At 40.3% G+C, this 144,179-nt stretch overlaps 3 protein-coding genes across 3 annotated transcripts; all 3 read left to right on the forward strand.

The window, feature by feature from the left end:
- The first annotated feature begins 40,748 nt into the window (after window positions 1-40,748).
- On the forward strand, window positions 40,749-74,469 carry Cph (BCL11 transcription factor chronophage). Its single transcript, XM_070300325.1, has 3 exons — window positions 40,749-42,175; window positions 61,259-61,708; window positions 71,634-74,469. The coding sequence occupies exons 1-3, from the start codon at window positions 42,139-42,141 to the stop codon at window positions 73,832-73,834; spliced, it is 2,688 nt and encodes an 895-aa protein (XP_070156426.1). The 5' UTR covers window positions 40,749-42,138; the 3' UTR covers window positions 73,835-74,469.
- A 58,713-nt stretch (window positions 74,470-133,182) lies between these two features.
- Window positions 133,183-142,676, forward strand: LOC138935586 (uncharacterized). The gene is made up of 3 exons (XM_070300265.1): window positions 133,183-133,378; window positions 133,506-133,571; window positions 142,448-142,676. The coding sequence occupies exons 1-3, from the start codon at window positions 133,277-133,279 to the stop codon at window positions 142,538-142,540; spliced, it is 261 nt and encodes an 86-aa protein (XP_070156366.1). The 5' UTR covers window positions 133,183-133,276; the 3' UTR covers window positions 142,541-142,676.
- Window positions 137,537-141,943, forward strand: LOC138935587 (uncharacterized protein DDB_G0283697). The gene is made up of 2 exons (XM_070300266.1): window positions 137,537-140,511; window positions 140,758-141,943. The coding sequence occupies exons 1-2, from the start codon at window positions 138,210-138,212 to the stop codon at window positions 141,645-141,647; spliced, it is 3,192 nt and encodes a 1,063-aa protein (XP_070156367.1). The 5' UTR covers window positions 137,537-138,209; the 3' UTR covers window positions 141,648-141,943.
- Window positions 142,677-144,179: the final 1,503 nt, after the last annotated feature.

Consider the following 144,179-nt stretch of genomic DNA (forward strand, 5'->3'; position numbering starts at 1 on the left):
CCGAACGAGCGAGCGACGGAATTTATTTGAGGATTTCAGCGACAAATTTGTTTAAAGATCTACTCTAGCGATATGATTTTTACAATTCTTTTTAAAGAACTGCATCTTTAATCGCGTCGCACGCGAAAGAGACAACAGGCCATTGACGTAAGGCGATCAATTCTACACTTATAATAACCGAAGGGGATTTGCGACTGCTAATTAAGCCAACAGGGTGTATTTGAAAAAAAGGCATGGGTTGTCTGTGACAGGATATACGTTAGTCTCTAATCTTAATGCTCGAATGTTAACGTTATATATTTCTTCAATGCGCATGAATGCGCATTTGATTTACAAGATCGTGACGTAAAACTCTGTAAAGCATACTTAATACGCGAAATCTGATAACACGCGCGGGAATATATCTCTCGAACGTGTTTAGGTGAGAGCGCGAGAGACCTTTCTAGAGAAGGATCGATTTCAGGATGTTTGGTAATCGGCGTTACATGCACCAACGTGGATACATGATTATAATAAAAGGATGCGCTGGGGGATATATATATGTACATTTGAATTATAGATTACAAATATCGAGGATCGAGAAAGTATCGTAATGTAAAAAATATATAAGCTCGAGATCGCGTAATGATTTGAAAATATAAATTCTCTTAATTTTTTGAAATTCGCAAATATATAAAAATCTTCAACATAAATGTGAAATATATTTAATTTTCATTGCTATTTATAATTTACGACTCGTAACAAGCGAATATACAATATAATCTTTTAAAAGTATATGAATTGAGAATTTTTATCACTTTATATATTTCATTAATTATTTCATTGTGTTATTATTATTTTTTGCATATATATTTAATTTATCATGTATTATGATTTTTATTATACAATATATATCTCTCTTTATTTTTAAATTCACCTGTTTTTCCAATTATTGTAACAACAGAGTGTGATATACATCTCTTCATAAATTTACAATGAAATTAATTAGCAACACAAGCTTTATCAATGGCGAAAAGATTACTATGCAACACGCTATACGAGCGCCTGGGAAACTCGGTGGCTTCAAGAAGGACGCGAATGACCGGAACACAGTCCTCCGTGCTATACAGGTAGTTACGACGTATGTACGTTGCTTCAGCACGTAACTTATCTACGATCTCCGCTCGCTCTCTTCGTCTTGAGACACCGAGTGGGTATGCTCCGTTTTTCATTAATGTTAACTGTCCGCCTACGCGAGATCTTCCCGGTTTCTTCCTTTGGCGCGAAGCTTATCCGAAGATTTTCGGAGCAACGAGTAAAAATGGTCGTATGATGCCGTAAAGCGATTATTGTTTTGATTTTCTTAAATTTCGCCAGCAATGGAGAGACACTGAATATTACATAATTGCGTGTTGATTATTTCATATTTTATTTAATACTCGATTATACTATATACGTGTTAAATATTTAATTGTAACAAATATAATTGATCGTTTATTCAATTTTCTGAAATGCAAAATAATTTTTGTAATACAAAATTTAAAATTGCGTAAATATCAGAAATATAAAAATCTTTGATTTTTAGGTTGATTGGCAAAATCATATATATGGATTTTAATCATTCGAACATGGTAGAATCGTGTTGAAATTTTTCTTTCTTTTTCATCCTGTGGACTTTCTCTCTCTCTCAACTCTGAATGATTGATTTATATAACGAGACGCGTCTTGCGAATGTCGACGACGTCGTTATTTTCGTCACCTTCGCGCGATGTAACGGAACGGCGTGAAAATATCTCCTGAAAGGGGAAAGAAAAAAAAAAAAAAATCGCATAAATTAAACGGACCCCTGTCCGAGCGTTCGCTCGTTAGGAAAGCTGCAGCATTATATTCCGCGCGTAACGTGCGTCTCATACTTATATTAGCGCACGGTTAGGTCTTTATTAAGGGCATTCCTGACCCCGTGCCATGACCTATACGAATACGCTAGGAAAAATTCGCGACGTATACAGAGAAAGTCCCGATGCCTCTCTGTGAGAAACTGGCCCTGACTGCGCCTTTAACGTTGCCTCTCGTTACCGATGCACGCGAAAACGTTTGGCGAGCGGCACAGATGCGGCTCTCGTCGATCATATCTGACCTACCTACGCCTCGTATACTGATGATGATTAAGTCTTAGATCGTGTAAATATGTGGCTGCGGGAGATAAGCCAAGAAAATTTACGTTTATTTAAAACGCAGGACGATAACTTGAAGACCCTAAATAAAAGCGAATAATTACGTGAATCTGAATTAAGTATTCATAAAGTGATATAAAGAGAGACAAGGAGTGTTTCTTCGCCGAAAATAATATTGGAAAAATACGAAATATACATGCAAAATAAAATAGAGATAAGATATCGCGGTGGCGATATTTATTCAGTTAGATCTTGATTAGATGGCGGTTTCTTATCAAAGATACGCGGACAATTTCAGATAGCGAATATCTCAATGAGAATTTGAGGACGAGCCGGTCCTTTCCGTCGTATCGACGACTTTGCCACGTTTCTCATTGCAATAAGGTATCGACAAATTGGCCAATTTCCAGAAAATTGCTTCTTCAAGAACTATATCGCGGAGGCTCTAACCCCTTGTTAGCATCGGGAGAATATCGCGGCGAAACCTTCTTTGTTGCATGTGGTTCACGCATTGAATTCAAGTCGCGAGCGAACACCAGCTACTCTCAGGAGTACCAATGTTTCAGACACCTCGTCAGGCCATTAACATTATGATTACTATAGTAACATGCTTCTCGCCAAGTCTTTTTTTATCCTTGGCGTTCGCACGACCTGTTTTCTAGATACTTTAGATAACTTTAGTGGTTTCATTATTTACATCAACTTTTTTTTTACAAATATATATATATATACGTTTAATGCAGTAGTCTTCCGTGACATATACATTTTTTCTCATCATCCGTTTTTCATTATTTGTTAAAGATTATGCAGAATCGAAAATATAAGAATTAAATAATCAAAATAATAAAAGATAGTATATTAGGAATTAAAAAAAGACACATATATGAATAAAATAATTTCAAACTTTGATATTCAAGAATCGCAACGTTGCTCCAACAATGGACAAATCTCGGGTCAAAAGAAATTTTGAAAGTCCGCGATATCGAGAAAGCCGCGAGGAGCGTAAAAAATCCCTCTTTCGGAATAATAGGCGCAAGCCGGACGAGACCTAGGGCAGTTTCGTTTGAAGTTAATCGCGCCGTGGCATCAGTCTGCAGTGGACAGCCCTCATGCGTCCTCATCTCGTATCGAAAAAGCGTTCATCTGATAGGATCCTTTGTTTTAGAGTGGACGCGCTCATTGTCCGGAGCAACGGCGGCTCCAATTGCGGCGGGAGATGATGCTGACATATTTTCCGGTACCGGCGACAAATCAAGGACGTGGCTGGACTGACTGATTTAAAGTCAGACTATCCCGTTATTCCATACCGACGAAAAAGTCATATCTCTTATCTCTCTATGGTTTCGATCTAGACAACTAGTCAGATTACTTGGTGTCGCGGCCAAAATTTTTTTCGACGAAAGCAAAAGATGAGAGCAATATGCTTCCGCTAATGAAATTGCGTATCGATTGAATATATTGCATGCAACTTGACGCAACACATTGCCGTTATTAAAATAATATTGCAGTTTTCCATAAATTTGGTACTATTTCTCTTTACTTCCATCATCATTTTAATTGTCTAATTATTGTATACAATTTCGCATTAATTACTATTAAATTACTTATTCAAGTACACGATTTCGACTTTTTTCCATTGCTGTTCGTTGGTGTTTTGAGAAAATCTCTACGTGCGTTCGCGTCAATATTTAATCCAACGAATATTATCGATCTCTCGATTATTTCCTAAAAGCGTTATTCCTAGCGCATAGAAAACGGCTTAGAAAAAAATTTAAAGATGAGAACTTCGCCGAGTCACAATCTCCTATACACGCACACATACGTAACTATGTATCGCGGTAGCGATGTATTTCACTATCAACCACCTGTGGATGACTATGCTAATTACTGGCGTAACGTCATAATGGGACGTATCGCGCCGGGAGTTAACAGAGAAGGAGTATTTTTCATCATAACGTCCTTCGGAAAGAAGAAGAAAGGTGGAGAAGGGAGAAGGGAGAAAGGAGAAGCCAGAGGGGAAGGAGAGAATTATTCTTCCCCGAACGCGGGAGATCATGGAAGAGGTCGTCTGTGGTGGCTGGATTAATTCCTCGCTCGCAGATAAAGAAGGCACTCTCGCGCTTTTCTCTTCTCTACCCGCGTGGATCTGGCTCGTTCCTCGAAGAAATCCCGGTGCTGTGTACTCCCTGCGCGAGATAATGCACGCAAATATCGTAAAGATAAGACAGACCGGGTCAGGAGTAGATTCCGCTAAAGAGCGAAAGAAAGACAGAGAAAGAGCAGGAGCGGAGAGGGATGGGAGGCAAGAGTGGGAAAAGATGAACGGAATGGAGCTTTACGAAGGCGCACCGACCAAATAAAAAAAAAAAAAAAAAAAAAAAACGGAACACCGTATACACCTTCCCTTCTCTCCTTCGTTTACTCCCTCCCCTCTGCATCGCTTGCCCTTTTTCGCCTCTTCGCCGGGGCCCTCGCTCCACCCCGGAATCCGTTAGGGCAGACAGTTTTTCTTTTTTTTTTTTTCGCCCTTCTCTCTATCCGAAAATCTTTGTCTCGAGGATTCTCGCCGGTTTTTCACCGTCGTCGATCTCCTTTCCTTTCTGGACCAAAATGCTGCGCTCTTCCTCCGCGCTTCGTTGTTGATTTTCAATTGAAACCAGAGATCCGTTCAAATATTAGATCCCGGCCGCGCGATGAACAGTTAGACTTATGGGAAATTTTCGGTGAGATTCGGCTGGTTTCGACAATTTTTTTTTATCCGAATCCACGTGTACGAAGGGTGGAGCCGATAAACGCAGGGCAGGAGAAACGGTAATTTCAAAAGTTCCTCGAATATCCGATATGTTTTGTATGCGTTTTGTCTTCTAATGCGATTTATTGCGAGTTAATATCGTTAATGATACGAAAAAAAAGGGAGAGATTATGGCAAAATTTATGTAAAATAATTTCATTTAAAGATACGATATTCTCGAAAACGTCGAAAAAGTGAGATCGTTAATCTGCAACTATAGAGGGATTTTTTTCAATCTCGCTTCTCCTAAAGTCCTCTGTATATTGGACTTTGAAATCGACACGAGATGATCCACGCGATTTCTCAGCTTCTTCTTTTTTTTTTTTTTTTTTTTTTTGGGTGGTCCACACTGTTATAATCTTAATCCTGGGGGGCATTCTTCCAGCCACGACTGTCCCGGGGACTTAGGGGGCCCCGCTTTGTCGCCGAGCCGGATAAAAATCCACCCTCCGACACTTCTTCTTACTGTACCGTCGCCGATCCGCCGGCGACGAGTTGCCCGATGTGAGAGAAGGCACGTCATAGGCGTGAAACGATCCGTAATTTGTCACGCGTGGCTACGTCCGACTGTCCACACGGACGTGCGTCCAAGTAAGGCAACGACTCATCCCCATGCCGTTAGCAGGATGTTGTCCTAGCGCCAATGAATCTTCCTTTCGTATATCCGTAGACACGGTCTCGTCTCTCTCTTTCCTCTCGTCAAGAGATAATTTTTCGAAATTATTTCAAAGATATTCGCGAGTAAAGATATATAAGATTATCAAAAATTGGGAGAGATAAGATTCTAGGTTTTCCGTATCTTTTCATAAATATAAATGTAAATGTAAAAAATTATTTACTTTTTCCCATTTGTTTTTTCTTTCAAATGAATTTCCTCGTCTTTTACATATCAAAACACGTAATCGGAATTCTGCAAAAAGTTGAACTGTGGCATTTATTGACATTATCGTACAATTCAATTCGCGTGTAATGTACGATGGCGATGGCTTGGAGGAGAACGTTTACTTGATAGAGCAATTTCTTAGGCGTCGATTAACTTAACGATCGGTCAGGAAGATTTTTTTACGACGACGCCTCGACGCAACGATGGATTTCTCGCGAATGTTGCATATCATTTCCGACAGTCACGTGCCTGTGCGGGAATCGCGGCGCTCTCGCGACGTATAAGTGAAGCAAATGAGGAGGGGTCGAAGAGCATCGTGGTCAGGGATTTTACCTGACTTTCACTTAGCACTCTCCACTAGCGGGCCCTTGTAATTCCGAGAGGCGCGATGCGTTGTACGTTACACTGTCCGACAATGATTCGTTCCGTTTCCCTAGCGAGATGAACGTAGGTGTGGGGATACTCATACCGAGAACATTACGATCGCGCAAAGCTACCATTTACTCGGTCAGAAAAATTGCATTATCCTTATACTCGCCACGACTCTATTGTTGACAGGCAGTATACGTTTATAAAATGTTAATCGCAAATTATAATAATTGCTTGGAATAATCACGTTTTTAAAAAGATAACGAGACGATACAGAATAATGGAGCGACTCATACCGTTGCCTTCCTATTCAAGTTTCGTCGTACGAATGATAACACGTAAAACTAAAAATGATAAAACATAAATTAAAAAACGATAGCGTCAAGCTCGTGGTGTGAGAGAGATGCTAAAGAATTCTACTACACAATGCAGACAGTATACAAGGCAGATGGCCTCGCGTCATCGCGTTTGGGCATTTTTTTTAAAAGTTCGGTTTCTTTATGGATAGCCCTTGCAAACGTAAATCTACACGAATCTCTGCGAGCCATAGAGATTTGCTGCGTTGTTTGCTAGGGCGATATCACGTTAATTTGATGTTGATCGTTAAAATATGCGTCACTTATCTTAATGATCGCTGTAACGTGCCAAGGATCTCGTATCTTATCTCTGCTTGTTCACTTACATGCATTATTATAGTGCCTCGTAGCTGCGAGAGTCGGGGAAAAAGGAACGGAAATATTCGTGCTTGAGACTGACCCACGTTTCTTTGTAACCGGGACGGGATACGTATGTTTGTGTTGAGATAAGAGTACAGGTGGGGCACGCACAGTGGACAGTGCGAGTATTTCATCTCGGCGACTTCGTCCGTTCGTCCGTGTCCGTTTTTTAGTTTCGGTTTATTCAGCGATAAGAACGGCGAACGCTACGCGAGCGCTCGCGGAAACTATAAAGACGCAACGTTGTCCCCTACATATGCCGCTAGCGTCCCGGTTACAAATACAATATTTCTCCTATGAACACATCCGCCTTTATCCTTTGGCTCTCCAAACTTGACAAGAAAGTTTTTTTTACAAAAGAATTAACGAAAAAAAATCATCTAAAATTATGCGTTGGAAATAGCGATGGAGTTCTCGCGAGAACGTGCGATCGTTAAAATGATAAGAAATTCAAAATTTCAACTTTTCCACCGTAGAAATGACCGAGTCGCTTCTATTTTGTCGCGCACTTGATGAAACCGATTTGCATTTGCCGACTTGGATCTAATATCCGATATTGCGAGCTCAACTCTAGACTCTTGTTTTTTGCTCTTACCCTGAATCTTACGCACCGTATCCCTACGCTTGAATTCCTTATAAACATTTTATCATAAGATACTTGTCAATCTAGATTACAATAAGCGCGAATATTTCGATAAAAAAAAATCTAACCCTTCGTTTAAAAGTTTAAAGCAACTCTCCTTTCGAAAACAAATGTCATCTTCGATAATATTATTTTCGCCATAATTTTAATCACATAACGCGACTCGTGCAATATTTACAAGATATAAAGTTGCGTGATAATAATGATAATTTTTCTGTCACTTGAATCACGAAACATTGGGCGAGTGTTGTTAGCGGCGAATCATATAATGGGAAATTTATGGTAATATAATGACCCCGGATTGAAAGAGAGAGAGAGAGAAAGAGAATGATAAGAACACGCATTTTCCGCAATATTCATAGCGGCTTGGCCGGCATTTTCACAATATGTACTTTTAACGAAAACTCATTACTTTATCGCTTCGCAGCACGCGCGTGTGCGCCTATTCGGCGACGTGGGATTCGAGAGCTCGCGTTTGTCGGTGATATTGCTGTGCATTATACTGGAGCACCGATCTGTATCGTGCTCGCGGAAGATCGGCTTATGGCTATCGATCTCCATTACGCGAACTGATTGGCTTCGGAGTCGAGCTGCTTATTCGCCCGGCATGCATACAGGCAATACCGTAGTCACGTACACTCGCGAGAGGATTCGCGAGCGGATCCTACCTGGAAAGTCCTCTTGTTCTATGATAACGTATTACACGGCTACGTCGAGGCAAGAGCAGAAAAACGTCTCTCTAAGTCTCTTTCGTAGCGACGACATCGTAGGAGCCATGAGTAATACATGAGACGGGATAGTATCGAAGCTGATGGAGTCTGCATTCGATAATGCAACAGCCATAAAGCTGATATAAAATTAGGGAGCGATATTAATTTTAAATCGATGGCAAAAAAGAAAATACTGATGTAAACAGAGGAAAGAGTTGGGTAATACAGGATTGTGTGTATAAATCTCTTCGACTCTTACTAAATCGAATTATATGGCTCTGTTTAAAAGTTGTGTATTTTATAAAAAAGATTTTTATAAAAAAGATTTAAAGCGATATATAATAACATTATCAATCATAATTACGTGTATCACTGTCAGTGTAAAAAATTATTATAAAATATTAGTAGAAAATTATTAAAAAATTTATTATTAAAAAATTATTATAAAAATAGACTAAAACGCGTATATATTATGGATATTAAAATTAATCAAATTATAATACAATGACACGTACGTGTACTCGAAAGGCGGTGAAAAGGTCTCGCGATTTCTGCAATACGTGTCTAATACGAAGAGAAAAGACATATCGTCCTGAGCGTATTGTGCCGAGAAGAGCGATTTCCACGATCGCGGGAAAGCTGACCGTGACGTTGCGCCACTATATAGCCGATAAGAAACCGATCATTTGTTACGTCGTAGTCGGGACCATTGTTTCGCGTGGTCGATCGATAGCTACCTCACACCCTCGTACATTATTGTTTTCATCGACCCTCCCCCGGTGATAGAAGACAACCGCGATGTATCCCGATTGCTACGAGTACGTATCCCTCTCTTTCTATCCGCCCTTCTCTTTTCCCGACACAACATTGTTGATTTTTATACACTTTTTGGCCGACACTTTTTGAGACTCTAAGAGATGATACGCGATATATTTGATCCGGAGAGCCTTTCATTATTAAAGAACGAACAATAAGTGGATAAAAAGGAAGTGTCATTGTCTACATAATGTTTTATACATTTAAAATTTGTTTAATATTTATTATTTATATATTTATGTATGTTATGTATTTATTATTAGACACTTTCTTTTTAGCCATATACTTATAATATAACTTGTAATATAACTTATATATATATATACAAGTTTGTCATATTATGCTAAAACCTGTCATTTATGTCATTATATATATAAGCTATACTTTTAAGAAAAATATTAATAATCACTGTCATTGTTAATAATTTTTCAACATTGCAATTAGAAAATTAATAAAATTAATTTACGAATTATTTACAATATGTCAAATTTTTCTTCTACAATAATGAATTAAAATTTGATATAAATATTAAACAAATTTTAAATGTATAAAACATTATGTAGACAATGACACTTCCTTTTTATCCATATACTTATAATATAATTTATATATATATATATATATATATATATATATACATATATATATATATATAAGTTTGTCATATTATGCTGAAACCTGTCATTTATTTCATATCAATTCTTCTTTTTAGATATCTTGCAACATAATAATTCGGTTTATTACCCTATTTTTTTCTAAAGCTAAACGGCATATGTCAATCTTACTTAATTAAATGACATCGGATCGCCTGTAGAAAACAACGTGCTTTTGAACGAAAATAATTAGCAAGCAATGCGGGACCAGGTGCTTTCTACGAGTCGTAGAGTCTCGATCGCTCGGGCATTCCTGGCGAGGATCGTGCTCGTCGATTCCGTGGTCATCCGGGATCGATCTACCGGTTGCATCTCGGGTGCACTTAACGATAAATCGGCGAGGATGCGCTGCTGGTCACGAGATAATCCCGCGAGACAATGGAATCGCCGATCAGCTCGGCGGTGACCGAAAAGATAAAGCGCGATCGCGACTAATCGAAAAGGTCGCACGTTTATAACGCGACGATTGCGATTTATTTATTTATTTTTTCTCTTTCTCTTCTTCTCTCGGACGGCTGCCCCATATATCTCGATCGCGAAGATCTAGCGGCGAGGCAGTTGGATCTCACGACGCTGTTAACGCTCATCGCGTCATGGGGAATCGGTTCAGGCTTGGTACACGTCTTACATGCAGCGATCTGATAAGTCACAGAGCTCGTATTGGTAAGAGTAATGGCAATTTCTAATCCGAGAGCAAGAGAGACGCCGGGCTACAAAGAGCGACTCTTACACGAGCGAGCGACTTTGTCGTAAACGTTAACACGTAATATTCCGAATCGAAAAATTGAAAAATATGACTGTGTTTATTACTTGGATAAGTATAAAGTCCGTGTTCCATAAAAAAATATTGAATCGGGAGATTATTATATTTTATAAATAATATCACAAATAAATGATCTCTCTATCTATTAAATTCCTAAAATATTTCAATTGAAACGCTCTGTATTTATTATCAATATATATTATATAAGATTAGATCAGATATAAATAAAAAAATATTGATTTCTTTTTCTCTACTAAATAAAATAAACCAAGTACGCGATATTTTTTTGTTTTTTAATTCTTTTAATTGTATACACGTAATTTTCGATTCAATTTCTCGCATCTTAAATATGCTGCAATATAAGAAGTTTATCGCACTCTTACGCTTTTAAAGCGAGTTAATGAGAGATTTATAATTTTTATATCTCGAGTCAAACTCATCGGTGTAAGCAGATATAAATGTGAGAATGATTTAAATATAATAGGATATTCCGCTAAAGTAGTATTACAGATTCCTATAGTATAAATATTATCTCATTACTACAATACATTACAGACACATTAGCCGTCAAAAGTGACGGGTTTTTCAACTTTATTATGTCATTGCATTATTTTGCGAACAACCGTGCGGGCAACCGACTCGTAAAGTTTAGCTCTATATTATTAGGCAGTATTAATCTCTGACGGCTCTATTAGACGTTGAACAATCGTCTATATAAGAGATAATAAAAATTCCCAATTTTCTTATTCAAGTCAATTTTTATTGCTGCATCTTTCTAATTATATATTTTATTGTCATTTAAAAATCGTTTTTACATTAATAAAATAAATTTCGCATTATTTAAATAATGATGCTTGTTATATTTACGACTCGAATAATCAATCTTATTTTAATTTTTCATCTTGCATTTTCAGAAGAGATTTAAGTCTTGAAATATGAAATAAGAATCTGTTTTTTTCAATAAAACTGGAGAAAGAGAGAGAAAAGAGTAACTGAATGTTAAACAAAGGTACTGAATAAAGGTGCTCGTAGATACTAAACGTAAATTAAAAACCTATTTCAACAATTTGTGTAGGTCAAAAAATTTGTCGGCGGAGAGCATTCGTTCATCGATTCTGCGTCATTTGGAATCGATATCGCGTGCGATATAGGGAGATACAGTCGCATAGTAAATAGATGCGCGCGGAGTCAATAAGTCACGTGAGATACCAGCTGCACACGTGCGTGATACAACGTACATATGTGTGCGGTCGCGTATATGTGTGTGTTATATGGCTAGCGAGCGATGCAACGAGGACGAGGGCGAAAAAGGGAGAGAAATAGAGAAAGAGAGAAAGAAAGAGAGAAATGCACGATGGCACACGAGCGAATGCATACCGGCCATGTAGGCTAGGTCGGCGGCGCATACATGGGAAACTGATGCGCCTCGCCGTCCGGGAAGAAGGGAAAAAAGTCTAACGCGAGGCCGAAAAAATGAATTCGTGCGCATCCCGTGCCCACACGTCTAACTTTCACTTCGCTCGGGGATCGGGCAGCAGCAGCAGCCAGTCCGCTCCTCCGTCGTCGGGTCTCGCGCGATTCCGCGAGATATGTATGTACGTCCGAGATGCGGTAAGAGCCGAAAGAGCGAGAAAGCGTGCTCGAAATCGCGAGAGGAAGACGGAAAAAGAGCGAGGAGAGGTCTTGAACTTTTCACTTGGCGAATCGTCATCGCGGAATCGCGTAGATTCGCGAAAGAGAAGATGAAGAAGTATGAGAGTCGGTATACGAGGCTCGTAAAAACGTGGAAATCTTAAAAAGAAAATATTATATTTAATCAATAACATTCTCTCTGAGAGACTTGGATATCGCGAAACGTGGATTTAGTTTGCGAACGCGAACGCGAAAGCGAGCGCGTGGGAAAAATCGCGCGCGATCGGCTTCTCTGAAGTTTCGAGACGATATTCGTCGGGATAATCGTCGATTCGCGCGATGAGGGAAATCCTTGAACGTGGATCGCAAATCTCGACGGTCGGTGATACATCGCGCGTTTGTATCGCGCGATAATGATCTTCTTTTAGTAGAGATCGAAATGCACCTCTCTTTAAACGCGGTCGATATAAGTTAACGGATCGATCCCAGTTAACGATTCTGCGGATGCTGTCTTAATTCGGAAAAGTGTACGGAAAGTCTTATTTTTGCAGAAAAAATTATATTGCCAGATCAAGATATATATTTTCTCTTGCTTTTTGCAAAATGTACTTTTTGAAACAATAACTAAAATCTAGAAAAAAATGTATTTTTACTGCAAAAAAATTATTTCTTTGAAATATCTTTAGGAGAAATTTTTTTTTTTTTTTTTAATCTAGAAATTGATTATGATATCTATAACGATAGCTGATTTTGTCTTTGAAAGATATAATCATCCTACTTTTGAACGGTAAAAGAACTGACAGTCTATAATTTTTCGGCGATATTAACTAGCGGATGACTAATATTGCACACACCGGAGAACGGATGCCTTTATTGGATACTTGGCTTTACCAACTTGTATTTGATAGACTTGGCGGGCAATTGTGGAAACGCGTTTCCTCCTTGTCAACAATCTACCATCTATGTAATAATCATTTGATTTACTCGACAACTTTTTAACATGCAATTTTAAACTTGTTTCTATCTGACCACGTTAAAATATATATTTCTCATATCTCAATTACCATATTACATCCACCATTGTAAAGATAATTGTCAACGTTTTATTTCAATTATGTGATGAATTGATGGATCGGCTACTTTTAATTCAAATTTATTTAGAAATTCGATATCATGTTGACTCCTTAAAAAAATATTAACAGTGCGGAGAGATTTAAAGAAAAATTCTATGTTTATTTGTTATTATTCTAATTTATAAAATGTATATCAAGATATATATATATATATATATATATATATATATATATATAGACACACGCGTAAATATATACATTCGACAAGCAATTATAGATCCTACTCGAAAATTGAGATCCTTCACCGTGATTTTCTGACTCGCTATTGCATTTTCGGACTCGAGTCTCTTCTTCCAGAGAACTCAATTGTATCCCATTTTAGATAATAGTGTCTGCCGCAACTAAAATCTCTCTTGCGACATAGAGCCGCGGCGAAACCCAGGACGAGCGCGCGATACGATGTCCATCGCACGTTTTTGCCGTTGCTCGTCATGCCACGTCGTCGCGCGCGGCTTCTGACCAGCGGTTACACAGAGATTCTCCTTTTGTCGCGGCGAGGGGAAAAAAAAATCGGCGAAACCGCTAAGAGCGCAATCTGAATACCGCTTCCCGGCGTCACGATTCGGCGCGAGGCAATGTCACACGAGGCGGCGCAGCGCACATGACAGCTGCGGCATCAGCGAACGCCGCACGTGACCGCCGCACGTGATGGTCGCGCGTGATCGCTGCGGCTCGCCTCGTGTGCCAAGGTGCCCGCAATTTCCATTAAACATTGTGATTTCGTGTAATGTGCTTTGTCGATTTTTTCCGACGACACCGCCGCCTTGACGCGGTGTGTTTCCCTTCCTACTTCTATTATTCTCCCGATTAAGATGTGGATTACAGAGTGTCTTGATATAAACAAGAACAAGTAAATATATTTCTAACATTTATTTATTGTCAAGTTTATAAATAAGATATTTAAAAAATCAATTATCTATTTATTTTTAAATTTATATAAATTTAATTTTATATATTTTTTAATGCTAGCGAGTATATAACTTTTGCATAACTTTTATTCAAGTTTAACGAATCAGACTGCATGATGATTTGCGAAATCTTCTCTAGTTGAGAAAATTTTATTTAAATGTGCGAATTTTAATTAACAATGATTAATTAAACGCTGTCATTTCGAAAATTGTTTTAGCTTCGTTAAAATTTCTATAATCGAAACAAATATTTCTCATAAAAAATTATGAGAAATATGAGGAACACCCTGTATACCATTCGCGAGACACTGTTGTGACAAAGAAACGACGACGATGAATTCGCTACCGCAGCTCTCTTCTTCACAGGACAAAGACGATCGCGAAGACAAGGATCATCCTTTCGCAAAATCTAGCCGCATTGATATTTCGCGACCGTGTCGAGGCGATCCTCTTCGCGCGAAAACGTCGTGTTCTGATTCACGTGTGCTTTTTCGCAATCATTTCTCAGACGTGATTTATCTTTGGAAATAAATATTGAAGAAAACCGTCTTTCTTAATAGTAACAAGTATTTTTTATCGATTATGACATCGGCTTCCGTAACATCGTTAGCCGGTGTTGTTGGTACATCCTCTCCGATTATTCGGTCACGAGTCTGAGATATTCGCGCAGCTGTTACTCTACATTGTAGAAAGTTCTGTGCACGTTATATGGGCGCGTGTGTAGCCTAAACCGTTTCTTCAGTTAAATCAATCTTGACACAACTATAATACTAAAGTTATATTTTACAAAGCTATTAGATTATATTTTCACAAGTTTAGTTTACTGCTTTGTAAATATTTTTATACATTAATATATGTGGCAATTTTTTTTTCTCTATTTATCATAAACGGAATAAAATTGATGGAGTTGTGTAATCGGGGTATTCATTTACATGAAGAATATCATCGATGACATACGCGCGCGCGAGGATAACTTCAAATTTAAATATCTCTCATATAAAGATCGTTTCTCTCCCTCTACGAGTGTCACATTGTCTCCCCCTCTTCGGCATGAGTCCGCCTCTGTACGTAACAAGTCTCGATAATTATCCGGTCGCCTACGTAGTCGCAACGAGTTTTGAAAAATCGACGGTATAGCATCGCGCGCGAGACGACAATGATTATTCCGATAAATCTGCGCGGGCTTCCACGAGCTTTACCATCGATGAGCACGTGCAGATTGGTAAAGAGAAATAAAGGAAATATCTCTCCAGTCTTCCTGGAATGAGCAGCGTAGATAAGACTAACATTTAGACCCGGAAATAAGAGTTTCTTTAAGGATTGGAATATTATAAAATGTATATAATTTTGCAATAAAATGACTAGGAATAAGATCGTAAGGTTCGTATATCGTTGTGATTAATTCTAGATTAATTTTTCATTTTGATTTTAATGCTAAATTAATGGTATGTACGCATTTACGCTGATAAATTCATAAACACCGGCTCAGAGGAAAGAATTGATGAAAGAATTTATCTTTAAAATGAAAAGCTCTCTTGGGAGTAAAAATATGTATAAAATTTAATATAGGTAGAAAGACGAATCGCGCAAAATGTTAAACGAACGTCTCGAGAATGTGTAGCCCGAGACGCGATGATAAAAATGTCCTCTCGAGACAAGTACATACATCAAGTAAAGCGATGTTACAGCGGGAAACATTTGCGGGGGTCGCGACATTTGGCCAGGTCCGGTCGCGATAATGGAAATGCGCTTCTTGAAGACCCAACATAGGCCGAGCAGGAGAGAGAGAGAGAAAAGAGATAGATAGGTGCCGGCGGTAGGAGCGCATGCAGATGAATAGCTCGCAGAAACCGTGAGAGTCTACGCGGTTGCCCTATATATCGGGAGCAGGAGAGCCGCCGAGAGTGGCTGCACTTACGACGACTCTTGTGTGAATGTGTATGTGTGTGTGTATGTGTGTGTCGCTCGTCTTTTAAAACTCGAACTCGGTCGGTCGGACGGACGGACGGACGGACGGACGGACGGACGGTCCTCCTCCACTCGACCTCTCGCCGATGCTGAGAGGCGAAGAACCACCGCGGCCAGAAGCGTGCAGAAGACGAGCGGATTGGTAGGGATGGAAGCACGGTCGTGCTTAGGGATGCTGGAGATACGATATCGAGATACAAAGTTGGGTATCGATACTTTCGCCTCGATTTTAGAAGCGTCGATAAATCTCGATCGCAGTGCGGATCGTATTTCTCTAACGAGAGAGGAATATTAGTATTGTAGAAATGGAAATTGAAACGGACAAATTGGAAGAATCGCGAGAAATTAAAATTATATCAAACGCACGTGTTTGTGTCACTCAAATTTTTTTATTATTATTAAGATATTAGCAGAAATATTATTATTTTAGATCGATGCTCGTGCCAGATATCAATAATCTGACTCGAGATATCGCGAGTCTACTGGCTAGGAATCGCGCGATGAACCTTTGACTTCTAACGCGCCCTGGATTCTACCGGCTGCTGGCTGGTCGACGTCTATCGTCAGTCCCGGTGTTCACCTTTGACTCGGTGACACGATCCTAGAGGAATTAAGGACAAGTTCCAGGGGAGCCTGATTTACGCCTCTCCCGTCGAGTTGTTCTCTAACTGCTAGACATATTAAGTTTATGATGCGCGTTGTGCGAAACGCAACCGGTTAACGCGTTACCTATTATACTTCCCGTTTCAACGTCTGTAGACAATCGGAGTTATACATCGTAATTTATAGCCCACATTGATTGCCCGTACGCGTACTACCGTACAGAGAGTTCGCCAATTGCGGAGACTAAAGTTTATAAGATGTCATCTCAGAGGAGATCGTTAGACAAACGTGCTTATCTTCAGTTTGCATTTCTATAAGGAATCATGTATCAAAATTTTTTTATTTACACATATAAAAATGAATGATTCGTCTTTATTAATCGTTTAAATTAAATTTCTTCTTTTCCATATGTACATATATCAATTATGATCTGAAAGAGAATTACAGTTGATTTCGTTGAGAAACCGATTAAGCGGTGAAAAAATACAAAGCGCGATAGGTATTAAATATTTTCCATCAATGATAAATTCCTATGCGAAGGTGAAGCTGATGGCTGCTGATACGATCACCAATTTCCTTTTGCGTACTCGCACGCATTAATTGGTAGTCGCGTGTCGCAATTTCCCAGACGGTCGGAGACACATAATCCGGATGCGATCTAAACGCGCGACAGTCACTCATGCTAATCGCGAATTGCGAAAGACAAGCCTCCTCGACGGCCTCATCGTAGACACGATTCACTCGGTGTCCTTTAAAACTAGAAGACTCGTCGAGTCAAAGAGTAACAGAGAGTTAACTATCGCTCTCGAAAGCTCGTAGAAAGGAAGAAGAAAGGAACGAGGGTGCGAAAGAATAAGAGGAGAGGAAACGACGTGTCTAGAGTCGTGCCGACTAACCGTACCGATGGTGAACTTTCGGCTCCCGGCGATGCGCGATCAACAACAGTGACCGCCGTGTCCACCTATCACGCGATAGATGCAACCACGATCTACGGTTGTAGACGCACTACCACGCGCGCGAACAAATGGCCACCACCTACACGATACAGGCTAAAACCTTCACCGTAGATGCACCGCGAAGAGGTCGTGCCGAAGGTGGCCCGGCGTTGAGGATCGTGCGAATGCGGCCTAAGCGGCGCGGGGGCTTGCGGAACGATGAAAAGAGAAGGGGGGAAAGACGCGGGGGCACCTTTTATAGACGTCGTTTGTAGGACTCGATATATCGGACGCGTTGCCTGTGATCATTTTGCATATCTGTGCATTTGCCTATGTTAAGATGTTATAAAAATGTCGCATGTCAAAGATTACTATATTTAAAGAATTTTAAAATTATAGGATATGATATTTTTGTTATATTTTGTTAGAAATTAGAAAATTTTTCGACCAATTTCAAGTTGATAATTTCTTAGAAATCTAGAAATGTCAATTTGTTAGTATCTCAAATTAAATATTAGAAAAACGCAAATAATTAATAAGAATCTTGTCTTTATTTATGTAACTTCAAGTAAATCTATCTAAGCATTTGATAATACAGTGCTTAATTCCAGTAATTTAATTCATATACACTATCTAGTATAGTTAAGATATCATCTTGTTATAAAATTATTAACAATGCTTGACTTTTCATAATAAATATCTTTAAATTGTAAAGTTAAAAAACAAAAACAAAAATCATTTGTCTTGCAATTGTAGGTGTCATTTGATCTATTCCCTGATAATTCTTTATTTGATTAAGTGGCCGACCGAGAAGGAAAGGAAGAGAAAGAGCGAAATTCGCCGCAGGTACGAGTAGTTTCATCTCGTTTGTTTGCTTTGGTCGGCGATATTTCGGTAGCAGATCCCCCGAAAAAGGTAGCAACTAGGGCATAAAAGCCGGAACGTGAGAGAAAAAGAGGGAATCGGAAGGGGGTTGGTTAGCGTGGCCGATCGATCAGCATTGGCGGTTTTTGCGCTACCCATATGTCATAGTCGGCCTGGTCGAGAACATGCCACGGCATAGAGAGCCCAGATTGGGGCTCTCTGTCCATTCACGATATGTGGCGGAAATTTTGGTGGGTGGCCGACCGACAGTGCCATAATCGCGTTTTCTTTGGGGATAGAGCACTTTCGCGATTCCTTCGCTCAGATTATTCATTCGACGCGATTGCGTTCATTCGACTACGTTGGTTTCATTTCTTGCGAGTGATAAAATTGATATCGATAATCGAGAATCAAGCAAATTAATGAATAAATTTCCACATAAGACGAATAATAAATATCCTAATGACTCGAACATCATACGCGTTTTTGCGTTGCGACAACGTCCGCATCGACTGTACTTGCGTAAGGATCGACACGCATCCTCTATACGGTCCTTCATCTCTTTGTCGTCCCGATCTACCCGGCAATCACCGACGATCCGCGAATCGCGGAGTTAATGTACAAAGGCAACGAGGTCGTCGAGCGCGAGATCTTCAATTCGGCATCGAGACGATGGCTAGAGAGCGCGATACGGGAAGGAAACGATGACGACGAAGGAGGACGTTGAGATAGAGGGAGAAAGAGAGAGAAAGGTTGCGAGGTGATACGTGGGTGCAGCGGTGCTAGAAAGTGTCCCAGACCGAGAGGAGAAAAAAGAGTCCGGGTCAGTTTGAATAATTTTGACCACACCTCTCGTCAAAGCGATACACGAGCGTATGAATACATACATTTAAATGCGCCCCGCCGCCCGAGGAAGTATTGTCCGGATTTTTTAAACGGCTCCGAGAGCGGGAGATCCGCCGGCGTCGTCTCGGGGACTCGCGGTCCCCGGGTGACCGATATTTCTCTCTTGTCGTACCCCGTGAATTTTTTTCACCCCTCGCGTCGTCTTCTTTCCCCGGACAGCTTTACCTGTTTCCCGAAACATGCAAATTTATGCGCTGCGGTAAGGGAGAAAGAGAGAACCGTCGTCCCATCGTCGAAACTCGATGTCTTCCAGTGAGTTTGCGCGCGAGTTTTTCATTAAAGCCGAGAAACGTTGGGAAAGACGGCGAGTGAGAAATCGCGATATCGCACGTTGCGTTCTTCGCGTAACAGGTGCATTTTTCTTAATTGTATCTTTCCTGCATCTTGAATCTATAAAATAACACGAGCTCGTAGAGACAGAGAGAAAAAGGAAGAAAGAATGAAAAACATATGCGTAGGAAGAAGTCTATAATATATGCGAATAATAATTATAACGTTAACAAATTGTGTATTAAATAAAGAAAATTCTCCATATAATATCATAGGCAATTTATATAATTATTTTTAAAATTATTATTATTATTATTATTATATAATAATAATTATTATTAAAAAATTATTTTTTATGATTTTATTTATTTACACCTATACGAGCAACAAAATACTTTGTTGGTTTGCCGCGTGAATCAAAGTATTTCGAGGTAGATAGATATTTGTAACGAAATCGACAAATTTTTATCCCCCCGTATGATTTTAAGAAATTACGAGGCCGTTCGTTCGTGTACCGTTAAGAACGGGCTTACGATTAGCCTTCTCTCGCAATTTGAATATAGATTCGCAGGAAGAAAGCAAGAGAATGATAGAAAAAGAAGGACAGAACGTAGAAAGAGAGCGAGAAAGAGAGAAATCTAAAGGAGCCACGAAATATCTCATCGAAGATGCTAATTGAGGACAAGCTAATAATAATAATTACACAAACTAATAATAATTATAATTATATTAAGCAAGACATTAGTAACTCGGCAAATTCGTCGAACATCGATATTGTATAAGCGTTATGTTAGCGAATTAGAGATATAAATATTCAAATATAGATATCATTCGTATAATTTATAAGTTCTAATATAGTATTCACAATTCAAAGTTGTATTTGAGTACGGGACATTGTGTAATGTCATAAAAATTTAATAAATGCACATTATTTACAGATTATTTAATTGACAGTTTAATCTAAAAAGTCAAGTTATTGTAAAATATATGAACTTGCATATTATTTAGATTTTAATCGCTATATAATTATTTACATTTTTATTTTGTTCAATAAATATTTACTTTATTTAGATTTATATAAATTTTATCTAAATTTCACAATTATTAGATAATGATTAAAATTTTTATTTTGTTTGATAATGTTTATTTTATTTAGATTTCTCTTAAATTTCAATCGCTGGATAATTTATTTTAATTTTTATTTGATTCGGATTTGAATAATTATTACAGGAATGAAGTTCTTTCCGTAATGGCTTAAAATATTGGAAAATTCTAACTCGCTCTTTACAGCCTGAACTGTAGTTGCGAGTCTGGCGATATATTAGCGCGATTTTCTTGTCTTGGACGGAGATTGTGCGAGCGTAGCGTTTCTGGCACCTTTTGCCTGCGTATGCATTCCGATTGTTGGGTGCGAATCGATGGCACGTACGCTGGGCGAACTTAACATCGCACGATAGATCGATTCGCGTTGTCCAATGGAGGAGAAACTACGGGAAACTACATGGAAAAAATACATAAATTCTCGGGTAGATGCGAAAATAAAGAGGTAGCGAGATAGCATAATCACTGACGCGCCAATAAATACATCAGCCTGTATTCAATAAACATAAAGAAAGAAATTTGTTTAGATTTCGAAGGAGCAACGATGTTTGAAGAGCATCTTACTTTTCGATTAATCATCTGCAGATATTTAAGATTGAAAAATACATTACAAGTAAATGTAATATTTAAATTTGTGAAACTTTTACATACGAAGATAGCAAGGGTCAACCAAATTTTCTTTAAAGAAGGATCGTCTTCTCTAGGGACATTCTATATAATGCATCGGGCAGAGCGATAACATCTGGCGCATACAATTATTACGGCGAATAGAAATGTCCTCCGAAAGACGAGCATTTGAAGTCTACCGATGGTGAAGATCGTCTCTTCTCGTAGATGTGACATAAACCTAGCGTATAATGTGACGCGCGCGCTTGGCCATTTCTGACGGCTCATGACCGTTCGTGCATTCCAATTGGTGGGTGTGTGAATCTACAACACGTATATTTAGCTATATAGCGACTAGTGCGTTAAAGTTCGTCCATCTCATCTCGCAATGAAACTGATGTACGATAAGGAGGAAGAGGAAATTTTTTACGGCATTTTAAATCATTATTTCTTCGCGAAAAGCAATTTAACGAGATGAACATATTTTATCATATAACAACAAATAACATGTAAGAAAAAAGATAAAATAATTAAGAATATAAATAAATAATAATATAAATACAAAATAATAAAATTAAAAAAATCTACGTGCTTAGCGTAGAATGAAGGACTGAAAAGAGAGAGAAAGATATATATATATATATATAATTAAAATATTGCTTTTTAAACCTTGATAATTAAAATATTGTTGCAAAATTAAGTTTAAAACAAAATTTACGTAAGGAATATATTAAAATAAAAAATAGAATACAACAAAAAGCTATGTGCACCGGAAACGAAAAGTAAGCGGGGTGTCCTTTTTCACGATGACAAAGAGATTTTCGTAACGGGCACGACACCGCTAAGACGAATTCGTCGGACGTGTTGCGGATCGAAAGAGACGACACCAGTCCCATTCGCATGTACGCGAGATCGTTCGATTCATCGTGTCAATCGCGTCCGCGGAAAAATACATTATTAGCATAAACAAACGAATTCCTTCTCCATCGTACTCGCGACACGCGTCTAACACCGACTGTTTCGTAACGTGGCTTCAATTCCGCGTGTTGTCTCGTGTTTTCATTCTCCGCGACCATCGTACGATGCGTTAAAAAAAAAATGTTGACGAAAGAAAAACACTACTAGACAAATAATAATAATATATATATTTTTGCGGAGAGAGATTCCTGATTATTTCTTCTAGTTGGAGATCTTTATTTTGACACAGAGATTATAATAATGGAACAACTCTATTATAACAAGAAAATAAAATAAATAATATCATATTGTATGAAAAAAAGAAAGTTTCTTTTTGTCTATACGAATGAAAGACGCATGCGTCAACTTTTTCTTCTTTCGACAAGTACAAAATAGATGAGAAGATTAAAGTTTCACGATTAAAACTTATTTCGAATTTAAATTTCTACAAGCGTGCCGGGAGTGACAAATGTCAAGCTTGTCGGCCAGTGTCGCACGATTCCTTCGCGTGCATACGACGATATTTTCAGTCCGATTGTCATATCGACTTTATTGCCGTCAAGAAAAGAGATCCGAGGTCGTTCCGATGATCGTACGAAATATATAAATATTGCGCAACGAGAACCATGAGTGTGCGATAAAACGATGAAAAAATTTGCCTACAACTTTAACTTTACTCTTGTACCCAAAGTCGAAAAGGCTAAAAAATAAGCGAGCATTCGAGCAGGCAATTATTATTATTATTATTATTATTATTATTACTTTGAAAAATTTAAAGAATCTATCGCAATTGTTATTCTACGCCAAAGATACTTATCTAAAGCAATACGTGGCGCTATTAATTGAAGCGAAGCACGAAATAGAGCGCATCGGATCGCTCGATATGTAATACGATGTAATATAAGCATTTTGTAAAATTGCGAAAATATTTCAATCGAAAAAGTTGAAAGGAAGCGACATCATTTTCTTTAATTGAGTCGTTCTTCGGAGCTGAAAGTCCGGCGAACGTGTAAAACTAGAGGCTAGCAACAGCGTACGCGATATCCCTCGGACGGGTTTGGCGCTCGCTCGATTTGACGACGATATTTTCGGCGCGAACTGTTATTTTGACTTTTACGGCCGCAGGCCGTTCTTCCAAGGAGAACATTATCGGTGACATTTGTCCGCGCCGGACAAAACATGCTCCGGTCCGGTAGGATGACCCTAACGCCGCGCCTTTTGTCGAGCGAAAGGCACCCAGCCGACCCCGGCGTGTCTTTGTCATTATATAACGCCATTGTGGCCGCACTTGCCCGGCGTGGAAGTCGACTATGCCTTTGCATATTATTAAAATGACGATGATTGTCATTTTTGTGACCCCCCTCGCCCCCTCATTCCCTCTCCTCCACCGCCTTCTTCCTCCTCGCCCACCCTCCGCTTGTGTGCCCGGCCACTTACGCACATACACACACAAAACCTTCTCCGTCCGTCCCTCCGTCCCTCTTTCTCTCTCCCACTCGTTCGCAGACGGACTCAGGAATTCCTCCTCGTCCCGTTTACTCTCTTCTTTCCCTTGGTCTTGCTCATCGTCGGCTTTACTCCTACGTCCCTCTCGGCGTGTCACTCTCCCTCAATCCGCCTCTCGCTCGTTCCGTGGCGTTTTTTAAGCGTCAATTCGATTGAAAATTAAATACTATTTCGTGAGCTTAATTTGCGATTAATTTTATATCAATACAAAACAAAGTAAAAAATGCGACGAGTTTAGCATACGCCGTATATCGATGTGGAAAAAGATTAAAAATTATTATACGCAATTAAAAATAAAAAAGCCCGATAGGCAGTCGTTCTTGTGTATAAATATATACCCGATTAATTTTGTGTACGCGTGTAAGAAGTAATGAGGTTTACGCATACGAAAGAAGAGGCAAAAATTATTTTTCGAGAACGCTCTCGCGTGGAAAAGAGGCAAGAGTCGCGAACGGTAATTTGCTGTTGATAAAAGGAACATTCGTCGAATGCAAATACGCGTCCTCGATAGCCGCCGGTTCGATGATTCGTCGCCGGCCGACGGAAATTCATTGATAGAGCGGGACGTCGTGACGCAACTCCACGATTCTTTCGACGCGGACGTCTCTCCCATCGGTAAATTCGATACACCTGTGTGCCAATTGTTTTGACATGTGTCCCCATTGTACAGCCTTTCCAGACGCAGACACACATTCACGCGCGAGGACCCATTCGACCTTTTCTCGCGCGTCACAACTATGCGGGTCGTACAGTCCGAGATCGAAAAAAAGAAAAGCAACAAAAGAAAAGAAAAGAAAAAGAGAGTGAGGGACGAGGACGGGGGTTCTCTTTCTCTCTCGATCATTATTGAAGAAAAAAAAAAAAAAGAAGAAGAAGAAAGGATCGGAGTAGGGGGTCAAAAATAGGAGAATCGGCGACGGATGATTCAATTTTCTGATTAGATCGTATGTATAACGGTGCCGAACGGTGCTCGACCTTGCTCGCGACGATTTGCCAATACTCTTTATCCCGTGGTATCACCGGCGGGCGTCGTAATGGTCGTAATGCATGCTCGTCGTGGTACAGGTATGAGAAGGCGCGCGCGAATTTTTTGGGCGCGTCCGCGACGACGTTCCGGGAACAGGATATAGGTTGTACGAGGAACGGCGGAGAAAGTTATGGCTTTTCTATTGTCTCGCGCGGGTGCTTCGACCTGGCCGATGCCGATGGTCGCTGTTGAATTAAGCGCCGCGACGAGAATGCGTCCCGTCTCATTCGAGCGAGAAATGTAAATATAATGGTGCTCTCGGTGTGTTAAAAAAAAAAAAGGTCGTTGAAAAATTCCCTCTCAATTATATCCTTTGTTCGGGTATACTTAGGTTTATGATGGAAAGATTGCCGGACAATTGTGTCCCGGAAAACCGTTATGCGTGCAATTTTTTCTTTACGAGTAAGAATATAAAAAATTTTATTGATTTCATAGATTTCCCCCCCCCCCAAAAAAAAATTTTAAATAATATTTTGACGCAAAAATAATTACGTTTATCGTTAGATACAAATATTTTTCATTATCCGGACATGTGTAATTATTGCAGCTTAATTAAGCGTAACAGTTCATGTTGCTTCAAGGGCTCCTATTATCGTCCAGATAAAAATTAATCTTCAGAAATTGGTTTCTCTCAGTATTTGGCATTTATTTGAGAATTTTGATTTTCACTTTATTTTTAACAACTATAGTTTTACTTAATTTTTGGAAATGCAAAGAACTCGTTAATGATTTTTTTTTATCCGCGCGTTAAAGACTTCAACGATCATTACTTTTCTTTCAGAATGGCTACTATTGCGATGCAGATCGTCCTCTAAATCGATCGGCGTCCTCTTTTTTTTTTTTTTTTTTTTGCTGCCACGACTGTACAGGTGGTCAGTTGCCCCGACGAGACAACCCGCATCGTATGGGACAGGTGAGGGCCAATGAGATAAATTCGATCTGACCCTCATGACCAGAGAGTACATTGAAACGCGTAATTATGCAAATTGCCGATGTAAAGGCAGAAGGAAAATTGCAAACGCAAGCTTTGCAGTTGGACGAAAAAACCGTCCTCTCATCAAACAATATAGATAGTTTTGAGTCGAAGAAGCTTTTCTAAGATAATGATATTTATATTCTAGATATTTAAAACTATGCATCGAACCAATAAAGAGATGAAACTTTTCTTGTCGAGGTACATCGATCTTTAAATTAATCACGGAATATCGCGAGACAAAATTCTGGGCGGCAGCTAGAATAACACGTGCGTAAAGATGCGCCGCAGACTAGATAAAAGTGCGGATAAGGAAAAGGGCCAAGACAACCCCGGGGGCGCGGGTACACAATACGTCTGCTAGACGCGAACCTGAGCGGGGGAGAGGATGAGAGGGGGAGAGGGTACGGGCCGGCGGACGATCCTAATCTCTCTCTGGTTCGGGGCCACGGCCGAAAATTCAATTAAACTTTTGATATACGGGCGAGACGCGTCCGCCGAGTGCGGCTGTGTAAACGAAAATTTCGCAAGCTTCACGTACTTTCCTTGGCCGATTCGACCGCCCGGTGGGATCATCCGCAGACGCGTTGCCGGTCGACTCCTAAAACGATTAAGCTGCGGCGAGGACATCATCGTGAACCTAACGTTCATTCTGGGGCAGCTTGGTTTCTAGCTTCTCCGTCTCTCGAACGGTACACAGAATATGTTTGGTTTAAGTATATACACTCAATTATTTTTTTTTTTTAAATAATCGAATTATAAAAAAAAATGTCTCTTTAGAATAAAAAGTTATTTTATTCGAATAATCGATATATTATTTTATTCGATATTTTATTCTTCCATTAAACAAAAAAAAAATTAAACTGTCGTATGGACATTTAAAAAAAAAAAAAATAATAATAATTCAAGATTTTCGTTCAGATCACTACATAGATCTTCTTAAATAAAATAACTTTTAAATTCAAAATATTTTTTTATATCTATTATTTAAAAAAATAACTGGGTACTCTTAAATTAAACATACTAACCATGATCTATAAAAGATAATTGGAAGAGAAGATCCGATAGAAATTTCTTTAGAAACGAGGAAATGGAAGAAAAATATGACAGTTAAAAATAATTAAATAAAAAGAGTGGAGAAGTAAAAATTGAAAATTACACGATATATTCGTACTTTTTTCTCATATTTTCTACCTTCATCGCATACTTCATAATGGCTGCTTCTTCCATCATTCCCGTTATATTATTCTTCTCGGTAGGATATACATTGTGATGGGCGAGCTTCTCGCACTAAGTAGGAGCGACTGGTGGAATTAGGAAAGATTTGATGTCACCGGGAAATTTATCTCGTGCGATTTGCCGGATCTGGAATCGCTCGCAATGTCCTGAACGCCCGGGGCGCCGAGTCTCGCTTCCGCCGCGAGGATATCGCCGATTGTCTCCTTGTTCCTTTCGATTTTTTTCTCCTCTATGTTGGGGAGAGGCGCGGGGAGAGCCTGTGATTTGTGTAGGAAGCATGGGGGATTTTTTTTTTTTTTTTTTTGTTCACCGTCGCTCATTCGGATCCGGGATTCGATTCTAAATTGAGATCGCGTGTTTAGGATGCGAGGGATTAAGGGGAAGAAGAGGATTAGATCACGGGAAAGACTCGGTAAGGATATCGGATTGTTGATGATAATTAATTCAGAATGTTGGCGCGATTCCTCCTGTCACAGATCAATCTCTAATTATAGAACTGTTATTCGGTTTTACTACCAGTTATAAGATTATGTTAATTCCGATCGGTACGGTCGACAAATGCGATATCTCTACTTGACGTTTTTTTTTTTTCTATTCAGTGCCAATTACGATTAAAGGATAGACCAGATGAGCAACTGTCAATCACGAAGCGCCAATCAATTTTAGTATTCTTCTGATTTAATTTTTCATTATATAAAAATATATATCCTATATTTACCAAAAATACAATAATTCTCTTTTAGAATGATAATCGGAGCTTATAAATGACACAAGTTAAAAACGATGCCTTAATAAATAATTTAATACTTTCTTCTTCTCGAAGCCTTTTAATCAATTTACCGAGGGTCATAAATTCGTGTCTCTTTTTATTTAAAAATGAAACGACTTTGTCGTCGGACGTATATACTCTTTCCGAAAGTTTCTTCGTTTGTCGCGACGATTGTAGCTTCGGGATAGCTAAAAGAAACGGGCGCTAGGACAGTGGCGTCTATTTTTACTCAACCTACGACGTAACTGTCCAGCTGTGGGCCTCTTCGCGGTCCGATCGTGCGAGAAACGCCACGATTACGATTCGCTTTTCAGCCAAGAAAGGAGCCAGGGTGTTCGCGGCGCTTCGTTCCGGGTCCTAAGAAAAAAAAAAAAAGAAAGAAATCGGACTGGCCGATCCGAGAAAGCGGTCATAATCAGGATCGGCGAGATCGTCCGAATGTGGTGCGAGAGTTGAATGAAAAATGCGTTCGTCATCCTTAGCTGGGGAACTCTTGTCACCTCGCGGATCTCTTTCTCGGACGAATCGTCCATCATAGGCAAATATGACAAGCCGGGCAGCCCTTCCCCCCCCCCTCCTCCCCCTACAAAGGGGATCGGCACCGTGAAAAATTTAGCAGAACTGACGCTGCAGATTCGGACCGATCTCGCAATCGATCGGGGCCCGTGAGGTAAACAGGCGAGAATCCGCCCGAGGGAAAGGAGAAAGGGCCCGAAGGAGAGGGCCCTCTCTTTTAACGTGCGGCTCTCTGTCGGAACGCGCGATGCAACTGGACGCCTTCCGAATCGTTGCGTGCCGTTGAATCGTTTGCGATCTTTCCGCTCGAAATGAAATCTATCTATTCCCGTTAAAGCGTACAGACGTGACGTAAGAATACACGTTTGAAACGATGAAAGAAAATGTATACGGCACGCAGTAACTTTCTATATATGACGTTATATAATTATATAAAATATATATTCTATATATAGATATACGAATCCGATCACGCAAATCCGTAATGACAAGTCTTGCAATAGTTATCGTGCTAAAAAAAAAAAAAAGCCTTTGGATAAATGACGATTCTCTCGATTAAATGACGATGCGCGATTTGACAGAAGCAAGTTTTGAAATCACGCGAACCGACGACGTCCGATCGGAGACGACACTGCATATCTGAAGTTGCCGACGAGAGAAGAGCTCTCTCGGAGGGAAGAGAAAGAAATTATTTATTTTTTTTTTTTTCGTCTTGCCGGCTATTTTTGCACAGTCTTGCGCCCAAGAAGTTACTGACCTCTGGCCAGTACAGCGGTACAGCGAATCGCCTATTTTTAAACGCACGAAAAATGCATAGCCTCCCTTTCGAAAGAAGTCGAGAAAAACGGAAAGAGAGAGAGAGAGAGAGAGAGAAAACATATTTTATTATACAGTAATGGCGAGAAAGAAAGAGAGAGAAAGAAATAGCACGTGGCAAAGAGAGAGGCCGTTTTGTCCGTCGTCGATATTCTTGACAATATTTATTTCGGTGAAAAGCGATCACGCGCGTGTCCCGGTCAAGAAAGCTTTCTGCTCTCCTCGAGTGTTTTACGAATATCGTAAAATCCCTTCTTCAAGGAGGTGTCCGATATTCATTCTAACGACTGACGCTCCGTCTAACGTTGCGACAAAACAGGAACGAGGAAAAAATACGAGTAGCAGACGCGCGCTCGAGAAGCGAAGAATCATCATAAAGTCGTACACTCAAAGATCTTGGAAGTTTTTTTCTTCAAATTTTCTGATCAAATTAAGATCGTCTTCTTTTTTATTACGAACGTGTCCGTTTTCTTAATATAGCGCATTGACGTAAGAATATCTTACATGGCGTAGCACGACTTCTGGATGAAAGAAGAGCGCTTTACAAATAAAGTGCTTTTACAAATAAAGTAACAAATAGCGTAGTTGTTTAGCAAAGTCAAAAGTCATCGGCAGCGCTTTGAAAGGATCTCCGGAAACGCCCGGGAGAGACTGACCGATCTACCTGTTTGGGTGCATCTAGGGATTCCGGTGGCTCGCCAATTTAAAAGTAATTTTCTCGAATCCTTTTAAAAAAAAGGAGGCCAGCCAAATCACGTCTTCCCACGGTTGGTCAGCTGGCCTGCGTCCAGAAGCGCGGAGATCTTCGCTCTATCCGCCCTTCCCGCTACGTTCCCTCTCTTCTACTTTCCTCTATTCTCTCTTTTTTTATGAATTTCGATTTTTCTACCTGGGATCTATCCCGAGTCATCCGAGATTCAGGATAGCACGCGAGATCTTTTACAGTTACGCGAAAAGATTCCCGTGCGAGATACAAAAAAAAAAAAAAAGAACTTATCGTCTTGGCATACAATTTTCTCAAAATTTATTCTCGACGCGTTATATTTATATCAATTAAATTAGATACCAGATTGTCGAATATATAAAATTTTTATTAATTGCTGTATACCTGAATTAAGCGTATCTCAATTACGTACTAAATTAATTATTAAGTAAAATTATTAAAAATAGTTTTATTATTTTATATAATAAAAATTATTGAAAATTATATAAAAATTATTATGTGTAATATAAATGCATCTGTGCTGAAAGCTTTTTCAAATTTAAAATAAAATCTACGGAGATGTGCCTATGCCTAATTTACAGCCCGGTAGTATATTATAATTGCACGATGTAATTCGAATGTAAGACGAGAAATAATCCTACGACTGATCTTAATGAAACATATCATGAAGCGTCATAAAATCATGCAAATTGTGCGATACAACAGAGTCGGGAACATCCGACTGACAATAAATTACAAAAAAAGGAGAAAAAGGAGAAACGGAGAGGGAGATCACCCACAGCTGTGCGGAGTCAATTTTTCGAAAATTGACGCTGCTCGTCATCGGAGACGCTAATGCGAGATCGAGAGCGATCGAGCCGCCAAGGTAACGAGAAGAATGGCCGCTCGATCGTATAATCGATCTCGATGAATGGCCGAAATTCGATCAAAGGGGACGATCGGCCATGTTGGACGATGAAGAAGGACAGGGTCCTTACTCGGGAAAATTTTCAAGAACACACGTGGTTCGCGTCGCCCCCGGCGCCCCCTTTCCTCTCCCCTCCGTTCAAGCTCTCTTTTTTTTCACGGATTGCTTTTTATGTACCTCCTCCCTTTTTTCGGGGCCCTAGGATTTTTTTCTTACCCCTTGGCCGGCCATCTGCCGCTACGGAAGGGGCGGCCAAGATGCACAGGATCTGCGGGGTTAGGTTGAGACCAGAGAAGAGGAAGAAGGATGCGCGTAGTGAGATGATCTATCCAACGTGAAACGGAGGATGCACCTGGGAGGGAAAAAGACGGATGGAGAACGAGGGAGCCCATCATCCGGGGGTAATGGCTTAAGGCCCAGTTTAAGATCTCAGCTAGTAGCTCTGTGTCTGTGGGACGAGATTCACATCCACGAGAATCGATTCGATGACGCTGACGCAGCCTGCGGCTAAAAAGTGGTCCATAGAGAATGGTTATCCCGAAAAAGAATGGGATGGCCAATGCGCATAAATCGTGCTCAATTAATAAAAAAGTGTTATCCATAACACGATTTAAATGCAATTATAAGAATTGATATAAATAAAGGGGGAAAACTTTTACATATGATTAATAAAATTCTTTAATTTAAAATGTCTAATTTTATCAGAAATGATTATCGAATCGTAATCAACGCATGAATGAAATTATGGAAAAGTCTATAATTAAATGAATAACACGTTTCTTGTACGATCGAATAAGAAAAATATTTTTATCGAGAAAGTATACCGTATCAGTAAATCGTTATTTTTTCGTTTATGATATTTGATTGCGCTCAAGTGTAGTCGTCGATCGGTTCTCCTAAAACCGATGACGCCTTTGATGCGGATATTTATATCCGATCGAAAACCGACGATTCACGGCGAAGCACCTTTTCTCTTACGACGGCGCCGTTATCCCGAAATAGAGACCTTTTTTAAGTCAGCCCCGCGCCGGTCCAACTGCGGTCCGTTCTCACGAACGGAAGGCGCGACCGTGCACTTTCCCGAAATTTTTCAGCTCGCCCATCGGAGACCGATATCGTCTCCTCCTCGATGCGCGCATGTGGACTCGGGCTAACAACCTAGCAGTATTTCAGTTTTTTTACTCGGAGAAAATGGTTCTCATTTTTTCACATCTTCCGCCGTCGAGAGGAATCTGTGCCATTCGGGATACCGTAAGGGTCGTTTCCCCCTTCCTCCTGCCCGATATTTCCCCTCCCCCTCTCGCCCCTTTAAGCGGGATGTTTTTCTCTCCGTCCATAAGGTGTTTCCGTTTTGATGCAGTTCCGGTAGCGCCCTGGACTCCCCTCTCCCTCCTTCCCTCTCTCTCTCTCTCTCTCTCTCTCGTCGTCTTCGACGGGCCCCTAGGAGAAGAGAAAAAAAAAACGCACCCGTGGCACCCTCGGTGGTAAGCTCCCGCCACCCCACGGTGCGCGTTTGCGTCGCGCGCACATCGTGTATTGCGATGCAGGAGGAATGCGTTGCACCTAGAGCCGCATATAAAGGGAGAGGAGCGAAGAGAGGATATTTTTTCTCCAGTGCCACACCGTGCGCAGAGACCGAGCCGTGCGAAAGTGGCGCGGTGAGAATTTTTTTATGCAAAAATGGACATGGGAAAAAACGGGAATCCGGTCCATGGACCGGGAGGGGGGGAGGGGGGGGGGAGGGGCCGGATATCGACGCCGGGTGCACATCGGAAAAGCTATCGATCGAAATTTTGTTTTTAATTGGCGTACTGTCACGAATGAGATTTCTTCTTCATCCGTCGCGAGTATACAACATGATGTATAATTACGGATTATATTAATTGTAAACTCGTGATAAACTCGATAAAAATAGAAAATTGTATAGATACACTCAGTTATTTTTTAAATAATAGAGTTATAATAAAAGTGTTTCGAATAAAAGTTATTTCAGGAAGATCTATGTAATGTGATTTAAACAAAAATTTAATAAAAAAATAATTGTGTGCATATATGGTACTTAAACCAAACACATTAATATGTGTATATAAGTATGCTAATTTTTTATACGTAGAATGAATGATGGAAATTATTACTTTATCGCTTAATAATTGATAATATATAAATAAATAAGAAGATTTTGTATTAAATTATCTTATGAAATTAGATTGAATAAGAATAGATGGAATAAGAATTTTCTCATTCAAAACTCTCTCCCTCTTTCTCTCTCTTTCACTTATTCATTATATCGGATATCGTTCCGAGTCTTCGTGTGTGAATAATTACGTAAAATACGAGACAGAGTTGAGTAATACATCGAAAATAAAACGTGAAATAGAACTTAGATTAAATAGAATTCTGATTCGTTTTATCATGCCGCATTTATGGACATGAAATGATATATAGATCTGATTAATTTCGAAGAAGAGCGAGCTCACTTCCAGAATGTAGCTTGACCCGCTTCACCGTCTGTGACGACGGAAATCAGATTACGCTGCAAGTTAAATTAAAATTTTGAGATCTGTTCAGGAGATTATTCCTGATTTTGGAGATAATTATAAATCGTCTTGCAAATGATAACAACGCGAAAATTCAACGACCGAACGCTAAAAATGCTAATTGATTGGTAAATCAAAACTTACATTATCAAATCGAAGACAGATAGATTTATCGATGGGCATCTTAAATACATATATATATATCCCTCCTTTTGTCTAGCCATTTTTTAAATTAAATTTCTTCCTAAAATTTTCATATTGTTAGAAATTTACTCAATTACATGTTTAATAATTAAATAATTAAATAATTACATATATGTCTGTTTAGCTATGTTTGTTCCGACGTCTTTTGGCTCGGAATAATAGATAGGTTGTGTTTTTTTCGTGATCTTTTTTTCCCTCTCGCTCTCTTCCTCTGATTTCGTTGTTTCCAGCTGTCCTGATTTAGTGCACCGTTAAATCATCGATGGCGACCGCTACGTTCTCAGACGCGAAAAAGTGTCCCGTGAGATCTGCGGGAATGCGAAATTCTGCGCGTTAATCATCCGCGAGGATCGGACAGGCACCATCGATGTGTACACATCCGATACATATACGACAGAAAAATTTCTCGCCAAACAGACTTCTTGCCAGAGAAAATAAAAAAAAAAAAAATAAAAAAATCGAGAAAATATTGCATGATTTTCTTACACGGCTCTTCAACTTTTATATTGTATATATATATATATATATATATATATATATATATATATAAGAGCTTGGAAATTAATATAATCTTAATTCTCTCGTACTAAATGCCCCGAAATGCTATCAATTTATTGGAATTTCGCTGTCTTCAAGAAAATATAATCAATATATATTTTCGTGATTAATGTCGTCAGTTAATAAAATAAAATAAATCTTGCGACAAAGAAACAAGTTGAATTTACGTTTAATATTCTGAAAAATACGATTATATAGTTTATATTATTTTGACCGTTAAAAAAAATTTCGATTATATACCGTATCAAGATTTTCACAGTAATTGCCCGGTTCGATGACCTCCGAAACTCGCACGAGTTTCCGCTACGCAGGGCGGCGCCGTTGACGATTGTCGAAAATTTGCTTGGCGGCTAGTCCGGGGATATCCGGTTACGAGAGGGCCCTTCCAGAAATATCCCGCGGTCGAGAGAAAAACGATAAGGCGATGTGTGAAGGCACAGGGTGGTCGATTTCCCGTACGTACGTGCGTGCGTGCGTGCGTGCGCGCCGATGGATGGGACTTTCCGGGAAAAATGGGCCGCGCGCTCGCGCGCATGATCGGGGCCAACCCTTGCAAAGGTCCAAAACTTATAAACACCCTTGGCAAGGGGTCTGTTCTCCGGTTATATTTGGTAACTGTTTCTTCTCTCTCGAGCACCACACACATGCCGCAGTGGCGTAACCACGAACGAATGGACTACGTGGTCACTTGCCTCTTTTCGAAGGTCTCGGTTATCGAGAGAACAAAGGAGATGCGTTTAAATTTTGGATAGAGAAGACGGCGGATCTTTGAGATTTTGCATATTCTCTTTTTTGCATTCCCGATGCCTTTGATGATATCTTTTCTCTCCTCTAACGAGCATTATTTGAAAAAAATCTCACAAAAGGCTATATCTTTCGATAGTATTCTATTTAAAATTTTACCAAAATAAGTTATTAAGAAATCACGCATTTAAGACTTAATGATTCAATCACGCATCGCATATGATTGATATGATAATATACGTATTGCGTGCGAGAAGTGAAATTTGCTATCGTGTTCTTCTATTGTAGATTACACAATGATGTAATCACGCCGAAATTGCGATGATTTATTTTGAACTCGCCAAGAATTTTAAAAAATATCGATTAATGCTAGAATGACCCCTTGACCATCTCTGGTCACCGATATAATTATGAATGCCGGCACGCAGTCGTTATAGGGACCGTTTTACTTTTATCTCCGGACCTCCTCTCGTTCCACTCTCGCGGTGGCATCAAGGGAGATCGGAGGATGAGTCGCGGGGTGAGGGGAGGGGGCGATAAACTCCCACGAAGAGCTGGACGTGAGGAACGGGAGCGCGGACGAAACCATCGGACCTCTTTCTCGTCACCGTCTTAGTCGTCGTCGTCGTCGTCGTCGTCTTCGTCGTCGTCGTCGTGGTCGTCGGTGCGAGGCACATGTGCACGTCGCCGAGTCGCCAGACAGATCTTTTTTGTCTCGAAGTAAAAATAATCTTTAAAACCCCGAACAGGATGCGTTGTTAGGGCAGGGATCACGGATAGGGACGCCGGGAAGGGGGAGAGGGATAGCGCGCGGGCATCGTCACCAAGACGGTCCACGCAGCCATGGTTTTTTCACCCTTTGGACGGCTCCGTCTCCCTGTAACGGGTGTCCGAAATTAACGTCCCACGACACGGAGATTCCCTCTCTCGCCCGTCTCGGGCTCTGCTAGTTTCAAAATACGCGTTTGACCGCGTCTGTCGGAAATGCGGCTCGGCTGATGATCTTTGCAGTCGGGGAGAGTGCGAGAGAGCCCCGGAGCCAAAGTACAATATTATTTCGACGAGGAATGCAAAAGAGATCGATGAAAAAATTAAGAGCCTATTAGACATAGAAACGAGAAAATTAAGCACGTGTTTAGTGTCGCGGGAAATATTTTTATCGTGTACGATTGAAAATCGAAACCGGAGCGATGTTTGTTGCGTGTATACACGCGGCAAAGAATCAGCTGAGAAGCCGGTGACATCTCGCAACTGTGGCCCATTGTGCTATCGCAGATCGCCCGGTGGTCGTATCGGCGACACACTTGGCCGAACGCGTGACGAGTACCTACATTATCGCGGTCTGTTGGTATTGTTTGACTTAACTACGAACGAACGCATCGATGTGCGGGGGACATATATCCTCGCATAACGAACGCTGATTCATACCAGCTATGGCATAAAAAAAAAACATAGAATATATCTGCAAAATTGAATCAAGAAAAGAGCCAAGTGCAAGTTGATTCTTTCTCTGCCAATGCGATTTCGTAATTGCTCAAAATCGTATTATTTAGATTTAGACCATCAGCAGCAGCTGTCAAATAATACGTTCATTTCTCCTATTTGCGAATATTCAATAACAGAGTCTTCTACTTGATTTTCAATTTTACAATTTTTGATGCGCTCGCGCATTTATGTAATTAATTGAAGGATCATCTTCGATATTATTTAATCATGTCTAGTAATATCGTTTAGTTGCGACATATAATTGTATATTCGATGAAAAGTATCGTATAAAATCTCGTGAAATGTTCTTCTTTATACGAATGGCCAGAAGTTAATGAAACAAACATCTTAAGACAAACAGGAAGAAATCGAAAATTTTAGGCTCATTATCGAAAATTAGAAATTCCTACTCTCCCGGAAACAGACATCTTGCGTCAATCTCTCCTATCGTCACCTATTTTCTCGCAGGTCACGAGAGGAGCGACTTGTGCTTTGTCTGTGCGAGGAAGAGGAATCGCAGAAACACGCACGGGAGCCGGGACACACGGAGAGCGCGGAAAAAATTCTATGAACTTGCGGTCGTCCGGAATACAGTGGGCCCCGCGGTAATGAATGTGGGAGTTTCACACGGGTCAACGGATCGCTGCCTTTTCTAGGGATACGCGCAAGGTGCACTCTCTTGCGATGCATTCTCTCTCTCTCTCTCTCTCCCTCTTTGCCTCCTTTCCTCTCTCCTCCTCGTCCCTCTACCAGAGAGTCAAAGCGTGCATCCTAGCGTGTTTACTCATAATAAACCGCTTGATAACTTATGCATTCCGAACAGACGAGATATTATCTATCTAGCGCTGCCGTAAATAAGATATACTCAAACTGGATGCGTATAAATTCGTCTGATAAATGCATCGTCGGTCCTCTCGACGATGATGCCCGCGAAAGGCGTTTGGAAACTTTCCTCGCGCGCGATCTAGATTCGTTCATTCAACTCGGTGCACCGAGAGGCAGACGTTCTCTACCGCTTACGCGATGCTTACGCAGGCCGATGTAGTCGTACATATATGTGAATTAATTCTGAAAACACGAGTGTTAATCAATCCGAGAAATTTCCATCGATATTGAGTTATTTCTGTCAAGAATTCATCGCGAGATACGATCGAATCGAAATCGTCGCTTCTGCGAATTTTCTCTGAGAGACTGACATTTTTACGCGAGTCGCGTAAAGAAAATGCATTAACCTTCGATCGCAAAAAATCACGAGCTTAAATTCCGGATGCTGACGTCGCGTGCCGCTCACCCATTGCCCTTTACCCGTGAAAACGACGACGCTCGCTACTTTCCGCGCCGCGTACGTTCGATAATCGTGGTAATCGCACCCTTTCTCCCGGGATTAACATCTATTAGGCGCGCAATCGTGATGCCGCATCGGTCGTCACGTTCAACAAACGGAAAGCCGCCGAAAAATTTTCCACCGAGTTTTTCACCTTCGAAGGAGTCTCCGGCCTTTCTTTCTCCGCGTAAAAAAAAGATCGCGAAAATATCTCATCGAATTATTCGGGTTAAATTGAATTCTAAGCGAGTTGCTTTCGCTTGCACTCGGCCTCCGTCATCGGTGTTTTTGTTTTTATTAGCTTTTATTAGCCTGTTTTTATACATCTAATACATATATTTATCTCTCCCCCCCTCTCTCTCTCTCTTTTTGCTTATTTATCAAATACATTTGTCGATGAACGATCAAGGTGGATTTCAGTTGTGACATTAAACGTAAAATTGACAAAGTTAATCGAGAAATAGATAAAAAAATGAAATTGCTCTCTGGGATCTTTTCCGCCCAAATCCCAGATTGGCCGGTCGAGATATGCCGGGGAATACCACGAAACACTGTCCAGGAGCCCCAAAACACTCGGAGCTCGCGGCAGATAATTTTTTGGGGTTGTTAAAAGTCACTTGAGAGACGCCTCCCCGAGGAACGAGCCGAGGACAGGGCGCGTCTGGAGCCTGGGAAGCATTTTTGGCGCCCGTCTCTTCCCTCTTCCCCGATCCCCTCGTCATCGACTCGAAGAAAGTAGGAAAGAGACCGCCTCCGCCCGTTGGAAAATTAAAGGGCGCATCGTATCGCGCGGTCCGTCACTGCAGGCCGAAGATGAGAAAGAGACGTCGTATATACATATATTATATATATATATATATGTATGTACGTTATACACGTAAGATATATATACGGATGCGTACGGAACGAGCTGTACCACGTTTCCTTTGAAACTTTGAACTTGCTATCGCGACCACCGCGTCTCTTTGTAGACGGATAAACGTCTCCCGGATCCAGGATAATACGAGGCGTTCTTCCCGCCAGCGTCTCTTTCCGTTCCATCCCGCCTCCTCTCTTTCCCTTTCTATTTCTCCTCCGCTAGCCTAGTCTCAGGATCGAGATCCTCCGGCGAATAATCCCGGAAAGATCCGCGTCGCGGATATCGATCCCGCAAGTAGAATGAGGGGTTTTAGTCGCGGAATAATTAATGTGAGAGAACAGGTACTCCTGTGCGCTCCTCCGCTTTCTCTGTGACTCGACGCTACGTGTTTACGGCGAGTTTCGAGCGACGACGAGCGTGCATCACTCCGTTGCTCTCTACGATTCAGTCCCTGAATCACGAGCCTGCGACTCGTGTACTTGGCGTCCTTCTTTTCTACACAGAAATGAAGCGATTATGATGCAAAAAGTTGAACTGATTTCGAGAAATTAATTAATTCGAATATTATAGGAATTTTGTATTGTATGCGAAAAGTATGTGATATTTTAACATTGATTTAATTATCCCGATGGATTATACAAATAGTATCGAATTAGTCATCATAATATATTAATATAGTTTATATTTTTAAATTTTCTAATCAAGGAAGTTTGAAATAAATTCTATACAGCCTCCATCTATCCGTTTATCCGCCCTCGACAAGTAATAGCGGTCTAACAATTTCCGAAAAGTACTTGGTAAAAGTAACTTGAAACAATTTGTCACGCGCACGAGACGGGATTCTGCTACAGAAACTCATCGCCGCTACAACGAGTGCGGCAACGATCGGAAAACGAAAACTTGGCATCTCGCCAAACAACATTAATACATTCGGGAATTACCGCGGTAACTTAAACGCTCGGTTAGCATTAATCGCGTCGACATCACGAAGGTTGTCCGCGGGCTTCGTCTTAAATTTTTTTCCAAACCTTTCCCTCGTTCGCATTCGCGAGTCCACTCAGAGATTAAAAAGAAAAGATATGGAGAGATATATTCGTGCCAAACACACGCATGCAACTTTATAACTTTAACATCTCTAAAAAAAATTAGAAATTTATTTAACATCGAAAAAGGAACTGGAGCGGAGAAAGAGTTTAAGATTATATGAAATATTTATCTTTCTATCGACAACGAGAGAAATAAATTTGTAATATATCAATTAAATGGGAAAACTGGTAGAGAAGAGACAAGCCGCGGGTATCGGTACGCGAACTTATTATTTTACTAAATTTTATTAACAAATGTGCATTTAAAAACTGTACATTTATCAATAAAATTTAACAATAATAAGTTCGCGCGCCAATATTCGCGCCTTGATTCTTATCCGCCAGTTTTCCCACTTAATTGTTCGTACTCTGAGCCTATTGCTGTTATTATGGAAATATATCAACTTGACAATTTTTTTTTTTTTTTTTTTTTTTTTTCCCCCAGGCACCCTATATACGCAAGACGAGTTTTCGCGCGCCGGATACGGAACCGTTAGTTCCCTCGGCGCGCGTCCGTTGAAACAACGTCCGGAAAAATCGTATCCGCCGCGCGTTCGCGCCGCGACGCGAGGAAAGGGTTGCGTTTTGGAAAAAAAAGAGCGCCTCTTGCCCCTTCCATTCTCGCCGCGCCGGAGATAACCGCGCGAGAGAAGGCGCCGGGGTCTCTCCCTCTTCGCGGTTATCTTCGCGCGCGAGACAAGGACCCGGCCGATGCCGTTGAGCGAAGTCTCGGCGAAGCGTGAGAGGAGGTGGAAGCGAGAGGAGCGGATCTGGCAGCCAGACGGTGGACGAGAGAAGAGAAAGACGAAAGTGTGCGGGCGTGTTTGCGCGGCTATAGCGAGTACGAGTGGAAGGGAGAGAGTGAGAGAGATACGGTGACATAGAGAGAGAGAGACGGCGAGCACGGGAGGGGATGAGAGAGAGAAAACGGAGGGGTATAGAAAGGGAAGCGAAAGGGGAGGTAGGGAGGGAGCGAGAGGCGGCGAGGGGAAAGAGAGAGAGGGGGAGCCTTTACCCCCACCACGGGGGGGAGGGGGAGGGGGTGAAAACTACCCCGAGAGCGCGTGGGGTGTCCGGCCTCGGCGCCGAGGCGAACCGAGCGCGTCCGAAGCCGAGCGCAGTGCCCGACGCACACCAGGTCCCGCACGGCACACGACTAGAGGCGCGCACAGTCCGGCACAGTCCACTCGGCGATACGACCCATGCTGGACCGTCGTCGCTCCGGTCCACGCCGGCATCAGGCATCAGGCATCCAGCACCCGCGTCGTCACCAGGTCGCATCAACATCGGGCGACGCAACGTCAGGCCCGCCCTAGCACGAGATACGCGGTGCTGTTGCGGCACGTCGACGTCGCTACGACCGCGGGTGTACCAAGCCGGCGATTAAAAATAACGAAAACAGAAGACGAAGATAGAGAGAGAGAGAGAGACAGAAAGAAAGTGTGTACGAGGACGTCGAAGAACCCGAGGATATCGTTGGACGACGATCGTCTCCGAGATCTCCGGTTCATCGAACTTCCAGCGAAATACATACATATCGCGCCTGCGGGACAGTCGGGACAGTCGCGGCGCGACGCTTTTGGACTTGTTTATATTTACCTTTTTTTTCTTTTTTTTTTCTTTTCTTATCCCGGTCTCCAAGGCTACCGTGTCGGCCGGGCTGAAATGTGAGCGAGCTGGGTTGACGAGAAACAAAGTCGACTCCGACAACGTTCGTGATTCTCGTCCGCGGAAAATCTGTGTGAGACTGCGAACGCCGCACAGGGCTTGATCAGGCTCGAGAGTGTTTTTACGATCCCGTGTAATAAATTTCAGGCGGATAGATTGCGTCGAGAGAGAGAGAGAGAGAGAGAGAGAGAGACTTGCCGTCAATCGCGAAGAGTGCCACCGTCGTCCACGTCGGTCCGCACCCAGTGCGGGCGGATCGTCTCGATCGGTTAGCCCCGTCTGTCATATGTGGTTGATAGACGCGGTGCAGTCGCGGAGTAGCGCGACCGACGAGGAACATGAGGACCGACATTGACAGTTGACAAACAAGTGCCTAGGTGACAAGTGTCGGATAAACGAGGAGAGAGCGGCCGCGGGTAGAAGAAGGCGCGCGCGCGCGCGCGCGGGTGTGTTTTCGGAAGGGAAAAAGGACAGTATTTCCGATATCCCCGGGATAAAAAAAAATCGGATGGACTCGTTCGCGGTGGGCGAAAACGCGCGGCGGAGGTGAGAGGGAGGAGGGCGGAAGCGTGACGACGGCCAAGATCGGGTCCTTTGTCCCGCTCTTCCTGACACCGACCCGCGCTCTTCGTCGCTTCCTCCTTCCTCATCTCGTCCCCGCGGATGTGATTCGGGAAGACACGACGACTGGCGTCAACGATAACAACAACAGCAACAATCATCCCCCTTTCGACTCCGTCCCGGAGCCCAGGATCTCGTTGTTGTCCGAGAAACGGTGAAATTCACGCGACGATAGTCGAAGATCGCAAACGCCACCATGAGGATCAAAATGCCCGCGGTCAGGATCGCGCAAGGTGAGTGACGAGAGAGAAAAAGAAAAGATCGCAGGAATGACTCGCCCGTCGGCCGACGCGACCGCGTGTTTTCGCGGGTGTTTACATACCGATGTATACACACACACACACACACACACATGTAATTTTTTCGCCAACAAACACCGACAACACGTGATCGGAATCATCGTCGGTCACTTGGGCGAATAGCTTTGTATTTAATTGACAAGTGTGTCCGTTTCGATGGACGTGTAACTGTTGTAACTGCGGATATGAGATTCGCGCGATTAAAGGACACGTCTTCGCGAGGATGATTAACCATGTTTATGAATTCGCGCGGTTAAACGAGAAAGGACGCCAACAACTTAAAATCGTAAAGCTCTTCGCCTACTTTACCACGTTTCTTGAGCCTTTAAGCCAGGCTGTCGCGCTGCTTTTTACCGCTTATAATGATGCGATTAGATTAGATTCGATAATGTATTTCCGTTATCTCCTCTCTTTCTCTCGATACGATTGCTCTCCGAGCCAAATAACTCGCGAATGTTTACGATAATTAGAATTTAATTGTACTGCCGATAAATGCCTGTAAGAAGAATGAATGGCTTCTCAGCAGCGTTCGTTAACTTTGCGTAATTGTTTGCCTTTCTCTATAATTGAAATTTAAAAGAGACGAAGAATCGGAAGAACTAGAGTTGGTCGAGTCACTTGCAGTTATAATATCTGTCTATATCTGAAAACAACGGTTTCTCAGGATGAAAAACACGCACGAGACAAGCTTACCGTTAAATTCCAATCGCGAATATAAAAAATATAAATATTTGTTTTGCTTCAAAACTACTTATATTTGAGAAATACGTGACAATTAAATATTTATATTTATTATCTTGGATAAAAATGATAAAGAGAAGTATGTTTTTTTTTGGACGAAGTTAGCCGATATTTCATACATTTCTTGACTTTTTTAAATATTTATTTTACATATTGTAAAAACAACGTTGATTAATGGAAGCGTAATTACTTGCAGATTCAATCGATCTGTCGTCGTAGCTCGATTTCAAGTTTTCCTCGGATCAAAAGCAATCTCTCCTTCTCTCTCTCTCTCTCTCTCTCTCTCTCTCTCTCTCCTTCGGTTGTTAACCGCCGTCGACAAATCCATGCCATTTGTAACGAGAAACTCTCATCGGCGGCCCGCAAATCCTTCCGTGATCGGATCGTCGTAAATCGTTTTCAATCGAGTCACGCGAGTCCGGTACGCTCCACTTCGATCCTAATCATTTTATACATCCATTTCGATTCCATTGACGTTGCGCGTCATCGCGGTCTACGTTTGCGCGAGAAACAAAACGAATAAAAAGAGGAACGCATTCGAAAATCAATCTTACTTGCAATTAATTCCCTAACGCTTACCCGAAAGAAAATAATCGAATGCGGCAGTCATAATACAAGTTTTCCGGTCACGATCCGATAATTAACTCGGCAAACTAGCGTCTCGATGAAGAGGGCAACCTGTCGATGAGGTAAACGCGCGGTCGCGCCTCGTGGCATGGCGCGACGAAAAAAAGAAAAAAGTGAAAAAGGATCGGCGGTCGCGTGGCCGACGACGGGAAGGGAAGATAAAAAAGCTACGAAAGACGGCGAGAAAGTTAAGCGAGAGAGAAAGAAGGACGGGATGGGGTACGGAGAAAAAGAGAAAGTGTGCGAATGAATGAACTAGAAGGGAGAGAGAAAGAGAGAAAAAGAGAGAGAAGGGGAGGTCGAACGAGAGCGAAAGAGGGAAAAGAGGGATGGAAGGCCAACGTCTTCGGGTAACTCGTCGTCGGCTGAATTTTTAATTAGTCCGCGACAGCCCCCACCAAGCGAAGAGAGTGGAGGCGGTGAAGGAGAAGAGAGGGCATGAGAGAGAGAGAAAGAGAAACAGGAGGGAGAGGAGAAGGAGGAGATGATGGAGGGCGCGGGGTGAACTTAGGAAGGGCGGCATTGTCATGCGCGCGTTTTTCAGAAACTTTTCCACCCCCGCGACTGCTACCCCCCCGTCGGTAACCACCCGCCCCCGCGACGCCCCCGCGAGGCACCCCCTCGTCCCCACGGAGCGGCGGCGTCGTCGGCGACGACGACGGCGGCGGCGGCGGCGGCGGCGGCTCCGTTTTCTTAATTACAACTGCGATATTCTTTAGTTCGCGCGATGACGCCGCCGCGAAAACATACCGGAATATTTCTCGACCACCTTATTATTCCCTCGCACCCCTCGCGATTACCTCCATCGATTGACTCGCGTCACGGGGATCGTAAGATCGATGGGCAAATTCGATTCGCGAATGCGCCGGGTCGTGACTCGTAAGACGAAGGGGACCGATGATAGCGCGCCGATACCGGAAATCGATCGGTCGTGATTAGGAACAAGAAGACGATAACATCACTGATTCGCGAGTTTGCGTATCTACCACCTTGAGGAGGCGAAATCAATGAGAGACAGTGTCAGTTTCGGCAGATGTGTGCGCGCGCGCGCGTGTGCGTGTGCGGTCCCCTTAAATATAATCGATAGTCGTTTTTAATGATCAGAAAAAGATCTCCGAGATCAATTTCTCTCTCTCTCTCTCTCTCTCTCTCTCTCTCTCTCTCTCTCTCTCCCTCCCTCTCTCTCTCTCTCTCGTGGAAGCGACCTCTCCAAGAAACGATATCGAGAAAAAAGGTTCTCCTCTCGCGATAATAATAAAAGTCGGTATTTCTCTCGACCAATTAATTGACGACTGGTGACTTTGTTTCATCGAATAATATGCATCGCTTGACGAATCAACGATGATGACATCTTTATACGTCAAGGTGAGTTCTCGTCGGCGTTCGGTGACATCGTGATTCTTTGAAAGAGATGATTCTTGCGACGGGGGGTAGAGGGGGGGAGGGGGGGGGGGAGGGGGAATCAATCGAGTTAGAAAAATGTTCGCAATGTCCAGAGATTTCGACGCGGCGCAAATTCCGCAGCCTCTCGAAGCTTCAAATTCGTGTTTGCAAACTCGGGATTATCCTCGAGGCGATGTTGCGTCACTCGCCCCCATCCCTTCTTTTACGTACGTATCCCATCAGGATAGACAGCGGTAAATAAATCTCGCGCCCTTACTTATCCAATATATCTTATCGTAAGATCGCGTGCTCGTCCGCAACGACTATGTTTAAACGGACAAGTGTTTACGAGTTATCCGACAATCGGCGCGAATATGTTCTCTCGCAAAATTGACGTCAACCGTCGCGAATAATGTCGCTGATTATTATTGAAAGAACATAATAATTTGCACGAAGCCTGATAATTAAATAGGTCATTAAGATGTATCATGTAACATTAATTTTTCGCTCGCTATAATTTAAATGTTATAAAAAGATTTTTCTTAAGAAGATTCTCAAATATGCTGAATCTCCTAATTTTTTTACATTTTGGATTAATTGACTTAAATTTTTATTTGTCATTTAAATTCAGGGCGTTTAATTCAAAGGCATTTTCGCTTATAACATGGGAGTTTTTTTTATGTCGTACGTTCGTATTCGATTGATGATGATTTCTTAAGCATCAATAGAAAACGATATCAATTTGACGAAAATTGATGAAAATTGCTTTCCAAGAGAATTGGAAGAAAAACTTTGATCTTTTCTATTTATCGTGCATCTTTTGCAAATTTTTAATTACCAAATACATGACCGTCTAATGCTGTAAATCACGCGCCATTTGCGTTTTGTCTCCATCCACGTGCGATAACCACATAATGTCCTAGTCAATGGAGTCGCCGCAGGTATTCCGCATAATCCGAATCGCGATAACGCGATAAGCCTTCAAGTGTTAATCTTTAAAGACCGAAATAATCTGTTAACTAAGTTAACTGACCGCTCCGCATAGTCACTCATCGCCGGAAGGTCCTTAAACTGACCACGCCTTTTTTTTTAATTGTCGCATTTACGGTTTGCTATGAATTAATGTAACAAAGATATATAGATATGTTCGCTTTCTTTCGCAGATAAATCGAACGCGAAAATATAAAATTATTCACGCCAGAAAATCCTTTTTACCATAATTACGGAATTAAGGAAAAGTCAAATGACAATTGTTCAGATTCCAACTGCCATCTTTTTCCCACAAATGTCAATCATTATTTTACAGGTGCCGTCGCATTTTAAAAAAACCTAGTATAAGGAAATTTGACGTTTAGCAAACACCGAGCTTGGGTGGGTGAAGATCATTCTTTTCTTAACGCAATCACGATACAAATGATTTCCTCGCTTGAATAGCTTTATGTTCTCGCGTTCAGTTTATCCGTGAAAGAAAGCACGCGGATATATCTTTGTTACGTTCATTCGAAGCAAGGTCTTCTTTTTCTAAACGCTTGATGAAACGCCGCGCGGCGGAGGTTAATGAGCTCGCGATTACGGCCACCGAGAGGGGTTTCTTGCGCGCCCTATATCCAGTCCCAGAGATACTCACGAGGCTGTTATTTAGCAAACAGAGAGCGCTGAAGCTTTGCCCCCCGCCGGCACGTGCGCGACATATGCGCCTTTTGCGCGTGTACGCGCTGGATATTGTCTTTGACGCGGCCCGTCGGAAGCGGCCCTTTCTTCCTCTCTATCTCCCGCCCCTCTTTCGAATGCGTCTCTCTCTCTCTCTCTCTCTCTCCCTCCGAGTCGTCTCCGAGAGGAGACTCCTCGGTTAAAAAAGAAACCGCTTTGATTTGATTTCCTAGATTAACGTTTAGGGCGCCGGGGGAGCGGCGCGTGGCCGAACCCTTTCCTCCTCCTCGCGATCCCTCTTCTCACCCGTCCCTTTCTCTCCCTCGCCGCGCCGTGTCGGAAATCCCCAGCCACGCGACCAGGTAAGAGGAAGGAACTCTAGATTCTCCAAACAAAAAAGCTCGCAGGAGCGTGTGCGATGCGGATGGGTGTAATATTAATTGCAACAGCGGTAAAAGAGATACACTTCGAGTTGATTTTGGGTCAGCGTGATTGAATGAGATGTAGTATTTATGATGGCATTATCAATATTTGCACGAGGATTTTAATATTATAAGTTAATCGAAATTGAGGTTTTCGTAATGGAAATAATATTCAATAATATTCACTGATATTTTATTATGCGTTTAATGAACAGATAATTTAATTGGCGCGCGGTAACGTGTCGATTTCTAATGAAAGCAATTCAAATGAACACATTGATATATTGATTCGTCGCGGTATAATTAATGCGACAATGTTAATCAACATTAATATATATACGCGATATTTTCATTAATATGTTTTAATTAATAATTCAATGCAACACGTATATTCGAGAAATCGATCAGTTCGTCGGCCAATATCGAGATGGCACCACTCATCGTCACCGTCCGATGTTGCATTGATATTCGCTACTGAATGTCAACACTTGCCCTAATATAAACTCTTTTTCCCCCCGAAAAAAAGAAAGAAACGATTCTCTTGAGCGTAATTAGACTTTTTCGCTTCGCAATGCGTTAGATGGATGCAAAGATAGTCAATATACTGTAGTAAATAAGAAATTAAAACTAAACGATCCATCTTGTTATTCGTAAAAATGAAAACGTAAAACTTGAGTTATTCCTATAGAAATGATAAGAAAAACCAAATTAAACAGATTATATTAATAATTAATTATATTTTAAACATCTTTTTATCTCACAAATTCAAATCCGCGCCTCGACTTATTAGATTCGCTAAAATTAGCAGATTCGATGGCACGGAAGAATGAATAATAACGGAGACTCGCTCGCACTTAAACTTTCGCAAAAGTAAGCTCGCACCAAGTTAATCATCTGATATATACGCGAGAAGAGAAACTAGCGAGAGGTACGTTTCCGATACGAAGGTATCGAAGAAGCTGCAGGGGAAAATAGAGCGGACTATACATTACGGGGACAGGCATTAATTACTCATCGGACTCTCTTTCAATCCTCGCGATGTCCTTACAGGACGCGGACCAGGACAGACGACGTCGATACGACACGTTTCTCCGAACTCGGTAACAACAGGGCTGTATATCGTCCATCCAATCTGCCGGTGGGCAATTTCGGCTGAAATACGATGTCGTCTGGTACGTTCGCGAGGCTCGGTCGACCCGGTTTATTGGCCTCCGTGCTACACCCACCCTTAAAAAGGGGTTAAGAGATCGCGGAACCGCGAGCGAATGGCCGATCGATATTTCTTTTTTATCGATCCTAATATCCTCTAAAATAAAAGGATATAATTTTTGTTTGACTTTGAAACTCGTCCGGTAATTAAAAAATGTTGACGACGCGTAAAGACGATTAAAAAAATTCTCGCAATTTTTATTTAAATATGGAAAATATTCAAAGAGAGATTCCAATATACATATGCGTATTAAATTAAAAGAAGGAAGGAGTAATTTGGAGCTACGTGTTGTACGGATAAACCTCCGTCCGTCGACTTAACGTCGCTACAAATGAAAATATTTGGCTTTCTTAAACAGCGATTCTATAGAGGATAGAAGAGGGATTCGGAAGAGGATCGGGTCTCGCTTCGACTCGTATTCAAAATAATGGATTTACAAGCGCGCGCGTCCACGGTGGCCGGACAATTTTACCAGGGTGGGACGGTCGCCGTCGAAGAAAAGCAGGGGGCAGCGTCGAGTTGCGCTCGTGAAAAAAAAAAGGAAGAGGGGCACGGAGATGTCCGGTAAGCCGAGACTGTCCGAGAAGGCGCTGCGACGAAAATTTATGTTGTTTGCGGTGTCGGTTTCCTGGTCCATTGTCCATTATTATCCGAGATCCTCCTCCTGAGAGGTGCGAACACACCTTTCGAAACGATAATCTGTTCGTATTATTATACGGCTTTGTCGGCCGTTCACTTGTCAGAAGAGCAGGACGGGGAGGGGAGAGAACGGATCCGACTCTCAGCACCGGCTACCTGACCAAGGGTCACTACCGAGCGTCTCCTTCCACTTTGAAAATGTAAGGTGGCCGGTCCCCTTTCCGGACAATCATCGACGACACCTCGTAGATTACCTGACAAAAGGTCACTACGCCGTGTCTCCCCGCGTGCGAGAAGAGAGAAGGAAATTCGACTTTGCCACGAGTGTACCTGTCACTGAGATCGATCCAATTAGGATTATTAACGATTGCTTTTTTTCATCGGGCACATTTTGTTGGATACATCGACGAGATATTATTGTTTTCTAAATTAATTATGATCGCTCTTGTCAATATGTTTTTGTTACACGTTACCCCGCAATGTTTCTTGCTGTTTTAAAAAGCCTTGTAAATTATTCATTGAAAACTATTTTACAGATTTATTTAATTATTTATGGCGTTATTATCTATTATTCTTTATTTTAATTTCATAAATAAAGAGAATTAAAATATTCTAAATTTTTATGAAAAAATATATATACAATATTTAGACAAGATTCAGCTACAATTTATACTAACTTCTTATACAAGACGAGATTAAACAAGGAGGGATAATCTATATCACATGTCAAAGCATGCGCCTGCACTCTCTCGTGCTGCTGGTCCAGGCATTTCCTTCCTCGTGGCCACCCGTTATAATCTAATCCTCCACGACCGGCGCGCGTATGTAAACCACGTGGTGTGCGTATATACGCGGACGGCTCGCGGCATTTCTATAAATACGATGCGTTGGAGACCAAGTTCAGGGGAATAGGGAGGAACGTGGTGCTTTTATAGATATTCCCTTGGACTCGTCGCGTCGGGTTCGAGGTTGGATCTAGTTATGCGCTCTCTCGCCTTCTCGGCCCCACGGCGTGCGTTGGCCCCTGCGGAAACTTCGACCGGAGAGCTACTTTACCCGGCTTTCTTAATGGGAACAACTCGCGGTGTCGGGAGTGCCGGAAGCGCGTAATTAAAAGGGAAGAAAGAGACTCCTCGCTTTAATGGCGCGTCCTTGAAGATTACTTTTTACGCGCGAGTTCGATACCTGGATGGGTTCGTTGCCTCCTCTTGGCCGCGTCGGTGAGACCTTGAGGAAGTCGTATTTATCGAGGAAGTGTCTAGAGCAGCCGAGTTTCTCTGAAACTGTCCCTATGCTCTTAATGCTTCCGCGCTGGAAGATTGAGCTATAAAGGAACAACAATGCGACCGAGCTGCTCGGCGTTACGATTATCTCGTAATCTTGCATACGATTCGAGGTCATATTGATAAGCGTCAACTATTCTTTCAACATTGTATTCTTAGTTTTTATTTCGTAATGCCCTAAAATTTGCGAATATGAATATACATTATTCCACAATTCTCTCGCAAAACTAAATTAAATATATAAATAAGATATATTAATGTATGATGTATGTAAATTAAATACGTATAAGTAAAATATAAAAATATATAATATTAATTAATTAAATATATACATAATCAAGACAGCGTCAAGTATACTCTTTCAGAGATTGCTCTATTATCGTTTTAATAAAAATCTCTTTGGAATTATACTTGTATAAAATCAAAGGAACTAAACTCATTAAATATCTTTTTCTAAAATCTTAATTTTTTTTACTATTGTATTTATTACATCGCCATATTTAAAACAAAGTTGCTAAACAAAGTTACTAAAATCAATTGCTACTAAATATCTTTTGTTAACGTTCTGCAAGCAAGTGAATGTGCAGTATTTATCTACGTGAAAGTCAAAGAAATATCGCAATATATCTGGACTTTTTTAATCTACGGCATAAAGAGTATCTCATTGAATACCGGAAAGGGAAATGACGCTGTCGAACGCGATTTTCGGGTCGGCGAGCCAAATCGGATATTTGCTTTAACGAGGCGATAATGGGCGACATAAAGAAATGGTCATGTAAATGGTCAAAAAGTCGAGGCCGAGGCAAAGCGACGAGACAAAAGGTGACGCGAAAAATCACGTCCGGCTTAGAAAGCGGAATGAGACGTGGATAAAAAAGCGTCGCGAAGCTTTGTAACGCGAAGACTCTCGATTGGTCGCAAGATGCAGAATTGCTCTGCGGGGTTCTCGATTTTTCTCATAAGCTCGATTGACACGAGAGAGCGAAGGACTACTGACTGGCCGAAGAGAGCCGATTATTGCGGGGACCGGACCAATCGCGGAGCGGGGCCCGCGGGTGGCCTTGCGATGAGTAGGGGGGGGGGGGCCTAGAATCATTATTATAAAAAATGAGTTTAGGGTCATAGTTTCTTATGCGCATTATATGCGAAAATTACAATGGCCGCTTCTCGGCGAATGCGCAACGCAAGATGCGAATATTTAATGTCAAGCAATTATTCAATATTCGAGAAAATTGTTTAGATATTGTGCGATGTTATTGTACAATTATTATTGTATATATATTTTTATATAAAAAAAAATTGTTATCAACTTTAATTTATTATCATAAAGCATTTTGATATAATTTTAAAAGCATAAATATGTTTTTCATTTCTTTTTCTCTCAAATTATTCGAGAAAAAATGATATAATATGGTCAGATGCAAATATATATAGAATTATGAAAAATAATAATAATATTTTATATAATTATGTAAAAAATTACATATGTTACCAGATCTTTTCATAACTAATTATATATATTTACATCTGGCCATATTATACCATCTTTCTCGAGTAATTTTAATCAAACAGAAATAAAGATGTTCATAGAAACACGTGCGCGCGAATTCTATTACAACAGTAAAGAAAATAATACTAGAGGGATTCTAGGTTTCTAGGTGCTTGACAGCGAAGAAAAGTTCAACAGTTATAAAGTAATATATTTTGAAATATTCATATCAAATATACTATACTTCGATGTGAATGCACAATAGCCGCGATTCTCAATAATACGGTGCGGAAAGTTGCGAACGAAATGTTTGGCGGTGCCAAAGTGTCGGAGAATAAATTTACAATTCGCGAATCGAGGCGTTGGCGCGTGCGTAACGCTTACAACGCATAAACATCTCCACGACGACCACGATTACGACGACGTTTCGAAAATTACCGGCGAGCTTTCGCGCGCATTAATTCTCGCCCGAGAAAACTCGCGCGATCGTTAATTATTTCGCGTGACACGCTTCGGCACTTCGCGCGTTGTCAAAAGTTCGCATTCGGATGTTTTGCGGTGGCGTAGCGCGGAGAGTTTCGTCGCGGGGGTGAAAAGGGGGGAAGGGAGAGGGGGACGTTTTGAATAATGTAACAAGCAAGCGCTTCCCCCGCGGCCCTCCCCCTCACGTTTCCCTTTTCTCTCTCTTTCTCTTTATCGCAGAACTTTCTAATTAATCGGCAAGAGCGAGAGAGAAGGGAAGCGACAGAGTATGCGGGTGGGAAAGAGACAGGTCAGGCCGGACAATACAAAGCCACGGCGCGGATTTGCGTTTCTACGCGCGTTTCTCAATGGCAATCCTCTCGTTGCTCGTCGTTTGTTTTTCCATCATTGTCGGGGATGATATGGTAGGCCAACACAGTTAAAGCGAACCAGCGATGCATGGTTTTCATCATCATCGTACGAAAAACGTGTCGGCGATTCCCGCTGAATGGTGGCATGTCATGACAGCGTGTATCTCTATCAGTGAATTTTAACGATATATTTTTTCCGTCGCTCGTAATCGATCGGAAAAAAAAAACAGATGGGGATCTACCGCGTATTTCTTGAGAATAAATTTATTTTGAAGAAATCTTGCGCACATGATGCTTGATTCTGCGATTGATAGAATGCGTGTAATATTTTTAATTTAATGTAAGTTTGAAAAATTTTTTAAATTTTATTGAAGCTACAGTTTATCTATATGTAACTTTAAATCATCAAAGCCCTTCAAGTCGTAATTTTTCCTAATTAAAGAACGTCACTCCAACAATCTCTTCGCTTTCTATTATTTGTAATTAAGAGAAATTGCGGTTGTCAAGGATTCCCAGTCCATCAATATCTACCAGTATGATATTTGTAATTTTCTTTTTATCCACAAGTTCTACGTAAAGTTAATTTATTTCTCAAATCAAATTTAGTTCAGATGATGACTCAATGATTGACTAACCGATATCATATGCTCTCTTTAACATTTCTGTGTGTGTGTGTTTTTTTTTATCAATCAATCATCGCGCGTTCGACAGACATTAAATAAAACTCCTCGTAACTTTCGAGATCGAAGCGAACTTTTCGTTTCGTATCGCTGGTCGCCTTTTTCCCACGTCTGTTATAACACCGCCATGTTGTGAAAATGATTGCGGCGGCGATTGGAGACGCGACGACGACGATGAGACGACGACGACGACGTTCCCAGGAGTCCACGAGGATGCGAGGAACGTCGAAGTCGTGTCTCACGAATGGTGAGACGCGTTCTAAAGGCCATGCGTGTCTGAGAAATATTCTGCGAAAACGCGACGGGGGCGCGGGACATTCGGAATCCGCAATGTCCAAGCTACCGCACGTCAAAGCACGCAGCTGTATGTCCGCGGACGCATAACTGTATGATTTATTTTGATGGAGAAAAATCGGGGAAAGGGGTTTTCCTTGAAAGGCGCGCGAATGAAAAGGTGTACGCGAGGGGGAGAGACAGGTCAACTCTCTCTCTAGGACCTGTTTTGGCCGTTCCTCAATGGACAATGTCCTGCTGCCGAGCTCACAAAGGGCGACCCGCGCGGGTCTCGAGATCCTCCCACGATACGCATGTGGAGCGACGGAACGCGAGAGTGAACGAGACGGCGAGTATCAAGAGAAAGAGGGAGAGAGAGAGAGTGAGAGACAGTCTGTACCCCATTCAGAATCCGTGAGAACCAGATTTCATATTTCTCATAACCGTCTGGTCGCCAAGCGCGGAACAGAGGAACGCAGTTTTCTAGCGATCTCCCTGGGGCCTTTCTGATACCCAATGTGGTCACTGATTTCACCCGTTTGTTCAGGATAGATTCCTATCGGCCTATGAGATCAAACTGATATTTTTGTCCGATTTGACGATGCGCTCCACTTTCCATGACGGACACTGTTCTTTGAAAGTTTGCACGATTTATCGAAAATGGAAGCAGTTTCCGGCGAGTGGTTAGTGGATCACTGTCAAGTTAATACGTGGCAATTTTATTATTGAATCTCATTTTATATCTTTTGATACGTTTCGATTATTAAATCATATTCACATATATGTATAATTGTTTCAGATAATTAATATTTTATCTATAAGAGAGACGTAAAAAGAAATCGGTGTATCGATGTAATCTTAAAAGAATGGTGATGCGGTTATAATAGATTTGTACTCTGTCATTTTTATGAGATCGATAAAGACATTCACATAGTTGACGTATATCTTAAATTAGATACCTTATTCAACATTCTGCAATATTCATGAAGCTTAATTACAGTATTTATTTCGACTACAATCTACGATCGTTTAGTTTTCAGAACGAGATCGGTAAGAAAATATATACCAAATTAGTTAATATTTAGTCAATATTTTACAATATTTATAAAACGCAATTGTAGATTATATTTAAATGCTATTCCGAATCCAAGAAAGTTGCTTGCATTTATTTTATTATTAAAATTAAACAGCTATGAAAAAAATATCAATATCTCGCTTTCGTAAGATTTAGGAGACGTAATTTGGTACCCCGACAAAATTACCTGCGATCATTCAGTTTAACACACCCTCGCTCTACGCGGGCGAGATCGATGATCGGTAAAAAAAAAAAAAAAAAAAAAAAACACCGCTCAACCTTTATTTCGTTTGAAAAGAGAAAACCCGTTAGAGGTACCGTTCGCGCGATATCGAAGATATCCGAGGGGATCGAGAAAGGTGAAACTCGAGAAAATCTACAAGGAGAGAAAAAAAAATCGATCCAATTGTGAGAACGAGGTCGATGGACCTTTAGAACTTACCATTCGGGTCTGTCTCAAATCTAGCTCGCTGCTCACAAACGGATTCGTTTTTCTGGTCGGTTCTGTTTTTTTCTTTTTTTTTTTCCACAGGACGCGCGCATGCACGCGATATATGCGACGGGGTAGAAAGGGTCTGTAAAGGGAGGAAAAAACGGCATACATGCGCCATTTTGAATCCTTTGTACGGAGCATAGGTGCGCCTTGAGCAGAACGAAACGCACGGCCGTGGAACACGTACCGGGGTTAATTCGAAAAACTCTTTGACCCCGCGAGAAAAACCCGACAACGCGAAGGGTTCTCGAAGAAAGAGAGAAGGAAAGAGGAAGGCAGATAAAGAAAGAAGAACGCGTCCGAGAGAGGACGTGCGTACGGGATTTGTAAAGTGGGGGATTCGTATAAAAATTCGTCCCCTCCATCGGCACGCGTGCCGGTAGGTCCTTTCTATTCTTTTTGATATCCTGTCGGGGGCCCTTGGCCGGCCCTATACGCGCCCCGATGCTCCAGTCAGCATCCGAGCATGGAGGAAATCAGATCTCGGGTACGGCGATGAGAATCGTTTCGCGTCCCCCGAATATCAAAAACGAAGGCGTCGTTCGCGAGAACGGGGGGGCCCCGTCGCTAGGACGACGATCTCGCGTCGCGTTCGATCGGATCCGCGATCAATTGATCTGGCGGTGAGTCTCGCTCGCGATAGGGAGTGCTCGTATACATCCGGAAAGACGTAATTAATCGACGATGGCGCACAAAGGTAATTATGGCGGAGTGATTCCGGGCGAAAGAATCATTGATAATATTGTGAACGAGCGGCGCGTTATCTCTTATCAGACGCGATTTGCGCGAGGCACAAGTACAGCGGCGATAACCAGATAACTCGCGCGACGGAGCGCGGCACAAGGAATTACCTACGTGAACATGTGATTCTGCTACTGAGACGATTAGAGACGATAAACGCGACTTCGAAGAGTGGTTTCCCCTGTATGAATGTTATCATGCGAATGTTCAAAGTTTCAATTTCGGTACAGATTTGTTATACAAATGTATCCTGATACCCCCTTCCCCTATTTTCGCTACCCCTCTCCCACACATTTTCGCTTTCCCCCACACACGTACATACATATATACGCATATATAATAAATGTTTCGAATAAAATTTATTTTGTTTAGATAGATCTATATGATTTAAACAAAAATTTTTAATCATTTTTTTTCTTTTTTCTTTTTTTTTTTCAATATTACCCATAACAATTTTATTTAAAAAAATGGATTAATATATCTATTTTACTATAATTTTATAAGATATTTTATGATAAATTTGATAATGTAGATAAGATGTTGTCACTCGTATTGCTTTTAGGTATAAGTGGAAAAGCAAAGTAATTCTATACTTAAAAAAAAAACGTATTTAAAAAAATAACTGAGTGAAAACTTGAGTCAACCACATTGTATCTACGTATATACCATATACATATGTATATTTGCATAGCAAAATTACAAATAGACGTCTGTCTCTAATTTTGTCGTTAATTATATATAAATTATCTAAAGCGCGCGATCAACGAGAATGTATTATAATCGGATATATCGCAAAATTACGTCAAAAGCGCAGTATCGTTCTCGGACAGCTCGGAAAGCGTGAGATGCTGCGCGCCGATAAATGACGCGACGACGTTCTATTATGGATAAGGCTGGTGATATTTGCGATCGCGTCACGGATCTGTCCATCTTTGCCCGCGTCGATGCGAACGTGTGCCGAGAATCTATCCCGTTTTCCCGATCGGTTTCGCTTCGGAGGATCGGCTGCCACACGTACGCGGTGCGCGATTCCTCCTCCGGTCGGCGAAGGAAATTGCCGCGACCCAATACTAATGGATAATGGAATTATTGGTTACGGTCGGAGCTCGCCCTGGGGATGATCGTAATTCGATTGTGCTCCGATGTGTCCTGTGGACGTTTTGACAGGACGGATGTCCTAACAAGGATACCGCCTCGGGATACATCTCTTCGTCCGTTTCTCTGTTTCCGGGCGATGCGCGCTCGCATAGGGTCACGTTGCGTCGTGGAAAAACGTCGGCGAACTGTCATAAACGTACTTGTCATTTGCGATTAAACACTATACAAATAAAGATACAGCTTTAATGCAAATATGAAACTGAGGATAATTAAGCAAAGATACGTCAAAGTATAATAATAATTTATATAATTAATTTTATCGATCAATGTAAATTTTTCTTTTTATTCGATTTTCAATTGATTCGAGAGCAAATAATTTTCTTTCTCGTCCTCCATCACTCTATCTCTCTTTTCAATTTATCCTCAATTCTCTTCTTTAATCTAAATCTAATTAAAATTTGTAAGATTGAGAGAGTTAAATACATCTCAAAAGAATTGCAATTGTCAATCGTCGCGAATCATAAAATCTAAATATCGATTTTCGAAGAATGGAATTTGCCCGCTACAGGAGAATGACCGACGGCGTCGTCAACGCGAACTATCGTCGAGAATCGATTCTCCGATTCGCCTCGGTGTGTATCTTGCTGAGAAAACGTAAGAAAGAAAATTAATGTGGAAAAACTAATAACACTCGGAACATTTTCGGCAGAGATTCCCGCACGCGCGTCCTTCCTCCACTCGTAGATGGAAATTACGAGGACGCTGGCGATAGGGGCCACCGGGCTTGGTGATCGCAACATTACGGATGTATAGGCCAATTTGTAAGCAATCCAACTTACATTCGCCGGGCAATATTATATCTTAACGTTATCTCTCTTCTCGACTATATTCGCATTCTCTCTCCCCTCTTCCTCGTATATACGTGGTCCTTCATCATGCACGCGCAACCGCGTCCATTTTTATGCGAGAAATAATAATTGTCGTCATCAAAATCAGAAATGTGTATCGCGTTATACGCAGTCCGGTATTTTAACATTTTGATAACGATAATGGATGAGGACAAAAGTAACATATCTTTTTTTTTTTTTTTAGAATAAACGTTTTATTTTATTGATAAATATTTCGTGTCGATTATCGTAAAATAATTTCTCAAAATATTTGATAAATATTTTTAAATCAACTCTGTACTGTAAATTATTTAAAACTCTTAATATCAATACCAAATATTCTACTCGGTAATTGCTTGTGTTTTGTATCGTAACAAAAATTTCAATACAAAAAAAAATGATCTTTCTAACAATTTCCTCATAATCTTCCACGCCTCGTAATCGTATTTTTAATATTCATTTATAGCGATTTGACATTATTTATATAATACATATATCGCGTTAGGAAATTTCTTAAAAAGAGAGCTAAAAACATTCGTACAGATTTCAATGGAAAGGCTATAATCAGATACATCTGATTAGGACCGCAAAAAATGACACTCTAACGGGGTCCAGAAGACGCACGCGGATAAATAGGCGGGTGATTTATGAAGTGGCGAAGAGACACGTGTCTCCTCCGTTCTCCTCCTTCGCTCACCTTAAACTCGACGAGGCTGCCAAGCCTCCGGTCCTCGCGCTAGGGGTTGCGGAAGGGTCTACCGGCGCTGCCGACAGTTTTGGTCCAACATCTGCCCCCGAAAAAACAAAAGCCCATTGTCGCTAACGACCGGTCGCGCGTCTCTTGTTTCTAACCGAGCGCTTTTCAATCGTAGGCGAATAACGGATCCGAGAGTAGCTCGTCGTCCATTCAGGCTACTCTCCGCTCTTTCCTTTCGCTCTCGCTCGACCTCTCCAATCGTCGTATCCAGCTCGGCCGATCTTTTTTTCTCCTCTTCACTAGCGACAGAGTGAGACGTGGCCAGACGTTGCCGTTATATTGTATCATCGTCTCCGGGATTTTTATCGAAAATATTATCGTCGTTTTTACTATCGTTATTTTTACCGTCGTTATTCCGTTCCCTCCTTTCTTTCGCGTTCTCGACTGTCAGTCGAGGACCACGAACAGGCGCGATTAAAATCTCGCGTTCCTACGAAGAATGCGGGACGCGATTGTCTCGTCCGAATACAAGTCTCGACACACCGAGAGTTTGCAGACTTATCTCGTTTCCTGTGCTACCGGGTCATTCTTCCGGTGAAAAACGAGAAGATGCAGATACATAGAAGCGACGAAAAAAAAACTCCACCGGATCGATTCTGAATGGTAAAAGGCCAAAAAAAATAGATTCTTATCGAAACGCTTAGATTCGTGAAAATATTTTCTAATCCGTTGAAAAGAGCTTTTGGTCCGTCAAGAAGGTACATCGGAACACGATATCGGCAAAATGTTATCGGAATACAGCCGAGTTATGCTCGCCATTTGAAAGACGTTGATAGAATTAAACGAACACGATATACGAATCAAAGAATAATCCCCCTAATCGGTAAATGCAAAATATAATGTGAAAGATATTTTAAGATATTCATATATAATATTAATTGTAACATCGAAGAATTTTATAATTACTTAGAAAATTTTGTCTCGATACAAACTCGATAAATAATCAAAGTATTTTATGTAAGAAATAAGCTAAAACTCTCTGTGTATGAAATTAGTAAAGATTTTTCAAATTATGGAAACAGTACGAAAAAATTGATCGAAAACTTAAGTTCGGCCCACTGATCGAGGGGTAACGCGGATTCTAAAGGGTTGAAACGCTCTCGAGTTTGCGCCCTAGCCAATGGTCAAGCGAGCTCCGCCCAGAAAGAATCGAACGCCGACGAAAAGCGCGAAACGAACGAAGCAGGAGACCCTGGCAGCAGCCAGGGGTAAACAAACAGGGGTTGCTGTAAAGGCCGCAAAAAAAAAAGAAACCGCGCACGAGGACGAAAGAGGAGAGCGGAGATCCCCCGAGAAGCGAGACGGAGATACGAAACAGGAGGAGAGGGAAAAAACTTCGAAGGACGAGAACGAAGGGAGAGGAGGGAGACTGGAAAACGACTGCCAAGACGTCGGAGGATTTTTCTCGTTTTCGTCGCGAGCCTGGCAGCCCCATTTCGAATAGATATAGATACTCGACTCGTCGAGGGAAAGATCGATGTATGAGACTACTCCTGCCAATCTCTATGTTAATGCGCGAAACGATACGAGAGAATGGAGACGTAAGACGGTCGCGAGGACCGTTCTGCTGTAGTTTCTCCTGAAGGACACTCAAAAGTGAATTGTTGCGTCTGCGGCTGACCTCGCGGGCCCTCTGCCCCTCGGACGACGGTGAATTATAACGGTTGCGTAAGGGGAAATTAGTTCTGTTTGTTACGAGGAAAGTCCGCTCGCTCGGATTAGGCGAATACCGTCTGAGGCCGTTTATCGTCGAAAGGAAATTGCGGGGAAATTGAATCAGGAAAATGAAAAAAAAAAAAAAAAAAAAAAGAGTCGCTTTAATTCAGAACCGAATTTTTAGGAGATCGATACTTTTATCACCTGCGCTTCAAATATGATACCTGTATAGTTTTTCACCTGCTCGATTGAAACAAATATAATAGCCTAGGAAGAAACATTTTCAAACTCATTCAATTTCGCCGGAATAGTAGATCTCCAGTTTTGATTCCATTAATTTAATTAATTTCCATTAAGAGTTCTTTTACGACTATCGACGAAACGAATCGCTCAAACAGAGCCGTTCGTTTTGATACCTCATCAACGGGATTATAGCTGCAGCTGGTTAATAGGTATCGTAAATCGTAATGATTAATGTCCCATTGCGAATAATGCGCGAGACATATGTCTACATTTGATTATGCAATAGTATCTATAACACGTAAATATCGATAGTAATAAACTGACACCGATATTGCTTTCGCTATGATTCGCAACCGGAGTCAGGGAAACGAATATAATTGAAAGGTTTTTTTTTGCGGAATATAATTGCAGTAATACGTTCCTTATAACACACAATGGAATACCGTATACGACGAGATACTACATCGAACGTAATACTTATAATTGCCGATGTAAAAAATTACTTCTTTCTCGAAAGGCACTTTCTTTTCCCCCCAAACAAACAAGCTAAAAGTATATCATATTATATATTATATTCCTTTATGTAAAAACTCTCTCACAAAAAATATCTGAAAACTTATCCCTTCGAAAATAAAAAAAAAAATTGAATTTAATATTTCAATAAAAAAACACGAATGATATCGTTGTGTAGGAACCATCAAATCTAACCGATTCGCAAGTAAATTAGAATTGAATAAGAAGAAGGAATGTTTGGTAAATGTAATGAAACTAACTCGGCGTCCGCTTAATCAAAGTTTCAACGCATCTCCAAAGGAAACGCGCTGCTCTCTGTTACAGCGGAAACCTCGCAAGGTATCACGTCCCCAGACACCGTCCAATGCGGGGGCTGTAGGGCGTCCTACCCCCTCGGCGAGATCGTTCGGTTCATCGAACACAAGGTCAACCACTGTCGCAGCAGCCTTCAGGGCTGCCACAGTCCGCCGGCGACGGCTGCGCCGGAGGACTCCGATCCGGAGGACGCTCTCACCCTGAAGACCGTCGACCCGGACTCGAAGCTGAACTCGGTGCCCAGCATCTCCGCGCCCATCAACAAGAGGAGCGGTCGGTTGGAGAGCCCGCCGACGCCCCAGGGCCCAGGGCCGGATACCGGAAGTCCGATCGACCTCAAGGCGAGCGCCAGCTCGACGCCGAAGAGACGGACGGAGGCGCCAGACGATGACAAGGAGGATCTTCCGAAAAAACTGAAAATCGAGTCCGTGGATGCCGACACGAACACGGTCAATTCCGGTAAGTTTATTTATCGCGCTCCTCTCTCTCGCTTCGCGTTTTCGTCACTGAAAATAGCGACGCTTGCTTCGCACGCATTTAAATGTAGAACAGTATCTTTTTTAAATCCTTTTTAAATGACTGACGACCTTTGAGTTATTTTTGATAACAATATGAACAAAATATTCATAAAACCCTTTATTTATTTTATTATGGCAAATTTAAGAATTATAAATTGTCTCGTTAAAAAATTAAAATTAAAAAATCCAACTCGGATACTGCGAGCTAAAATAATTTCTATAAAGGCTATTCTTATATTTTAGCAAGAAACAGACAATTGTCTTTTAACTCATATAAAATGCTACTTTAATATATGGTATCTATTGTAATATATATTTACTATATATCGATATATATATTTCCTATTGCATACAAAAAAAGAAATAATTTTGAAGCATAATAATATCTTCAAAAGATATATTTATAGGTAAAATTTTAATTAATTTTTTGGCTATTTAATATACAATGATATTAATGAGCTTGCTGAAAATTTTCGTACCGGAATATTATTTCTTTTATTATTATTGTAACATATAAAGATTCATGCATTTTATATTGAAATCGATTGATTGACACGATCTCGTGTCGAGAAATCGCAACGCGATTTAGCCGCAATAATACCCGCGAATTGATTCCGTTTTCCAATTTCGCGTTTCGGCGTCCGTATTATAGATTTGAAATTTGGCAGCGTTCTAGAGCGACGGAAAAGTATGTCAGGTTTTTTCTTTTTTTTTTTTTTTTCATCGCCGTAAGTGTGCGTGAATCGAGGAATCCGTTGTGCCGATCCGAAATCACATGCTGGTTTGGCGAATTGTCGGTTGCCCGAGGGGACGGGGGGGGGGGACGAGGGTGTTTTAAAGTATAGTTATAGGGGGCTGCCATGTGATGTCGAACCTAGTCGAGCGGATACGAACAATGGATCGGTGGATTCGATTTTTGAATTTAAACCACCCGCTCGGGGATTGGGGTGAACCTGCCCCTCTCCCCCCCCCCTCTCTATACTTTTCTCGTCCTCTCTCTCTCTCTCTCTCTCTCTCTCTCCTTTCGTGTCTTCCCTCGCGTCGTTTCTCTGACCCCCTTTTGTTGGGAACTACATTGTCACATGTATACGTCGAAGGGTTTAACGCGCGCGAACGTCCTCAATCGGCGACGCGACACGTTGGATATAAAAGTACTACGTTATCTACTTTGCGTTTGGTTTTTTTTTTTTGTAAAACGGAGCTCGATCATGATCGAACTGATGATCACTTTCGACTCTCTTTTTGTGCCCCGCGGTTTACAAGCTCAGATTATCGCGTAATGACTTTTAGAAAAGAATATTCTCTCTCTCTTTTATCCATTTTTCTTTTTCTATTAAATCAATTTACAAATGAAAAAAGATATATTACTAATATAATAATTAGTTTCGCAATAACAATTTTCATAATTAAACTATATGTATATATAACTATGATATTTATTATATTAAAAATAAAAAATGATGTGTGCTTGTATTTATTGTTATAATTTTAAATAGTGAGACTCCATCGTGGTTTCTAATTTCACACCGGTGGCATTCGCGATGAATGCACTGCTTCTCCTTTGAGATTCTTATACAGTGCTTAACTGTGTAAATTGACGTAAGAACCTGCTTTGCAACGCAGAATGGATTTCGCCTCTTCGCTCTCGATAACGGAGAACCACCGCTCTAGCTTTCCTATGTATTTTCCTTTATAATTAAATTATTTTCATCGTCGTATATGTTATTTATTAAAAAGAAGTCTACATTATTCGTGCGAATATACTTTTGATTATTTTCAACTTGATACGTAAATTTTTTTTTAAAAAGATTTTCAAGAAAATATAATTAAATATACAATAATATATACCTTGTCGAGAAAATAAATTTTTACAACGAATAATAATCTCTATTTAAAACTTTGACGGTTAAAAAATATTGATTAATGATGGATTTTTATTCTCAAAATAATAAAAGTTTTGTTCTCATAATAAAATTGATAATTTTTAATTATACAACTGACTTTACCTATAATTATATGCTTTTAGTGTGTCAATTTAATTATCATTATGATTTAATTATTAATTTTAATTGTAACTTAATTATTAATTATTTAAATAAATAATCATACAAAATTTTTAATACTCGCGTGAATCCGTCATCTTTCGAGTGAAAAATTTCACACATCTTTTTTCAAACTATGGGGGATGAACTTGTCCGTAGAATCTGAATTTACCCCAAAAATAGTACATCGAAACATGAATGTAGTTAAATTTCTGTCGTCTCGGGAAATAAGGGCGGCCATCGCGAACAAACGTAATCGTGTCTCCCGAGGAGCGATGCATCAGCGGTCGTTCGTACACCGGTGTCTCTTTAAAGTTTCATCACGCTCCGCGGCGCTCGCCCCAAAACCCTCTTTTGCCAGCATGTTCTGGCAAAGAGAGAAAAAGAGAGAGGGTTAACCCTTTCCGAACTGGTCCACGATCACTATAAGAATACACTCGCTCGTGCTCATCCCGCCGTTCGTCCGCTGGGGATATTCCCCGGTAAGCCCCTTTTGTCGCCTTTTTTGTCGGATTTTTTGCTACCGGACAACCACGTCGAAAAGCCCAATTAGAATCGTCCTATTGTTCGGCCACGTGGTCCGCACGAGCCGTCCACACGAGAGCGTGTCCATACGGGCGGACGATGCATGCGCGTTGCACGGTTGATTCACGGGGATTGCATGAGGACAGGTAAAGCAGCGCGTATCAGAAACGTGCACGTGGGGTGGCATCGACAGGATGTGCTGGAACCCTCGGTGTTTGGGCCGGAGTCCCTCTTCCGTGTAATTTTTCATATATTTTTCTTTTCCTTTTTCGATTATACGCGACTTTGCGCGACGATACTCAGATTCCGTGTTCTCGAAAATTGGTAGAAGAATTTTCCGAGGAAAAACGCGGGATATATATTTTCTGTCATTTTCGTCCAACTCGAATCCACGACGGATGCGAGTTTAGAAAAATCCGTGATGCAAGGGAAATTCGGTTATATACAGGAAAATAGAGAAGCACGAGAGCGGAGTTACACCGCGGGTAAGAGAATGACGTTGGAGAACGTCGAGGGACAATATATACGTTTCCGAGAAGGGCTGAAGGGCAAAGGAGCGGACCGGGGTGGAGGAGGGCGACGAAAGAAGGGCGATAATCCGTCGAAATTGACACCAACCAGCGCTTCCCGGTGAGATGCAGATTTGATCTATCTGTCACGTTTGTCTCCGGGAATATTAATTCTCGTTCGCGGGTGAGGTTTTTCCCTGGCAGCTTTATGGCTCCTTTCCGATTCGCCCCCTACTCCTTTCTCTGCTTCTACTAGCGGAGTTGACGACTTCCCGGACCGCCCGAGGTGAGCGGAGAATTGCTTGCGAATTGGCTGTCGCTCGGGGTTTCGGGGTCCTGCGGCTTTTTCGTCCTCCTTCCTTCCGTTCTTCTCTCGCGGAAGGAAGTTGACGAGAACGAAACGCCCGGGTAAAAAGTGACGTCGGAAACTTTTTCGGTCATATATTTTGCATATCACCGGAACCAGAGAGCCCGCTTGCATTTTATCTCGTATTTTAGTACTAGTTTTCCAGCATTTTTTCGATCATCTAAATGTGTAATGTGAATAACGCGAAATCCGATCGCGCGCGCTTTTACTTAAACGAACGAACATCTTATTGTCGATGGAATAGAATGACAGAATGCGAGAAGAATGACACACGCTATTATAAAAATCAACGTGAAAACTTTCAGCATGGCGGATCCTCTGAAGAGGAGTTTGCTTCCGTTTCGACTGCTCCGGTTCATATTTTACCTTCTTTCTTCCTCGACAATGACAAGGTAGCTGCGTTCTTTGCTTCCTTTGCACTTATTTTGCGTGCTTCACATAAAGGGAACCCCGCGAGAAAGAGAGAGAGAGAGAAAGAATGTCATCAAAGCTTACAAAGCAGAAGAGTTCAATATACGCGACGCTACGACGCGTTTAAATTACCATGTCGAGTGGCTTTTTGATTAATTTTTTTCCCTTACATCCTCTACGTAAGGCGAATCGGTGTCTTCCTCTCTTTTCCCCGTATAACACTACAGAGAAGAAAATCGAAGTAGCTGTAAGGAAAGTCTCTCGCTGAGAAAAATCGACAGCATTAAACATTAAATTCCAAACTTCTAATCTTCTCGTAGTAAAAATGTCGTTCTTTCGCGTTTCTTTTTCATCGTATATCAAACTCTTAACTCGGTTAATTCTGAAAATTATCGTACAATATCACTGAGATTTTAAATTACAATGCGCGAAAATTTAATATTTTAGATACACGCTCAGCGACTATTGTCCCGCTTTAGTCTTTGTGCCAACTCATGAGGAAAAAAAAAAAAAAAAAAGAAACTCGGATAATAAACTCCTTTAATAAATTGAGACTCGGCCCTCGAAGGGTTAATAGCCCACGGTGGTGCATTCGCGAGATTTGCGGTTTGAACGGACAAACTGAGTAACGAAGGACATAAAGGATCCGTGAAGCGCAGTCTGACCAATCTTTTCGCGGAACTATAGTGACCACAAGGAGTATGTTACGCGCCCCATTCCAATATTCGTTTAGAGAGAATGAAATCGCGCCGGTCGCTATATTCGCTCGATTTTAACGGCTTCGGCTCTTTGCCGCTCAACCCACCGCGACACTCTGCGGTGGGTTGAGCGAGTCGTAAATAAAAATTTACTGGAAAAGATCCGCTAGCTACGGTTACAGACACGATGTAGACCAGATATTAATAGCGTATGTGTATCATATATATACGTTTTTCAATAACGTATGACAGAATATATTGATTGAAGCTGGTAATTTCGTTGTGTGTATTTCAATATATTATATTGTATTATATATCGTAAAATAATTATTACAACAAACTTAGTTGATTTATGTCAAACGAATAATTAACGTTATATAAACATTTATTTAATTAAACATTTTTAACGATATATACACAAAATACGCTTACGAAGCAAGCGCGATAAGAGGCAACGATACACTTCGAGACTTTCGAGTATCGACGTAACATACCTTTTTTAGATAGGGAGGATTTCAAATTAATTTTTTGTTTTTATTTATCAATCTGTTTGGATAAGTGCCGAATATTTCTCGTTACTGCGTAAAATTGATCTCGGTTGGTTATTTAATTAATGGGTCCAGTAAAATGATTAAAATCACCCGCAAACTACCCACCTGGACATGATCCGCTGCACGTTGTCCCTTTTAAGTGCAGCCCTTGTATCGACAACAAAGTGCATACGTCGCATACGTCGGCTAATCGATATTTTAATATTGTCACACGCCATTCTGGATTAAAGGCCTTTGTGTGTGTTTGTGCGTATGTTTGTGTATATCATGACGTCACTGGGCGGCAGATGTGTCCCGTCCAAAAAGATTTTCGAGAGCGCGCTACAACGTCGCTTACACGATTAAAATTTCTTCATGAAATCACGCATCGATACTCTTGCGATTACGTGTAAATTTTATCAATATTTAAATATAATTAATTAATTTTATCGTATGAAAATTCTCTGTGATTTACAAATTTTATGAAAAATTATTTATTTATCGACTGTCTCTCGACATTCGAAGGATAGATAATCAACAAAAAGGTATTTTCAAAAAGGCGCTATCTCGAAGGGAAGGAAGAGGGGGTAAATTCGTGTTAAGTCTTCCGTAAAAGGGTTGAAAGGAAGTATTCGTAGGATGACCAGGGTTCGAATCGTTGTTAAACAATGGCGTTCCAAACGATTTGCCCGTAAACGTTGCGCAGGCCAATTTGTCGGGTAATTTCTGGAGAAAATCGTTCGGTCACTATCGTCGGAGGGCCGAATCTCATGTGCAGACATATTGTTCATTTGATCCCGGTGCCCTTTCTAAGCACGAATCTTGTTGGCATCTTTCGAACGTTCTCCTTCTCGTACTTGTATATTGTGACAAAAGTTTGCATCATGTTGCATTTATGCATGTGCAGATTTATTAATTCGTTATATTGTATTCCGTCACATCGTTTATTTTCGCGTGTACCTTTAAGGGCAGCCAATCTCATTGAATCTATAACGTAATATTTAATCTAAAAAAATCGAGTGGTAATTGTATCTTAATTTTCTTCCAACATTCCTACTACTAGTTTCCAACATAAATAAAGATCCTTCAAAAAGAGCTTGTAGCAAAGCGTGTGTGCTGTAATTTATTACGCAACATTGCATCGAAACGGTGCAATTGTGTAATGTAGGTATATTGAACTTTCCATTTATTCGATAAAAGAGTCGTCGTAAACGATATAACGCGCGCATTCCCCTTTTCTCAGCCAGTCTACCATTTCTCGCGGACACATACGGCCATGAAAATCTGAAGAAATAATCCTAACGGATGGCCACCCGCGAGGTTTGCATATGAAAAGCGCCCGGCCGTGAATCGATACACCTTTATTATGCCCGAGCACTTGCTTATCTCCCGCTTCTCTCCCTGCCTCGCATCTTCCCTCCCCGGGGAAGTCGGCAATATTTTCGACTTCCGGGGAAAGAAAAGAAGGCCCGGTCGCTCGAAGAAAGGTCGAGGGAAAGCAGCGTGGTGAACGCCCGGAGCGTGAAACAATAATTGCCGAATTTTCGCGCTTCACCACTCGACGTCAATTTCGAATATGACTCGACCCTCACTTTCTCTCTCTCTCTCTCTCTCTCTCTCTCTCTCTCATTAAAAAAAAAGAATGATTCTATTTTTTAATTTCTACAACTCGAGTAGGTTTGCACTTCACCCTCGTCCCGTCGAAAGATCAGATTCTGGTGATGACTCGAAAAAAATATCGGAACGTTTCGGAACTTTTGCCTGATTCGAGTTGCCATCGATCTTTCCTTGGTATTTCTACGAAAATTCCGTTATTCTTAAGAATTTCTTTTTAATTTGAAAAAAAAAGTTATATACACAAGTCGACAAGTCATGTGAATTATCTATTTTATTTTAAAAAATACTTGTATGATCTAACAAAATTTTATTGCGTAAACTTATTCTTTTGCGTGAATTTAATTTTTTTCGGGATGTTACTAAATTACCAAAATATTCAATGTCTAATATTAACGAATTGCGACAAAAGAGTGTAGTCTCTTTCTAAAAAAAAATTTAAAGATACAAGAAATTAAAAAAAAAAAAATATGACTTGAAATTTCAATTAAAAAGAAACTTTTCTAAAAAAATACAGTTTAATTAAATAGCTCGTTGAAAGTAAAGCCGGAAAGAATTAGAATTAGAACAATGGTTATATAATTAAAATATATTTCATACTTTATATATACACGATTATGTTAGAACGAAACAATTTCTCAACTGAGAAAATTATCGAAGATCTCTCGCGCCTATTCCTCCGCGATCTTTGCGCCTTGTTCGTCCGCGACTTTCTCCTCGCTCTTTTCAACGACTAAAAGATCGCATGCGTCAATGAGATTGCGACGATCGTCTCTCATGCGACGCTGCAAGCGTAATCCTGGTGAAAGGTCAGCAAGACGAGAAAGAAAAGTCCCTCGCCCACTATCGGGCTCGTTATTCTACTTAGCACCTTGTTACACACGACGAAATGTGTTCTATTGTGTATTGTCGCGAGATAAACTATCATTTATCCGGCGTTGACGAGTTGTTCCTAATTTTATTTAAGATTCATTGTCTTCACATCCTGCTCGCGCCGTCATCGGACGATTTCTCAGAGCCTCGCATTTTTACGAGCTGTTCCGAGCAATTTCACGTCAACGTTGCAATGTAAAATTACGATTGTATATACTTGAGGAGGCAAGGAATTGATTGTGGAATCGCTGAAAATATCTATGATATTCGTGTGGATTGATTAATATACTTTCGCAGTGAAATCTCAATATGATGGAATAAATCCAATATCTTTTAATTACTAAAAAATAATATTTCTAATCGTAGAAAAAATATGCCTCGATCCGACGATTATTCGGCTTTAAGACGATCCTGAAGCTTCGTTCAAACAAAGATCCCTCCCTATCCCGAACGGCCATTTAATTAGGATCACTTTATTTTGCTGCAGTCTTTTGTCTCTCCGTCTGACTTGCCTTACCGTCGTCCAAGTATCGCGAGACAGTGAAGTATAATGGGGAGGAGAGGGCGAGTCCTGAACTTTTTAATCTCTTACAAGAGGAAGTACTACTTCTCTGTCCGTTACAACGCGCACTCGTCTAAGAAGTTTCTTCCCGAACAACGTTGCGTGCGTATTTATTCGTCAGACTGTGCGGGATTGCTCGCAAATTCGTCAAGTTCAATCTTGGCCGAATTGAAAGAGAAAGGAATCCATCCAAATCGAAATAAAAAAGTTTCGTAGCTAAAATGTTTCTTCAATATGGCTAGAATGTTATTCCGTAAAGATTGTATCGAAAATGTATTTTCGATATTGTGATGGGCCAGAATAGAATATTTCATGTAAAAATCAACATTTCAAGATGTAATAAGATGTAATAAAATGTAATTAGAGAATTATATAAATTTAAATTTTTCACCCATATTCTAATACCGATTAAGTTGAAAAGTACACATTAGAAAAAAATATTTCCATAAGAATGATTAATCGTTATCTTAGGCTTAGGCAATCCCGTAGTGTTTCTCAAGGCGTGAATTTTAAGTTCTTTTCTTCCTCGGGAAAGGACCCTAACGTCCGACGTTACGATCCAAGAGAATATGCTTCCCGGATAATGTTTCGCGGGTAATGCTTTTACTCGCCAAGCGAGGGTCGTTCTTAGGCACGTGGCGCCTGCATCCTCGGTCTGTCACTTCTCCTTTCGACCGCCTCATCTTATCTTTGTCGTTGGGGCGACGTCGAATTAATAAAATCCCACGGATTCGCCCCAAACGTTCGCGACGCAACGTCGTCTACCGCACTGGCGTGAAAAATGGGACGAAAATCTGATATTCCGGATTAAAAACATTGAAATTCAAAACCCGTCCCTCCCGCGTCGTAAGCTCTCGCGCGCGCCATAAGGGGGAAGGAGGGTCGAGAAGTCGTTAAGGGTCAGTTTCAGCCGCATGCCGTGGTAACCGATCCCCGACGCCCCCCTCCCTGTCCCTCTCGACCGTCGTTCGACGAGGATATTATTTTTAAGCCCCCCCCCGCAAGTCGTCGAACCGAACCGCAATTTGACACAGACGCGCCGTTTGAATTCCGAATTCAATCGGCCGGGGCCGATCTCTGCCGGGTCTCGATTCCGCGAAATTAAGGGTGGTTCGAAAATTGATAGCGGGGCTGGGGGGCGTGCGCGCGAACACACATTACGTACGTGTAATGTGCGTGTGCGAACGTTTTACGAACTGCCGTCACATGCTCGTGAAATTACCGTGAAGTCTCAAATTTTCCATTGTTAGATTATTACGATATATATCCAGGATCTCTCTTATAATCATCTTATTCGCGGTTCTAATCCGTCGAATTATATCCTGATTTTATCAGCGTGACTCCCTCTCGCTTTTTCTTCTTTTAAAATAAACCTCAATTTTCGAAACAGCTGAAAATAAAACTTCGATGTTTTACCTTAATGACATCTTTTAAATCTCTTTCTTTTCAAAAACGATTAAAAAATATTAAGTAAAACAATTATTAAAAATACTATATATATATATATAATAATTAATATTGAAAAATACTAAATATTATACTATATACGTATTTAAATATGGTATATGTAAGAGTGATTAACTACAAAATTAATCATGAATTCATCTAAATCTTCAATAATTTGTAAACTTACTACTAAAACTGCTTATATTTAAATTGTAAAAATTAACACGAAATTGCGCTACGATGACAACAATGACTTTTAACCACCGCGATATTCATATATCTGTTTCAGAGCCAAGATGGCTGCAGTGCTCGCAATGTTCCCGGCGACTATGCTCGGCGTGGGAGCTTCTTCAGCACGTACAGAGCATGCACGGCGCCCGTCTCTACTGCTCCTCCTCCTCGTCGACAAATTCGTCGTCGAACACCCCGGCGCCGAGTCCACCGACGCCTACGCCGACGCACGCGCATCACCTTAGCCCGCCGAATCATCTGAATCTGAGCGGCAAATCCACCGGAAGTTCCTCGGCAGCGAATTCATCAGGCGGCACGAACACGAGTGGCAGTAGCGGTGGTCGACAACAGCTCCAGACCTCGGCATCCCTGGTGGGCGATCCTCTTCACAGTTTCTTAAGGCTACCCCAGCATTTGGAACGAAGTTTTCCGCCTATGTTTAGGCCCGACTTTCTCGCCTTGAATCCTTTGGCAGGGTACAGAGGTCTCCAGGAACTGCAGACGGCTACGAGAAATCTGCAGAATCTGGGCGACCCGCTTCGCGGTATGGACGGTTTGAATCTGGGTGATCCGTTGGTACGTAGCTCGCTGGACTCGCTCAACAACGCCCGGAATCTCGCGAATTTGGCCGAATTGTCGCACGGCCGAGGCCTCGCCGGCCAAGCACATCCACCACCACTCGAAGCGAACCTGGATTTTTACTCAGCGCGCCTAAGGAGCCTCGCTAATCCGTCCTTAGGCGCGGCTCCACCTACGCCTAGCGGTAATTCTACGACAAATCCCCCTCCTCCGCCAGTACCGCCGGTACCATCAGTTCCCATTGCCAGTAATGTTCCACAGCCGCAGCAACAGCAGCCGCAACAACAACAATCGCAACAGCAACAGTCGCAGTCTCATTCTCAAGCTCATTCAGTGGAACCGCCTAGTCCGGCCTCGGCCAACCCCACGAATCTAAGCCACGGCAATCATCAGAAGGAAAACTCGCCGCCTTGTTACACTCAGAGTCCAGTGGGTCATCACAACAACAACAATTCGACCGACAGCGAGAAAACAAGTCCGCCAGTAGCTTCGACGCCCATAATTACCGATTCTTCATCGGAAACGGTATACACGTGCGAGGTGTGCGACAAGAAGTTTCGCTTCCAATCCAATTTAATCGTCCATCGTCGCAGCCATCGAGATAAGGAGAGGCAGTACCAGCAGCAAGACATCAGCACGCAAGACAGCCAGAGCACGCCGACCAAGTGCGAGGTGTGCGAAGTCGAAGTAGCGAGCTTTACCGAACTGAGGAAGCATATGAGGAAGGAGCATCAGGAGCATCTAAACTCAGCTGCCAGTCCACAGGGCAGCGTCGAAACAGTACCGGACGACGGGTCTAGCTGTGACGAGAACATGGATCTGGACGAGATGGAGGAGAACGAACAAAAAGCCGAGCGCGAGGATGCGGAGGAGAACACACCCGAAGATCTAACGATGAGCACCAATCAAGGGCAGAGCGGTGAGGAGAGCGGAGGTCGGGTGGAGAAACCGGCCAGTCTGGTGGGCGATCTCATGGAGAAGTTCGGGTTGAGCAATATCGCCCAGTACTCGGAGGCCTATCGACAGGCGCTGCAAGAGAATCATCGCAGCGGCTTCCTCAAGACCGACTCGCCTTGCAATCTTGCCAATTCTTTGAATAATAACAAAGAGAAGGAGAGCGCGCTCTCGCCGAATTTCAATTCCTCGACGACGCCCAATATTTTTTCTGGCCAGGGCTTTCCGAGATCCTCGGGGCCAGACTTTGGCGGTCTCTGGCTACCCAGTCCGCACTACTTGGAGAACAACGAATTCCGTAAGGCGTCCAAGGCAACGACGTCCAGCCTGGCGCTTCAGGGCCTGCCAAGCCCGTTGCTGAAGAAAGAGCGAAGCGGCCGAAACGATACTTGCGAGTATTGCGGCAAGGTCTTCAAGAACTGCTCAAACCTGACGGTACACAGGCGATCGCACACCGGCGAAAAGCCATACAAGTGCGAGCTTTGCTCGTACGCGTGCGCTCAGAGCTCGAAGTTGACCAGGCACATGAAAACTCACGGCCGACACGGCAAGGACACATACAAGTGTCGTTTTTGCGAGATGCCCTTCTCGGTGCCAAGCACGCTCGAGAAACACATGAGAAAGTGCGTGGTGGTGGTGCAGCAAGGTCCCAAGCTAGACATACCGTACCCAGTGATCAAGGACGAGGATTCTTCGCTCAGTAGCCAGCTCAGTAAGGATACTTGATCCTGGAACGGAAGCCTACCGCCAATCCCGCCGCTGTGGCCGCACAGGCCGCCATACCCGGTGTACTGAAGACGGGGAAGGGATCTTTCTCCTCGGCGACCTCGATAAAGGGAGAGACATATCTGACAATCTGAATCGTGCAGGACTGGTTCGAGCTCATCGAGATCTCGGCAGCGCGATTTCGGAGGGATCTCTCGCCGCGAAATATCCGAGGTCACCTCTCGGTATTAGGAGAGGTGGTAGGTCGATGCGTGATCTCGAGAATCTTTCGACCGAACGGCCTGGAAACGGCTCAAAATTATAAAAAGCAACGGGAAGATGTAGCAAAGCTGGAATTTCGACTGGTTCGAGGAAGAGAGGATCCTCGTTCAATCGCCAGGACTGGACGAAGCGCGAAGGCGATTCACGTGACGCGAAAATAAGGAGACAGTATAAAGAGAAAAGGTGCTCGATGAGAGAAAACTTGCTCCGCGTTTAACTCACTAAAAAAATGAACGAATGGTTACCAGTTTGCGAGTCTCAGCACAGCTATTTAAATTATGTATCGCTATAAATAGTTATAAATAACGCGGAAAAAAGACACTATATAAATATAAATCTGCATATATATACATACGCACAGATATAAATATACATATAAAAAAAAAATATATATATATATATATATATATATACATATATAAATATATGAAAGGCGGATACAAATATGCAAAATATAAATATTATAAATAAGATAACGAACATATAAGTTCGTGACTTTATTATCGCATTTGAAGATTATTTATTTAATAATATATATATACACATATTGTATAACGTAATATATATGTATAAATATATTATGAAAACTTGTAAAACTCGCCGTGTATGTAAGTATACTAGAAAAACGAATCGGAGTGAAGTTCTTTTTGTACATTGCACAATGTACATTGCAAATCGCTTCGTAAGAACGTGTCAATGGGACCGATGCGTCTTTTCATTTCAAATGCATCGATTTACTTAGCCCGTAAGAAGAATGGCGATTTTAATGATTCTATGTGTATATAATATATATATATATATATATATATATATATATATATATATATATATATATCAATACTTGGAATATTGAAGAAAAAAATATCTGATTAAGGTAATATATGAGAAGCTAGTATCTCTAAACTCTAGCTCGATCCTATGTACAATGTATTATATCTATTATCCGCGATTCTATTATCTTTATTAATATTATTATTGTCCTTATTATATATTGCCTTTATTATTAATATTATTATTATTATTGTTTTGAAACATGATTATTGTAATTATTACTATTATTGCTATTATTATTATTAGCATTCTATTATTATTACGTTTGTCACTATTATGATTACGGTTGCACAGTGAGTTCAAAAGCGCCGCTTTCATTATTTTATTCCGATATTAAATTATTATCGCAGATGTTTTTAAATATTAAGAAAATGCCAAAGTTGTTTAGGTTTACGGCCGTTGATTTTGCGTCGCGCGCGACGCGTTTATCGACGCGAACGAGTCGTTTAATTAATCGAGTCTACGGCTCGAGAATCCCGGGGAAAAGAAAAAATATTTCCAATTGTGAAAATTCCCCTCCTTCGACGGCCACTTCGCACGTCGTGACCTATCATCGGCGCGCTTTGTTCGTTGATTATAATATTTATTGCCGTCATGGCTGATCGGATCGCGTCCGGCTTTCGCAGGATCGATACCGTACGTTGATCCTGCGAAAATCGTCCCGCGGACCAAACCCGAGGCGCAATCAGAATCGAATTTCCGTTTTCTCTCGTCCTCGTCTGAAGACTGAAGCTTTCGCGGGCGACGTGACGATCGTTTTTCAAGTTTTTGCGTTCCATTTTAAATAGTAAACAAGATAGTTTTTTTTTTTTCTTCTTTTTGTTTTCCTCAACGACGCCTCGTCGACGTAAACGTTTTCGAAGGGAACTGTTCCTAAAGAGAGAGAGAGAGAGAGAATATATATATATATATATATATATATATATATATATATATATATATATATACATAGACAGTAAGGTTAAAGAAATAACTTTGCGATGCGTGAGAGATGTGAATGCGAATATCGATTGCGTGTCCTCTTGTGATTTTATTGTGCGTGTTATCCTTCTCGTTCCGGGGATGAATGTTGCGCGTGTGTGCATGAGAACGAGAAAGCATAAAGGCGATTTAAAAAAAAAAAAACTCATATCAGATAGTTCTCTCGGTGTTAGACGTGTACGGCCCTAGATAAAAAAAAATCTCTCGTTATCTAGTTAAAAGTTTGTTAGATCGATTCCTGAAATACGTACATGCCAGACTCCGCGCGTTTATACGACATACTGTAAATAATGGCACTGCCCGTAGCGATGAGATTCAAAAGCAGAGAGAGAGAGAGAGAGAGAGCCGCGTCGTCGAAAAGTTGTTTAATGATTATAACAGGAAGAGAAAAAGATAAGCTCAATGCGGTGATTTTTTCTTTTTCTCACATAAGGGCGCGCTCCGCCATTTACGTCTCGATCGAAGGGCGAGAAGATGATGACGATACTGGAGGAATAACCCCCTTCTCGAAAGTTTGCGAAAATGAATAGAAAGAAAGAGAGAGAGAGAGAGAGAGAGAGAGAGAGAGAAGTTTTTGACGGAGCGTCGTGTGTGTAATCGACGAAATAAAAAATTCTGCGGCACGTCACCAATACTTTGATTTCGAAAAGTTCTCCCTCCTACTCTTCTTGCCTTTCTTGTTCGAATTCATCCCACATAGGACCAAGTTCCCTGCCACACCGAAACAAAGGAGTGACACATGCAAATCTCGCGGCGGGCGATCGGGCTGGCGGGACACGACGAGGACGAGAGCGAATTTTTATGCGAAGAATATTCTCGCGTTAGGGACGCACGGCAAGATGCTGTAGCCGCGATCGATGATAATGCGAATCCAGCATGGAAATTGCCACGGCAATTCCTCCTGCTCGACTCGCACCAATCACGGGATATTAGCGTTTGATCGTACGAAAAAAAAAAAAAAAAAAAAAAACTCCGAAAAATATATGATATTGCACAAATTTTCCTCAGCATCTCGATTAATTGACGTATTAATTAATATCAATCCCGTCGTGTCTCCCCCGATTGATTTCTAATATTTCTACAGGGTAAATCACGTAAAATGCTAAAAGATAATCCCAGAACACAAATGTCAAGAATATAGTCGAGCGAAGTATCTAGGCAGTCTATATTAAAGCTACGAAATATTTCCTATAATTATAATAAGGAAGCGAACACACACAGAAGAAGATCCACACATAGAGTCGATTATCGGGAGAGGAAAAGACGAACGATAATATCGTAGCAGGGAAATTGGATTTTTAGGAAATCTTCTGATCCAGGGTAAAATATAATCCGAAGCTCGGTTTCTAGGGACAGTATGTGACTAGGGTTAATCCTGGCATTGCAACACTTTTAACCGAGGATCGACATTAAGGCAATACAAAAATAAAAAAAAAAAATAAGAAATCGTCTCCGAGGCGTCTCCGAGTAAGTTCCGGCCAAGACTTGCGACAAACGTTGGCCGAGCTTTCCTCGCAGGAGTCCCTAATTGTAAACATAGCAGATATGGTGTATGTCTTGTGCGATTCAAATAAACGACATTGTTTTTAAATAATCTACATGAATTTTGTCTAAGTTTTCCTGCATCTCTCCCTTCCCCATCGATTGCCATTAATTATTTAACAAACTATATATAACATTTGTATATATTTATATCTCTCTCTTTTAGCGAGAGAACTTCCTCTTTAAATAGACTATAAAAGACATCCATGAATAAAGTTTTTCTCGTGATTAGCGTTTTAGATTTTTGAAAAATAATTTTAAAATTAGTATTTGTTGCAATTTTTTTTTTAATTTTCAGCATTAGAATATTTCAAAAATAATAATAAGTAACAAATTTTTATATATATAATACTCTTCCGTCAATTTAAACATAAAAGATTGATCAATCATAATTCTAAAAAAACTGTAATTTTTTCATGACATTTTGTGAATTTCTTTATTTATATTCATGAAATTATAATTGACTATATACATATATATAAAAATTTTAAGTTGTAATTGAATATATATATTTTATAGATAATCTCATGACCGATAAATTATTCGGGAAACGGAAGATTCTCGCAGCCATCTGTCTACGCCGTTCGTTTCCGATACGCCTTTATGTCAGACGTAGAAAGCTCGTTATATAAATTGTTTAACTCGTCGTCGAGTCACTATCATTCGTCGCTTATTGCATTGCGTAACGTGTTTCGCAATGGTTTAAAACTCGATTAAAATCGATCTATCACGCGCATCGAATTTTATTTAGAAATAAAAAAAGTATTCGCACAATTTTTCGCGTTTATCGAAAAATATAATATATAAATGTGATTCAATAAATCTCTACTATCTTTATAGCTTTAGTTAGTCTTAATTTGTTCATTATGTTACATATAATTAAAAATGATAATGTACATATATATCTTGTATTCTCTGATTTTTCATTTACACAGTTGTCGTGGAAGATCGTGCTTGTTTAGTAAAGAATCTTTTGTGCCATCTAGCGTGAAGGTATAAGGGTACGAACGAAAACTCGGGTGAGAACAATCATATTGAACCAAAATAGAGATGAATATGCTCCGTTGCATGTTGGGTTGCCCTACCAAAGGCTGTCCAGTTCATATCCTATTTCGTTTGCCGTTATAGAAAGTGAACGATATTTCAAAGATTCCTTTTTTTTTTTTTTTTTTTGCATTTTAGTAACTTTCACTATCAAAATATGAATCATTAATGTATGAAATATATTTTCAATGCGTTTATAATATAAAACGAGCTATAATATATCAAATAGAAATTGTGATAAATGCCATAATGGAAATTGAAATTTAATTTTATTAAGACAAAGATATTTAATTAAAGATGAATATTTTTTGTATATCGCTAAAAGTATTCTAATTTCCAATATCAAATTTCCTAAATCTATTATTTATTATTTTTACGCAAAGATGGGATAATAATAAATTATCGAATAAGATTATTATACGTCAAATTTTAATAAATTTATTAAATAATTAATTAAATCAACGTTTAATTCAAGAATTTATTGTAAAAAAAAAATAATTTTTTAACATTTTTAAGTAATTCTGGTTGCTACTGGAATTAATATTTGTATATTAAAGTAATAATTTTATTGTCATAATCCTTTTTGATTAAAAATCTTGATGTAATAATGAAATTAAAACAATCGCTTCCGTTATCGTTTGTTATCCATTTCGCAGATGTAAATTACGAAATATGCACACCTTGATACTATCGCTATTTCCACCCTATTTTCGTTTACTCCGTTCTCGCATTGAGATCATTCCTGAGCGGATTCCTCGAAAACCTCAAGCGAAATATAGATCACGAAGTCCGGGATCCACCGTCAACATCAGATTAATCCGCCGCTCGGTAATCGAGAGAATGAGGGAGCGCGAGAGAGAGAGAGAGAGAGAGAGAGAGGGAAGGAAGCTTTCAGAGCTTTCTCGGTACACGTCTGCCGGTCTCACTGTTTCGCGGCAATCGACTCGGCGGGAGCAAACAGCGGCATCAGAATGCAAAGTTAAGACAATGCCGTTAATTTTTGGTCGGCCCCCATTGTTCCCTGGGCATATTCATCTGTCAACTGGCGAACCGACTTCTGACACATTCTGCAGTCGACGCATTCGCGCGATCGGGTCGAAAGGACGTCCTGCTCTAAACCGTTTCCTAATTCCCGCGACTATGACATATCCTCGTGCATTTCGTGCACAATGTCGAAAATTCCGTCTGAAAGGAGCCTCGGAAAAAAGAAAAAAGAAAAAAAAGATCAAGCCAATTCCCCGACAACGAGTCGCCGAGAGGGATTCGCAAATTTCCACGAGCGATCGCGGTCAATAGTTTCGCCGGTCTCTTCGGACCGTTCTGAATGCGTGTTAACTATGATGACGTCACTACAATGGCGAACACTAATCTGCACGTCAGAAACAGAGGTGCCTCTGCCATTCACTCCCTCCGCCAGCCCTTTCCGCGGCGCCGCTTTCGTCCCTGATCTGTCGGTTTCCCGAACAAAATATGTCAAACACTTGCACCTCCCTCGAATTCCGTTACGGCCATTTCCGCGTCGTAAATAGCAAAGATTTATTCCTATCGCAATTTGTAATCGTATTCTGCCTCAATGACAAGCAAATAGTGACAAACTGGCAAAATCGCGACAACAAAATCAATATGAAAGGTTTCGCGAAGGCATCGTGTAATGTCTCGCAACACTTTTGAAAATTTATTAAACGACATTAAATAAATAATCATTAAATGACATTAAATAATCGTTAATACTGAAACGCGATAAATATTTTCGAAATGTCTAATATAAAATTTAAATATAAATACTTGAAAAAGAGACTGTGTACGATCGATACGTATCGCTTGCTCTTTCTATTTCTACAGCATATAACATTTCCTAAATATAATTCCTAAATAAAATATTATTCGATGAATTAATTAACGTTAATCGAGTATAATAATAAATTTATCTGTCGAGAGTCTCGTTGGATGTAAATATGTTTACGTTTATAAAATAATTTCGTCGAGAGAGAAATAATTTCTAATTTGTGCGCGCGCCAATATACAATACTATCGGTCGTGGAACCCTTGCAATTCCCGTTTCTCGCACCCGTAGCACCCAAACTTGAGAAGCACCGATGCAATACACGGTTGCCTGCTAATAGGGGATACAGTCCGGTGTAAAACTACCAGTTGCAGAGCGAGCTTACAACGGGGTTTCTATACACCCTGCAGCGAAAGAGACACTTACCTGTTAGCGCAGAGGGTTGCAGTCCTGACCACGCCATTGCGTGCTGGCTTATGAACTGCTTGTTATATATTACTCGCGATTATATTTGCGATAATATCGATTTAGAACCATAGTTTTATAATAATTTATAGATTTATAATAAAACAATAAAAATAATAAAATATTCAAAATAAATAAAATATACACAAATTAAACTTGTGTTATTGATATACACACAAAAGTGTGTATCATATATGTATTATATATATATATATATATATAAATATAAAATTATACAATAATCAATTTATGTAAAATATAACAATTTAAATAATGTAAATACATTATAAAATTTCCTCCCCCTCAAAAAAAAAAAAAAAAATAAAATAAAATTTATAGACTCGTGGAGCAAAACTTTTTTTATTGTCTCGCAAAATTTAATTGGACATTTTGTCCTTATTAAGATTTTATTAATATTAAATAATTATAATTTTTAATTGCAATGTTCACCATGGAGAAAGATATATCTAGTAAATAAATGAATAATTAACCAGTTATAGAGCACTAGGACAATTTCATTAAACATAATGGCTCTTTATCGCGCGTTACCCGCAGTACGTTGTTGCCTCGGTGTCTCGGTGTTGTTATCTCGGAAAATTTACAATTTTAATTTAGCGAGTCGCTTGTAGCTCGAGATGAAAAACTTGCGGGTAACGCAAGGTTAAATGTCTAGGGAGACCGTGAAGCTCGAAGTTTGTTAGATCGCGGAATTAGTCGGCTGTTAAGCCAGATAAGCAGTCAACATGGACGAAAACAATTGCGCCGGATTAGCCGGGATACTCCGGCGACGACGACGACGACGACGACGGCGCCTCGTCCTCGGTCAAAAGATTAAGTAATGATCATTCGTCTTCCGGTTAAAGCGGCCGCGCCTCGTGTATATCGCCTCCCGTCCGTGGAGAAGGAAAAAGAAATAAGAGAAAGAGAGGAAGAAGGCATTTTTATCTCGCGATATCTCACTTGGCGAGATCTCGCGGAGTTACTCCCGAGGAAATTTGTCGAATTATCTTATCGTTGAACATCTCGTAGAACGAGGGAGAGAGAGAGAGATAATCTAGCATCGCGCGATGTCGAATTAATTTCAATCTCATTAATGCCGATACTTCACTCGCAACCATCCCTCTCGGTTTCCCGATAAAGAACCAGCGGAGAAATATTGTCGAGTGGGATTTCTCGATCTCGCGGCTCCTCTCCTGAATTGAACGAATTAAATTCCTAGATCAATTACACTCGAATATTCCGGTACGCGCGCGTCGTTCGGAGGTAGAATAAATATTTATCTTTTTTATTTATATTATCAGTCGCAAAAATCATTAGCGTGAAATTTGTCTTATCGCCGCACAAAAGACACATTTTACACATCTCGCCGATGTGACAGTAAAGATAACCCGTATTTTTTGTGCGGTGCAGAAAAATTGCGCGCTTATATAGCTCTCCTCGCGTCCCGCTATTTGCATAATTTGCGAACGTCGTATGCAGTTTGCAGCCACTCGAATAAGTATTCTCGAACGATGCGGCACGAGGTGTTTTTCTCGCCTTGTTTCCCCTGCTTCTCATTGCGCGACCGTGCAATTCAATTTTCGCAAGCGTGTATCGCGGATCGACGATATTGCCCAACGACCGAAATCCACCCCCGAAGGGTCAGCATTCAGCATTCGTCTGAGAGAGGGGTGATTTTGACCAATCGGACGCGTGGGCAGGCCACCCCTCGACACTGACCAATCGAGATTCTCTACATGGTCCGTTCGCACGTACGAGAAGACGCGCTCTAATAAATTGACAATGCATAGTTTTAAATCAGAATTCCTTTAGCACGAATGATCGAGAAAAGATATTTATTGAAAGAAAAGAGAAAGAATAAATTTACAACACATAAGCATTTAATGTTTATAAAGATTTAGCTAAAACATGTAATAGAGCTCCGAATTTAATATTCAATATTTGATAACCATTTATTTTTTAAGTTATGGGAACAACTATTTTTTTTGCAGGATTTAAATAAAAAATTCTGTTAAAACTGACCGCTTCAAGAATTTAGTTGTCATAGAAATATATATATTCTCGGTTATATATAATTGTATGAAATACTTTTTTCTAATATATGTACGCATTTGGACGATACTTCGATATTATATAATAATTAAGTCTCATGATGTTTTGCTGATTAACGGCATCTTTAAATTAATTCTCACCTGCTAATAATTAAATTTGAATAACGCAATTATTGCGGTAAAAATCAATGTGATTGTAATAAGAAAATGATATTAAATTAAATTAAAAGCAATCTTTAATTTTTTTTTCTTACAATTTTGATTATTATAAGACGCTAGAAAAATAGCAAGCTAAAAGTTTCTTAAGTAATCTACGTTCAAACCTGATATATAGTATTATTACAAGATAATTAAAGAAAGTATCTCTCACACACCATAGCACGTTAAACATTCTTTCGGAGTATACATATATAATACCACGTGTAACGATAAACCAACTTATTAAAAATTTAATATCCCCAGAACAAGAACAAAATTCATTTACATTTCAACTGCAAAAATGCGTGTGCCTAATCAGCCGTAATACATACACGATTAATTGAAATTCTCAGAAATTTCCGTCCCAATATTATCATTAGAGGCGCGAGTGTCGTGTGGCTTTTACAAAATTCAAACCCGCCGGTAGGTAGGTAGGTAGGTAGATACACCAGGCCGGCGAGATAATAATGATGAAGTTCGGTGTCCGTGTAGCCGAGTGGCTGGCGAGACCGGGAGGGTTGAAGCCGGGGCGGAAGGAGAAAGGCAACTCCGTCCGGAGGAGGAGGGTGCTGAGGGGACAGGGGGAGAGCGCGGTGGGTTATACATTTGAGTACATAAATGTATGTAACTCCGAGTTTGTGTTGGAGTGGGCGTCGGCCATCTTGTCCGGTGGGTATTGACCGAGGCGACCGCCAGGCGAGAGAGACATGCCATGGCGGGCACAAGCCACCCTCTCCTGTACCTACTACCTCCGGCATTAATTGCTCTTATTAGTTAAATCCGTGCCACCAAATCGTCAAGCTTGTCGTTGTCGGCCCGAAAAAACGTATCGGTCCCGCCTGGATTCTTGCTTGTTTACTCGCGTGCTTTAATATCGGCTCGCGAGCGCAAAGGATGGTGGGGGTGGCGATATAAACATATACACGTTATTTACGATGAAAAATTCATACGAGCGACGCAAGACTTTTGCTTTCGCGTAAAAGAAAAACGTGTACCTTGCGACCAAGGTATAGTTTGTCGTCATTATTCTCATAAATCAAATAGAGAACTTATTATTACTCGTTATTAAAAGACTAGAAGAACTATTAAACTATATAATTGTGTGTCTTGGTTTAAGTGCCTTGTAAAATTATTAAAATGGAATATATTGGAAATTTTATTACTTCTGCTCTTTCTCTCTCTCTCTCTCTCTCTCTCTCTCTGTGGAATATTTAATAGCGTTACTCAAACTACCAATATTGTATTTTCAATAATCAATTCGTTGTCTGATCGCGACTTGAATAGGCAAATGTTATTTGCTTTACAAAACAAACTAGGATAATTCTCGTAGATCAATGGCATAGAGATATACGCGATTCATTATATCGCATACAATTGTGATATTCGTCTCTATCGATTATCGTGAGCGATAAATCATTGCATTTGCATTGAAATTTAAATTCCACACTGATACCGTAAGTAGAGTTGTCCATCTTACGCGGAGCGACGATAAATGCGAGATGAACGCCGAGGATTTTAGATTGAGAATCTCCTTTATAAGGTGCAATTATTATACGAAATTAGCCGCGGTTAAAGTCGACGGGAACGAAACGCCTGACAAGCCTTCGCAGCCGCGTTCTTAAATAAAAGTTTCAACCGTCGGAACTTTACCGATATAACCATCCGCTCAATGTAATTCGTCCCACTGTTGCGATATACTTATTAGGATGTTTAATGACTTCCGAAATTATCTGTCCGGACTCTTAATTATTATTGTAATAAAATAGAATTGAATAAAAAAATTTGTAAAAAATATATCAATGCTTAGTTTTTTAAATTCGATATTTTCGAATTAAATAAAATTGATTAAAATTCAATATGAATGCTTAATTATTAGCAACGAAATCAATTTTGGAACAATTTACCTTTCGATAATTATCGAAATTTAACATACATTCTGTCAAAATCGTCATGTCTACACGAGTCTCGCGTTTTGGGAGAGAGTGTTGAAAAATTCACGGTGTATTCTCGATTTTCATTATAATCCATTCGTGTCTCGGCTTTCTTTTTTTTTTGCGAGCGATATCGCATCGACAACCAGATGCCTGTACTATTTCTTAAGAAAAATGAACATTTTCACAAGACGAATAAAATGAAACGTTTAAAGAGAGAGACCTGATGTATAATGTAGAACAAAATGTTAGTAAAAATTCGCAAGAGATATTTTGTTTTCTGCTTAAATTTGAATTTAAGTTCTATTTGCATCTACGCTATTCGCGACATCCTGATTGTATCTCCACTTGCGAGTCCTTTTCCTCGGGTAAAAGATCTGAGCATCGTAAAACTTCTCACGTCCAACTGACTTACGTCTTTTGGATGTCCCGCTTCTTCTCCCTCGGTTTATTTTCGAGCACAATTCCAGACGGCAATTTATTCACAGCGGGCAATGAAAATCGAGAAATCGCAAAGTTCCTCGATCAATTATTAGTTCTGCGATGCAGTGTGAAATATCAAAGTGACTTTATACACATATCGATTTATCATATATAAGTTTTATATATTCGCTAAATATCGCGCCAACAACAAATCAAAATTTTTTATTATTTTGCATGTCACTCTCTCGACAAACGAAAAACTTCTGATCGCGTGAAAATAATAAAAGCACCATCGTAAATTCGAAGGATGTATGTACAATTTTTACATAGAGCAAAGACCGAATCAGAGGAAAGAAACGAAAGTGTTTTTTTTTTTTTTTTTTTTTTTTTTTTTGAAAGTTTCATTAACCCTCGGTAATGAACGTCGCGACGCTTGTCGTCGCAAGCGCGCGGTCGTCGAATTTCAGCCCATTCGAAGAAACGGCGTGAATGCGCGACCCAAGAGAATTAACGGACACCTCTCTCTGTGTGGCTCTTACGAAAATTCCGAAGATACATATAGTACGTACCGTCCGTTCGTTCGTCGGCGAAGAGAAGAGAGACCGTGTATACGCACGAGCTCTAATTCACGCCCGGCATTTCACGCGGCGTGTATTTTAAGGCTGGTCCCGGCTCTAAAATTCCACCCTTGCCCGAACACTCCGCTCGTCCGACCTTCTCTCTCTCTCTCTCTCTCTTTCCCTTTTGCCCCCTTTTGACCTCTGTTTCTCTCTCTCCCTCTCTCTCTCTCTTTCTCTCCTCGTCAGCATTGCGAGATCTCCGTTTTCCTCAAACACTCGCTCCTCTTTGTCTCGCTCTTGCTTACTTGCTTACATCATGTTCGTCCCTCTCTGTCTATCTCGCTTGTTCATCCCTGTATGTCTCTCCCTTTCTCCCGCTCGATCCTCCCTTTTCCTCTCTCGTACGCGGGAATAACGCGAGCTAGGTAATACGTACGTACGTACTTGGTACTCGTGGTGGTAGGTATAGCGACTGTGGATATAAAGGTTGTTGAGCGCCGAGGCAGGATGGGCGACCCAGGAGGGAGGTAAGGTAACGGGATGGAGGAGTGAGACAAATCGAGAGTCAGAGCGAGCGTGAAAGGCGCGACAGAGAGACAGCGTGTAGCGGCGAATGCGAACGGAAGGAGAGAGTATAACAAGGAGAGAGAGAGAGAGAGAGAGAGAGAGAGAGAGAGAGAGAGAGAGAGCGCCAGGGTTCTTGGACTCTGTGTAGTGGTGCAAGGGTTCGTTCGACCCTTAAGGGGTTGTGGCTAGCATCGGTCCCCGTTGCCCCGGCCCTCAGCCACCACCGCGTCCCCTTTACCTACCGCTACCTCCACCTCCTTCTTCTCCTCCTCCTTCCACATCTCCTGTACCACCGGTATCCTCTGTCCCCCCCTATCCCCTTTCCACCGCCTCGCCTGCCGTTGCTCGTCGACCACCCAGTTAGCCACCCTCGTAACCACCCTACGGCGAGCAAAACTACCCTACCGCCGGCGGCCATTTTACTCTCCCCTCGCCCTGGACTCGCCAAATTGTAATCCGAGTCCCTGGAATTCCGGGCAGAGCAGCCGTGGTCCGGCCTCAAAGGAGGCTTCCTTCGCCCTCTCGACATACCCCAAGATAATGATTAACGGAGTACTCCTCTTTCTCGCTTACGCGACTCCGTTCTACACTTTCGCAAAACAAACAGAGACGTAGCCAAATAATGGCAGCGAGCCGCGTGAAAATCCTTCATTTAACTACGACGCCGAGAGATACGTCGGGACGAATTTGCGCGAGCAATGTTTTTGTAGACACATCAAAGGTCGTTCCTCTTTGGGGAACGGGAAAAATTATGCGGCGCGAATTGTTATGTAAATTTGAAACTCGCGTGCTTTCTGCGTCTCCCGTACGAATATTAGCGGAATGGAAAATTTGCGTTAATGAAATACGCACGCGAATCGCTTCGCACAAGTTGCCATCATTATTGCGACTATTATCGCCTTGAAATTCTAATCATTCTTTTCTACGATAAATAATCCGTTTACGTATTCATCTTTCACGGTTTCTTTTTTCTAGTTACACGTTATTTTTACCTCCAAGATACGCTTCGATTGAGACGTTAATATTTCGAAGATCAATTGTTTTTTCCGATAAAATCCAATACTGCGAATTTATGTGTCTGGCCAGATCGAGCGATCTGCCCTTAATTAACACTTACATCGCGGCATCCCGACTCGAACGAGCTGAGAAATGCGCGAGGACAATAATTTCGTATCTCCACGTTCCGTCTTATCTGATTGGGTGAACGGTATCGGCGGGAAATTCACGATTATCTGTTTATGGGACGGTTAATGGGGATCGTGCCGGGTCGGGCTTCGCGTCTGCCCGACGTCGGCCAATAATATTACATATATTTACCTGTGACGGCGCACCTGCAGCTCGCTGCACAAAATTAATGTCCGAGGAAGCAGAAGGTAGGATAGAACAACACGGGAGCGCAGGACCGGGACCGGAACGATCCCTGGGTGTATGTGAGGTGTGCTCTCTCTCTCTCGTACGTTTATTTATCTCGCAATTCTCCAGAGTCTGAGATTTGCATGTTCTAAATTTACATATACGTCGTTCATGATTCAACGCATCGTTATTATAATCGTGGAGAAAATTATTGCCGAGTAGATTATCGCAATAGATTAGATGGATCGATTAGATCTAATCTACCGTTGATTTAATTTTCATTAATTAATTGTTTCCAGTAACTTTCGATATCTCGATCGACGGAGATCCCTTTGATGAATGATCTGGATATTCAGCGGTCGAATCTGCAACATAGCAAAGTAGAAGGATACGTGAAACTTCAGCAGTCTAGAATTTGCTCATTTACAGATATCGTATTTTACGCGGAGGGAAAGATTCTGAGCGCGAAGGAAAAACGAGAGACAATCTCCCCCAAGTCGCAGACTTATAAACGGCGTGTCGTCTTCGAGCACTATTTATCTAAGTCCCAGGATAGATTTTATCGCTCTGGATATAATTTGTTGTGCAGCAACATTAGCGGTCGGCGCAACATTTGTCATTCCGTGCGCGCGCCTCTGTGTTGACAGCGTTCGCCTCGTTCCCGGGGTGAAGTTCACCGAAGAAACCGGAATGAAAACTGGATCGGCCAGTAGTCCGGAACACCCTGTGCCGAAGTGACCACAATCGTCCGTGTAGACAAATTCGCGATAGCGGTGGTCAACTTGGCTCTGGAGTTTTCGGTATCATTCGTCGCGCTCGATATAGTATAATAATTGTTACATTTTTTTCTATCTATGCTTCTATCCGCTTCAAAATACAAGTGTATTGTACAAAAATTATTCTCTCCTCGTATTAGAATAGCTTTGTTCTGTCTGAATTATTTGACGTATTAATTCTAAAGCGAGAAAAATGTAAAATAAATAATTGTCGAGAAACGTGACATTTAATAAATTTTACAAATAAAATTAATTTTCTTGATTGTAAAAAACACACAACGAATATTAGATATCCTTGGATAATGTAATTCTTTCTTTCCTCTTGCTTTAATATATGTATTGTACATATATCCCCAAAGTGTCACAATCGTCAAATGATTATTAATTGGATAAATGTTAGAAAATCTATACGAAAAATAAACTAGATCATTATTCTCGATCGTTTTAACAAGAAGATCGAGACATGTTCCTCCTATAAAAGTATCGCGAGCCACTCGAAATGTTTTACATCGTTTCAACTATCGATCCCGCCGACTTATGGGATTCCAGCTGATCGTTCATTTGAAGAACGCTCGTCGGCAACAGTAGACGCGATCGCTCCGTCCAATTTTCCGGATTTCTCGTGCACGAACTTCCGCTCTGGAAACGAATGCGAGGGAGGAGGCGCGAGGGTGGGAGGGAGGTGGAGGAACATGCTCTCTCACAAAGGGAGAAAGGGACCCCGCTTCTCCGTCGACGGCTTGCTCTCGAATACACGCGTGCACGTATCAATATCGGCCATGCATGACAAGACGCCTGGCTGGACACGCGACGATAAAAACCAAGAGGAACCTCTCTCGCATTCCAACCGCGCCATTTTCGGATCGAATCTTCGACAATGTCTCGCGCAACACTGTCAATTATATATCTTATATACGTAAATAAAAATAGATGTAACGTGTTCAAAAAATACAATATATAAATCAATAATTTTTACATTTAAAAAATATGTGATATAAATTAATCATTTCTACTAATTATTGAAAGAAGATAATGCGTAATCTGTGTGTCGTTGCTTTTGTATTCATATTATTATTTCGAATAATTTAACTGCATTTCCAGCGCTATAATATAATGCCGAAGATTTGGATATACAAGTAAGTTGCCGATATATATATATGTGTATATGTATATACCGATTTTTCCAGCATATCAATACAAGGAGGGAGAAACGCCGGGGTTGCGATTTTCATCTCGATTCGGTCTCTCACGCTCGCCCGGCGCATCGGTAAGAAGGAAAAACGAGCTACCTCTCTGGATACTGCTCCTCGTAAAGGAGGATAGTAATCGAAGCGCAGAAAGATGCAGACTCGTGTGTGTTACGAGGACTCGGGCACGTTTCTTTCTCCAAGGAGTCGGGATCGATGCATAGGCGCGATGGTACGATAAGAAATCCTTTTATCAGTATGATGATGTAGAGAGGTCTATTTTTCTTCTCTCTTTATAATTTTATCTCATCACAAATTTTGTACATCAATGATGCTGAGATTGTCAATATTAATAAACCGTTGAGTAATCAGAACACGAAGAAGATTTTATAATAATCAGATTATGCTAAAATTGTGTAATCAAACACGCTGCGATCTTGTGATTTATCCGCATTCGATCGATGCTATCGATGTATATCTCGGTCTTTGAGTTTTTCTACAAATTAGTCTCGAGCTAAAATTATCGATTCGCATATCGAATAGTGTCGGCCCGAACAATCCTCGAGCGCGAAAATTTGCGCGGCGCGGCGCGGCGCGTCGCGACGCACTGACTTTCCTCGGCCACGCAATTTTGGGGACATGGAGGGAGGGTAAAGGCACTCGCGTCACAAAATTCGAAAACGTGCGCGAAAATCCGACGAATTTCCAGAACAGTGCGTCGTATCGATTCGAGTTTCCGTGGGCGTTGCTATGAGATGGACCCTTGTACAGCTCCGAAAGCAAGGGAAAGAGAGAGAGAGAGAGAGAGAGAGAGAGGAGAGGGAAGACTCGAGTGTCGCCAAGCTATCCTCCATCTCTTCACCTTCGCGACGACCCACCACCACCCCTCGGGACCACTCTCGGTATCCCTCCGCGGAGAGGCCATCTCGTCCTCTTACGCCCGTTATTACTTCTACAAATGTATTGTACAAGGTATCGCATTTCGCGATCGAACTCTCGAGGACGGAGAGAACGCAAATTCGATGGAATCGCCCGGCTAATACCAGGTCTCAAAGAAGCACTGTCGTCATTCGCCTTTGAGACCCGCGAGGATCAAGACTCCCCCTTAGTCCTTAGTCGTCTTCTTCGGACCCTTATCCCCCTTTCTTCTCCTGAATTCCGGATCCGTCCGCTCGTCTCCTCCCGCTCCGCCCCCTTCATATCGCGTGTCTCGTGTTATAGAAATAATGCGAACAATCGCGAAAGTACAAAACGTGTGGAAACGGCAACAATCCTGTCGTCCTCGCAACCTCCGAACTTGTTCCCGAAGGAGTCTCGAATATAAGCGCCAAATTTGGAGACGATCCAGGAAAATAATGATCCGCGACTGTCGCAAGATTGAGAGCCTTATCAATCGCGGCCGACAACCGCGATCGAAACACCAGTGCACGCGGAAAACGCGGAACTTTGTTAACGCGTAACTTTGTTAACGCGGATCTTGTATCGGAAGCGTCTTTATTAATGATCACCCGAGGCATCAAGCGTTATTCGTAAGATTAACGACGCGAGTTCCTCGGGCACGTCGTTGTAAAGTACATAACTTAATTAATGATGAAATTAAAATTTGCTCAGTTCGATGAAGTAATATTTGTTGAAGAAATTTGTGCAGATTTATTATATTTTTATAAGAGTGAAGAGTTATATTTTCGTATTTGAGTTTGAGCTTGCATCAAGAAATACCAAGATATTTTGTTCAATCTTCAAAAGTGTAGATAAACAATAGAATCTTATTTTTAATCTGATTTAAAGTAAATTCTTACTTTAACAAAATTTTAATTTAAAATTTAAAGTTAAATATTCAAATATATATATATATATATATATATATATATATATATATATATATATATATATATATAAGACGAGAAAAATCGAATGTTTAATTCGAATTATTATTAAAAAAAAGTTTTTATTAAAATCTGAAGAGTCTTATATATAATTACATTTAATAGCGATATATGCTATTAAATGATAATTTAAATGATAAATTATTAAAGCAAATTATCAAATTATTAAAGCGTACTTTAATAACCATGGAAATATATATTTGCAATAAGACACCTGTTCCGGACATGAAATAAGAGAAGGTCCAGCATCTGGTCAGGTGAGATCAGAGATCATGGGTTAATCTGTGAACATCTCGCCTATCCAGTTCTGGACCAAACTGGTGGTGTTTCATTCAGAGAAATGGCCGTGATCCTGCAGCAGCCCGCATCATCATCTATTAAGTTGACTATCTAATTTAATTCATATGAGATTATTGCTCATATACATAATAATATATATAGATTTGCAATATTATTATTTATTTAGATATTAGAATAGAAAATATAAATTAGATTTATTTAAATATTAAAATACAAAATATAAATTAGAATACAGAATGCGAACAGATCTTGGGCCAATTGTTCAATTGTCTCCACAAAAAAAAAATGGTTATTATTCGCGAGAGAAATACATAATAATTTTATATATTACATAAATTTGCAACTGTCAACATATCAATATTATGATTAAACAAAACAAATATATTGAATTACGTATTCAGAATATAATTTTTTCCTACAGATTCAATTTTCCGCTAAATATAAAATATCTATATACAGATATAATTAATTACTCTTAACTCTCTCATCAACGAAACGGTCCGCTAATTCCGTCTTCGAGCAGGACGAAAAAGATTAACGAGACGTGAACTCTGCGGGGACTCTGTCGGAAAAAGAAGGGTGCGTACTATATGCGTAGACTCTTACATGCGTCTCTTTGAAAGGACTCCGGCGCGGTCCTTCGTCTCCTCCTTTCCGCCTCTTACGGTTTCCATGACGCGCGTACATCATGCTAGCCCAGACTCACTTAATTGGGTCCGCCATTTTCGGTGGCTCGACCCTTCGAAAAGCCTCGCCGCTACTTCCCTCCAACCACCACCCCCTTCCTCCCCCCCCTGGTCTTTCCTAGGTAAGGGAGAGTTCAGAAGGGTTGCCCACCTACCCCGACCCTACGAGGTCTTCGAACACGAGCCGAGTGGCTTTTGTTTTCGCCCCCAGAGAAGCCGCCATTTTGAATTTATGATACCGAGAGAGCCTACGGTGCTCGGACACCGAAAAACTTTGGTCGTTAGTGAAAGTTAAGGGCGGCTCTTGCCCGTCGGTGGCGGAGCATGCGGAGTCATTTTCCCTAATAACCGATAGATACGCTGTTCACGGACGGTCGCTTAACGAATGATGGTTTGATAGGATACGCGTCTGCAAATATATATTTATTGTTTTTATAGCGTAAAAATGTTCGATATAGTTGCACAAATAAAGATGTAGTTTATAAAAAATAAACAAATAAATAAAATAAATCTTTTCTAAAAATCAACATAAAAGGAAAAAATTAAAGATATATATAAAATAAACGCAGGAAATATGTGTGTGTGTGTGTGTGTGTGATGTAATAAAAAATCGATCAATCCTGCAAGTCTAATAAAACAATTAATCTAAAAAAAAAATCTTTTTACATAAACAAGAATATTCTAAAATGAAGAATATATGGAAGAATAATTATGTCCGTCAAATTTATATCATTTAAATCTAGAATATTTAAATTAAACTTTATATTAAATAATTAATAATTAATCAATGTCATTTGATAAGAATGCATAAGAATCGTGATTCTTTAAATATATACAGGAACTCTCTATCGCATACATTTGTTAGAAATCACATACATGTGCGAAGCCGTAAATATTATGAAATATTCGTTTACCATCAATCTGATTTTCTACCAAGATCGAGAGGAGGAGCTAACGTTTCCGTGTAGGAGGGAGCTTTTTCGACAGGCCGATAATCCGATATTCCGGTCGGCAGATAGTTTAGTTCAAATTCAATGTCCGGAGAAGAGAGAGAGAGAGAGAGAGAGAGAGAGAGACGAAGTGAACAGGACGAAGAACGGTACACGGAAACAGTTCGGCGGAGATGTCGACTTAAAACAATTGAGGGTGCCGTAGCGGCACGCAATATCCTGACTCCTCTAATTCGATTAGGGAACTAGCTATGCAGCCTAGGGAACCTGGAATTCCCTTTAACCAATCCGGAGACTTCCTAGGTACAGATCCAGCCGACTGACTCGCGAGGGACGCGAACGAATTGCGAGGTGGATACAACCTTACCGATACACCATAGGTAGAGGCAGTCGTCGAATTATCGGACTCGATGGAAGTACCGGCTCAATTTGCCAAATTAATCCGGCGTGCCTCCAGCAGGCAGTCGGCTAACCAAAGCCGCGATATTGAACTCTTCGACGTTCACCAAGTTCGCCAAGTTTCATAAACATAATTCCAACACAGCACGAGAGACCCTTGTGATAGTCGAAAGACAAAATCTAGACGCATTTTCTCTAATCTCTTGAAACATAATTGTCTTTCTTTAATTATTTAATTAAGAAAGCAGTCTAAGAAATATATATCATAAATCAATGAATGCAATTAACAAATATTCTAAAAATATATAGATTAGTGAATTAATTAATCAATCGAAAATTTCATTCGAATAGAAATAAAAATAAAGATATATTCAACAATATATGGAAAATATTGTAGATAGCGTGTTTTAAAATCGCATGTTCTTTCAATGAGAAACTTTTTAGCCAACAGTCGATTTTTTCTTTGCAAATATAACATGAGAGATCATCCTTTATTTATTCGCACCGTACATCTTTGTAACAAAGTCTTAAAAGTTCTATTAAACTTCATCTAAAATTAATTAAAAAATATAGTTTTCTGATCTATTTAACTTCTCAAAGATTAATTTGCAAGAAGCCTTCTATCTTTTTCTATGGCTTACAACTTTAAAATTATTGCCTCATTATTTTTGCTAAGAAACAATAAATCTGTCATTAAAAGAAATCCGATGATTTTAGAATATTCTAAATTATTCTTCATATATAAAATTGAAGAATTTTTATTTTTTATTACATATTATTCTCTTATTCTAGAAAAAATTATAAAAATATAAAATAACAATGTCTATGTTTTCGATATAAGAAGATATTTAAAGTTTTATTAGATTTGAAGAATCTACCAATAAATCCTCCCACATTATCCTCTATACTCTCTCTCACAGTTTCAAGTTGCTCCCTTAGCACCCCTGGATCGCACGTCCCTTTACGAGAAGAGCGGGGTCCCAAAGTTTGGACAACCCTAAGAGAATCTTCCCTCAAATAGAAACTAGATTTAGGGACTAGATCGGTCTATGTTACCGACTATCCTCGACAAAGTTCTCGGATATGTCTGGCTTGACCAGAAACCATCGGCAGATGTCGGTACTGCCATTTTACCAACTCATGTAACGTAACATTCCGCTCGTTACAAGGCCGTTTTACACTTGATAAAAGTTCAGAAAATCCGCCGAGGGAAACAGTGTACATATATATATATATATATATATAGATATAGGATCGAGACTAGAAAAAGTTGTCCGACATCATTCAACACGAATGACGCGTGTATAAGAGGCATTTTCCATCACATACGCGCACTAATTATCCGTCTGATCCAATTAGTGATCCGTATAAGGTAATTCAGGAATGCGGATTGGTGACCTGATTATAAATCCTCGATGCTTTCAGCACGCCGCCATCGATCGAATCGAATTGATGGAAATATTATGTGCGTGCCCGAATTCGTTTGCTTGACAGGGTGGATGGGTGTGAGTTGGTCGGTTACTCGAAGGGGTCGATTTAATTCTTTCACGCCGTTCCATCACAGCGGGGATTTACACGGCTCGGGCATGCCGCCCGACGTTCTCCGTACAATGCGCGGAATATTTCGGCTCGGCTTGCTCCGAGGAAGCTCACGACGGATTCTTCAAAACCGCGCTGGAACCGCGACATACGTGGCACATACGCGCGGAGCAGCGATTGTTCGCCGGTAGACGAATGTTACTTCCGGCGTATATCTCTCACGCCCGGCCTGACTGGCTCTCCCTCTCGCGCGAAAAGGAGAACGCGAAGGCTGAGCCGTGAATGGCCTGACGTATCGCCGGCGCGTCTGTGTCTGACACCTCGGATTTTTCCATTAAATTTTCCCGACGCGGGAATCTATCACCGGTTACACCTCCCGGAAAGATTCGCTCCTCGTACAGCCGCGAAGCGATTCCCATTACGATCGCCCTGAGATTCCGTGAAGCGTACACGTATCGAGCCGCAAACGTATGACGACGATCAGCTGATATCTTTCTGAGCCAATAAATGAAACGGTTGGTCCGTTTTGCAAATTATGCAAAAAAATTTTTGTAGCATAAAAGTCAGAATAAATATTCGGGAGAAAGAGTTGCTATAACTTAATAATATATATAACGAAAAGAATTAATCGAACTGTGCAAAAAATAAATTTTAATAAATTTATATATGACGTTCCAATAACAAATAGAATATGCATGTTAATTTATAACTGCACTGTATAAAAAACATTTATATTCAAAAATATTGTTATCAAAATAATATTATAGCTTTTCTGATCCGTATCAATTCGTTTTACGATGATCGGATCAGCAGCGAATAAACAACAAGCAACAAACGAGCGTAATGGATCGACTTCGGATTTCTTCGTGTATCTAAGTTCTTAGTCCTTTGTACTGCGAGTCGCGTATAAGTCTTGGACCAATAGAGTGGCGTCGGCTTTGCGTAAATACGGATTTCGCGCGTCCGTTCAAACAACGAACCGCTCAAATACAGATGGAGACCCAGCCTAGTGTATTTGACTTGGTAACAAAATTGATTAACTTATCGAAAAAAGAGATATATGGTACATCATCCCAATCTTTCTGGCTTCTTTATTCCAAATATATTCTTAAAAGTTAATTAAATTAAATTAGTCGCGCGAAAAGATTTAATCTTGGTAAATTTTAATTTTAATGACATATGTTTTTTCACAAATTTTTTTCAGAGAAATTCGTGGAAAAAAACAAATTTTCAAAATCGGATTTTTCTTGAGATAATAGATTTTTTTATTTTCAACCCTAACATATCAAACGAGAGACAGAGAGAGAGAGAGAGAGAGAGAGAGATATTCTTTTTATTTAAACATATAGAAATTACAAACTTGGCATGTAGATAACAGATAATTTCTTTACATTTCTTCTCGGAAAATGGAACAAGACGCGAGAAAGATCTTTCACGAAATGCACGGGGTCGGATGGCGGTGGTGGAAAAAAGTTCAGGAGCTTGTCCTAATACCGCGTAGGGTATCTCTCCGAAGGGATGCTCCGCAGGACGGAGCAGCTTCATTTTTCACGGAATCTGCGGGAAAATGCAAATGCGCGGGGCATCTGGCAACAATGGTCGTGGTCTGCGGCCCCCCTATTTTAAGGGTTGGTTTTTCGGTAAAGGGAAAGAGAGAGAGAGAGAGAGAGAGAGAGAGAGAGAGAGAGAGAGAGAGAGGCGGCTCGGCGAGGGTCGTAGCCAGGGAAGGTGGGAGGACGGAGGGGGAGATGGCGAGCTTTGCCGGCCATGCAAAGCAGCCAGAAATACAGCGGTAGCAGCAACCCCCCTCGACCGATCTCGGCTATATACCGGCTTTCCCAACCCCCTGATAAGGGTGGACAGCCACGATCGATTAGAGGGCTACCCACCCACCGACCCACCTCTGCTCATCCATCCCCCTCCCTTGGGGGGCCCTTCACCCCACCCCACTCACCACTCTTACCCGTCCTCAACGACGCGGTGTCCTCGACGAGCAGAACTCCTAGCCCCCGCACTCTCTGATTCGTAACACGCCTGACTAACGATCCCCAGCTTAAAAATGACGGTTTTTCTGTGCGCCTTTCTTGCCCCCAATTCGCTCCGTTGTGCTCTTATTCGCGCTTAATTATAATCTCGGCGCAACGATCTACTTTCGCTCATTAGCTTTTCCTCCATGGTCGGACGAGCGCCAGAGGATCTTCGAATCTTTCGACGGCGGGACTGAGGTCGTCCGCTTTTATTCCGCTTTCCTCGCTTTTTATCCCCGTTCGCGAAGCCTCGAGAGAGATACACAGCGACTCACGACTCGACTGATTAACGATCCGCCGCTCTTATAAAAAAAAAAAAAAAATCCTAGGTTTTTGCCGCCATCTTTCCCCTCGTCCCGCCAATTTCCAATTTCGATCTCTCGTCGTTGTAATTTTTCTTTGCGCTCGCGCTTCAGTCTCGCTTTTTATTTCTGATAATGAGCTGATATCAAGTTGTGATATTATACCATCGCAGTCATCTATTCAATGTACATATCTTAAGATTCCATGATAATTAATTAAAATAATTAAATATATATATTTTCAATTATAATATAAATCTTTTTTTAATATTATATATATATATATAGTTTTAATTAAAATATATAAATTTTTTATATATTATATTCTAAATATATAGGACAAAGTGTCAAACAATAAGGTGTAATATATTATCGTTTATAGCATCGTTTTTGCAATTTGGAGATGCGTATTTTAACGCTGTCTTCCCACAATAGTGTCTCAAGCGGGACACAATTTCAGTAGAAATCTCGGATTTATTTCGCAGCGTTGTGTATCGCGAAGTTAACACGTTTACCGTCCCGCAGTTGCCGTTGTCCAACGAAAGGCTAACAATAAGGAACGATCTTCAACTAGTTGGGTTAAGTTCCAGCTCGCTCGTTCTGCCAAAACTTCGTCGGCTAGCCGCCGTACTTCCGTAGGTAAGTAGCACTCGCGCATATCGCACCGCGCCGAGTTCTAAAGTGCCTAAACTGCTAATACCCTGCTTTCCGGTAAGTAGCACGCTAGACGCTATTTTTTGCGCGCCACTTCTGAACGCATACTTTCAAGATACTTCAACGAGATTCACGTGAGAGAGAAGAAAAAAACCCTTGGTCCATGAGGCCCTTCATTACAGTATCACTGAACATCCACAAGCGAAAATTGATTAATTATTGCTCAATCTCATAAACTTTGCGTAAGGGTTCAGTCTAAAGAGTCCAAAAAAATTATTTTCATTTAATTTTGAAATTTTATGATGTCTAAAGAATATGCCTCTCAAATTTAATTGAAAAATTAGACAGAGTTATAGGGCTTTGAATAGAATAGCACGAGTGTCTTTGAATAGACCTGCATAACGTTAAGCATGTTTTTTCAAAAAATTGTTTTCAAGCTGATGCAACGAATATGTTGAAAATTAATGGGCCGAATAACTTTATCCAAGATTAAAAAATATTAATGTACTGTTTCAATATAAATAACATATGTAAAACGTCAAGAAGATCTCTCTTTAATATTCTTCGAAAAATATTCCTAAAAATACATTGTTCGAGCGAGTATTTCGCAATATATTCGAATTTATTTTTTATATTCTTAAAAAAATGAAGGAAACATATATCTTCCATAATAATACTAATTTTTTTTCTCAAAGTATAAGACTGAGTATGAAAGAGATAATGTCGAAGTTCGCATTCGATTGAAAGCCTGCGATTCCCATTAACCGACTTTCGGTTATAACTCGGTTTAAAATACGCCAAGGTCAATGGTGTCGAAAGTTATTACTTTCTTCGTGGACCTACCTGACTTTGGAACTTTTCGAAACTTCTCCGCCGTTCTGTATCCAATTATCCATCCACCGTGCGAAATGTTTGCGCACTCGGCGCTCTCTCTCTCTCTCTCTCTCTCTCTCTCTCTCTCTCTCTCTCTTTCTCCGCGCTCCGAACCGTCAAATACTGAGCGTTCCGCCGAATTGGAAATAAATCTAAAGCCTTTTTAGAGAAATTGCCAATAAATCCTCGCGTTAGTTTGGTTCGATAGGCACATTTCGCGAGCACCCTTCAATTTTAAAATTTCCTAATTCCCAGCAAAAAGGGGTGATACTCGGGGCACGTCGTCCCTATGGCGTGTCACAAGTTTCCTGGCAGGGTCGAACGCGCGCGCGTTAGAATCGATATCCCGAGCGAATGATATCATCGGTTAAACATCCGCACATTTCTGACGATTTCTCTCCGCTTCTTATCGTAATGTAACAATCGTGAATATTCAAGTTATTACGTAAAGTACTCCCTACTGCACTAATTTTTCTTCTCCCAAAAATGACACTTTCATCGATAAAAAAACGCATATCAATAAAAAAAAATATTTTAGTGATAAATTTTTTGACCATTTTCAAATTGATTCTCAATAAAAATGAAGCTAGATTCATTATTGTCAGAGAGAAAGAGAATCTGCTCCCCTAAAATATCTTTCGCAAGTCTCGGACATTATATTTTTAGTAGCATACCTCTTTAATTATTTCACGATCCAACGCGAGGCAATAAATATCAAAGCTCGTTGAAGGCGGACAAACACGTTTCGGGCTCTTGTCGCAAGATCAATATCCTTTAACCTTATTTGTCTGTTGGCGGCGTCTTGCCAAACAATAAGATCACCCGGTAGAGAGCCATAAAGATGAGGACGCAAAGGTGGAAGAGACGAGGCGAACCACGATATACGCGGAGCAAATACGGAGGAAGGAGCGAAGAAAACAGACGTCGGGGAATGGAAGCTGATATCCTTGGAATTTTCATATCGACACAGAATGACAGTTTTTTAATATTAAATTCTCTCCGACCTTTTGACTTGTCTTTTTCGTCCGCGACGCCCTCGACGAACGAGCGAAAGGGAAAAGCGGGCCGACGAGTAAACGCTAATTTTCATTTCTTATTCATAGGATTCTACGAGTTTCCGGTCATCTCTATCACGATTACTAAATCGATCATTAGCCAAATTTGCGGAGTCGCTTCGGGTGTATAAATTGCCGTTTATCGTTTGCCATCGACAACGTTTTAACCGTTCAAAGCAGTTTTCAACTACCTCGCTAATTCAATCGAAATTCTTTGTCTGCTTTTTCTCTGATCAAAATCAGAGTAGAGAGAGCAGGAAGTAAATTAAATTACTTTAGATCAAAGTTAACCAATTTCTCTCTCTTCGATCTCTACTCTATTTCATATATTTCTATCGTTTTCTCTTATCGTATCGCGAAATGTTGCATTATGAAATTAAAAGCTTGATAAATCGATAATGGGACGAGATAATCTTCCCTTTCGGCTCCGCAAAACTGAAGCGTAGTAAATATCTAATAAATTTCTAGCCGGGTGGTCGTTGGAGTCACGTTTTCCCCCGGTCAAACCCGGAAGAAGAAACGAAAAACGAGAACGCACGACCAAAAAAAAAAAAAGCAAAAAAAATACAGCGTGCCGGGATAAAAGGATGGTCGCGCTACAAAACCCAAAACAGTTTTCGGGACGATTGTCATTTATTTCGTTATTTATTTCCGCGAGAAGAGATGGATATACACAGAGAGAAGGCAGGAATAGGGAGGAAGAAATGCGGGAACGAGACAGACATATCATCATGTTATTGGGGATACAACTCGTCTTTCTCGCTCGCTCGCATTCTTTTCATCTTTTCTTTTCTCTTTTTTTTTTTTTTTGTAACGTATATTGTCGAGTCGAGTGCAATTTTTTAACCCTTAAAATTTCGGATTGGGGGGACGCGTCGACCTTTCGGAGACAGACGGGGTGCAGAAGTCGACGCGAATGCGCTGAGGGTTGGATGATGCGTGGAATGAAAGAGAGCAAGAATGAGAAAGAAAGAGAGAGACATAGAGTACGTATGCGTCTGTGTGTGGGGCGAACGAACGAGAGCGAAAAAAAAAATCGCGGTCTGAAAGGAAGGATTACATCGGGGATTTTGGTTTTCGCGTTTCATCTGGACGAAAAGCCGATTTCCCGATTTTCCGTCTTTCCCGCGACGAGAACCGCCACTCGAATTAGATGTCCATTGTGCGAGCACAGAAATGAGAGCAAGAGAAAGATCGGACCTATTTCTTCCCTCTCTCTCTCCATCTCCCCCCTTCGTCCTTCGACTTCGTGACGTCGCATATTAAGTCGCATTCGATCCTTTAATGGAATCTACTACCGATCCCAGAGAAAGAGAATACGAACGCGAATATATTCCCGATAATATTCTTCCACATAATATCTTGCGATTTTCCTTCAACTTGAAATTCGACGAATAAAATCTATTGCGGTCAGCCCTCTGAGTACAATATCTCGTTATAGAGTATCCCGAAATATTATAGAAACGCAATTAAAAACAAAATCGAGAGTATTGAGACATATTATAATCGAATATATCAAAGAGCGAAACGTATTAAAATAATATATCACATATTGCGATCAATGCGGCCTCAATTTAAATATGGCATTTTGACGCTTTATTTTGACGTACGTATCTCCCCAATTTTATAAAATAGTTTTTAATTTGACTGTATTTCTCCTCGTTTAATTATATTATCCTTTTAGCTCTACGCCAATGAACTATTCACCTACATGACAATACCGCGAGTCACGGAAGATCATTCTCGCATTTCTCTGTCATCCCGTTGCACAACCCATTTTCACCATGAGTGCGCGAAACTGTCGAGCAATTTCTAAGTCACGCGCGACAGGGATGTATCTACGGGTGTGTTTGTTTGGACAACGACTTTTTTTCGTGTCACCCGTTCGTTTCCGCCTCGTGGGAAAGCCGAGTCCCACAATTCTCTCTCTCTCTCCCTCTCTCTTTTTCTTTCTGTCTCTCTTGTCGGGCATGGTAGGGGTATCGATCAAAAATATATTAGTCCCCGATATGACAGTGCGGAGTGTTTTTTTTTTTCAGGGTCGGGCGACGTAACGGGGTAGAGAGCAGCAGATTCCTCTTTTTTTTTCCTTGCGCGACCCCGAGAGGATGCACAAAAGTGGTGGTATACCTGCTCGGGGGAAAGGGGTTTCGTCTACCTGCGGAAAAAAAGTCGGCCGGCCAAATTAATGATTTAGTGTCAGTTCCGATATATTCGGGATGACGGTTCTCCTCCTTTCTTTTTTACCGTCATCTCGATCGACCCCCTTTCCTTCGATGTCTTTCGCAAACGGGGATCGCATAGCCGGGTTTCTTTTTTTTTGCAACGGTTTTTTCTCTCCCCAGGCGAGGGAAGACGTTCTGTGAGAGAGGAAGGACGACCTCTTCCTCGAGAAAACTCTTCTGCCAGGCAGATCGGAACGAGAGCAAAAAGGATAAGATCGCAGGACTTGCCGCCAGGCATCGGGATTTACGAGACATCCACTTGGATACTGTTAGAAGATGAAGAGACACGAGCGATGTGACTCGAGTTGAATGGAGAACGCCATTTTCGATAATTTGCTGATCGAGAGCAAAGACGAAAGCGATTGGATGATTGGGATGCTTAAAGAAGTCGCGTAAAGTATACTTCCATTGTATCTGGATTCAACGATTGCAATTTCCGATTCCTTAAAAATATTATCCGATAGAATTCCCCTGATAAAAAAATTTTACTATCGCAGCAGATGCATAACATTATAAATTTGAGTTGTTGATTATACGCATTACTTAAATCTAAAAACACGTAAAAAAAAAAAATCGTATTTGGTCAAGAAAATGTCGCTAAATTACCCTCTTAACCCTTTAAGAATTTTTACAAGAACACGAAATGTGTGTCGTGAAAAAATAAATTTTACGCATCCTCCAAGTGTTGCATTTTCTATTTTATGCGACATTACGAATCGAAGATTATCTTACATTATCTACTTCAAAGATGTTCTCCAGCAACAATTCGTCGACAATTTGATAGCAATATTAATAGATCTTATTTAGAGTCGAGGTATGTAATAATTCTCTCTGAAACATCTGCATATCGAACATGTCAATATCGCTTTTAACTCGAGAGATGCCCGACTTAAACTCCATCATGATTATTTCACACCGATCGTCGTCGATAAAGATGGAATATATGCGCGCCTCTCCCGTAAATAACTCAAAAATGGCGACCTGCCGATGTACCTTTACGGGGGTGGGAGGGGGGAGGGGAATGGGGGGTTATTCAAAGTTTACAGTTCGGGAATGGAGTCGCCGTTACCTCGAACATATATACATGTATATATATATATATATATATATATGCGCCACGGGGAAAGTCTTTGCGTCGAAGTCCCGCGGGATACGTCTCCGGCCGATCCTGTTCAAAAATTGAAGGAAGGCGAGACCGAAAACTGCATCCGACGGCTGACCAGGGCCGTCCCCCCGAGGGTTTCCCGGGAATGTCACATGGAAAGTCGAAATTTAAATTCGAACACACACGCGACATCCTCTTTTCCATTTTGCCTGATATCTGACGTCCCCCTCCATTTGCCCCTTGTGAAATTGGTACATCGTTTTGATCTACGGCGAGATTCGCGAGCGGACAAACACACCGACGTATATGTATGTAGATAACCATGGGAGAAGGATAGTTATATATCCGCCCTCGTTCCTGCCATTGATGCAGGCATGATATGAAATTCCCACACTATTCCAGCAAACATGAAGAGAGAGAGAGAGAGAGAGTAGATACATAATTCAGCTATCTATTAGATAATTGCTTAGATATATCCTTGTTTTAACTAGACGCTAAGCTCATTATTTTTACTCATATTTTACTTCTTTTTAAAATTTCATCTATTACGCTATATCAAAATATTTGATAGAATTAGATTCTAGATGAACATATATTGATCTAGATATGACAATATCAGCTAGAAATGACGCTGTAAAATCACTCTAGATGACAATATCGCATTTTTTAAATTTACAGCTCGTGTTGACCCGCATCGCCACCTCCCCACTATATTCCTTTTTTTTAAATTCTTTTACGTGCGCGCTATACACTTTTTCCCTCTCATCGAATCTTTTCTAGCCGAGATTTCATCGTGCTCCGCGAACGTTTGAGACACCAATGAAATGCAATGTGTCAATCTCGTCTCGCTTGGGGCGCGAAACGAATTTATATGTTATCATTTCGCCGATCATGTTTAGTAATAACCTGCGTTTACTCTTCATTTTTTCTTCTCCACCAATCAATTATAAGATTATCGCTCACGTTATAAGAATATAAGAAAGTGTTTTCATTAAAAATTTCCTATGTGTGATAACTAATTTTATAATTAATATAACTGATATAAAAAGAAAATCTTGGATATATAATTTCCAATATTTAGTACGTATTAAAACTAGATGTATACGTGATCTTTTTGATCGAAAAAGGGAAATTAATGTATCGTGTAGTAAATGAGAAAGAGAGAGAGGGAATGATAATGTTTAAAAAATATTTTATAGGATAATGCGAAAATTTTCATTTCTCCGACAAAAAATTTTTTATGCGATTTTTTATTACAAAATGAATACTTTCGTTCTTTTGATGCAAATATTTTTAATGTAATGCGAATACTTTTGATATAATGCGAGATGCCAAGAGAAAATTTTTCTCTTGTAATCTTCTAACGTATATAAAATAGATCTGCTTTTTCGCGACGAATTCAAACTTCCTCGGAGATATCGTACGTGTATCGTCCATTAAACTTATAGCCATATAAAAAAAAATCGCTTTTCCAAATGCAACGAACTCTTTGTAATCATTTCTAAATGTTAAATTATATGAGAAAATATTGTAAAAATTTATAAGTATTATTTTATATTTATAAGGACGTTTACTTTCTTGAAAAAGAGTTAAGAAACCGAATAACTGATAACGCGATGAAGCGATAAATTTAAAATTCGCCGAGATGGATATTATTATCTTGGAAAGAGGAAGGGGGAAAAAAAGTGTCCCTTCCCAGAGAACGTGCGCGTGCGCGTGTGCGTTTGTCAAGATGTGGACCAAATATACATTTTCAAAGGAGCTCCTACGCGGTTACCCGTAGCGGTAAAAGATGGATAAAAAGAAGGAGGAGACGCTCGCGTATCGTATTAATGTATCTACGAGCCCTGATGTAGGTGCGAAAAGAAGGTCGTATGTATATGTATAAACGCGGTGCCACGCGCATCAGTGGAAGCTCCATTAGCGTGTTTGCGCTACGGGAGACGGGCTCCTCTAAGTGATGTTTTGTGCCGAACTATTTGAATCGTCCTTTATAGCGAGACCGTTCCTCGGACGGCCAGAGTGCGGGGACAAAAGAAAGAGAGAGAAAGATAGATAAAAAGAGGAAAAAAAATCGAGAGGAGACTCGCCTGTTCCTTTGACCGAATACCCTCTCGTTAGTCCTTTAGCGAGAAACTCTGTTATTCTTATTGGAGTGAATGCGCTTCTCTATTTAACGCTTCAGTGTCAAAATATGATGATGTCGTCAAAATACGTAAAAAAAACTAAATTTCAATCAAAGTATCGCGTAATTCAATAAATAAGATCTTAATATTAAAGCAATTTTGTAATCGTTTCTCATAAATTTATCAATCACATTAGGAATTTTCTGGCAATATATGTTTCATTGATTTTCTGCATTAATATTGAACGAACAGTGCGCAAAAATGTATAAAATAATAGGAGCGAGAGTGCCGAATCTCTTTCCTAGCTACACGCTAGATTTGCGATGCATGCTTAAAGCAGGATAAGTCGGCACATCGAAAGGCGTTGGCACGTGGTCAAGAAACGTCAAAACTTGTTTCTCTGCCGCTTTTAAGGCACGTCTAAGGGGCTCTTAGAGGTCTAGCGGAGGTCAGTGTTGCCTTCACGCTTCGTTTCCGGGTCAAAAACCGGGTTGGCACACGCCATTGCTGCGGAGGAAACACGTGTGACTCACGGCACGTGTTATTACATAAATGTTACAATGCAATTCTTTTCTAATCGTAAGAACAGAATTACGAAAAATTATCTCAAACTATAAATATAATCAACATCTCATAAAAATATTACAAATATTGAAAACTCTTATAATATAGCAATGAATATATTTATAAAATCTTATACAGAAGAATGATCTGCGTATTAAAATTAATAGCACTGTAAACGCAATTATCAACGCAATGTATAAAAATATAAATAATTATATGCAGACAAGAAAAATATATGAGGATTATTTCTTCTTCTACTCATATTAAAACAATTTAGAAAAATAATTTATCGGACGATTTTTATTTTTGATATATGTATATAAAACTTCTCTTATAACAAATCGTCGAATGACGGTAGATTAGAATACCTTTGAGATCTCGACTCGCTTGAATCTCTCTCTCTCTTGATCTTTTCAAATCCGTCATTACATCGCTAACGAACGAATTTTCTCGGAATGGTTATCCACGCTTAAGGACGAATCGATTCTTTTTTTAGAACAAAGTTCCATTCGAATGCTAACCACGAACTCGGAAGAGAAGCGATAATCCGCGCGTTACTTTCGTTATTGGACTCTCATTTCACGAGAGGGTCGGTCGATCCACGCGTTCTCAAGCGTGAATCGAAGACTCCGACCGGAAATAACGATGTCAGATAATGTGGAGTGTCCCGCTATCTGCGGAATCAAATCACCTTAAGGTTACCTCAACACCGGAACCTCTTAGCCTAACAATTTCTATCTTTATCTATCTCTTCAAGAATATCCTTTCGCCAGCCGATCGCGCGGATAGGTCGATCGAGAAATCTCGCCATCTCATCATCCTGAGGATGGATCTTTTGGTCCCGGTGCTTTATTTTTGTGCTACCTACACCCTCTCCCCTTTCCCCTCTCCACGGCGTTTGACGGATAGTCATGTGAAATTTACTACTCGAGCTGGGAAAAATTCCGATCCGCGACATGTTTTGTCATTCTACGATGCCGACGATGTTGTTATTTAGAAATTTTATGGAACCCTTTTATACATTTTTCAACAGAGATCGGAGAGTAGCCGAACGACTTTACAAAAAAATCATGGACAAAATACGTAACGTCAACATATCTATTTTATGAACATAGAATTTTTATTCCGATCCTATATATTTAAAACAAAAAGCGAGAGAGAGAGAGAGAGAGAGAGTGAGAGGAGGGATGGGGGGAGGTAGGAAAAAGAAAGAGAGAGATAGATAAAAAAATATGTCACGAAATACGACTTCAAAGGAAGCTTGAGCTTATTGTTACATGGTTCAATTTTATCACCATTGCTTCGGAATAGCGCTTTTTATGCTCAAAAACAGCCGTCGCATTCGCTTTGTCCACCATTTTATTTCATCCCCTTTTAGCCCAATCTCCCCCAACTATATTGTCGTATCGATAAAAAAAGACTCAGCCTCGCCATTGGCTCGCTGGACCATAGGGTGACCTCACCCCTTGAATGCTGACCAAGCACAAACACCCACTAGAATTGCCCTCTACGTGTATGTGAATGTGTGTGTAAAATTGCACGCACGTATCTGAGCTCGGCATCCCTAAACGAGTACACCCTCGATATCTTTTTCTCTCCTTCTTACATTCTCTCTCTCTTCCTCTCTGTCTGTCTGTCTGTCTGTCTGTCCGCCTCTCTCTTTCTCTCTTCCTTTCTCTCTTACTCGATCTCTCAGCAGCGCTTACTCGGCGCTCGCTGAATATTGATCAGCGTGGACGACATGTCGCAATGGAAGCAAACGGTCAATTAGTCGAACCGAGAGCTACGCCGGGAAGAGGATGGTCGTTAATTAGACTCCCGTCAACCGTTGCATCGATATGTTTGATCACGTGTTCGCGCGGGTCACGAGGCTGTGTTGATTTCCGTTCGATCAAACGTGTGCCGCCGCAATTTCATTTCCGGCGAACGCGCCGGCTTCATTCGCGCGACCAACTAAACTCGCAGCCACCGAAAAATATACCCTCTCAATTATTTCGTCATTTTACTATTTACTCGAATGCCGTATATACGGCAGCATATCAAATGAAATAATGATCTAATTATCCAAATACGCATTGCTGCAGCGAATATATATATATATATTCGCTGCACAGTTGGCTGTCATTAATTTCTATACACTTTGCCGCACGATACTGTTACGAGGATTATAAGAGACGATAATATAATCGTTGCCGCGTTATCGCACTTACGTTAAAGTTATGCTTCGGAAACCGCCGCGAAATAGCAATCGATGATGTAGCACTTACCGCGTACTCTCAACTGAAGTATTAGACGATGACGTCACCACGAGCGCTGCTTACGTTTAAGAGAGAATAGATAATAAGTATCTGAGGAGATATACTGTGAATGATTGATTGGGCAGATCGCGCTATATACCATAATATATCGCCGTGTGAGCCAAAGAATCGATCCTCGAGGTGAAAAGATTTAAAATTAAGAGCTATCCCGCGACATCGTAAACAGATTATTATTATGAAATTTATACACCGTTGAAATTATACCCGATAAAAATTTCCACGAGAATATCTCCGACAATGTCGCAAAATAATATATGCGCGTATATCCTGCACAGAAAACAGAATTATTGCGAGAATAAAATTTCTTAGTGATCTTCATAAAATCAAGACAATACAGATTTCGACGAAAATAGAATTAATTCCGTTTATTGATTTTCGTAGATCGCAATTTTTAACATAAATTACAAACTCCAACAAAATCTTTCGACGAAAAATCGCGCCACGTAGTCTTATCGATACAGATTTTCGATCAAAGAGGATCTTTCCCACGGATCACACGCGATCTCCTCGTACGTGAGCTCGGAACGTGACTGGGCCCGCCGAGGAGGCCCGCGCGTCTCGCAAGAGATGTCGTAGGACCCGAAAAATCTTACCTGAGGCAAGAGACCTCCGCGTTCGGGGAGGGGGATCAGGTAGTAAAAGGGTTTCGTGCGGTAGGACGCTCTATTATGCAACAGCAATTTTTTTCCTCCTTTTCCCTTACGCACGGATTCATTCACGGATCTTAGATGCACGCGCGTGTGTGCGTGACTACCTGGGATGCAAATGTCAGCGAGATTTACCGCACGTGGCTTGAGATTATCGTAGTGCGTATGCGCGCGACTACCTAGAAATGCAAATATATCGAAGGTTGCGCAACGAAGGGATCGGGGGGGGGGGGGGGATCTACCTGAATCTAAGAATTATGTATTTTTTTATTTTGCCATGCAACATTGTCCTTTTTCGTAACGTGTCGTATTTGAGAAAAGTTAGATTATGTGTGTATGACGTAAATTACTTTATACGTATTAAAGTATATAGAGAGCATATTTTTCATTCTTGTATTTTTTACATTATTAATATAAGCTATATATAAATTGTAAATATAAAGAAATATATTAAAAATTATTAACAGCATACAATGTTTAATATGAGAGCGGACAGCGATCGATTCTTTGCTTTAGAAGAATAATTTAATTTATTTTCACCTCCCCCGCTGCGAGGGTTTACGAACGCGCCGTTCACGCTATTTACTCGAACGAGCTGAGTAAAGGGTTGCGAGGAGCCCTCTAAGGGCACCAGATGACGCTTTTTCCAATTTCCTGAATGAAAAGCGAAATTGAGCCACGTCGTTTCGTCACCTGGTATGTTTTTTTTCTTCTTTTTTTTTTTATGGACAATCTGCAGCGTCGGACAAACGGTCAGAACAGAATTCGGAAAAAAGTGTTTGCGTTATTCAACTCTCACCCTCAATCCTTTGAGCGGGCTTATTAGTTCTCGTTATTACGCGACTCTATGGGGAATAAGCAGACGAGAAGAGAGATAAGTCTACTCGTAATCTACCAATAAACATTAAAATTCGTGAGATAAAAGTTACATCTACAATTATGCAAAGCATAATGAAAGCAAGCGAAGAAAACGTAATAAAAATTTTTCTTTGTAAAATAAATATGCGAGTAATATCATGTGCTCGATTTATCTATATTTCAGTTATTATTCTTTTTACTCGGAAAATTAAAGTGAGCGTACTCTATTTTCAAGAGTCCGCCGTATTATAGGAGATTTATCCTTTATTTGTGGAACCGCTCATGTACCTGCAGTAACCAACCTGCCCTACAACAACAACGCTAAAGTCGAAGTACCCGCGTCCCCTCGTGCCGGATTACGCGCTTTTGAAAAAAAAAAAGAAAGCGAGAGAGTGTCGGATGTACAATAGCCTAAGGGTGATTTTGGGCGAAAAAACGTGAAAACCGACACCCAAAACAGGGCGGGGAGCGAGAAAAATTGGCGACAAAGAGCGCAAATAATACCGCTAAAGTAGAGATATCTGATTCGAGATTCACCCCGGACACGTCGAATCTTTTTTTCGACACATCAGGTTCGATGCGATTTTAATCGGGCGATCCTTCAAATGCATTCGGATACAGGTTGTGCATTTGTCAAGTGCTAATCTAGCGTGTAAGAACTATACGAGAAACCAAGAGCTTCCTTGCGGAAGAATCTCCTTCATGCAAAGTATTAATATATGATAATTATAGTTTAATTATTTTGAAATAAGAAAAACCGAATATGATTAACAGATTAAAGACTAATATAATAAGCGATTGTTTTCCTTTCAAGATATTGTAGTAGTATTTTGTTATAAAGAATATTATCGAAATTAATATGACGATATAATTATGTAGAAAAGATTCTTATAATACTCGTAATAAATGTTTCGCATGAGATTTCACGCACAATCGTACGTTCGCACGTACACGTGGTGAAGGATAACACGCACCCTTAAATACTCGAAACGCTTTGAATATCTTATCTCGGGCATCTGTAGAACCCTCGAGTCCGCTTGGACGCGTTTAGGAATTATCCGAAATCTTCGACGCGACGCGTAAGTAAGTATCTACCAAGAAGTATCCTTGTAACCGATCATAATCTTCATCGCGAGTGAAAAATCGATGGGTTTCTTTCGGGTTAACACGTTTCAAGAGGGACAACGAAATTGTCTCGAGTAGTATCATGTGGCATTTTGTGAATAGATGGAGAGGGAATTCAATTGCAATTACATTCGTCGAGTATTTGGTAAAAATTAGAAAACGAAAAACGGAAAATTATGACCATCATAATTATTTTCTCTCTTTTCTTCTTATTTTTAACAATAATTTGTCATTTCCAGTTAATAATTACAACAAAAACCGTTGTTATTCCACTTGTTGTAAATTTCTCCTATCAAGAAATTAGATTATTAGATGTAACGAAAATTTAATGTTAAATTCTTTTTTCATCCTTACACATATACAACTAAAAAAATCAAAAGAAAATTATAAGTATCGTTAACTTTTGAATACCGATCTCGTGATGTAAAATAGACTCGCCGATCGAATGTTAATCAATCGAAAGCGAGGAACATGAACGGAAGAGCTTGGATTAAAATAATTTCCAATGATTTTTGTTTCCAAAGGTTTTCGATTTATCGATCTGGTTGCGGTTTCTCCAAGGCGAATGCAAAAAAAAGAGGAAATGGCTTGAGAGAGAAGAAGAAGAAGAAGAAGAAGAAGAAGAAGAAGAAAGGTGAGACGCGGGATCGTCGGCTTTAACCGAAATAAAAATGCAGAACCTATCGGCGCTCGTTCGCGTGTTCGACGCAAAATCGATAATGTAGTTCGGCGCATCCCTAATCCTCTTCACCGATTTTTTAACCCCATCTGTCGTTCTTTCGCCGGGCGCATCCCTATGGAGAGCGTTGCGTGCGAACCGTTCGCGGCAATACGACCTACTTCCGCGAGGCAAAGGATTGACAAGCTGCGAAGAGAGGGAGAAAGAGGGAGAGAGAGAGAGAGAAAAAAAGGATCCTGGCATAGGGTGTCCCTCTGGCGCGCAATCTACCTGGAAAACCGTGCCACCCCTTAAGGATAATCCATTAACATAATTTTACATGGAGTGTGCGAGATAGAACGAGAGAGAAAAAGACGAAAGCGTGGATAGCTTTATACTTTGGGCGCGAGGGAAACATTATATCGACGGATACGCCAGATGCAAAGAAGGACGACCGAATAAAATAATGGCGGCCCCGAGGCCCAGGTATACGGTCTCGGTTAAACCTCGAGCCCCCGAAAGGGGTTAATTCAAATATTTAAAATTTCTCTCCCACTGATTTTTCGCGTATAACGGCTTCCGTTCCCCGTTAACCCCCATGACAACCTCTCCCGCCGGTCGTCCCTTATACCTGGGACTGGTAACTCTAGCGGATGTCGATGAAATAGTAGCGCGACCCCCGACGACCCCTGAAGATCCGCTCGCGCTGGCAACACTCGACGACGGTAGTCTCAAAGGGTTGGCATTATCGTTATAGTACCAGAACGTACTCGTCGGTTTCGCGAGCGAGCACGACAGCGGCTAACGAGCGGCTCTTTCTCTCTCTCTCTCTCTCTTTCTCTCTCGTGGACGAGCTACCCGCGGGATTCGGGTTCATGGTCCATCGTAGTGGTGAGTACATACGCGCGTAGCGTGAAAGGCCAGACAAGTTAGCGAGAGGAAAAAGCGAAGCTCTGAAAGAGCGACCTCGCACTTGTAATCCTGCCTCGCGGAACGATAATTGGCGCAGCTAGACTTGGAGTAAAGAGAAATCTGGTCCCTAAATTCGGCAGCTTTGATATCTCGTCGATGCGTATAAATGGATGGATTTGTTATGTAATGATTGAGCCTAAAATAAATCCGCTTAAAATAATCAGTGATATGAAATGATATATAATATACATATATGATTTAATATTATTGTATCGTATTTTAGAAAATATAGCAGGTATATATTTTAACATGCGAAAAAAAAAATAATGGTATTCAAGCCTAATCGAATTTAATATAAAAAATGTTAGTCACATATATACACGGCATATTATATAAATTAAATAAAGAATAATTATATAACGATAGTGTAGTATGAAATAACTTCCTATATACTCGCGACAGGATGCCATGCAATGTTACATGCTAGCGGTATTCGTCACAGAATATTACAATTTTCGCTGCTGTGCACAATTACGATTCAGTGGGTTGCAACGGCAGACATTTTCGATTGTACTGACACTTTCTGAATTCTTGGCGCAATATCTAGATTTTTCTGATACGTTCTACTGATTTTAAAAGTCATTTGATGTTCAATCTTATGTAATCGTTGCGAATAAAATGATAGTCGACTAATATTAAAAGAAAAATTTTATTTTCTCAATAACGTATTAATTCCTTTTATCCCCCTTTCTAAATGTTAAATCATTTATAGCTAACAATGAGAGATACTAAAAATGTCACATTTTAGAAAGAAATATAGCCGCAAATTAATCGAAAAATTTACAGATGAAAAAAAAAATTATGAAAAAGTTTCTCGAGATATATTGTATATATAATCCTTTTTAATTATTAATCTTAGATTTTATTTGTAATTGGTTTTGTTACTTTTAATTAAAAAATCAAAAGGCATGCTGATTTAACCGTTCGATCGTTTCGAGAAATGCGAGACGGTTAAGCGGATTATTCGTTTCGCGGCAAAACGAGAAGTCAAAACCGTGGCACGGGCACCCTTGGTCCTTCTTGGTTCTGAGCCTTGATTTACGAGAATCGTGACGGGCCATTTGTCGAGGAGCCCCTCGGACAACGCGCGGTGCGTCCTCCTTATCAGCTCGCGGCAGCGGCCATTTTCAAAAGCGGTTGGCTTTCCCACCCCTTGCCCTCCCGCACAATGTGGAGTCGCACAATCGACCGACCTAATACGAAACGAGGGGATCACAAGTTAAGGAAATGGAAAAAGCTACAGTCTTTATAGAGCCCACGCGCCTCCCCGACTCGACCGCTGCGGGACTTGTTTTACGGGCGACAATTTTTATTTCCTCTTCTCAACGTTAAAATTTCCGCCGATCGGAAGTATGTCGAAATTTAATGCGTTAGGTAATCGCATCTTAAAAGAAAAGAATTAAAAATATGTTCCCAAAATTCTTATTTACATCGCGTAAATTTAAGTAGAATAATCGAATAAGTCGAACGACCCAATATAATTCTTCATATAATAATATAAAAGTAGTAATACACTCAGAAAATTGTTAAAGATTTCTGACGAACGTTAATTCGATAATCAATAGTATAATTTAAAAATAAAGATTATTAAATTTGCATATTGATTTTAAAATCAAGCAAGGAATCTCTCTCTGTTTTTTAGCATAAATTAGGCAATAAAATCAAATAAAGTTTCAACATCGCTTGGAGCGATTTTTCCACAAACGAACCTAATGTATGTCAGTATCTCTCTCCACACCTATTTTCGACCGGCTGAAAAATTCAAGATCGCCCTTTGACGTGCCACGTCTTCGGATAGATGCCAAGAACGGAGCGCCAAAAAGAAGGAACTCCAAAGTCAAAGGTCGCCAAGATATTTTTTCTCTTTCTCTCTCTTTCTCTCTGGAAAGGACTGAATTCGGGGTGAAATTAAGCCAACCCGAGCGACCAACTTCCTTTCGTCCGCGAGGGAGAACGAAAAAAAAAGGGCGAGCGAAGAGAAAAGGAGAGGCAGAAGGAGGCGAGAGGGCGACGAAGGGATCGATATCGGCAACGGCGGTGGCTACATTTTTCAGAACATTGGGTACCTTCGTGGTAAGCCGGTCGTATGTATTCTTACGAACCGCCCTGTTTATGGCGCGCAATTTATTTCGAAATCGAAGGTAATGGCCGCCAGTTTACGCCCGATGGTGTTTCCTCCACCCTCCTGGTCCTCGACCACCCTCGGCCGCGCCGTCAAGTCCCGGCCGCGACCACATTAAAATTTCAAACAAATACAAAAATGGCCGGGTCCGACCAGGACATGTATTGTCCCACATTTTCCGGCGTTTCTCGGAGTAACAAAAGAAGCGGAAAAACGCGTCGTATGCCATCCGCGTGTATTTCGATCAGTAACGCGATGATTTATCGTATCTTTCGACAATTTCCCGTTGAAACAATTTCAACGAATACGATAAGAAGAACGAAGCATCTTTGTCTTTCGTTTTGCAAATAAAGATTTTCTGCAATTTTATAATAATTATATATATATAATAAATATATAAAAATTAGACTTTTAAATAGTATAACTACAATATTAATAACAGATATTTATATCATCATCGAGACGCCTAAAATGTTGTATCACAAATTGTATTGTTCCTCTATACGAGTAAATCGAGAAGGGCGACAAAACTTTCACCGCTCGCGGTGATATCATACACGGCGTGGATTTGGAGAGGCTTTGCGGGTCTTTGGAAAATATTTCCCGTACGTTGCAAAGGAAATTTCCGCGTCCAGGTAAGTTCGCGCACTGCCGGCGTCACAGTTGTTAGGATAAGAGAACCAGAGAAAGGGAGGATGCCGCGAATTTTTTTTCTTCTTTTTTTTTCGCGTCGGCCTCACTCTTCGTAGAAGAGAACGTACGGACATATTCGTTCGCGATGAATCATAATACCGGGCGACATCGCTCTGTGAAAACGGATTCCTTCGATATTAAATTCCCTTGGCAATAGATATTCCACCGGTACTCGTTCCGCGAATCATAACGCCGTCGTATGGTAATTATCTCGCGAAGTCGCACGCCACGGAATAGTTTTATCGGGGTAAAATATAGAATTATACAAGGCACTTATTAATACACTTCGCATTTACAAGTCCCAACGTTTTGAAAAGCTTTACAACGACGACTGTTGAAAATGAAAAAGAGTTTGTGTGTTAACCGATGTATAAAAAAAAAATTGCCATAAAATATTATAAAAATTTATATCTCTTATTTTCTCTTTCTCCCTTTCATTAAAATATTACAACAAATCTAGTTATACCTAAAATCTGTCTCAGCATATACACATTATAAAAACATTCAATTACGTCTGAACGCCATGCAATTCAGAATATTGAGAACGAAAGTTATAGGCCTAGGTTATAAGACTCATCTCGAACTCTATTCAGAAAAAAAGAAATGGACCGAAGCTGATGCAGGAGAAAATGATCGGACCGATCTTATCTCGCGCATTTTAGCCGCGGGATCATTTGTCGATCGGTCGCCGATGACTTGCCGGCTCACCCTTCGCTTTCCCCCTTCTTCTTCTTCTTTGCTTCGTCCAAGCCCATCGCGCATGTTATCGTCGGGGATGGCGAAGGGGATGATGGTGGACGACGCTTCCTCTCGCACGGTGTTATCCGAGGGATTTAAAGGGACGGACGAAAATTCGTGCTCCTTCCACGGCGCGGCGGGAAAATGGGTGAAGGGAAGAGGGAGGGAGGGAAGAAGCCTCCAGTCAATTTTTATCATATATCTGAGAGTTTCGTCGGATTGGCTTCTGCCTGACCTATGCCCAATGGCCCGCGCGAATTCTCGCGCTATCGCGCATGGCTATCTTCTCTTCTCGACCTAGCGAATCCTCTCCTACCGGATCCCGGATTTTCACCGTGTGAGTTTTTCAAACCCCACCTCTCCCGGAGATCTTTTTTTTTTCTTTCCTTTTTTTCTTTTTCATCCCGATCACGTCGAATCACCGCGACGCCGGAAACGGGGAATCGTATTCGCGCGACGCGAAATTTCGCGTTCGAGATACGCGCGGATTTCCGGCGATCTGCGAGGAGAGTACGAAGATATAAAATAGTCGGTGCTAAAAAAAAAGGTGTAAGCCATAAATGATAATATATCGTCTAGGAAAACATCCAGGATAAACTGACATAGGAATAAACTATAACCGTAGATCTAAACTCAAATTTCATTCATTGCCAAATCATTCCAAGCAACCCCAAATATATCATCCGCTGGGAAAAATTTCTTGCATTATAAATACAATATATATACATATATACATATGTATATACATATATAAGATTTCTACAATATATATGCATATATACATATATATTCATATACACACATGTATATGTGTATTCGATAGCAAATGTAAAAATTATATTCGGCAGAGTAACGTTGCTCGATTTCGCGCGCAACCTGATCGATTGGAAAGCGATATCAAGATTTATCTTAAACTCACACGCGGCTGCATTACAAGATTGTCACCGGGCTGTTGTAACGCCGATCGAGGTGAGAGACGACGCGAGGGGCGAGGGGAAAAGCGAGGATGGGAAAGGGCGAGACCCGATTGCGTATAGCACCCGGTGTTGCGCGCACACGGACGCACGCACACGCGGAACGAGCGTCCTAACTTGCGACCGCGGAAAAGGCTCTTTACCCCTTTCCTCTCCCGGCGATGGGGTGCCAGTTTTGGGCCAGACCTCGCACGCGGCGCATCAGGTAAGAGGCCTTTGTGTAATCTGATTTCGTTGCCCTCTCCGGCACTTCACTTGGACCGATCGATACAGATTCGGCGGCACTTTCCCTCGTTACTGCCTTTCAAGCGCGTCATTCGCCTTCCCCGCGTCTCTAAAGACGCTCAAGTCTCGCGATATATCGCGATATAGGGTGTCGGAGGACTATCGGATATTTTTTTCAACGATACACACGCGCCAGACGATAAACCGAAAAAAAAAAAACGGCATTTGTTTTAATACTGAGACGGAATCGTTCAAAACTATTCGCTAAATGACTCTTGCAATTTTCTTTCGTTAAAAAAAAAAAAAAAAAAAAAAGTATATCTTTATTCAAATTCATCTCGAAATGTACATCGCTATAAAGATCATCCCTTTTCGCTGCTGTAAGGAGCTCTACGGTATGCGTATCGTTGATCAAATCATCGTGCGGCAAGTGCGGCGCGAGGATTCGTCGAATTCCCAACGTCTATGACTGGCTTATCCACGTCTTGCCGGTGTTCCAACTTGGAGGATATTTGAGAGTATAGCCGTCGAAGAGGGAGGAAGAGAGAAAGAGAGAGAGAGAGAGAGAGAGAATAGGAGGAAGGAGGTGGACGGGCGCCCTGGAAGGTTTCCGACAACCGAAGTCTGAGGAATAGTATCGATCTGGCTTGATATATTACTAGGAAGGTCCACCCTGCCCGCAGTCCCGGCAGGACCGCGAAATATGTTTTTTATGCGCCGCCCTCCTGCGGTGGATGTATCCGCGTCTCGACACGGCGAATACCACCCTCGAGCCGATGCTGAATTTCTTAGTTCAGGATGACGCCGGCTGGCGAGAAGCATTCGTTTCCATGTAATAATGGACCTCCTTGCGCCACAACAAAAGATCCGTACGCGAGAGCCGCCGTTTACCCTCTTTATGAATTCTTTATGAATTCTCTCTGTACAGAGAGAGAAGCCCACGACACTGAGTGTAATTCGCTATAAAATAATGTTAATTAAATATTACTCTACACGTAGGATGTGGATACTCTTCTCTCCTCGAGGAAAAACACGCTACTTGAAGAATCTAATTTGTGAAGTCTCTAATAAAATAATTGTCACGCGACATTATATATAAATACAAATTTGATCTCTCTCATAAATTTGTACTACAAATGCGTTAAACGAATGATTAAATAATCGTATAGTGTTTTGGCGTCCGCGCGCGTTTCTGAAGAACCGGTATATATTGTATATTATACGTCTATACCAGCGAGAACCAATAACTCGTGTAGAAGGAACCGTGCGTATGGCGAAAACACAAAGACTCTCGTGGAGAGACTCGCGAGAGTCCGATTTCCGCATAACGTCCTAATTTTCCGAGTGGATGAAAACATATGAAAATCTGCGAGGCAAACGAGCAGACGTTAGGGGCGCCAAGTCAGAGCCAATAAAATTCTCTCTTCTCTCCCCCTTAGCTTTCGCTCTTATATCCCCTTCGCCGCCCTTTTACCTCCTCGCGCTCTGCCAAGCCGGCAGCTTTATCCGTTTCTGCCGCGCGAGCTCTCGCGGGTGTACATCTTCATATTTACATGTTCCCTTATCGCGGCGCGAAGGAGAAAATCAGCAGCGGCCGAAATTCTCAAAATCCAAACCGAACCCGACTCGAGTAGACAGATTATTAGGTATCGAGGGTGGTGAAGCTCTCGTTTGCATTTCAATTGGCAGACAGTTGTTCGGAAGAGACATTAATCGGTTAGCAGGAAGCTGGGAAAAGTAATGAAATTATCGCGAATCAATATGCGGGGGATCCGTGTCGCCTTCGCAAAGCCCTCGAAGTAGCCGTTCAACGCTACTGGGTACAGTTGCCCGCAAGATCCAATCGTTTATCAAATTTCGCGACAAATATTACGTGACATTTCAAATGCATTATTTTGACAAGTATCGTTTAAAATTTATAATATGTCGAAATATGAGAGACGATTTAGTGCTGATAACGGTAAAAGATATATATTGTATCTAACGTGTCTAATAAGTGTGGCAAGTTGTAGGGATATCATTGATTACTTTGACCAGGTTATTTCGAATTATCTGTGGTATTAAAGAACTAAATTCGTTTGCAAGAATTTCCCTATAAGCGAATGTTAAATTCGAAATATACGTGAGGAAAGTGACGTATTACGGGAAGAAGGATAACGCGCCAAGGGAAGAACGGCAACCTGCTTCCTTGTAAGGAAACACGTAAAATGACCCTATATTGTTCGGCGGTTGGTGCCCGGCCCCTTGGACAAACAGAAATATGTGTCGGGAAAAGATGTCTTTCCACCCCGGGACTCGAGGCGTTCCTTTTTTAAACGACGAAACAGTTGCGACCACGAATCGATGGTAACTACGCCGGCTGGACCCCGGTACAGTCTGGCAAAAATATTGTATACGATACCGTCTCGCGGGTTTGCAATAACGCGCGATAACTCGCCTGACAGAGAGGTTTTCATCGGCTTCTGACGATTTCTCGAGGACACCCTCGGTTATTTCTCGTGACAGCCGGTGACGTCAATCTCGAGAGAAATACTCGAGAGAGAAAACGCCGGGATCGAGGGAGCTCTAGCTTTTCTCCGCGGGGTGTACCGTGTTAGGATGCGCGGGGTGCTTCGGTCTTTTGCATACATTTTGAAACGTAGAACCGCCACTGAGCCGAATATGCTGGCCCGGCCAAAAAAAAGAGAGATGAGAGAGAGAGAGAGAAAGAAGGGAAAGAAACGAAAATACCCGTCTTCTCTTGCTCTTGCTCCGACGAAGAAGGGGAGGAGGAGGAGGAAAAAACGGATGGATAAACGCGAGAAACGCGAGAAATCAAGAGACGCTCGGAATGTCGAAATGTGTTGTGTATTAAAATCCCTTTGCCCTTTGAATTCTCGAAACGTAATTTTGTATCGCCGAAGGTTCGCTCGCGCTTATCATCTTTATCGCTAAATTTTCGTAGACAGAGAAAAAATTGTGTTATCGTCGAAAAATTGAAACGAGATAAGTACCATATTTTATTATTAGACCCGATTTCTTCATCATGCGTATATATCGGAATAATTCTTTGCTTATGCTAAATATTTATGCGTATAGTAATATATGTGAAAGCTGCATCATCCACAAAACTTACAAAATTATTATAAATATGCATGAATTTATAAACGAAGAACAAACGAAGAATCTGTCTATTATAATTATTTCTGTGTATAAAAATATCGATACAAATCTCAAAATTGTTAGCACAATATTTTTTTTCTCATTCTCTCTGAAAATAAAAATAATATAATTTAGATACACAATTTGCCCGCGATACGATATCTGACGGGATAAAATGTGGCGAAGATTCAAAATTATGCAGACGAGAAAGGAGGTAACAAAGGAGCCCGACGATGTGCCAAGGATTCGTACCGGACTGGCACGGGTGGGTTTATTCCAGCGCTATCGGAAAAATGTTATTTACGCAGGACAGCACCAAGCTACAGAAGCTCTGTCCTTATTTACATGTGGTAAGTCTCCTACGGGACCAAATCCCGGGCCGCGCTTGGAACCCTGATAATTCTTCCTTTGATCCCGTTCCCGTGGGCTCAACCACTCGCCCCCTCACTCCCCCGAGTCCTCCCTCCTCCTGACCCTGTCTGTGCCAGAGAACGAGTGAGGAGAGGATGGAGTCGGAAGGAGGAAAAAAAAAAAATAATAACCGGCGCGAGATACCTGTCGTGTTAAAAAAAGAAAAAAAAGGAAAAAAATCGTAGATCCCCTACCGGATGAATTGTGATTCTCGTTTCGACAAAAAGAAGCGGTCATAAAAAATGTCTTGATCGCGGGCGAATCGTTTCATCGCGCGGGAAAGTTTATCGATCACTATACCGTCATGTATAAATACGTATACGGGATGTCGGTTGATTGACGGTGCGCGAATCAATTTTTGATACATTTTACAGCCGCGATATTTATCGTAAATTGTAAGTTTCCGTAATCCTTCGCCGAAGCGAAGCGATGTAATATAAAAAAAGAGCAAAGACTATTTACGCGCGGTGTCGCGATATTTGAGGGAAAATAATTAAAATCTTGATAAATAACTCTGTTAGGTAACAGCTTCCTTTACACGAGTGGTCGGGAAGACGTGACCAAGGAGAGCGTAATAGCAAAGTTAGGAATCGATCCGAGTTAACTCGCGATTTCATTTCCATCGGTGGTCGACGATGGCGGTCCGAAATTTCCGGCGTCTCGCCTCCCGCCGTCGACGACGTCGCGAACTTTAAGGTGTCTTTAAATCTTGATCCGAGTCTTGGCGCAGTCTCAAGTCCCATCTGCTTTAGTAACGGCGAAATCTAACGAAAAGCACGGTAGAACGACCGATGTCATCTCGAGCAAAGTAGCGGTAGGACGACCTGGCGCTCCGCTGGACGGATACGGGGTGTCCCATTATTACGCTGATAACATTGGTAAACACGCCGACGTACATACATTCGTATCGACGACGACGGTGGCCCGGAGAAGCGTGACGATTTCTATCCCGACGCGTCTAGCGGGTGACGCGGGAGGAAATGTCGAACTCTCTCGGAAAAGAGAGATCGACGTATCGCGATCCTAGGCTGGAAGCCTTTTCCGTTAATCGATATAAAGTGCATCTTGACTCGAGTAAAGATATTACTCCGGACGTTTATGGACATTTATGCGTATGCGCATAATTTACTTCGGGATGGATGCTTTTAATACATCTTTTTCGTTGCCAATATATCGCAACAAATATTTCTTCTTATTACTTTCTTAAATTCGATATTAAATGCAGATGTAAAATTATTAGGAAAAAAGTTTATAACGTGAATTCGGCGTTTCAGGCAAGAATCTCGCTGTCGAGTTTCGCGAATCGACGAGTTAAAACGAAAATGAATTGACTGCTGCTTCCCGCGATTGAGTAGCATGAATACTACTTTACGAGAATCAATTGCCACGAGATTTCAATTTTCCATGCTATTCCGGATAGCGCGAGAATAACCAGTGCAGTATCCGAGATAGTAAATTCGTTCTAATCCCTCATCAGAAATTCCTTTGCCGGATAAGACTGGGCGGTGAATGCCGAGGGCAGGAAATATCTCCGCGGAATCTCCGATATCGAGGGTACACCCGGTACGTAATCTCTCTCTTTCTCTCTCTCTCTCTCTCTCTCTCTCTCCTTCTCTCTTCTCTCCGGTTAGTTAGCGGATCTCGTAGAGAGATCCGGGACCGAGAGCGAGAGAGTATCCTCGTCGGATAGAGTATCCCTTGGGAGATTTTCGTCCAATCGGCTGGCTGGTCAGCCGAGGCGGATGGTGGGGTCCGGAGGCCGACCATTGGTCAGTCGAGGGGCGGCCTGGTATTGAGCGACTCGCTCCGAGGGTTGAAAAAACCGCCCCGAACTGACCTCAAACGTCCTACCCTCGTCTCGTCTGGTAACCCAGCCTAATGTCGTCCCCTTTACTCCGCTTGGTTTTGCAGCCCCCCCCCGCCGCCTCCTCCTTCTTCCTCACCCCACCACCTCTCGCTACCCTCTGTTCGCCCCATCGGCTACGTTTACCACTCAAGTGCATTTTCCCCTTATTACCGCGGTCCCTTATTTTACTCGCACACAACTCGGCACAACTTTCCTTCGACTGCTTTTCGCACGTGCGACGAATCGTGTAACGTATGGAAATGTAAATATTAAGTAATAGCCAAATAATAAAGTATTGATTATATTGATCGTCAAATACAATAATAGCCTAATTATTGAACGCACGAATTTTATGTAGAAATTGCGCACTCTCTTCATATTTCTTTCCCGCTGATTTTAATCCTTTCCATTTTTTTTTTTTTTTTTTTTTTTTTTTTTTTTTTTTTTTTTAAGTATATGTGCGTTGTAATTGTTATAGTTTATTTCATTTATATATGCATACTTATATAAATACATGTTTATATACATTTTTCTATCTGCAGCATGACAGAGTTGTGTTTATAAACAGAAGGGAGGCTCTAATAATTACGATGATAATTAATTGTAACATAATTATTATTATCTATAAATAAAATACGTTTAACTACCAAAGAGCTTTTTTTCTATTCCTTTCATTATTAAAAATCTGGAATTCATCATACAATAATCACTATTACAGATAAAGTATCGAAAAGACTGTATGAATTATTTTTATCCGAATTTGAAAATTCTGGGCATTTTTCTACTGGGATTATAAAACTATTAAATAAAAGTGTAAAAGAGATTACTTTTCAACTGATATAAAATTTAACCCTATTCTGTTATCGGGAGAAAAAATTGCCCGCCACAGCAATCAATTAAATCTAATCATAGCGGCTCGATTATGTATCTATCCTCGCATAACGCTAAACGCGTTTCGCTCACACACTTCAAAAAGAGATGCGTCGTCGCGTAAAGAGTGCGTGGGCGACGTAACAAGCTGCTAATCTCGATGATGGAATTTTTTAAGAGCCCGTGTACAAACGGAAGCGTCCGTCCCTTACCGCGGAAAATACGAGCCGGCCAGTCTAAATTCGTGCCGCGCCGATTCTAAAGTATATTCAGTCAGTCTAACGTAAGTCTAAAGGCTATTTGCATAGACGATATTATACCTTCGATCCACCCTTACTTCGTGCCACTCTCTTTCTCCCACTCGCGCTATCGCCATCAACCCCCTCACTATCCGCAGAACGTCCCGACGACTCTCTCTCTCTCCCTCTCGTTTCCATCCCCTCCCCCCTTCCTACCGAACAACCCCCCCCCTCCCCCGTACACTCTGCACACTCACTCTCGACTCACCTCGGAACGTCTCGAGATCTCTGGAATTGGATTAGTAGTGGTTCACCCGAGTAAGACTTGGACTATACTCGATTTGAACTAAGGTCGCGCCGCCCGGGAATGGGCGAATTGCTAAATCAGTTTTACGTGATCACCTATTCAGGAAGATGTCCGCGAGATGTACGCGGATATCTCATGCATCGCCGAATGGACAGGCTAGCGCGAATTTAACGATAGTAGCGAGTGAAGGAAATGCCCACGCCGTAGATTGATTGAATAGGCATCGGGTTAAGTAACGGCAAGATCTCGTCGTTAATTTCTCAGAAAATGGAGTTCGATTACATGTAAAGAAAATGTTGTCTTTATTTCAGAAGGAGCGTCGTTTATCTCATTCTCCGAAAGAGCTCGAAGAAAGGAGCGGAGTTTAAAAAATATCGGATGCATTTAATTTAAATTACGGATATAAAGATAAATTCTATTTAACAATATATTTAAGAGTGGGGTGCGAGATAAAAATAAGGACTAGAAATTACCATACACTCGCTATTAATATGAATAATATTTCGAGAAAATAAATAAAATAAAATATTCTATTTTTATAAGTATTGCTTAATGCTCTTGCGAAAAATGTCATTATAAAAATATTAAAAGGCAAAGTTATATTAGATTGTATTATGTTAATAGATAGAGTAAATTATATCAAATAACGTATATAACTGATCTTTATAATAGTTTCAAAGACTTCATAGTCGGTAGAAGTGAACTCGCGCTTTTTCATTCCGATACTTCGTCAACTCACAGTAAACGCTTTTACTCTCGGCCGCGCGCGGTGCTTCATCTCCTTCTCTTTAAGGAGTCTCGAACAAAGATTTTACAAGCATTAGTGATTCGATTAAGAAGCCGTCTCGAGCGTTCGGCTTTAAAGTCTCGCCGCGTAAAACTTTCTTAGAGAAATCGTTACTTAAGTTTCCCGCATTATGCACTTTCGCCCCCTTTCCGAAAAGTTTGCAAAGAAATTACCCTCGTCCCAAGACTCACATAGCGCTACACGAGTAATTGTCATAAATAACACACACGAGTTTTCTAATTATAAGAAAGACTGTATTTATTAATATATATATATACATATTAACAACAATAATTATTGGAATTTTATCATGGACGTAATATATTATTTCTCAACCATATTATTAGATACATTACGAGATCGAATCCTCAAAGAATTATCGTAATCAATGTGACAATGAGTTAGAATGAAACGTCAAAGCGCAATTCGCCGTTTCGAATGTAATACCGTCGTAAATCTATCCGACGCACGTCTCCTATGGGGGGAATTACACGTGGTAAGTGGAGGAAAATGCGATGAAAAAAAAATCGAGGGTGAGGGACGACGATCGTTTCCGTCGCGAGATCCAGCGTAAAATGGCCGGTCGTAGGTCGAGGAAAGCGTAAAGAATTCCGGGGCCCCGGTCTAACGCAGTTAATTTGGCGAATGGGGCTGTCCCTCCACCCCGAACATGGCCACTGCCTTCGCATATACGACGTCTCTTCCTACGTGTAACACGCGGGTACGTTTATACAGGGAGACACAAGCGCGAATACACACACGCGCGCGCGCGCGCACGGATGTACCGGGGTATACCGGGTGATCCTGGTGGAGTCTAATAAAAAGCATCCCCGTGCGTCGTGGGATGGTGGGGTCAGAAGTCCATTCGGAAAATGGAGGGACCCGCTCGTCCAACTAAATCTACCCGATAACGGATATCAATTGTCCGCGCGAAAAACGCTTCGAAAATTCATTCCGTTCGTACCGTATGGATTTAAGACACGAAACACGCGAGGATGATTCGAGACAATCAAATCGCAAATACGCCGCGCGAAAATGACAGCCAGGTGAACGGGGCAATTTTACAGAATTTTTTTCGCTCTCAGTTTCGACGACTAAACCTTTACGGTCGGTTAGCAAGACGTATGGTAGACGGCTAGTCCTGGCCAGGGTTCGGCTCGACTTCCGACTTTCCCTGCAGAAAACATTGAGTCTGAGGGGTGGCTCTGCCTCATCCTACCCTTCCTCTCCTTCTCTTCCCGGTCCCATCGCAAAGACGCTATAAATTCTGGCCATCTAAACCCCCTCCCCTACCCTCAGCGAACCCCCTTGTCGACGTAGCAGGATAGTGGGCAAAAGTAAGAAGTGTGGATCTGCCGATAGCCTCGTTTACAATTCCTCGTTCTTCGATGAGGAACAAGGAACGACATTCTTGTCGGGGTTTGCGCGCCGAATCGAGATCTAATTAATTGCTCCCTGATTAATCGGTCATTCGGTCAATTCGTTTTGACCTAGTTGCAAGAAACGAATTACTCAGGAAAATTTTAAATAATTGTTATACAAATTATTCGAATCTGTTAAAACGATAAAAAGAAAATCATAAAAAAAATTTCTTTTGTTTATTACGAAAATGCATAAAAAATATGTTAAATTTCCTACCCGTCTACTTTTGAACATCGCAGTCAATTTATATTAATACTTATTTAGTAAAAATATTTAAAAAAAAGAGAGAGGAAAAGAGATATATCAATCGTATATTAATTATGAACCATTAAACATCTCGTGTTTTTATAAGAAATTAGATTTTAGAAGTATAAATAAATAGCAAATCCCCAAACATTTTACTAAATCTTTAGTTTAATAAAAAACTTTAATTCGAGTTTAAAGAAATTTAAATAAATTGAGTGTAATAAAATATCTAATTTTTTTAAAGTTACTTCCAAAAACATTTAAACTCGAATGTTAAAATCGAAAATATAGGAACAACCAGGAGCCAAAAAGTCGCTAATGAAAGTTAAAAGAAGATCAAGCATTACTTAGAATATTCTGAAGTCTACTAATAATTATTTTAAAAATTAAGATGGCGAAATGGAAGAGGGTGAGAATAGGTAAAAATAAGTGTCAAGCTCTATAAATCAATTATATAATCTTTTGCAAACCAGTCTGACACATATAGATATATTACAGTGTGCCTCTGCAGCGCGAAATAATTTTGCACGAGCTACTTATTCTTGTATTTCGCTGTGACTTTATTCGACAACGGGTTTAATTCTACGAATATACTTCGGTTGTAATTCTCTGATTCGATTTCTGGTCCACGAGGCCCTCCAGCAATAATTAACGAGCCTTACGCGATTATCGGGTCAAAGACCACATTTTACGTCAAAAATCCGACAATTAGACGCAAATAGGCGACACTATTTTATCTCTCTGTCTGTCTTAATATTAAATTGATCATCGAGCCATATCCGGCAATGTAAAAACCTTAGCATAAAAATTCGAACTCTTAAAATGACAATTTAACGTCTATAAAGAATTAAATCTCCCTAATATTTTTTCGCTCTTGTGATATAGAAGTAATAAATATTAATTTATTGGATTGTTTTACTATCTATTATTAAATTTAATAAATATTTACTAATTACTATTTACAATATTTTTGTTCAAGTACCTTCGGCTCAGAGCAAAAATAAATCCTTCGTCCTAAAAATTGGCAGAGCATAAGAAATCGGAGAAGAACGCGTCGGCCCGATAAAAAATCGTGAACAAACCCATCTTGTCGATTCTTCCGGACAGGAAATCTGGGGTACCCGCCGACCAATCGAGAGAATCTCACAGGGAATTTAACACCCTCCCGTGGACGGTAGAAAGGTGAAATTTCCAATTTGATCGAATCTCCGGTCACTTGTCCTTTAAACAAATATTATTGCGGGATCCTGAAATCGGTTGGAAGTTCGAAACATTTCGCGTCCCTTTAACTTACACACAATCGTCCATTTAAACTCGATATTACGGAAAAATTCATGCTAAAAATATTATCTCTATTAAGCAAGTACACAAGTTAATAGCGGCATTCGATGAATGATGAAAGAAATTTTTATTTGTGCACCTGGAGCGATCTCGTGCTATCTTATCGAGAAATAAAGGATCACGCTCTATTATGCAGAAGCGATTAAATCTTACATTAACGTGACTTTTACGGAGCGTCGATCAATATCATTTTTGGGGGAAGAGCGTGGAAGAATGGCTGGCAATTTCGCGAGTCCGACGTAATCGCGCTGTTGCTGACGAATCGACACCTCGATCCTACTTTGCTCTCGTTAACGACGTAAGACGAACTTCACTGTGACGTTTCCTCACGTCCTATCGATACGCGAGAGTCGACGAGGGGCGGAATAAGAAGAAGTGGGAGCATAGGATGAAGAAGATCCATCGATGCAGGCTTGGCATCTGCGTGAACGACCTTATCGGAAAGACATAAACGCCTGAAATCCCGGTCGTAAATTAGGATCGGCAGAACGCCGGACTCTTCCTTTGCCATTTCTCTCTTTCTCATTTTGCCGAGATAGTCTAAGTCCGCAATGTGACGAGACCGTGTCTGCACGACAACGCTCAGTTATCGAAAAATCAAACCGAGATGACTCGAGAGGAGCCGACCGACCAATAGAAAAGACAACAATTTTACGAGTCGAAAAACGACGTTGCCTGTAGCCGTCAAAGGATTTAGTAAAAATATACAAAATCGAATTTTGTTCGAAAGAAAACAAAAAGAAAATACGCATCTTTCTTCAAATGCAATCATGTCGATGAGAAAAAAATTACTATGTCCAATTGTGTATAACTGTATCCAAATCTCAAATATATAGTAATAAATTATCAGAAATAAATGTACTTTACCATGTGTATTTTGTTAATATTGTGACAAGATTATTGTTAACTGATCTTACCTATCGTTATTTTGTAAAATTAACAAACGCAATAAATATCTTTGAAATATTTTGTCATTCAATTCATTGCTAGTTTATATTAAATAGGATTCTTTAGAGAAGTAAGAAATCGTTTGTTGGCGAAATAATTTGAAAAATGCTCAAGTTTGGCATAACAAACAGAGCCAGGCGAATAAATAGACTCTAAAGTAAGAAAAGAATAGTGAAGAATAAACATTTCTCGCAATCTTTGCAAAAGCATTTCGTGTCCATGGCAGGAGGTAAAAATTTCTATAGTCTCATTAAAGAGAAAGGAACAAAGACAATCCTTCCAGTTTCAGCTCTGATTTTGACAGCGGCAAAGGTAAGGATTAATGATGCGGATTTTCGACGACTTTCTCGTTCTTATTAACGGTTACATCGGCAACTCAAAATATCTCTCTCATCGTATCTCCCTCAGAAAGAGAGAGAGAGAGAGATGTACTCTAAATTTTTTTAAATAGCATTTTTTATCATCATTATATATATGTTATCGTATAACGTGATAAGAAATAAATAATTCAAAATTTCAATGTCCATATTAATGTTACTTTATAAAAATAATAGAGGATATATATATATATATATTTTCTATAATTTCGATGATTATTCTATTATTATTATTACGTGTTTAGTTTTATTTTGTTACAACACATTGGACGAGCTCCCAGATGAAGGGATAGATGTTTCAGAAATATCTTGTAGGGTACGTTGTACAGAGCGCACTTATATGCGTATTGCAGGGACTACTACAGAAGTTAAGAATTTTTTACGATCGCGCGAGGAAGGACGTAGGGGAGAGGATCGCGACTACGATCCTTCTTATGGTGGTTGCGGCGACGAGGAAAAGAGCCCCCAGGTTTGACGACGAGGCGGAGGAACGAAGGGAACGACAGTAGAGTCTGTACTCGTAACAAGGATGGCACGATTTCAAGAATGCAGAGCACGTTCTCAACCAATGCCGGCAGCCAGGCAGTAAAACAAATACGCCCTCCCTATATATACGGGGTGTCCTGGTAATACCGCGTCTATGCGCCACCTCCCCGCTTAGAGGAAGAATGCTACGGAGCAAAGTCGACCTCGTTACCGATACGAATGGAGGTAATGCGCTATGTAGGTAGTGAGACCTTTTCATGACCCCCTGCGGGAGACAGGTTCTCGCAGCCGAAGCTGAAATTAACTCGACAACGGAAGTTTCCTTCGCTATTCTTTTCTACATTTATATTTATGAGTCTCCACCGACACGTCTGCCTCATTAAATCAGTTGCCCATGTCAAACGTACGCATTTTTCAAATTCTTTCGTCAGCGAGTAATTTTTCACGGTTTTCGAGACTTCAAGAAAGAGAGACAATACTCTAATTATTACACAATGAACTAATGATTATGCGAAAAATGTACAATTTGTTAGACTAATTAATTTAAATTTATGCAAATCAAAGAAATATTCGATTCAAAATACAACGAATTAATTTTGCAGCTTAATTTTTATACAATTTGACTGTCTTTTTTTTAAGAAGTATTTGGAAAAATAAAAATTCCGGTAAAGAATAAATTAATATCGGAAAAGCGATTACAACCGATAGTACATATAGTGCGCAATTATTTTGTCTCCCATGTCAGAGACGTGCATTCCTTACGATTGAACGCATAGTCGCCAGCGGAGGAGAGCACGAAACGGGCGATAAAGGCGTACAATAGCTGGTACGAGCGCGGAAACGCAAATGTCCTCTTTCAGAGGCGTCCTCTTTAGAGGCCGGGAAGGGTGATGGACAGGTGAAAGAAGTGGCCAATGTGGGCTGGTTTCGACGTCTCATGTGACACGCATGTTAGTGGTCTTTGTTTTCGCGTCCTTTTGATTGAGTGTGCTCTTTGTCCCTAGACCTTGTACTACAATCCCTTTTATCGTATTCTTCATTTAACGCCCGACGACAGAGTGCTCTCTCTCTCTCTCTCTCTCTCTCTCTCTCTCTCTCTCTCTCTCTTCGAAAAATATAATAAAATAATAAGATTTTTGCAACAGGAATGTTAATACGGAGAGAAATCCCTTTATATCAAATACGATTTTTGTTTTAGAAACACAATAAATTTAAAAAATTTAAATAACGTATTGTCACTGTACGCTTTGTCACGAACAATTTTAACTAAATTTTCCATCTTTAATTCGCGTAGCTTTCAGCTTATTTTTAACGAATATTCGTGTGCGCTTTATCGATTGTACGCTGCATGATTTTTATATGTCGTTGAAAAATCAAGATTCTTATATATCAATGAAGTCGCGTGCACGGCCGAATCGATTATTTTCTCGCGATCCCATTACGTAAATGCTCTGTAAAGAAAAATCTTTGCCCGCACCCCACGCTCTCGCGGATCTAAATATTCCACCTGCTCTACATTTCCGATGCGCGGTTCAAGATCGTGATCCCGTTTATTCAGCGGAACCTGTTCTCACTCACGTATTTGGAGCTCGTTGCTTTTCTTGAGAGTCTGATCTCTGATCTCGATACGGACAGATCGCACGTGGATGACACCGAGCTGCTGAATTGGGGGACCGGACTATGGACCAGTTTCCACCTGATATAGATCGCGATCCGTTTTCCTCGACAGAGACTACTCTGTTTCACGGTTCCCGGGTTCGGTCGAAACCTGTTCGTTCGCGTGGCTCGTGGCTCCTGGTGCTACGGGTTATCCCGTCGAATTCATCCTCGCTGGCGCGTGCCGCGGAGAGAACTGGTCCATCCGGATGCTGCCCCGGAACAATGACCACTGTCCACTCGAACGTACACAAACACCGGGCCACAAAACGCGTTCGGTTAACCTTTGCCTCTCATTTTGAGATTTTTTTTCGTCGGTTTCAGCCGACGAAAAGAAAAAAACTGGTCCATCCGGAGAGAGATGCTGCCGTGTCTCTCTCCCTCTGTCGCTATCCACATCGGGGCTAATAAACTCACGACCGCAAAGTATGCATCCAGTTAGCCTTTGACTTTTCGCGCCAAGAGGGTTGACTACGCTCCCCTTTGCCAACTTCGTAATATTTTGAAAGCACCAATTGGCGTTTTAAATATAAGTGCAACCCTCTTTTAAAAGGAGTAAAAATTAATTTTATATTTTGACAAAAATTCGGTCGATGTAATTGTCGCTTTATATAAAACTGAACTTTTTTTCATATATTTCAAAGAATTACGATTTTGTAATTATATTAAATAAATTTTCAAAAAAAAAAAAAAAAAAAAAATTTGATAACATGGCATTTAAATTGTATTAATATTATTTTCCGCGACCTTCGCGCGTAAGCTCATTGTCGCGCTAAAATCGATTTTACCTTAGTTGCCCTCTAACAAAGTGCAGGGAAGCAAATAGCGGAATGGATAACGCAGGAAATTATCGTTGCGCTATTAGATAAGTTTTAAACAAATAAAAAAAGTTTTATTTATTAAACGGTATTATGTAATTATTTTTACATATCTTAAATATACCGATTATTTTATCAAAAGTCATCAAAAATATATCTATACATGATAACGAGCGCATTGCAGGAGACAATTTATCTACTGGGTAGAATCAAGAAAATCTTGATATTAACTGTAGGTGATACACAAATTTTCAAATCGGTCGATGATATCTTTATTAAGCCGAAAATTTGAGTCGAAAAACGAATAAAAAAAAAATAACTTACGAATACAAAATATGACAAAACTATTATTTATTAATAGTATTATGCAAAATTAAAATGTGCGTTTTAAACATTTAATATTTTAGCTAAAAAACCGATAAGATATGTGTTGCCCTCTTTTGTTTCTAAGCAACCCCCTGTCTTACACGTACGCAAACTCACGCGGAGACGTATTGCGACGAACGACAAGTATGGACCTTTAAAGTGACAGCGTCGGACTATCTTAGCCTTCCTGTCACCTCGTATCTTAACATGTACGAATCGAATTCACAGCGAATGTGCAACGCTTCGCAAACCACCGAAAGAGAACAAGCCAAATTGCAGAAGATCAAGGAACTGACAAGCATCTTAAAGGTTCATTCTTCAGCAAGTTGTAAACAAGAAAATTTTTTCTTTCTCACATTTATTTTTATATTGTACTTTTATTTCTCTTCGAATTTCTCTTCGACGTTTCTAAGATTTCGTTCGGTTTATTGCACAGGACACGGATAAGAATCTTACCATTTGCGAAGAAATACTGACGACTTATATAAAGAAACGATTAAAGGTATGCACAAAAAATAATTCTTCTATAATATAGATTTTATTTAATTTCGATTAATTCTATCCTTTATTATATATGAATAATCGTCGCGAGCACTGTATCCTCTTATCGAAACACAATGATACATGAAGTAATCGACAATATACAATTATAATTACTGAGCCCCATAAATATAAAATTTCTATAATATTTACAAATTATGAAATTTCTATAATGCAAATTTTTCATACAAATATAGATATGCTTTGTTATGTTGCTTCCTCAAATGCATTCATAAAATATAATTCAATGACTCACGATGGCGCAAAACTATATATGACGTTTATTGATTATATTAAAAAATTATATTTTAAAAAAATATCAATGTGAGATGCGTACTTTTTTAATGATAGTCGCATATCTAATTCTCGAAATTTACCATCCTTTGTACCAACCATCGTGCAACGATAAGCCCGGATACCAACCGTAGCCGTACAATCCGTAGCTACTCCTCAATCCGCCTAATCGATACCTGAGAAATTGAACGTACATATCAACGTCAGCGCCAAACTGTTATCTCAAGATTTTTACATTCACGCCGCTGACAAGATATTTATCTATACTATTTACCACGGTAACGCGGGAGTGTAAGTGCCATAAGCCACGGGAAGCAAACTTCTTTTTCCTAGTTTCTTTGCCCCTAAAACTTCCTGGACGCTCGGTTGAATTTGAAGATATACGTCATTGTTCTCGGCCATTTTTTCTGCGACGAGAACTCCGTCTCCCGATGCCAAAATAATCAACGATAGCAAAAGCTAAAACAATTGTCGATGCGCAGGCAATGCGAATATAAATCACTAATTTCGAACTATCTTGATTGTTTTGTTAACTAAAATATGTCGATTATGGTATAATAAAAATAATAATATAAAATGAACATTTTCAAAAGAATTGATATTCATTTCTTAAATTAATCCATTTGTGATTGATTTATATTATATGCTAAACGGATTAATAATTTTAAAATTAATTAAAATACGTTTTAATAACAATAATTTTTTGATAAATTTATCGTACAATTACACGTACGTATTGTATTTTCCGAAATTTCAATCATATTTCTTTTTGATAATATTTTATATTCAATATTTCAACCAAATTAGTATATACGAGTTTAATTGTTTACCAGCAGCTTCATATTTTAAGCGTGGCGCGCATTTACGAACTGATGCTGTTTAAGGGTTGATACTTCTTTTATACCGGGCAAGTCGTTCGTTGAATTTATAGTGAATTCTAGATCCGTGTAACTAACTTTCTAGCACATATAATTAACATCCTGACTGACAACTCCGCGAGACTACTCCCATGTAAAGAATCGCCAAATGACATAACGAGTGTCGCGATTCATTACTGAAATCCTCAAAATAAGAATGCGCGATATAAGATAGATGAGAAATTCGAGTATTTTTATTTTAACCTTTATTTCCTAGCATTTGAAAAAAAGTACTATAAAAAAATTAAATCTTAAATACTTAAATAATAACGTAATAAAATTATGAGACAAAATTTCACAAATTATATTACGTCACAAATGCAAAAGAAAAGAAAGATAAAAAGAAGAGAATGTCCTCTTAATTATTGTACAAGATGCAAAAATGCACTTTCACGTAACAACAAGAATTAAACTAAAAAATATTGACGAATTATCATTATATGCTGTAATCGTTTGTATTTTTTACCAGGCAATTCCTTAAAAAAAAATATATATGCTATAAATATTGTAGATCGGCTTCGAAATTTTTAAGGATCTTAAAGAATTTCGCGCAAATTTTTTCGATACTATTATCACTGAATTAAATTTGAAACTCTAATATATTCGTTATAGAAATGATTTTACTTTCTAAATATAAATGTCAATATCTCTTTATTTTATATAAAAATAAATTGAAATATTCTAAAATTACATTCTGGCAAGAATCACAAGTGAAAATTCTACTCATTATTAAAATCAATGCAAGCAGTGTCTATTCCAATTTATATTCAATTGAATAAAAACTTCACCGTATAATAAGATTGTAATATAATGCCGTGAAATTTTTACTTTATACGCAGTGATCGACATCGCGAGATTGTTTCTGATTGTAACGATTGATTTCGTATTTCAATAACAGTCGCTTTGTCGCTGATTACATACTTGTCATTAATTCCATAGCATAATGATGCTTATGACCTAATTCAAAAGCATTCATAATTTCTCATTAAGCATTTCACACTCGTGTGTATTTAAAAATCAAATGTTAACGAAACAAAGAAACCGTGCCTTTCGCATTATCGTTCAATTAAACCAGCATTGCCGTTCATCTTTCATATAAGCTATCTTTAATCCATCCAGTCGTGTAATATCAAGTCGTGCTAATAACGTCGGTTATGCAATCGCGAGCCCTTCCTTAAACGTGCGGCAAGTTTTTGTTTCATCCCTTCCTCGCGAATCCTCGTCCTAAGAGATTTTGTCATCGCCAGACTAGGAAACGGTGACTTTCTCTAGGCATACAGAACAGGTCGTATACTTCTGTCTACTTACGAAAGTTTTCAGCTAGGAAATATCCGAACTAACGCAATGTATCGTCGTCCTTGTCACCAGCCGCGCCAACGATATCGATCGAACGCGACAAACGATATTTCGAATCGACATTTACTCTGTCATCAGCCTTTCGCAATACCGCCATAAATTCCCGTCTTTCTTATTGTCACAATCGATTATAGTCGCGTGCACCGTAATTGTTTTTATGGAATCGCTCGCGCATCAGTGAACATGTATAATATTTTATATAACGCCGACATATTCGACGTAAAGAAATGTAGACATTTATACTTAAATAAATTGCTAAAAAGATCAAATTCCGAAAATCTTTAAATAACTACATTGCACTAATTAAGGTGCGAATAATACTCAAAAAAGACGAAATTAATTTAGGAAATCTTTAAATTTCATATAATTTCATTTAAACCAATTTTTTTTAACAATATATTGTTTTATTCACATTTAATTATCATGCTTCAAAATTTGCCATTTTTCAGATAAACAGCTCGACATAAATTTTTAATTTATCAAAAATTAAGTCGTTTTTTCATTTAACTAGTTTGTTTTTATAAGCGAGAAATGGTTGTTCTTATATTCACTTCCTGCTTCAAATTATAAGCGTGTAAAATTATAAAGCTATTAACTCGTATGTAAGAAAATTTATTACAAAAACAATTTTTTTTTTTTTTTTTTTTTTTTTTTTTTTTTTTTTTCGTATTGGCTTATCGATATTAGTTATCGATGGAATAGAGATTTTTTTTGTACTCATTAGACAAGCTATCATAAGACTCGGAGAGTGAGAAACCGGGAAAGAGAGAAAGAGACAAATCTCGGTACTAAATATAAATTAATTTTACGCCTACACGCACCGGTGAATCCCCTTTCACTTAGGAAGTTATAAATATACAAAAATGCAAATGTTCATGAGAGACAGTCTTTTATAATTTTAACAATTGGACTGATTTTTTTAAATCTTTAAAAATATTTAACAAAAATGTTCTTCCCAATTCTCTATAACAAATAAAATATCTAACTAGAATCAAATTTGCTATAGATAACAATCAATCACAGTCTATATTTATACAGATTAAAAACATTAAATAATTAAGAATTAAATATTCAAAATTAATAAATAAAATAATTAAAAATTAAACATTTAATTTATTAATAATAACATTAATAATAATATAAATCATTATTAATAATATTATATGTAATTTTGTTAATTAAATAAATTATTTTCTTTAATTAAGAAATTTTTTTATTATATGTTGTTCTCAAAATAATACAATATTTAAATCATTGTTTGGCAGTATCTGATAATTTTTTATTTAAAAGAAGTAAATTGCCGTTAACAACGGAAATGATGAAAAATCGAACATAATTTCGCGTTTCCTTTGAAAATAATAGAGTATTGCCATACACGCAGACATATCGTTTTTGTGCATGCAATTAAATTATGGAAGAGTTTGTCCAGCCAAAATCACACGGCCTAATTTTTTTTACATTCCCTTTACTAGTGACAATAATTCATTTGCACAAGCACGGTCCCGCATTTCTCTCGTTCCTGCACCGGTGTCTTATATCGTATCGCTTCAGTTGTCGCAAATCAACGTGTCGGCCCGTGCAATTCAAGTGAAACTCGACATTTCTTTCCGACATTATGCAAAAATTTGTCCCCGCCAGTTAAGCCATTGTTTAGCGAAATCTACGCCGTCGCAATTTGCCGACAGTCATTGTGGAGTTGTCTGAGACAAGAAGCTTTCGCGCGTTCTAACACTTTATCGCTTTAAAAACATTTCTTACGATTGTGACTTTTAAATATCATTTGTCAATAATTATTATATGTTAAATAAAATAATCAAACAATATAACGCAACGTGATTTATGACGTAAAACAAATCGCTTAAAATATAAATGACATGTATGAATCTTCCAAATAAAATAAAGAATAACGATAAAAACCGCGTTGAGTGTTTAATAAATGCAAAAGTGATGTGTCTTAGTTAAATGATTAAAAGTGACTCAACCCGTAGTCTAATTCGATGTTCGGTACGCGATTGTTTTTGATCATCAATTAAATGTTTTACAGAATGGAATCGCGTACTCGAATACTTATTCTCTGTTTATTATATATCGTGCGCGCTTCTCAAGTGCTAGCAGAAGAAAGCGAGTTCAGAGCGAGATTCCCGAGAGCAGAAGACGTCAAAGATCTATCGAGACTAGATACGCTTATGCAGGAAATTAATGGGATCGACAGACAATCCGCGTATAAATTACGCGATAAGAGAGCACTCGGTTTTCTGCTATCAGGTTTGGCCCAGATCTTCGGATATACGGTGACTCCGATTCAAATCGCCTCGTTGCCAAATCCGATGAATATCACGAGATCTGCCGCAATGTCGAACTCGTCCATGATGGGCAACGTTGTCATGGGACAACAAACTGCGTCTACTCGACCGACGTCAATGAACGCCACGGCGCCGGCGCCGAGGCAACAAGAAACTATTAGATTTACCGGCGTATTAAACTTTGGCAATAATTCGGACATTGTAGGGCATCTTCAGCGTTACGAGCAAATCTTTCACGGTCGTCAAAATAATGCGACAGATACGACAACGACGATCTCGCGACCCGTATCGATGCCGATGCCTCCCGCAAAAATTTCGGCGGACCCGACAACAAACTCGGTGACCAGACCGCCTTTGTTGGCGCCATTTTTCGTGAGAATTCCGTTGCCGATCGCGCCTGATCTTCCACCAGCCACAATGCCCATTGAAAATTTCAAGTTTTCGTATCCCGCCCCAGCAGTTTCAATCGAGAGCGAATCAAACGAAGCCGCGGAAATGCCGGTTCGGAAAGAACAGGAAACGATATACAGAAATAAGGAGAACACAGTACGATATACGGTGGAAGAAAAGGATATTTATGACGAGAAAGACGTGATGAAGCCGGTGAACCATCATATTCATCAATTGTACATCGATGAACCGAGCTCGCGGCAAAACGACAAACAGCAACGTAAACAGAAAGAGCGTATCGAGAGACTGAAGGAACAAGAGGAGCAAAGAAGCTGCGATAAGAATACGTATCATAAAGAGAACGTGATAAAAGAGAAAGACAGAAACCGAAAAGAAGAGATCGCTAATCGAAATCGAGAAGAAGAAATCGCTAATGAAAATCGAGAAAAAGAAATCGCTAATCGAAATCGAGAAGAAAAAATTGCTAATCAAAATCAAGAAGAAGAAAGCGATAATCGAAATCGAGAATATCCTTCCAAGTATAAATCAACGGAGAAAAAAAAACCAACATATAACGATAAAGAAGATGAAGACTCCGCCGAAAGGTACGAGGAACATATCAGTCGAGCGAATAAATCTTCGAAACAGCCTCTAAGAGAGGCTGAGAGCGAGGAGGTTGAAGAAGACGATTCTAACGAACAATTTCGCGGATATAAGCAACCTGAGAACTTTGACAAGTATATAGAAATGGGCTACAATCAGCAATTACCTATCGGCGACTACTTCCACAAGGGTGACCCTGAAGTAATCCGCGACAGTTACGGCGAGATATTGGACGATAAAAAACTGGAGGACGACAGAATCGCCGGTTACATCAATATGTTCAAACATCCGTATATATATAATCCGCAGAGTGTTCGCAATCCCGAAGACGCGTCTGAAGAAAACGAAAAGGAACCATCTACCGCAGACGGTTACGATGAACACTTGATTAGACTACAGAAGCTCAAAGAAGAATACGCCTTGCCGAAGATGAAGTATGAAGAATACGACTTGAACGACGAAAGTGAAGAGAAAAGAGACGACAGGGACAACGAAAGAATCCAGAATCGTACATCGACGCGATCAAAAACAGGGCGTGTTCGTGGCAAGCAAAATAATCGCGCGAAAATGCCAACTGGATCGAGCAAGGATATTCTACGCGATGACGGCGCAAAATTCGAGAACACGAAGTCGCAGGAAGAAAGCGGTTTCGTAAAACACATACCTCTAATCGTGCCTATACGCTACATCGATACGAACGACAAGGTGCAGCAAGCAACGACGCGACAGCTGAGTTATGAAGAATCGGATAAATTGCCGAACGTCAGATTGCCCGCAGATAACGTCGATTCCATGCAAACGCTCGCCAATAAGAAACTGATTCCGCAGATCGGTTTGCCCGAAAGACCGCGAAAATTGCACGAAGGCGAGCACAAAGAATTGCAAGTCTGGCCGCCGCCCTTCGATTACGCCTTCGACAATACAGCACCGACGAACACCATTATTTCACCCAATTCGCAAAACTATCCTTCAAATTATTACCAACATGTAAAAAATATCGCGGCAGATGACGCCAACAGCGACAACTCTTCGGAACAACCTTCCGGTTACCCGGTCAACATTATTTCACCCAATTCACAGAAATATCCTTTAAATTATTACCAACATGTAAAAAATATCGCGGCAAATGACGCCAACAGCGATAACTCTTCGGAACAACCTTCCGGTTACCCGGTCAACATTATTTCACCCAATTCACAGAAATATCCTTTAAATTATTACCAACATGTAAAAAATATCGCGGCAAATGACGCCAACAGCGACAACTCTTCGGAACAACCTTCCGGTTACCTGGTAGTCGTTGGTAATCCGTATCAATATCCCTACAACGTTTATTACTTCCCCAACGAAGATATAAATCCGCAAAATCATCCTCATCCCAATACCGAGAACACATATCAGCAAAATCAAATCCACGCTCCTCAACAAAATATTAATCAACAGTTTACTCGAGCGAATTCTAATCTTATCGAACACAACTTGAATGAGACAACGAGAGATCACTATCATCAACCTCACCAAGTTCCAATCAATGTTCTCGATCGTTACAGATATATTGTTGGCGAAAGTACTCCCGAGGCCAAGGGATCGGTTAATATCGACACGAGAGATCAAATTCCTAATGTAGAAAACTGGTCGAGTAGAATATATCAATCGCGATCGAGAGCCGAGCAATCTCCTCCGGTTCTCGCACAGTTGCAGAATGTGGCATCTTCAAATCAAAACGTGCACAGCAGGTCTTCAAATTCGCGTTATTTACGACCAGTAAGGAGACAAAAAAGATCTCGATCGGAGGACCAAAGCAAGGATGATAAAAAGGTGAAGATTCTTCAACCGATCCCGACAAGCAAACCTTTCGACGATCCCCAGAGCGCGCACGACTTCTTCGGCTTCAACAAGGACGATTATAGCTTTACAGGCGAAAGCAGCGACGCATTGAAAGTTGCCGAGGAGAATGGCAAAATCGCGAAAGAATCGGACATGCCCCTCGATCCGGTCGTTTATCATCACGATAACGAAAGTGTCATGAAACACGCCGACGAACCGGAAAATGACACGGAGAAAGCCAAAGTTACAGAATACAGGAACAATGTGGCCACTTTGAAGGTATCGGAGCAGAGGCAATTAAAACCGAACGGACCGATCCATTACGTAGAATTTGTACGCAATATATAATTTCGATATCTTATAGAAAAAATTCTAGAAAAAATATGCGACGCCTTGTTAATTTGTATATTATTAATAAAACTTATTTCGTGATATGGAAAATTTATCACATATCTCATATAGCATCTGTTGTTGACAAAAAATTTGTCAAATTATATTTAATCTCAGTTTGAATAAAATTTGCGTTATTAAAATATTATTAATTGTTAAATAAAATAATGACGTATAATAAAAACATATGTATAATTTATATATTATAATAAATTAATATATATACACGTATATACTATAGTACTCACCCTTTTTCTTTTCCTCTCCATTCTTTCCTATTATTATACATATTGTAAAATATACACATTTTCATACAAAATAAAATTTTCACGACAAAGAAAAATTGTATATATTACAATCCCGACAAAGAAAAATATATATTAAAAAATTTAAAAAATTTTCCAGACAATATCAGAATTTTTTTCAGCGGGTAAATCATTGATTATATAATATTATACTCATTTAATATTGTAAATCACAAATCCAGTAACGTTCTCCAATGTCTAATTAAAAGAGAGAAAATAATATAATTTCTTTGCTTCATTTTTTGGTTAGAGATTTAATTTGTAATTAAATTATTTAATATTAAATATACTTAATGATATTTTAATGATAAAAGTTTCAAATTTTAAATCTATATCGATAAATATGTAATTATTTATCTCTAAAAAGAATCTATCATAATTGAAAGGAAAAAATTTTTACAGCGCTCATCTTACGTATGAAAATATCTTTTAGCTCTCGTACATGTGTTGCAGGAAAAAAGAGAAGAGATACAAAGAAGAAACGAGCTGGAAAATAGAATGGCCGAAATACTAGAAAATCTAAAAACGCGGTTGTTGGTTGAATAAAGCAAATCTTAAATAATGCATCTGTATATTATGTGACTTATATGGATAATATATTATCATTTGCGTAATTTGTTATTACGTTCTATATCTCGTAAAATAAATAAAATTATACGTTCTATTAATATCAATTTATCTTATTAAATCAGTTTCTCTTTCTTACTAAAATGCAATCAAAGTGCAATTTTATTAACTTTATATGTACAAATATCTTTGTAAGCAATAATTATTCGCGCGCGAATAAATAAAACACGATGCTCGACAAAAGATCCTTTTCCAGATACAAATAAAATGAGAAATTGAATTTCTTGAATTTACACGAGCTCAAAATTCTTTCCAGCTAGTATACGTAATTTGACGTCAAATGACGTCATCTGGACGTTAAATAATGTTATTTTGACGTCAAATTATGTGCATTTGCTACCTCGATTGTCTCTTACTACGTTGACACTAACATATTTATGGTGCATTATCACATATTACGTAAAATTTCGATATTTTACAATCTTACCTTCTCCCAATCTGAAGAGAGAGGAAGAGAGAGAGAGAGTGACAGACATACGGTCGAAACTCATCGCTGCGTTCTTTCCGATGAATGTCCACACGAAAAATACATTGCACTTGAAATAGGTAAACGCGCAAAAGTCATTTAAAATCCTACACGATCCCGGATTTACGAAATATATCCGACGATTTTTTTTTATCACCTAGCTTACGGAACGTACGATCGGAACGATTCAAGATCGATGCATATAATCTGTCCAGTGTATAAAACAAATATAACTTGCATTAATTATCGTTTATCAACATCGAGTATCGTATGCGTTAACAGTTTTCAATCGCGAATACATATCTTCCGCATGTTTTTTCCGCAAACAACGATACGAAATGCAATATTCACGCGCGTTTCATACAATGTCGGCTTTACCTGCATGAAGTTGTTGCTGTTTAATAACGCCATCTAATTCGTCTTAAAGGCTAGAATTACGTAGCTAAAGTCATTTCTCGACTGTCGGTAAAATTATCATTTGGTTTGTATCCGTACTATATACCGACAAACTGTCAAAAAACAGATGTCGCGTGTATGATTTTTATTTAATATAACAGGTAAAATAGAAGAATTAAATATATATATATATGTACAATTTTTAAAACGGATGTCTATTCTAGTCTATTTCTCCGATTTTATCAACGACTCTTTGATATGAAAAGACATACGGTTAAATGTATGTGTGTGAAAACATTTTTACGATATATATTTTAAAAATAAATATATGTGTATATGTGTTAATTTAATAAATTTCTATATATTGTCATTATACGTCTTTTGATAATTTTTCGTGTAATTTACAAGAGAATACATATTTCATATAATATTATAATAAATACAATTTTATATAATATAATTATAATTTCAATATTAAATTATAATTAAAATACAATTATAATTATATAATTTACAAATTGATGATGCTATCGCTATCAAATATATAATTAATTTTTATAAATATTTTATAATGCAAATAATTTGATACTGAAAGCATAAACATACATTTGGGCTTATACATATTTACATTATAATAGCACAATATATATATATTTCTCACATTTTTAATATAAAATATATATTACAAGGAATTAT

This window comes from Polyergus mexicanus, unplaced genomic scaffold (assembly GCF_030449975.1).
Source record: "Polyergus mexicanus isolate NDT 795.1 unplaced genomic scaffold, iyPolMexi1.0 SCAF_8, whole genome shotgun sequence".
Lineage (NCBI taxonomy): Eukaryota > Metazoa > Arthropoda > Insecta > Hymenoptera > Formicidae > Polyergus > Polyergus mexicanus.

Coding starts and splice junctions, on each gene's coding strand:
- LOC138935586 (XM_070300265.1), top strand. CDS start 133,277: ATGTACGAATCGAATTCACAGCGAATGTGCAACGCTTCGCAAACCACC. Junction 133,379..133,505: donor AACTGACAAGCATCTTAAAG/GTTCATTCTTCA, acceptor TTTATTGCACAG/GACACGGATAAGAATCTTAC. Junction 133,572..142,447: donor ATATAAAGAAACGATTAAAG/GTATGCACAAAA, acceptor CATGTGTTGCAG/GAAAAAAGAGAAGAGATACA.
- Cph (XM_070300325.1), top strand. CDS start 42,139: ATGAGGATCAAAATGCCCGCGGTCAGGATCGCGCAAG. Junction 42,176..61,258: donor CGCGGTCAGGATCGCGCAAG/GTGAGTGACGAG, acceptor TCTCTGTTACAG/CGGAAACCTCGCAAGGTATC. Junction 61,709..71,633: donor CACGAACACGGTCAATTCCG/GTAAGTTTATTT, acceptor TATCTGTTTCAG/AGCCAAGATGGCTGCAGTGC.
- LOC138935587 (XM_070300266.1), top strand. CDS start 138,210: ATGTTTTACAGAATGGAATCGCGTACTCGAATACTTATTCTCTGTTTA. Junction 140,512..140,757: donor CGACAACTCTTCGGAACAAC/CTTCCGGTTACC, acceptor AACAACCTTCCG/GTTACCTGGTAGTCGTTGGT.